The 102,820-nt window shown below is 43.2% G+C and overlaps 1 protein-coding gene and 1 long non-coding RNA gene across 2 annotated transcripts; one reads left to right on the top strand and one right to left on the bottom strand.

The window, feature by feature from the left end:
• Positions 1-20,771: 20,771 nt before the first annotated feature.
• Positions 20,772-94,585, bottom strand: TET2 (tet methylcytosine dioxygenase 2). Its single transcript, XM_061478095.1, has 10 exons — positions 94,428-94,585; positions 41,835-45,219; positions 39,474-39,564; positions 35,781-35,874; positions 34,443-34,651; positions 33,475-33,625; positions 30,873-30,962; positions 28,204-28,341; positions 26,853-27,213; positions 20,772-25,549 (listed from the first exon to the last, which is right to left on the bottom strand). Exons 1-10 carry the CDS (start codon positions 94,455-94,457, stop codon positions 24,135-24,137), a joined length of 5,964 nt encoding a protein of 1,987 aa, XP_061334079.1. The 5' UTR covers positions 94,458-94,585; the 3' UTR covers positions 20,772-24,134.
• LOC133282239 (uncharacterized) lies at positions 26,913-54,100 on the top strand. The gene is made up of 6 exons (XR_009747631.1): positions 26,913-27,052; positions 29,839-29,928; positions 46,666-46,724; positions 47,425-47,501; positions 49,029-49,248; positions 53,270-54,100. It is a non-coding gene; the product is annotated as an uncharacterized LOC133282239 (long non-coding RNA).
• Positions 94,586-102,820: the final 8,235 nt, after the last annotated feature.

Here is a 102,820-nt window from a genome sequence, read left to right as displayed (position 1 = left end):
CCCAGCCACTTCTGAAAGGAGGATGAGCTAGGGGGAACAGTTGATTCATTCGCTCCTTAAAGGTATTAAGTTCTCAAGCTGTCTTGTGTTATTTCCCTAGTTATAGTGTCTTCTTGAGAAAAGATCCTGTATGATGAAGGCACTGGCCCAAGAAGGAAAGGAGTAGTTGGAAATGTCAGGAGGAATGGAAGAAGTACTTCCATGTTTGCCGAAACATTTCGTCATTCATTTACCATGGTTTTCCAAAAAAAAATTTTAATATTTTCCCCCACCCTTTATTCTGTGACTTTGTCCAATTCCTTGTAACATGTTAGAACAGACAGTGTTTTTTTCATTCAGGTGATCACATGTGGAATTTGGTTGGAAAGCATAGGTCATGGTGCAGGGAAATCAAAAGAAGCCCAAACCATAAGAAAATATGTATGTGTGTGGGAGGTGCATAAAGATTAATTCAAAACAAAAATGTTATCCAGAACAAACAGTGGGCTTAAGTCTGAGTTAATTTTTCCTCTTGAAGTAGTTGGAAAATTCTCTTGCATTCCAGATTCCAAATTTAAAAGTGCAGTCGTGCTTTCTGAAACTGCAGACCTATTACAGATGTTGATTCCTTTATGTGATTTAGTGGTTATGGCAAGTGGCAGATATATGGCATAGGGACTTCCAAGTTTTATTGGAGACTGAGTCATTTGGTGACCTTTGGGTGACTCTTGGTTAAACACCTACATATGGAGTTTGATCTTGGGCAGTGAGAAATGGCTTCCCTGAGCGGCCCTTGAGCTTGGCCAGGACCCACTCAGAGGGGCAGGGGTGGCAAACCCGGTGCCCCGCACTTCTGCCCGCCAGCAGCAGGGGTAGCTAAGCTGCTGCCTTCTCTGGCAGTCCTCTTCCTTCCCTTTCCTCGCTCTTGCTTGCTTGGCAGAAGGGGCCAAGAGAGTAACCACAGAGCTTCTCCCCCCTGCTGTCTGCTCCAGGACGGGGATGGGAAAGGGGAAGTGGTGCAGTGTGTCAGCTTGGAGAGCTGCTTTCCTGGAAGTGGGCTGCTTCCTATGGAGGTATGCATGGAGATGGGAGTTACTGTCCTTGCTTTTTCTTCCCCTACCCCAATGCAAGACTCATGGCTGAATATCCTGAAGTTTGCTTTCTTGATGAGTTTGTAACAATTTTTTTAATACCCTGAGTGGAAAAATGTCATCTGAATCTCTAGGAGACTTACAGGAGGTGAGGGAAGAGAGAAGGTAAAATGAGGAAAAATGACAGCTTCATCCAGATTAGCTTCGGATTTATGTTCATGCCACATGGCAGTCAGATGGCTGAGCACAGCTACACATTATTTACATCCTCACCATGTAGTTTGTTGCTTATTTTGGAAGGACAAGTCAGGGAATGAAGGGGAGGGGACTACTGGGACCCACTGTCTTGCAGCACTGGGGAGTTTCTGGTGCCATGCTTTTGTGCTGGGATGTGAAAATAGTGAACAGTGCATGGAGCCTGATTCTGTCAAAACCCAGGCTTAGAGGGCAAAGCAGTGGAAAGACTTCTTGTGCAGAAGCGTAAATGCTCCAAAGTTGCTCACTTCTATCTTCAGCATGGACTTCTTTCATACAAAGAAACGTCGTGGCAGGTCTGGGACTGCTGGCAGGCACAGGAAGAAGCGTTCAGCTGCATGACCAGTATTTACTGTCCCCATTTCCTCCAGAGAAACAACTGTGGGTGGGTCTGGTTTTAGCGTGTATCTCTTCGGACTGGCTTTGCACATCATGCATACCACAGTTTGGGAAGTCCTGATCTAGATGAAGGGAAGCCAATTAATTAATGCTATCAGCCTGTTTGAAACTACAATGCAGTAAGAAAATGCTGCTTCTAAAAGGAGTTGTTACCAATAAGGTCCAGCAACCTGGTAGTGGGGTTACTTACCTGATTATTAGCGAAACTGCTGACCAGACCCACTGTTTGTATTCTCTAAACTTAGTTCAACAGTAAGTATAAAAATCAGGTGGAGGAGGGAAAAGCAGACAGGGAGGTGGCTAATTTATTTCTGTTGCTGTAATCCTTTGGCTTCACAGAACATAACAGAAAAGGATGGGGGAGGCATGTGTGGCTGGATTTGGTGATGGAGCAACTCCTGGAGAAAGTGTAAATCTGAAAGCTGTGGAGTTGTTGAGACATCAGCTTCACTTTCCATAATTACAGGGAAAGAGGAAACTGGAATATGGGATCAGATGCTGGCTAAAGGCGAGTCCGTCTTCTACAAGGCAAAGAGTATCCTAAAGGGATGATGAGACTGGGCTGGCAGTAGGGCAGAATGGTGCCTTACTGTGTCAGGGATGGCCATGGCTGCTTCTGTGGAAGGGCAGGAGAAGTGAGAGGCTCTTCACTTGTGGCTGCGTAATGTTTCTCTGCCATTCTAGAAATGCTCCAAGAATTCAGTACCTTATGCTGAATGAAAAGAGCCTTGGTTATTTAATGAGGCTGTTATGACATGCCTTCCCTGCTATTTTTCATGAAAGACTTCTATGTTTTGGTAAAACAGGAATGAGAGTATATGAATTTCAGTGATATTGAACACGTAGGTGAGCTCTGCAGTTTTATTCTTCTTTCTTGAAAAAACCCCACCAAACACAAAACACACAAATACCCCCCTGAAGACAAAGGTTATTTTTTTTCATTGGGGAATTTTGAAATGTTCAAGTTAAGCAGCTGTTTTTTCAGCTGTTGCAGGTATTAAACAACAGCAAGAAAATCCTCTGCTGTGACCTGTCACAGGAAATAATCCTTTCTTGATCATGGTGAACAGCTGGGTTCATTGCTTCTCCTGCAGTAGTAATCCTCAGCTCCTCAACTTGTTACTGCACAATGGCTCGACAAAATTTTAAGCTAACAGTATAAAAAAATAAAATGATGAAATTGCAGATGTTTAAGTGCATCCTTGGGATTCATAAATCATGGGAGCTGTAGCAAAGTGCTGTTAGGAATGAATAAGGTGTTTGGAAGTGACCTATTTTGAGGATAGTCTTCCTTTTAAAAAAATGCTAAATGTTTTTGACCTTTTTCCCCATTGCAATGCAAGTGACCACCTAATAACACCACTTCAATTCTGTTGGGTTTTTTTGTGATAATAAATAACATTTACATTTCGGTGGTGATACTTGAGTTATGCAGATCAAATTCTCACTAATAGCTTTTTTCAGACCCCATGAAACTGCAGTGTAATTTGTTCTTTACAGGGTCAGGGGAAATGCAGCAATATCAGGGGTGGGTACCTTATATTCTGTATCCTCTGTTTAACTACATGTATACTGTGTAATCACTTAAAACCCAAAACCACCAAAAAGCCCCCAAAACTGGTGACCTGTATAAGATGTGGAAATTGTGATTGGAATTGGTGTGTTCTGCGTTGCAATTGTCAAGAAGGGAGGTGTTGCCAATTTACTTAACTTGACAAATATCAGTGGAACCAGCCCTGAAAACCTTACTCTGAGAATATCCCATAGGCTTCCTTTACATGGAGACCAACATGTTTATTTCTGGCTTGAATCTGCTTATTGTTTAGATGAAAATCTGCTTTGCATGGTCAACATAGTTGAAAGCAAGCAGAACACCTTCTGACTCCTCCATTATCAACACAAGAGTAATTGCAATCACAAATAAAAAGGCAGGAAATAACATGCATTACTTGAAAAAGAACACACAACTTTCACGTTCAACAGATTTTAAAGGTTAGCAGTTCATTTCCCTTCTCTTTCTCCTTCTTTCAAAACAGAACCCTTTCCCTGAAAAGCCCCAAAAGCTCAGGAACATGCAAACTACCCAAAAAGCTGAGAAGAAGGCAGCAGTGATTTGTAATTGCTGGGACAAATAAAAATGGACCTTTGCTGTGTCATTGCTAGGATCATATTTGAGATTGGTACTGTGACTAAATTGTTGCTGCATTACAGAAATGAAAACCCAAGGTCACACTGAGGCAGAGTTGCCAGACCCAGCCACACCAGAAACTGAATGCACTGCAGCTATGCTTAAATTGGGTGGTTATGTAGCAATAACAGTAGTTTCTGGATGATGTTTGTACTCTCACATGTACACCAGACAAGGCCATTTCTGCTGGCTGACTGCATGGGATGGGAGTCTAGAAGATAATGTGAGGAGAAGTGAAGATAGCAGAGTCATGAGGAGTGACTTGGAGGGAAAATAGTGCTTTGCACCATCCCGTATACGTTGAGGGTGGCGTGATAGCCATGGCCAAAAAGGGTGCATTTTATCAGACAAGATTAGGTGTTTTCCACATCATGCTTGTCCCTGCCCTTTACCTTCATTTTGACATTTTAAGTTTTTATAAAGAAAATTAGGGTGTGAGAGCATGAGACACCTTAAAGAATCAGTGGCTGAATGCCAGTTCTTTGAAGGTAAGCACAGTCTGTCTCAGAGGACTTGTTGATTATCCAACAGCAATTTGATCTCGTGCTCTGTTGGTTCAGTGATTTGACACACGGTGTTGGCATTGTTACTTAGGGCGTTTTATGTAAACCAGTGTGAGCTGGTTTATCCTGTTTAGAGTGTAAGCTAGTTCTACCCTTCACGACTGCATCCAACAATTTCATTACAGTGAATGCTTTCCTTATTTGTCTCTGAACAAAATTATGGTCATGAACAAAACACCTATGACCTCTGTCTTTGACTTAAGGTTGTCAGACTTTTCTTAATACAAGGCTTAATGCAATACTGCCTTGCCTCGCCTTGCCTTCCTTTGGATATCTGTTCCCCGTTATCTTTGGAAATGAAATCTTTTTTTAAAGATGTTATGAAGAGCCTTCATAACATCCATGTTTCTCAGGCTACAGTCCTGGATTGCAGGTCTATGTGTGTGCTGTCACACATGTCAGCAAATAACAAAGTGCGAGGAAATCGGTAAATAAAAATAGGCAGAGTTACAGCCTCAGTTTTTGTTGGAAAATTTTAATAAGTAACAGAGCAACAAGCATGGCCTTGGATATTATTTGTTTAATTTCCTGAAGGGGCGGATAGTCCTTTGATTTATTTGTTTCTCAGTTGTCAGGAAGCATTGTTCTTGGATTCTGTTCCAGTGGGTCTCATTATTGTGGACAAGAGATGCCATCTTCTTTGATGCCTCTGATGTGTAGCATTGGTGCCACAGGCACTGGTCTGCAGGAAGAACTAAGTGTATCTCCCATAACAGCCAGCTCATGGTCATCTAAACTTGGAAACTGTTTGATCCTAGCTTTTCACATGTAAATAGTCAGACATGGACGATCCTGCTATTGCTGTTTCCTGAAACGCCTCCCTTTTCTTCAGGGCTAAGTGGCATGGCATGTCTGTCTTGCCTGAGCTATAAATGCAGGCAGCTTTCAGAGCAGTCTTTTTACATGATAGCTCAGAGATTAGTGTTTAGTTCTCCAATTTCTGAGGAAATTCAGCCCTTGCGAAACTTAACAGATGGATCTGAGTTCCAGCAAGTAGACAGGGAAGTGCATTCAATTCCCACATCCTGAATGAGTGCTCTAACTGTTAAGGAAGGGCAAGGAAACTGCTGCTTCCTCTGGCTACACCATGTAGTAAAGATGTTGCCATTCCTCACCAGTGCAAAGGGGTAGGGAGGGCAGACCTCAATGTGCTGAACTGCAAATGAACAGAAAGGCCTCCCATTGCCCTGCACGAAAAGCCTGAGTCCCTGGAAGAAGTGGGTTTAAGATGCTTCTCTCTCCCTAGTGCTCTCTGGTGCTGGTTGAACCAGCTGATATGCAATAAGCTGTTTTGCATGGATCGTGTTCTGAAGCACCAAGCCCTTCCCTGCACATGGAGAACCTACTTGTAGAAGTCACAACTACTGCTTCTGGTACATAATCTAAAATAGTTAAGTGCTTTTTGTGCAGCACTGCTGTGCCAAATGCCTAGGTCCACAAACAGATTAGTAATTTGTTCCTTAGGGGGCATTAACATCACAATACTCTTGAAGTAAGTGCTTGTACAGAGAAAAGTAGCATTTGGTGCTACGTTCTTCCTAAACCCTCCTCCCAGCAGTCTGCATGTTAAATGTACATTAACCCCCTCCAATAACCATGCAATTATGACAGTTGAAACAGAGCTAGAGGAGCTGACATAAAGCCAGACACTGTGCCCCCCCCGCGCTGCAGGCTGCTGTCAGAGCACCTGTCAGTCATTATTTGCATCTGTGATGGTTCCTTTCCTGAAAAAAGGCAAAACAAAAAGCAGACTTCCTTCCAGTCTTCCACTCTGAGAAAGCTTATCAGTCAGAGCAACAGCGAAGGCACAGCGAGGACAGCTTATAGCGCCTGCACTGCTTTGCTCTTAGAAGAGTAGATGGTTCAGTGCTGAAAATCAGTTCCTTGCATCTCATTGCACCTCTGCTGCTGGTGGGGTCAGCTACCAGCAGTTACAACAAATTCCACTGTAGCATATACAAAGCCTGCGCTGATATTTCTGTGCACTGAGAACAAGTTCTCAATGTCTGACTTATGTATAAAATAGATAATATTTGTACAAGAGAAAAACAGTCCAGTTTGTCTAGAAAGCTCTAAGCTGCTGGCAGTGGTCTAACACCCACAGGCCTAGTGATCTGCCCATTACTATAACTGAAGAATAGATGGCATCTTTCTCTTGAATGAGCAGTATGCCTATCAGGAGAAATAACCAAAAAGCACCTTTCCAAATGGCTGGTATAACGTATAGGCATTTTCAAAGGCGGTTCTGGACTGTCAGCATTTACTCAGGTAGCCCTGAACTCCGAAATTTCACAATACTGCATTCATTGCAATGGTCTTAGCTTGCTTTCTAAGATAAGACCAGGCACCAAGGCAGCTGTAGTTTCAAGATAATAATGTCTTTAGTTAAATAAACCCAGGACTCAGCCATTTTTTTAAATGTAGTTCTAACTCATTTGTTGCAAATTATGGCTTTCTGCCTTTGCACTGCTGTGACTGTGCTGGTTCCTGATGTGGGCTCATTAACAGATTATTTCCTTGTTAGCTGTAGGTAAAGCTTTGACCTAAAGCTGATTAGGGAAAAGAACTTCTGTAACTATTATCTTTTCTCTCTCATAATTAGTATAATTATGTTTCTGTGCCCTAGACAGAAATCTCAGACAGTCTGCTGTGGAGCCACAGAAACCGTCTGGACTGCAGGAATGGGAGTTTGCTCTTGAGCAAGGGATGGCTGGGTTCTGTCGTGTCAGGGAGAAGCTGAATTACAGCCTTACACAGAAAGTAACCAAACCAGCAGTGAGAGAGAGAGTTCCCTTCCTCCCCACCCAGTGAAATCCAATTAACTGGGAGGAATGCAAAAGCAGGTTCTGTCTTTTCCACTTTTTTTAAGCTCAGCTGGCACGCCTGCCGGACAGACTCATTTAAGGGCACAGTGTTTCAATTAACGGGTAGAAATCACCCAGGTAAAACCACTCTGGCCTTGACACGATACTACAGCTTTTTTAGTGCTGTGTTCACCTGTTCTCTGCTGGTCTGGGCTGACTGAGAGTGTTCATGGCTGTGCGGAATGGGTGGGACTGGGGCTCATCCAGCACTGGGGTGGGAGCTCCTCAGGTGGAGGTAGGGTTTGACCTTCCCAGGGTGCCATGGTTATCTGGCTCTGCAGGAGGTTGCAAAGCAAAAGCAAAGCAGGGGAGGACTCCTCTCAAGGTAGAGCATAGCCTTTAGGGGGAAACAAGGTGAGTTCAGTTTAGTACCTGTGGTTTTCATAAAGCTTTGGTGTTTTTTGAGCGCAGTGTTCTGCTCTTGAGATCTCAAATCAGCCTGGTTTGAGTTAGGGCTTGCTTTAAAAAGAGCATGACTAAGCTGCTGGTGTGACTGGGAAGTGTTGAGTTGCTTAACTGGCAAGAAATCCTTAAGCTTAAACCTTAAAGGAGTTCAAATGTATGTTGAAGGGTATTAGCAGCCATCTTTTTGTTGACTCTTACCATTCCCAATACGTTTGTACCTCAGAGTATGTGTTGCTTTTCATTGTGCAACTGGATAGACAAGATTTAACAGGACTGTTACTCTTTGCAGCCATCTCGGGTATCACTGCTGTGGTACAATGGAAGTGTAATTCCCTTCATGAAATGGCAGCTGTACCTGTGTACTTCCCAGCAGGGCACAAATGCAAAGCTCAACAGAAAGTGAAAGGAGATTATAGTTGTAGGTAATTGTGAGGGTGCAGCAAGTGTAACTTCTTCCTGGGGCCTCAGGGCTTGGGGTTACTCAATTTGTGCCTTGCAATGGAGCTCTGTGGTCAGGTGGGAATGGGTTGTTTTTCAGTGGGAGTAGCCTTCATCCGTCCTTTGGAATTAATTTTGCAACCCAAGAGAGTTTTAATCTGAGCACTTGTATCTGAAGCGGAGAGGGAGGCTCTAGTGTCTTATGCTCCTCTCGATATAATGATAAATGCATGAGCGGCCCCTGGAAGAGAGAAGGGTCAGGCATACTGTTAGCTTAAGTGTTAGGATGCTTTCCTGGGAACTGAGAATTATAAATCTGGATCCACTCCAGAACAGAGGGGGCTTAAGGCCTAACCTGCCACGTCTCAGCTAAATGCCGAAGTAGTTGTGGTCTGAAGGAAATAGCTCCTTCTCTGAGAGTACGACTCGAGGTGCTTACTTTTAATTAGAGGATGCACATCATGAACCGGTGATGCAGCTTTGTAATAAACCCCTGAAGGCCTCAGGCAGGCTGTAGGAACTTTTGCCAGGGATCCTGGGCTGTGCCACTTGCCTGCCCTTACATCTCCTCTTGAGGTACCTGATTGCCCCTGGGCTTTGAGTAAGCTCAGTAGTTGCGTTAACACGGTCCCAGGTTCCACTTCCAGGCCTGGTGAGCAGTTAAATCTTGTAGTGCTACCCGTGGGGCTGCTTGAGTCCCTCTTTGGGCTGAAATCCTTGCCACCAGCCCTGCCAGGAAAGAAATCACTGAAATGCGTGAAAATACTTTGTGTAACAGGGTACCTGGCAACTGACAGGGGATAGTTGGGTTTCTTTGTTGCTGTTTGCTTGTTTTTAGTAGAGAACTTCTAAAAAAATAAAAAAATAAAAACCATTAAATGAAAAAATAATCCAGTTATAAACAGCAGAGCACCCTGGGTTCTGCTGCTGTGTCCTGTGATGTTACTATCCGTGTTCTTCCTGTGCTCCTCCACATGTGTTAAAATGACCTGGGAGAGAGTAGGGTGTCTGTAAGCCCATGTCCCCGGCTCCTAGCCTGGAGGTGTTCCATAAGCAAAACCCAAGATGAGCTGTGATGTTGGGCGTGTCATGTATTATGGTTTGAGGTGGCAGGGAAATGAATGTGAGGCTGTGATTAAGGCTGCTCTTTACTATCCCGTGAGAAAGGAAAAGGCTCCTGTGTTATTGGTGGAAACAGAAAAGGAGTTTGGTGAAGTATGGAGGAGTCTGCTCCTGCGTTGAGCTGTTTTCAGGCTGTGATTAAATGCTCTTACAGCTAATGATTGTCTGTTTTTTGACTACAGCATTGATAGGGCCATTTTATTAGTGCAATAATTAACACATTTGGGAAGTAAATATGCAGCCGAGCACAAGAGTTTGTATCTAAGCTAGGTTAGCGTCTTGAGGCCCAAGAAAATGGATAGGACCCCTTATCAAGGGGAATGATACTGTTTAATCCCAGGTTACCAAAGATAAATTTGAGCTAGTAAGCGAAGGAGACACTGCCTGCCTCTGGAAAGGCTTCAGCTGGATTTTTACTCTTTTTTCAAGAGACTGAATTCCAGCTAAGAATTGTGAATTGGTTTATTAACTGGCTATTACTGACCTTCCTCTCTGCTTACTTATGCTTCTAATGCTTTCTGAGCATTACAGCAAGAAATGAGGGCTTATGCTTTCTTCCTGTGGAGCTTGCAAGCACTTACTTTGCAGGGTGAAACCTCTCCCTTCTGCTGATAAGGAGCAAGCTGTGTTAGGAGTGTAGCTGTTCAAACAAGGCAGAGCTCCCAGCTGGGCTGGGCAGAAGTTTGGCAGCACTCACTCACAGTGGTGAAATGGGTGCACCTCTCAATGGGGACAAGACTCATGAGAGCAAGGCTGGCACGGAACAGGTGGAGGAACTAGATGATCTTAACCTGCTTAGATAACTTACTGACAGTTTACCAACCAACCAACTAAATGAACTTGCATGCTGACTGTATCCAGTCAGGTCACTTCACAAGATGTCTGTTTTGGTTACAGAAGTGTAGGTGTTTTCTTCTTGGGAAAGATGCTGAAGAAGGGTGAAACTGACTCTTCTAATGTGCATGGAAGTTCTGACATTCACGCCTGGGGTTTCCTTTCTTCCTGTTTAATTGTTACCTTGAAGTATATTACTTTTTCCTAGACTTCTGAATATAATTTCTTTCATTAGCAATCCAGTTATCATGCCATCTTTCAGCCTAAAGGGAATTAGTTGTCCCCAGCTCCTTTTACTTTTTCATTTTCAAGATGTCTTGAAATCAAATATAAACCCCCACGCTTTGGGTGCGGCTCCCATGTGAGAGTACTTGAAGTGATTGGATTGATATGCTGCTCACTGACTTGGCTTTGAAAGTATCCAAAAGTGAGGGGCTTTCATGTTCATATTTTGGTGCTTTTCTTTAAAATGAAAGAGATAAAAGGGTCAAAATGCGTATCAATGAATTTTGACTTCTTCACAGCATCTTGGTTGAGATCCCATTCCTGATAGATGATAAATAGAAGTCACCCAATAATTCTCACAAAGCCTTCCCTGCTCCCCCTCCCCGAAATCTCTTTGCCAGCTAATGCTGCTGCCTCAGTCAGGGGGATGAGGCTGGCAAAAGAGTGGAGAGCTCTGAAAGGGTGCTATGGCTTCTGCAAAGCTGCAGTCAGCATATGGTGAGGTTTAGACTGCTGAGACTACTGAGGGATGAGGAGAGCATTATTCCTTAGTAGAAGGAAGAGATCTTGTTATTGATGCGTGAGACTCTGGGTGTCCCACGCAGAAATAACAGCGTGGGTAGTGTTGCTGACTAAAAAAACTCTGGTGCCTCCTGTTTTAGGACGAACCTGTTTCTAGTATGTGGGGCAAATAGATCCCTTTGGCACCTGAAAACAGATGCAGAGAGTCCCTGGAGGAATTTGGAAGCTGCAGAAACTCGGGTGGCCCCAAAGAGGATTAAGCCTCTTTGTGATCTTTATTGATGTCTTAGTAGTCCCACACTGCATGTGGTGCCAGCTCTGAAAGCTGTATTCTGGCTGCCCAGATGGATTTCTCTGCCATTCCTGTGGATTCACTTTACACCTGCTCTCCTACTGTTCGCTCCCAGGCATGTGCTCTGTAGGTAATATTGTCTGGTCACGGTTTGCATTCAGGTCCCCGCTTGTGGAGATGATCAGCTGGAGGCCTATGGGATAAAGGAGAAACTGGACACTCAGTGGATTGCCTTCACTGTGTAAATGATCCTTGTGTCTCAGCCTGACTTCCTGCAGTATTGCAACAGACAACTGTAAAATTGCATCCACAGCAAGAAAGTGTTATGGTCTCTCCGCAGGCTTTTCTTCCTCTCCTCTCCCTTTCTGTTGTATGCCAGGATTAAACTAATTTTCATAAGTTCTGTTTCTTTCTTTAAGGAGGAAATTGAATGAGGTGGAGCTCTCTCCTTTTTCTCTCTCTCAAGCCAGTCTGTTGAGTCCTCTGTCACTTATGATCCATTCAGAAGTGCCCAATCCATGTTTCGCTTTGATTGGTAGCAGTTACAAGACGGTGCTTCTTGTTCGGTACAGCTTGTGTGCACCTTGGAGTAAAAACCATGGCCAGCCTGGCTGGAGTTGTGCAGAAATTACTTGGTGGTTGTAGTACTGACAAATGGGCAAGGGTGAGTGCAGGGTGCTTCTGTGTCTTTGCTTATACCTTCATGGTTATTCTGTAGTACTCTGAAGAGTGGCTGCTTTGTCTTGCTGTGAACTTTCCACAAGTCCTGTATCCAGTATAATCTTAGTGCTTTACAACTTTATGAATTGCCTTTTGGGAAGGACTTTTGAAGAACTAAGCTGTTGTGAGGGTTCTTGGATTTTGAAAGGGCGAGAGAGAAGGTCAAGGCAGCACTGTCTTTGAAAGTTCTCACAATCCGAGCTCAGCCTTTTAAGCAAGGCTCTGAGAAGACTGCATTTCATAAACCGTCTCGCAGAATCTGTACTACTTATCCCAGGTTTTGCAGTGTACCATAGACTATTGCTTCATAAGCAATCAGAAATTTTAGGAACAAGTCCTACATTTGTATATCTGTAATTGGAGGAAGAAAAAAGACGTTTTAATAAGTATGGAAATAGATGTTACTGTAGTCTGATCTAGTCTGTACTCAAATATACTTTGAAGTGGCTAGCTGAGCCACTTGGGTGTAAAGCTAAGCTATGGATGGTTAATGTGAGACATTAAAAGGAAGCTGTCTATATTCCAGTAATCAGGTGGCTTTAAAAGGTTTCACGCTACTCATTCTGAAAACATCGGAAGGCTCCAAGAACTTGTAATGTATTTGGCCATGTAGTTTCTACAGACTTCAAGGTGTTTCTTCATTCTTTCCCTTAAACCGTTGTGATAGGAGTGGGAGGGAGGGAAAGTAAGGGATTTGCTTTCTACATATAAAGTTAAACTAAAGGCAGAGAATTAAGTATCTTCACCTCAAATTGTCTTACCTCAATGGACTAGGGAGTGCATTTAAGTAGGAAATACCCTATGCCCCAGAGGCATCTGCAGCCCCTACCAGCTCTTTAGGCATCACTACTGGTTAGTTGGCACACAGCCCTCCTGCCTGCAGAGCTCTAAACCAGTGGTAAGGTGCACTTCTTCACTTTACATTTGGGGCAGTTCAGTGAAGACAGCTTGGAGAAGTTTTGCATGGTGGGCAGTTCTGCTTAGCATTTGGTGCCTTTATATGCAAACACAGCAATACAGCACGCCTGTAATGCTGAAACCTGGTCCTTTTACATTGAACTTGCTCTCCGAGACATCTAGAAGCATCCTTGTTGAATTATGTGGCCCTTCTCTAGCTGAAAGTTGATTATGACCAGCGGGCTTTGGGTTTTTTCCTCTTGCAGCTAGCCAGTGCTTCATGTGGTATGATTAGAATCAGAAAAGAATAATTCTGTATGGATTTTTACTGAAGAAAAGAAAAAAAGCAGTCAGCAGATCTGCATCTCTGGGAGGGTATTTATGTCCCAGACGTGACAGCATCTTTGCTGTCTCTTGATGATGCAGATAGGATTTTATGGGTTGTAATGAATTATTTTATTGATCATATTATGAAAAACCAATGAAAAAGTTGCCCTGGCTGTCAATTCTGTGCTACCCACGAGGTGTGCAGTGACAGGTTTGACTGTTCGCCATTGTGGCTGAGAAGAGAATACCTTGGGGTGCCCAATTACAGCAGCAGAGAGGGGAAATTCAGAAGAGTAATTTTGGCTTCCTTCATTGCCTTTGTGTTGGCCTCTGCATGAGTGGCCCTTCCACTCCTTTCAGATTTCACAGCAGCAAGAGCACTAATGGCAGCTCTGTGCAATTCTGACTTCTCGTGTCTGTGAGATTTGAATCAATGCTTTTCCTTCCACATTTAATAAAACAATTTTACACACACGCTGAGCAGCTGTTCTTGTCTATACCTGCTTTGAGATGGGCTAGATGAACTGGAAGGTTTTATAGAAAACCATCTCTTTCATTCTTCTTCTCCCCCCACCCCACCTTTTCCTTTTTTTAAATACACTGCAGATTGACAGTGGAACAGTTCTTTAAAGGAGGTATTTTTAAGGCAAAGATGAGGAAAAGCCAAGTGTTTTAATAGGCCTCATCTCATAAGGGGTGGAATTGTAAAGCAAAACCGAAGAAGGTTAACATAAACAGAATAAGAAGCACTTGTGTTCTCCTAGTTCAAGGACATGTAGTTCAGGTGCTGTTACGATAGTCTCTGAACACTCAAATAGTTAATGTATTTATTGCTATAACATTCCTATGTGGTTTGGAGCAGTCTCTTCTGCAAGGGTACTGCATCTCAGAAACCCAGTTAAGGGGCTTGGGTACCTAAAGCAGGTTCTAAGCAGAGTTTAGATGCTGAAATCCCAAACTGTGGTCTGTGTTCCCTGTGCAGTCACTACTTATCCCTGGAGGTGATGCATCTCCCTGACATCTGTGAACGGCTGGATTTTGCTTCCATATTTGCCTAGGGCAGCTCAGAATGGCAGTCCCACAGCACTGCTGTGTATGTTACCTGACCCCAAAGCAAAGTGTTCCCCTGCCTGAGTTCTGATCAAAGTGGACTCATTGTTCAGGGGAGCTGAGCTCCTCACAAGCATCATGCCTCTGTTTTGGCTGCTTCTAAAGCGTAGCTGGAGAAGGAGGAAGCCTTCTGGGGAGGGTGCTTGCCTATGAAGAGGAAGGCAAGGGTCAAGTGAGCACCGTCTTTTAATGTGCTGTTTAATATTAACATCAGATCCATAAGCAGAAATGAGAGCAGGCAGCAGAGCTCTCCATTCCCATACTACAAAGCCATGCTTCCCCTTAGGCATCGTTCTCTCCCTCTGGCCCAACAAGTACGTTATTGTAATTTGGGTAGAGTGGCAGGAGGAATCTCCTTCCTAGAGGAGGAGCATGTCTTGGACTCACACTCTCACCTGCACTGAAGGCTTGGGTCTCTTCTGGCAGTCATTTAAAAATGGTGACCGTGCTGCCTTTCTGGGGGATGTTTGTGTGTGGTAGGCAAGAGGTCATGTCTCGTTTATAGTCTCTTCTTAACTATAATTGATTGATCAGAGTTAACTGAACAAGCAAGAACTTTGCTTGCCCTTTCCCAGGAACATTTGGGGAATGCTTGCTAGCAGCAGGGACCTCTATGGACCACACAGTGTCTGCTCACTGCTTAGTCCATGATCTAGAGGCAAGCAGGCAGATACCAAATACTCAGCAAATCCCTCTGGTTTGTTTTATCGTCACAAATATTACATGTAACACCCCCAAAAGGGGGCAGTGGCTTTCATAGAGCGATAGTCCATGCAGTGGCGATCTACCTGCAGAGAACCGTAACAGACATGTGTCACTGGTGACTATCAACTGGCAGCAAACCACTTTCTAGAAAGAAAACAGCTGCTAACAATCCCAGCTAGTCAGATGTCAGCTGTACCTGACTGTATGCGAGTTGTTCTATAGCGCCTTACAAGTGCATGAAAAGAGCGCATTGGAATACTTGACGGAGTCACAGAAACTTTGCAGGTTCTCTTCAGACTTCATGGAGTTTTCTTCTTTCCTTGGCACTTAAAGTATGGGGGTTTTGGGAGGGCCTATGTGTGTGTAAGTGAGCTGCCTGCTGCCTTTCCCAAGGAGCAGCTGCTGCGGTGCAGCAATAGTGAATGTGGAGGGGGCCGCGGAGGCAGCATTGCTTTCTTCGTGTAACAGGCACAGCTGCAGGAGCTCCAGAACCTCATGGCTACCCTTGACCTGATTTCCTTTCAAAAGCACATCTGGTTTTCAATTTGACTGAACCTGGAAACCATGCCTCTGCCTGCGCCGGGGCTGGGAATCCCAAGTACAAACCCTTGTGTAAAACACCAGTGTGTTGCTGGTGGGGAAACTGAAGAGAGCAGATCTAACACATTCCCTGTGTGCTCTTGGTAGCGCTGAGAGAGGCTTGCTTACATTGTGTGTCAGGATTCGCACCCGGCAATTGGAGTGCTGCAGGAACTGTCAAGACCCCTTTTCCTCCTTGTACTGCCTCTGTTTGGCTGGTATCACCCGGCACCTCCTCACAGTGTCGTTGTCTCGACACAGATGAGTTTCCTCCGTGCTACCATTAGATCGGCTGGTACTTGTTGCCTGGAGTGTGGGACAGGAGTGGCACAAAGTTTCCTCTGCGAGGTGTGCGTGTCTTGTGCCACAGCCTTGGTCCCTGTCTTCCTGGGACCAGCTCAGCCAAGGGATTCCTGGAGCTCACCCGAGGGTGCTGTGGCATCCTGGGATGAGATTGGAATAGAATGCCTTTGTTTTGCATCCTGTACCTGAGACATTGGAGTGCTTTGGGGCAAGCAAGCGGTTATTTTCATCTTAAAAGCTAGGAGAACACATGCCTGCAAACTGCAGCCCTCTGACAAAACGCATGTGTGCTTCTGGGATGGAGAGTGTTAACAGCAGAGACAGAGGGGAGGTTTGCTGGGGTTACTGATTATAAGACTGTACAAGCTCTCGAGGAGCAGGCAAGCTGGAGGTTTTAAGTCTCCTGTCCTTCAGCCTGAGGAAGGCTGAGTGGGTGCTGCGAAGGTTCACATATGGACCCAGTGTGTGGAGTCTGGATGTTTTAAACCCAGCCCTCAACTGCTGGGCTGTCATGCAAAACAAATGTGCTGGGGGCAGTGGGGGAGGAGGGAACAGCTAATAGATGTTTTCCCTTTGCTTGACATCTGTCACCTCCCCCCATGCCAACCCTTCCTCTGTTTATAGCAAACCATTTGCTCCCATTAATTAGAACTGGATTCCTGCCATCTGACCAGCTTTGTGCCTGTACAAATATCAAGAGAGCCAGCACTACACAGGTGGGGAGAAGGCTACTCAGAGGAGATCTATTGTGCCTGTTTGGGCAGGGATGGATGGAGGGACACCCTTCCCCCTTCCAAATCAGGCGCGTTAGCTACAACAGTAATTGAAATGTGGACTGGGAGCCCCAGGATGCCACTTTCCTGTTCCTTTTCAGAGCAGCTTGCACTCTAAGCCATCCCCTCCAGTTAAATCTCTTTACCAAAGAGGTCTGTATGGAGGCTTACATATGGGAAGATAATGGTGCTGTCATTTGTACAAATAATCACAACAGGAGCAGAAAAATAAGAGGAAGATGATTACACCTGAAAATCCAGTGAGGTTCCAGTTGCTAATGCAGTGAGAACTAAAAGAGAGCTGAACCGCAATCCCAAACTGCTCCCGCCAGGCATGGGGCTGGCTTTTGTGCCGTGATTTAGGAGTGTACAGCTGCGTTGCCATGACATTTGAAGGAAATGTGCTTACCCTGGGATGGTTTTCCTTGTGTAAAGTACTATGAAGACAGGGTACTTACAGTGCTAGTTAAACCAAATCCTGGGTGGGAGAAACAGGTTAACCTTGAATAGCTTGGCTGGACTGTGAAAGAGAACCTGCGAGCCCTTTCTTGGCCTTCTCCAGCAGCGAGCGCTGTGTTTCTGCTGGGATTATGAATCCAGAGAGTGGCACTTCTTTTACAGTGAGGATTAAACCTATCGTAAAAGGAAGTGGCACAACAGGCTCTGCCTTCCCCCGCTCCTTCATATAGTGGTTGGAAGTATTTTTTACGTGACACGGGCAGGAGGGGTGATGCGATGTGCCTGTGTGTGCCCCAGGATATTTCAAACCTTTGACATCCTGTAGGGTGGTGCTCTGAATCTGTTCAGGCAGGGAGGACCTGAGTGGCCAGGTCATGAGTACTCAAACAGCTGAACTAATGGCAAGATGGCCTCAGGGAGAAAGTAATGCCTTGATCCCGTGTCTGAAAGAAATGGGTGCAGGCTCCAAACCTGGAAGGAAGGAAGGAGACCCTTTGAAGTCAAGGATAAGGACGTTTCTCAACTGAAAGGCCTTGTGTGTGTTTTTAGGAAGTATCTCGTTCCCTTCTCCATGGCCTGGCATCTGGGGATCTCTTCCTTGTGTTCCTCTGTGAGGACAGGGCCACCAGCAGTAATCTCTGCTGCAGGACAGCTACAGGTTTCAATGTGCAGCTTCAGGCTCCATCTTTCTCTCTTGATTGGAAAAAGAGCAGAAAGGATAGCAGTAGATCCTTAATAGACTTTTTCCTCCTCCTTTCTCACTTTGTTACCCTAGTGCATGGTTTTTCTTCCCTCCAAACAGAAGGCTGTGTGTTTTTTCTTTAAATCAGTAACACTGTGTGCTAACTTCACCCATATCAGTTATTCCTTTTGCTGGTTAGAGGTGAGGCAAGTAAAACATGAAGCTGTCCGACTTGCAATAAGTTCTGCAGGAATCTCTCCTGGTACAATATTTGCCCTAATTAAACCAACTTAGGGAATCATTTACAGGTCAAAGTAAAAGGACCGATTTAATACATAAACTTAGTTGAAAACCTAAATGTCTCATAGAGAGTGATGGAGAGAGAGCTGTTGCTGTAGCTGATGTGATGGGGAGGGGTAAAATTGTCAGTCCTCTGAGACAAAATGGTCATTTACTGAGTGCCTCAATTAGCTGTTCCTGCCTTAGGTAAAGATAGTTGAGTGTAACAGGAACTTGACAGACACATGGTTTTCAGGGAAACTCCCCGTGTCACTGTCAGTTAAACAGTAGGTATTAATTTACTGATGAGATGATATCTACCAGTTCTGATCTTGGTGCACAGTCAGCAAGCTCCAGTGAGTCTGGTGTGGTGCTGGTCACGCGAGTGTAGAAGTATCGGGGAGCGCTGCCTTGCGGGTCCACGCCAGGCGCTGTGCTGTGCTCTTCCGACAGCCTGCAGGCAAGAGAACGTGCATTTCTACATTATCTGCTTTGTAGCTAGGCTTAAACCATGGGCTTTGCGCTTGAATCCAAGGACTTGCTCGCTTGATTTGAGTTTTACTGGGGTGAAAAGATGGGAGACTTTTTAAATAACTTCTAGTTTGTATTTGAAAACAGCAGTGAAAACGTGCATACAGAGGCACCATCATCACCCTCTGCTTCTTGATCCCTGCTGCCTTCTCCAAAAGAAATCCTTTTGTTTAAGTGGGCTTTTTTCCCCCTTTCCTCACTCTTCCAGGCTGGATACTTTTCTGTATCTTTGAGCACAGTCATCTGTTACTCTTAAATGTTGGCTGGGGCTTGTTCACCCTGGCTTGGCTCGTTGTCACAGGCTTTTCAGTTATTCCCATAGAAAAACTGTATTGCTCTCTCTATGAGAAGTCTAAAGGCAGAAAGTGACAGAACAGATGGGTAAGAGAGGAGGAAGGTCAAGGCAGAAGCTGCCTCTGGGCACCCCCTGTTGTAACTACTTTATCAGGCCTGTGATTTGGGTGGCGATGGTCGGGGTGCCCCCGTCAGAGCCAATGAGGCACATCAGCAGCTTGGGGAGAGCCCGTGTTTGCGGGAGAAGTGTGGTCAGGAGGTGAGTTTGACTTCCCAGCCAGTGGCCTTGGCTGGGAGCACGTTGTGCCCACAACTGAAGAGATCCACTGATGTTAAAAGGTGACCGGTGGGAATGTTCATCAATGGCAGGAGCGTTTTCCAGGGATGGCTGAAGGGTGACAGACCTTTGTTACAGCTACTGCACCTGTTGGTTCCAGCTGCCTGTTCCATTAAAATGCACCTGTGCACGGAAAAGAGCAACACTTGTCTGCTGCAGTGCGCTAGCCTGCCTGAGGACATTGCCATCTGGGAACACGCTGAGAGCCAAGGGGGAACATTACTGGATTCTTAAATCACTGCTTCCCCCAGACAATCACTCAAGTGAATGTACAGAGTAGGGCAGCCTTCCCAAGGTGTGGATATTGACAAGGAGGGTAATGAGGGCTGAGCACAAACTTGGGGTCTTCAGAGTTTAAAAGCTTTCAAGTACCAGTTGTTGCAGAAACACTTTGTGGCCGCAGAGAGAGCAATTTCTGTCTCTTCCTACAGAAGAGAATTTTCAGGATTCAGTCCTGGTATCTCTTGAAGTTAAAAGAAGGGACCATGAAAACAGGCTTTTGCTTGGTGCCTGCAAGAATGTATGTCCTCTTGTTGATTCAGACGCACTTTCCTGTTGCTTCTCCTTTTCTCTAGATTATGTGTGAGGTAGATAATACATGAGGTTCTAGCCTTTTTCATTTTGTTTTTTCTTATTAATCATTTCTGTTAGAGAAGACTCTTTAGGTCATGGAGTCCTGCTGTAAACCCATCACTGCCAAGTTCACTACTAAATCACATCCCTAAGTGCCACATCTGTATGTCTTCTGAATACCTCCAGGGATGGTGACTCCACCACTTCCCTGGGCAGCCAGTTCCAGTGCTTGACAACCTTTTTGGTGAAGAAATTTTTGCTAATAGCCAATGTAACCCCTTCAGTGCAGTAATACTGTCTGTTGGAGCATCCCACTGCTTGGGAGTATTTGGGAGTATTTTGAAATCAACCAAAAACTGCCTAAAGAGTTGGAGATAAATACCTCAGACAAACCAATAAAGCCCTTGTCTTGCCTCTGCCAGGTGTGCATATGTGGCTGTTACTCAAGCAGTGAGGAAATTCCAGTAGTGAATATGCCGTGTTCATCCGTGTCCACAAAAATCAGCAGGAAATGAGCAACGATGCTTTATACCCTCTTCCTGCCCATAAAAATGCCACCCTCCTTCAGTGTAAGCACAGGATTTATTGAGCCATGCACTGGGCTGGGTAGCTACTTTCCCAGCCCATTAGAGGCAAGAGTCAAAACAGAACTTGGAATGAACATGCTGTCAAGACTTCCCATCCCGAAGTTCCTAGTGATGTGTTTCTTTGTGTGATGCTTGAGCTAGGGAAGATAGAGGTGGGCTAAATCCATGTGGTATGTGGGCCTGCTTCCTGGAAAAGTTGGGTTATCCTGGTATGTCAGTGGATGTGTTCCATTTCAAAGTTGCTGGAGTATGCAGCTTCCTCTGAGTCTCAGAGTGCAGTTTCAGATTTAAGTTCACCAGGCTAGCAGCTTCCCCAGCCATAGAACTGCCGTCTTGTTCTGGGGCTCTGTGGCTGGTACTAGGACCACGTTTCACTGCGCTGGCTTTGTTGTTCACTGATACGAACGGCAGGGAAAGACAAGTTTCTGCAAGACAGACTTAGAGTGCATTAAATAAATATAAATTTTATTAAAAACACCCACATCTCAGCGTTATCAGGAATGATATAATAATAAACAGCTTTCAAATAACCTGCATTACATTACAATACTTACAGTATTTATAACCTTCCTCAGATTCTTTTTAGAGATATACCAAACATCTCAAAACAAGGAAACTAAAGTAAAAAAAAAAAAAAAAAAGTAGAACATAAGCATAGAAAATGCACACAGAAGTTCATTACCTTAGTGTCAAACTGCTAAAGTTTCCTACACAAGTTAACCGCTAGCTTTAGAAGTGAACTTTTTACCACTGTGCGTCAATCAAGATGAAAAATTCATTCAAGTAAAGTTGACACCACTCAGAAGCATCTTCAAGTATGGCTATAGTCAACCTGATAATCCTATACGAGCAATTTCATGTCTGCTTTGTCATTCGTTCCAACTGAGGCAGGGTTCTGTACACCAAAAATTACATCTCAGGTATTTACAATACAAAACTGATTCACCAGGTAAGCTTTCTGCTGCCAGCAGTTTGGCAAATGACGGTGCATGGCATAGTCACCAACATCCGCTATGGGTTACATGAACAATAGAGGACTTAAACACAATCACTGAAAGATGATGATTTATGATGATTTATAATGATTTAATCAATCTGACATATAACCATCGTTAATTTCTTCCTTTAAAAAAAGGTGAAACTTTTGTTTCAATGCAGTGGGTCAAGTCACAGACTGAGAATTCAAAACCAAAATTGCCACAATAAATATTTGACCATTAAACCCAAAGGCCTCCTTTGATTTACTCACGTTGTGATTCTGTTAGGTAAAATTTCTTTTGACCAAACTTAATCTTACAGTATATTGCACAAGATACATCTGGGACATGGAGGTTTGCATGTTTAGGGAAGCCCTTGTACAGACTGTACCTTCTTATATCTTATTTTATTCATTACAGTATCCAAGAAGCCTTGTTTAGAGAGCGACTTGAACAACTCTAGCAAACAGTCACTTGCCAAACCCCTGCCTTACATTTTTCCCTTTAATCAGCTCAGTGCATTCTACTTTCTTTTTGTTTATTCGTTTGAAACAGGCAAAACATTCTAAATCTCTGAAACGCTTTCATTACAATAAAAAGAGCTAACAAATTTACAAAATTAGTTACAGCAATACAATGTACAAGAAAACTTAGAGAAGGGATTCAAAAGGAAAGCATCAAATCCCTGAAGGAAAAAGAAACAAAACAAAACAAAAAAACCCAAGAATAATATATTTAACCTACAACAGCTTTACACACACACAGGTGACACGTTGGCATAGGAGAACATGAGCTGAAATATCCCTGAATTTTTAGAACCAACAAGATAAAACAAAAACCAAAGCTGAAGTTCAAGTGATACTTGCTAAAATGTCAAGTATTGAGAGAGTTTTTTTGTGTTTTGTTTTTTTTTTTTATGCTTTTTCTTTTTTCAAAGGCTATTGGGGGAAAAAGATGGTGTACAATATATAAACTTTCACACTCAGTTCAATATCCTATTGCCAAACTAGTGTTGAGGTATATGACAAGTAGGAACATCACTCAAACCTTTTTAATGTGTTTTTTTAGCTCACATTATGATATATTTGTAGCAGGCTGAGTAGCACCATGATGTGAATTCAGCTCAAAACCCAAATATATATAGATTTAATATTTTTACAGTACTAAAATACTAAAGCATCGCGTTAAAAAAAGTTTTGTTTACAATTTAATTTACTATACAACTCTCCTGCTTTTTTCTTTTTTTAATAGAAATTAATGGTTAAAACCACCACAGCAAGCCAGCTGCCTATGTTTTATCTATTTAATCAACGGAATCACACAGAACTAACCCTGTTTCATTCAGCTTGTGTAGGCATTGGTCTGCTCGATCTTCCTGGAAAAAGAGGACACTTGCACCGAGAAATGACTTACACCACAATGTACATAATTATCAACACAAAAGCAATCTGCCATTCGATAGTTGAAGAGCATACAGATCTGTAGAAACAGCAGAAGCCCAAGCTAGCTAGTTGTAGTCTGTCACATGCTGCTAATTATTACCTGTGGTTAATATAAAATCCTTTCCTTAAAACTGTACATATTTGAGCAATGAACTTGTCATAATAATTGTAGAAAACGGTTTTACAGTATAGCTGTGTGAGATGAGCACCAGAAAAACATGTGTTTTGTGTACTAAAGTATTCCCTTATATCCAGTAAGCCCCGTTTTTACCATAACTGACTGTATTAAAAATGGATATGTAGCCCACTAGCAGATGCATGGCTAAAACAAAAAGTCTTTAAAAGCTTTTTTTGTTTAAAAAAATTATCTTTGCATTTTAAAATCAAAGTAAACTCTTTTTTTTTTCCTTCTTTTTTTAAGTTTTTTTTTTTTTAATGTCTTAGTACCTCAGCATTGTTCAAGTTGCCAAGCTTAGGTAGACAAAGTGCTTTTGAAACACTAGTTCAAAAAAATATCTCTCTATATATTTTATTGTCCTTTTCTAGGACTTGACTGGATGAGCAAAATCCAGAGGTCTTTGCAATTCTCATATGTTAAAAAGTAAGCTTATTTTAACACCAGGTAAATTCAATACATACATGAATGAAAAGGTCGTCCCTGTTGCTGAAGAACATCTGACTACATCACTGACATTTTGTTATAAAGGCATTAACTGTTCGACTGTTAAAATAAAGACAACATTCTCATAGATAGCACCATGGGTTTAGAATATCCAAATAAATTCAGTGTTTTGCTGTCTGTTCATTATGTTTTATACTTAACTACTTAGTTAAATAAAATCAAGAGACTAATAAGTTTACAGTAAAAACTGCATGTTAAAAAGTCATAATTCCAGTATTTCAGTACATTATAGATTCAGCACCAGATGTTATTTTAAGATTCCTGCAGTTGTAATACTACAGTATTATTTTTTAGGGGATTTTTTTGCTCCTGTTCCATGACTATGCAAACTTGATGACATTAAAAGTGGCCACAGATGTGCAAAACTGTAAGGAAAAAAAAATCCATTTGCAGATTATCTCTTTCAGTAATGGAGCCAGTGTTTTCAAATGTAAATTGTGAAACACTTTCTTGTTTCGTTTTTGCATAGGATGCTTTGGTCTTGTTTCCTACGTGCCATCTGTGGCCACTTAAAAACCAGTGGAAAATAAGTGCGCTAGTGAGATTACCTCCTTTTGCTGGTGTGCTGAGGCTTTTTCCACTGAAGAGTTTTGTAAAAACACTGTTTCCTTCTCCACCCTTGCCTTCCCCAAAACCTAAAGAGGAACTACCCTACTGACAGGGTGTTTTTTCAAATGAGGTAACCAACAAAGGTGTGAAGTTAGATATATCGGTTGTAAGGCCCTGTAACCCGTGTAAAGGCATATGGAGATGTAGTTACTGTGGAGTCTGTGGTGACCGACAGTGTCCTTTGTGCAAGAGACTTGATGAAGCGCAAGTATGTTGGCTCAGAGGGTTCGTGTGGCTCAGCAGGCTCCCGCTTTGCCTTTTTGCCATAAGATTTCTGAGGCACGTAGTCTGGACCGTACTTTTCACATTCTTCCTCCTTCTCTCTCGCCTTCTCAGCCATCTTTGCCTCCCACAGAGCCAGACCATGTTTTGGCTCATTCATACTCTTGTGCTGGTAAAAGACAAGGGAAATTCTGGTGGGATGGTTCCTGTTGGGGTTTTTTAAGGGAGTTGTTGCGTGGAGCTCACGCTTTGCGCACTCTATGAGAATTGACCCATGAGATGGAGCAACTGCCACTCCTCCAATTTCTGGATCCAGAAAGTTCTGCTCGCTATCTGACCAGACATCATCGGGATCCTCTGCTTTTTCTGGATTCAGCACATCAGTTTTCTCTAAACCACCCTGGGGAGTAGTCCTATCATGGTTTTGACCTGGAAGCATGTTAGACAAACCGTTAACTGCATGTGAAATTATTTCACTATCCTTATTTTGGAGATGCAGTGAACTGGGAGGGCCACTGAACATACTTGGAGCAGAATGGTAGTCATGTGCTAAATGTGGAAGGGGTTGCATGTGATGATGTTCACTGGTTTTAGTCATGGAGGCATAATCCATGCTCTGATTACTCAGATTAGATTTTAACCTTGAGGTAACCTCCATAAAATGGCCATCAGCCTCGTGGGTGGAGTAAGAGGAGAAAGACCCTACATGGTGTGCATTTGGTCTAATGGTGCAATTACTGAAGGAGTCTACCTGCATGTTTTGGTTTCCGTAATTCAAGTACTTGGGACCAAAACTCTGGCTATTCCCAAACCTATGCTGGTATAATGTTTGTATGGGTGGCAGACTTAGTTTAGACATATGGTCTTGGCTCTGGCAACTATACAAGTCGATGTGCTGATGCTGGGAAGGGTAGGAGCCCAAGTAAGAGGGGCAGTTGTCCATAGGCATGCTTCCATTGCATTGGTAAGGTGGATATTGGTTATTCTGGCTTAATGATCCTGAATAAGGGTTAATGGGACTGGAAGAATTCAAATAAGACCCCGCAGGCTGTGATGAGGTTGTATAGAGGTTCATGGGACTGGACCCTCCATAGGGATCTGAAGTGTATGAAGAGCTTGAATAAGCATTGGCTGGATTAGGCAACCTTACATAGAGATTTGCAGAACCTGAACCCGAGTATGAGTTAATAGGATTTGACTGAGGGTTGTTAGGGAGAGTGCGCTGTGGATGTTGCTGCTGCTGCTGCTGTTGTTGTGTGGCTGGTCCTGAAAGACGTAAAAGATCTGTAGATGTGAAAAGAAAAAATCCACACAACAAACAAGCTTTAAAAAACCCGAGCAACCAAACAACCAACTCTGTACTTTATAGACCCTTCACTATACATATCCATGACATTTCTAAGAAACGTATATCATATGATAGGTTAACAGAGGTTCCCTTTCTCATATCTCAAATACCATCCTTAAGAAGCTGAATAAATACTAAGGCTACTCATCCTTTTTGGCATGTATCCAGTGAGATCAGATGCTAGTGGCAACAGGGAAAAAGAGGACAGTGCAAGCTGTTCAGAGTCACATGCATACAATCCAAAGAGTTGAATCATCATTTAAGTAGCCCATGAAATGCAGCATCAAAGTGCTTCCAAACAGCCGTGCACGAAGTGACCTTCTTTTTCCAAAAAATAAATAGTTCTTCTCATCTGTATTAATAGAACCGTCTCAAAAAAATGTTCTTAGCTTTATGTAAAAAACCAATGGTGGCATTCACTGACAGAAACTACAGTTTAGTAACAAGTGAGATGAATTGAAGACGTAAGAGCAGAACCATCATTTGTTAAAGTGAAATGGTTCATTCAATGGTTATGACCCTAGCCTGGGTCATGGGACAACTGGCTTCTATTCATAGGTATTTCAGTGACCTTCTGGGTGACCTTGGGTGCATTGCTGTTTTCCTCTCTGAGAAAGTTGCTGTAACAATAAAACAGACATGACGAACTCCTTTGCTCAGGATGCTCAAATCTACTGGTGAAACTGCCAGGGATTGTTAAGTGGATTTTAAAACTCTTCCTCCGCTATGGAAAAACCTACTCTGCTTTTGGTCTTGAAGCAGAGAGTACAAATAGTAGGAAAGAGGTTAAGCTTGAATCCCCTCAAATTAGGAGGTTCTCTAAGAGTGGCAGACAGTGAGTGATGCGTAGGTCATTTTTAATTTGGCAGCAGCATCACAAACTCCTTTTCATGGCTTCTAGCACTACTATTCTTTTAAAGATACTTTACATTACACTGGATGGCAAGAGTTTGCAGTTTGCAGAAGCACCAGCTTTCTACAGGTGTTAACTATTCAAAACTAAAGGGTTTCTCCTACAACTTTTTTTTACCCTGCTTCTCCAGAGTTGACCACAATTTGGCACTCTAGTATTTATAAACCTACAATATTGCCGTTACTTTGAAGAATTCTCTTTTCTTTTTACTTTAAAATGGTTTTGGGCTGAGAACAATGGTTTTCTTGAGATTTGTTATAAATGGCCCTGATTTCTAGGAAGCTTACCACTGCTGATAAATATCCCAATCAGATTCACGTGTTTACCTGCTAGCTGCTTTGCATGACCTGCCACCTCTGAGTTGCCTTGCTTGTTGCGTGCTGCAGCAGACTTTTCTCTTTCAGATTTGCTAGACCCATTCTCCAAGGAGGAAAGCTTTTCGGCAGCTGCTTTCTTTGCTTCTAGCTTCCTTTGCCGACACGTCTTAACGGGCTCTGCCAACATCCTTACTTTTCGGCGAAAGGAGGTAAGGACCTGGATGCTGCCATTCCTCTTCTTCTCCTCCTGGCCTTCCGTGCTTCCGAACTCATCCACATCAGAGACTTTGTATAACGGGAGTACATGGAGCTGCTCATCTTCTGGGGTTTGACCAATTTCACGATTGTCTTCTCTAGTTAGTGTGCAAACCTGTTGGAAAGGTGTGTTAGACTGTCTCTCAAACCACTCAAATGACTAATTTATGCATATCACCAGAAGCCTGCAATTTAATTTCTTCCACTGCTCTGTTAGACAGTGTTGGTAGAAACAGAAGGTGTACATATATCTATATCTATTTCTTGTTCTTGTGCTGAAATTAACAGTATAGTTAGGGATTAGCCTAATGTGAAATAAACTGTGTGATCCATTGTACTATGATCAGAGAGATAAACCAGTGTAACCTGGGACTTTATACTCACCTGAAGATTTTTTCACTATAATACATAGCTACCTACTGGAAATAGTGTGCAATGCAACATACTGCCATTGTATTTCCCACCCTCTTGCAATGGCAACTTCCAGGAGCTTGCAAAGGGGCAAGTCACTGTAATGTTAATAATAAGATTTAAGGAAATTACTGTTATGTCATGCAGTGTGCTCATTGTGTTAGCTGCAGCTAAAACAGGTATTGGGAAGATTTCAGTGAAAAAAAGATGCTGATACAGAATTCCTCTGTAGCAAAACTGTTGCATCAGCCAGTTTTAGGAAGAAAGATCAGTTAGGAATACGTATTGTATTGGTTGTGGTTGACTTGTCAGTTAAGGCATACCCTGGACTATTTTTGTTTTATTTAAAGTTATGATCCAAAGTTGTTACAAAAAAAGATGTTTCAAGAGGACAAACATAAACCATTTTGTGCCAGGAACACCGCATTTCAGCCCTGCGGGGACCTTCTTTCCACTGTCTCCACAGTTTCTTTTACCAGCTCTATATTAAACCTTTCTTAAATACATCGTAAGTCTCATTCATTTGAATGAAAAATTGTGTGGGGGGTAGTAAGTTAGCTCAGTTACTGCTTAATGTTTCTTTTGTTAGCAATCTGCGTTAACGTAAGCGTAAATTTAAACAGAGGGGAGATAATGAATTAAATGTATGAAATTAGTGCTGGAGTAAGGAGGCTTACATGCATCTCAGACTTACCAGTGTACTCCCATTCTGCATATTGTGCAAGTCTCTGTGAGCATGAGCGCAAAAATCCAGGCAGGCAGTGACCCCTGAGAATGGGCGACCTTCTTTTAAACCCAGGCGACACTCAGGTGCTCTGTGTTCATACTCGATCTGGAAAGAGGTGACAGATATCATTGCAGCTGAGCTGTGTGTCCCAGTACACAGAATTAGCACTGAACACTCTACTGTGACAACATGCAAGTCTACTAACATCTTGGAGGTGGCAACATACAGATTTTGAAAGCAACTAAAATCAAGTAACTTGATGGCAATTTAGTACCCATACTTCATTCCTTGCTGCTTTGCTCCCTGTTACCTTATGTCTCTGGTTTGATTGTGAAATTGGCCAGTAATACTTTTCCTTGCATATTACTTTTGATACTCTGCCAGTGGTTGGTGTTTTTACATGACAAATGCAGTGCATGGTTTCAGAGTCTGGCACTGTAAGAGTGATGTGTTTGTGTAGACTGGAAATACACCAAGCTATTAAGGGAAAATGGCTTTAGAAAACTGACTTCAGAATGACTTCATGAAAAATAATAATTTGCTTTTTGATTTGTAATATTTTGGCACACTAAACGTATATTTCGTTAGCTAAAGTACAACTCTAACCCTAGACCAAAAAGACAGATAATTGAGTCAAGACAGTGCTTTCTACCCAAGCACTCATTATTAAGGAGCTTTACAAAGAGTTCATAATGAAAAAATAAACCTTACACAAAAAGAAAGGATTTTGTAATAGAAGATCAAGCCTTAGACAAATGATGGGTTTGTATTTTGTCTAGAAAGTAAAAAATTAAACCATGTTTGTAAAATGCTTTGCTGAAATTCCTGAACCTTTCAAGTGAATGCAAAAAAATCTAAACTTAATGGAACATAATGGAATTTAATGAATCCCATTTTAAGTTAAGTTGAAAGTAGAAGTTTTTCCCTAAAAAGATGCGTAGTTTGCTCATAGACCTTTATTTTTTTAAATTTGGAATGTTTATGTCCCTGGAATCTGAAAATAACCACAAACCAAAACTTGAAACATGTAAACTTCTTTAGAATGAAATGAGAGTCATCTGAAATGTTAGCCGGACTATAATTGTCTGCTTAAAGTATCCTGGTGCAACTGTTCTCTGAGATGGTGCTGTTGGGTCCAGTTAGAAAAACACACCCTTTCCAGTTCTAGATTTTAATCCAGTAGCAATCCAGACCTGGATTAGAATAAACCTGGGAATTTAGAATTTCTTTTCAGGCTTCAGAGGGGGATTGGTTTTCAGGCTTTCTGGGTTTAGAACCTTTCATATTACTGTTCAAATTTAGCCTCAGTCACCTCTCTTAAAAGCCACTAACAGTAGCTTGATCAGGGTTTCCCCACAAAGTCTGCATAAAACTCCTGACTTAAGCCAAGCCATGCACACACCTTATTACACAAGGTAGAAACTGAAACTTGTAAAAGCATGTATCTTCAACAAGTGTTGGGCAGGACCGTGGCTTACATGGAGAAAAGTTCTTTTGTGAAGTTTTGCAGTAATGGAGAAGCAGACCAAGCAAAGAACCATTTTATTGTTCACCACTCCCTCGCTTTTTTTTTCTTCTTCCTCTTCCTTTCCTCTCTTGCAGAATGTCTCTCAGATACGTGGACAGATAACCACAGCTCGTGGGCACACGGCCACAGTTTCCTCCGTGAGGCTCCAAACATTGTCTGATCAGGTAAGCGAAATTGGGCAAGTCTCCCCTGAATCTGCTTACCCTGCCTAGTTGATACTAAATATGTAGTAAAGGCGTGAGATTTAAATGTGTCTTGTGGTGGTTGCTACATCATAACACTGTCAGCAGGACAGAAAGATGTCATAGTTTGCAGTGACGCTAATAGTTTGGGGACTCGTAACTTCTGTTGCAATGTTGTAGCAAACCTGAGCAGCAAAAATGAAGGCCAATGGTTGTGCGCTTGCAACAGGTATTAAATTTTGTTAAATTTTGATGCAAATACCTGAAGGATGTTTGGTAGAGGAATGCAGGTGAGAGACAGCCATGATGGGAACCTCATACAGACTTTGAATGTGCTAGTATCTGTGGAGACTGCTTCACAGAAAATATGTGCACGTGATGCCCTCATGCTGGAAGACTGGTGCAGGCACTTGTGCGCATAGGCAGGGCTGAGTGTGTCCAAATGTGAAACCTCTTGTTAAAAGCATGTTTGAAATGGCTGTTTTGGTGAAAACTAAATTCACCTGCCACTTGAGAGGGCAGAACTGAAACTGTGGCTTCAGGACTCGAGTGCAATATTACACACTGCCTTCTGGCTCTGCCACCAATCTCACACCATCTTCATGGCTGTTTTCTAGTTTGGCTGGTTACTCACACTAAATCCAGAAATTTGTGTTGTGGGGCTGAAGAGTTCTGATCAAATCTGAAGTAGCTTTATTGTGTTGATGCAGGTGAAAAGTTCTACTTGATGCACCAAATTCTGCTGCTTTTACTTTTGAAAGCATTTTAAGTGGAATTGTTCTTTTCCATTCATCTTAACTCCAGTGTCAAAGGAATACTGGCCCAAAATGTATGTGATAATCTGGGGCAAGGTTGAAGCACTGGAAAGTGTGGTAAAGATCAGGTTATTTACATGACCGCTCCAATTCCCTTTTTCCCCAGCATACCTGGTTGTTATATGCATCAGGTGCAAGTTTTTTGTAGGTAGGTGCCATCAGGGTTGACAGGTTCTGCAAATGGGACTCTAGTTTTTCTTCCTGTTAGGAGATGAAATAGAGATTTCAATGCCAATGACATTTCCGTACTGCATGTATGGGATCTGGGAAGTTAGGGTCTGTACACAGTTATGTTTACACTGATAGTCGTATAAAGGCCTAGACCGTTATTTAGACAATAACTGTTGTGACTCTCCTTTCAATTTTATTGTTTCACTGCACTTAAAGTAATGAAGTAGTGAGTGTAGTGTGACCCTTGCAAGAGGAAATCACATACTATATTAACTTGGTTAATATTAAGAAGAATCAGTCTTTCACACAGTAATGTCTTAGATCTAAGTGTGATGATCCTCATTATTTTCCCTACTGGAGTTTTGGGAAAATAATACTCTTCAGAAACTTGGGAGAAATAGTATCAGAATGGTCCATAAAGTAGATGTGTCTAATTTGAGGGGTTTGCACATTGCAATGACAGCACTTCAACATCTTTTCATGCAGCAATTTAAAATGGTTTAAATATTTCAGATTTCAGAAAGTTCCCAGTTCTTAAGCAATGAAGAATTGTGGACATGCCTAGTAGTTGGTGATATGGAGGTAGGAATGACTACACTTTTTTCCTTTACAGAGAGGTACACACTCTCAAAATGAAAGGCTCTTTAAAAATGAAGTACCATAATAACATACTCCAGAGTTGTTCCCATCCTTTCAGGATGAGAATCCCAAATTCAAAACCTCGCTTATATGAGGCCCTTATATTTAATTACAAGCACATAAAGAACAGTGGCATACTGAAGTGGTATACTTGCGTATTTTAGGAATGTGTGAACAGCTGTGAAAAGCCTGCGGGTTTGAGAGAGATGTGTTTGGTGCATTAAGTTTTTATTTACTCCTATGGGACTATATCCTAGTTTGGGACTCCAAAATGACATTATAAAATTGTCAGAAATATCTTGCTGTGGCCTTGTGCTGTTGCCAGAACTTGGACCTTTTGCAGGTTGCCATTTTTAAGTGTTACTTCTATAATTTTATTGGTGAAGATCCTGTTTGGGTTGTCCGTAAGCTGTGTCTGTGCTATGGCACCCAGTCCCTGCTCTGGATGCATGCTTTGGTTGCCCCCAGTTTTGTGTAGGAGCAAGACTGGAGGGTAAAACCATCTTCCCAGCCCAGATCTGGCTTCCATGGGAAGTAAATCCAAGAATGCAAGTTGGAAGAGTGCCCTGGTGAGCTCTGGCCAGGTATCCAGCTTAGAAAATTTAGAGAAGTTAGGATTGCAAGCTCTGATAAAGAAGGCTTTGTGCCACAGCACGATTGAAGGAAAGCTATTCTGTAAATCTTGGGGCTGTAGAAGAGCAGTGGTGGGGAGGAAAAGCTGTATGCTAATTATGTGACCTCATAGCAGCTTTCCAATATCCAAAGGGGACCTGCAAGGATGCTGCAGAGGGGCTCTTCACCAGGGACTGTAGTGATAGGACAAGAGGTAATAGGTTCAAACTTCAACAGGGGAATTCAGGTTAGATATAAGGAAGAAACTCTTTACTGTGAGGGAAGTGAGGCACTGGCACAGGTTGCCCAATGAAGTGGTGAATGCCCCATCCCTGGCAATGTTCAAGACAGAGCCTTGGGCAACACGGTCCAGTGTGAGATGTCCCTGCCCAAGGCAGCGGGTTGGAATTAGATGATCTTAAGGTCCTTTCCAACCCAAACCATTTTAGGATTCTATGATATTCTAAACAGTGTGCTATTCTCAGCACAGGCACAGGCCGTAGGATGCAGAAGTACCTGGCTCCCTGATTAAAGATGAAATTATTTCTCTGGTGGAAGAAATGTCTGGATTTGTGTAAGGCACCAGAATACAGTGAAAATTGTGGACTCATGCATCAGTACATAACCAAGGGATTTGTATGTGCTTGTCAAAAACCAGAGTAGGTCACTGGAACCTCCCAGACATGTGACTAGCTGGAAGTGTCCAGGAGTCACTGCAGTCATGACTTCAGTGGTATCTTGTGCCCAGGCTAAGGTCAGTGATTTTTTTTAATTACTCTGACTTGTTTTAAACAGTTGCCAGTTTGCTGTAACACAGAGACCAGTCTGGAAACATTCAGTGGGACAGGACTGTATGTAAAATGAATCTTCCTATTCTCTTCCTATTGTCATCTCACAGTTTCATCATGTTTGTCCCTATGCTGTTCTGACTCCTCGCTACACTATTATGTGCCTTCAGCTGGTAAACCATCCACTCTGCCACTGGGGAATGCTCAACTGCAGGCCTCATGCAGTCACAATTATTCAGGCTGTGCCCTCCCCTCTAATTGTGAAAGCCTGCAAATGTGGTTTCAAGTCTCAGGCTTTTACCAGATGTCAGAATTTGGACAGTCAATTCAGCTGGCTCGGAGACTGGAATCAATCAGTTTTGTCTGGCAGTTATTTAATTACCCTACATGTATGCCATGCAGGCAGGACTCTGGCCCCTGGTCTCTTGTACTGTATCTCTATTTGCAGAGTGACAGAAAACATCTCCTTGCAAATGAGGCTCAGTTTAGAAATGGACACCAACCTCTTTTGGGTCATCCCCCATCAGCTTAAACTTTCTTGGAATCTTGCTTCGGGCAAACTTACAACCATTGTAGTACATGCTCCAGGAGCAACCAAAGGAAAATGAAGCACCACAAGTTTCAGGGTCCAGCCCTTGACATGCGCAAGTCCGCCTGAAAAACAAGAGAATATGGCTGTTAGGAGCAGGTGGGTCACCCCGGGGCGCTCCCGCAGTGGGCATCGGCGTTCTGCCAGCGCTCTGGGGAGTCATGTGTCTTGGATCACCTGCCACCAGTAAATAATGAAGAAATGAAAGAGGGAGGCACTGTATGCATTAGAACAGGAGAATTTATTGGAGATAATAATTTCATGGTTGCAAAGCAAGGACTAAGGGGTTTCTACACTTCTGTGAGAAACCTGGCTTTGCTCGAAAGCAGGTATTTTCATGTGGTGCCTTGTTAGGTAGTGATATTCATGGTACCTGAAAGGGGCATATGCTCATGGCACTGCAATAATGTGGAAGCACTCTGACAGGGCCTAGGCAATAATTCCTGAAATATGACTCTACCCATGAAGCCAAAGTAACATACAATGATAGCTATGTTAATTTGGGTTTAAATGTTCTTTGCTGTCAGAAAGACACGGGAAACAATACAGTGCAGTTTCTTCAGGTTCAGGCTAGCTTCTGTAGGCTTCCAGCATGATTTTAGTGCATCTAGTTTTTATTTCAAGGTTGAGGTATTTGCTGTCCTGGGCTGAGATCTCTTCCTTTAAATACACTGAGATGCTTCACAGCTCTGGGAAGATGTTTTTCCCAGATCTATAAGAACATTTACTTTGCTTTGATCACAAGGTTTGTGGGTTTTCAGACTTCCTGCAGTAGTTGGAAAGGTTATGTGTATTTCAGGGCAATAGCACGAGTGGAGGTGAATGGTCTGAGGCCAAAGGTGGGCTTGCAAGTTTGGCAAGCATACCCTTTGTTCCACTTACTCTTCATTCAGGGCGCAACGCCGGTTCGTGAGCGTGCCGTACTTCCTCAGGGTCTCGGTGAGTTCAGAGTAGAGCTTGTCAGCCAGGCTTGTTGGGATTCCCTCCCAGACCAGGATGAGAATCACGATCACAGCTGTCTCACACGTGTGGCCCGCTCGCTCACGCACCAAGCAGAGTAGCTTTTCCTCCTGACTGCTTCTGCGGACTACCTGCATGCACAGCAACACACACCCCCAGAGCCCCAACACAAACAGTGTGTTTCTTAACGTGAAGAGCAAAAGAATAGGAAGCCTCAGCATTAGTGCGCATCCGGGACGGTTGCTTCTGTCATCATCTTTGTTTCTGACAACTCAGTCCAATTTTCTCATTTAGCGATATGGGCCAGGGCTACCCTTTTTAATGAAGCTGACTCTAAGGGGCTAAGCTTGGCTAGTGGCGTGGAAAGCCATAGTGGTGGAAAACAGCTTTGTGAAGGTATTCCCCATGCTCTGATTCAGCAGGAACCCTCCCCTGAATCTGCACTGTGGTACAAGTGGCCCAATTTGATTAGTGGGCAAAAAGACATGAACAGCGAGATGTCCCCCTGCACAGAGATGGATGGTGGACACCTGCACTTAAGGCAAGACCCATGCGGGGAAAGGTGGGCAGGTAAGGATGGGACTAAGTAACTGGACATGGGAGGTCGCTCTCCTTCTCTTCCAGCTAAACTCATAATCAGCCACTCAGTTCTGTGACCTGCCCTTACTACATACAAACATCACAGTGATGGAAGTGGTAATGTTCAAATAAAAGAGCATCCTTGCTTCTCAGTGCTTGTGCTTCTGTGGGTATTTCTGAAAAAAAGGTGCAGTCTAGCAAGCATACAGACTACAATCATGTATCATTTTTTCCTCATCCTGTCTTTCCCCAGCCTACCCAAACCACTTGGTAATTTGTGAGGAAGTACAGCAGTGTTTGCTAAGAGGGTGTCCTAATGCCTCTGTCTAACTGGGAGTGCATTTGAAAAACATCACTGTGGTGAACTTACTGGACTTATTTGTAAGCTAAAGTTAAAGAGCAATGAGAATGTCTGGTGTGTGAATCTTAGTCTAAGTGAAGCTGCTTTCCTTCTCAGGTTTTCATAGCTTTAAGCCAAATTTTATTCTTGCTGTTCTCCATGCAAAAGTAAATGGACTGTGAGGGACGGGGGTGTGAGCAGGCCTTGGGGTACTGCTGCTGTTGAGCTCTTTTAAGTTTCATAGTGTCAACTAAGAGGAGGACAGACATGTCAACTGCTCTCTGCTTACACGAACCATCATACTGAACTCATTAGTCTTAACATTTGTGTACAACACTTACCCATTTAGCAATTGGACATCCTTGAGAACTTTTGCCTTCTTTCCCAGTGTAGACAACCCTCTCAATCCTTATAGCTTTACCCTTCTGTCCAAATCTTAAACAAACAAAAATACGCACAGTAAGTGGATTCATTTGGTTCTGCGTGAACACTGAAAAGATGGAGCACATTTGTCAGTCTTATCTTAAAAAATAAACACTGAGTTACAGGGAGGGATTTGCAGTGTGGTTTATCTTGCTGATTTTATTATAGTGGTGGATTGATACGTTAAGAGAAGCAAATGTCTTTAATACATTACAGATGTCAAAATTATCCATATCATATTAATATTCCCAAATCTTTCAGCTGTTTCTGTAAAGAATTTGTTATAGATGACATTTTGAAACGTGGACTTGAAGTCTCTTATTTTGGGAAGGAATTTTACATTTTTCTTTAATTTCTGGATTAAACTTAAAGTTATTACTCTGAAATTATACAATTAAGTTGTCAGGGAACAGCTGGCATGCAGTAGTCACTCTGACTTTGTTTTGTGTGACTTGTTTTTTTCTGTGCTTGTTTCTGGCTTAGATACAGTGTGAATCAGTTAAGTCATGATTAATAATTGCATCATATCTACTTCCTTTACTTTCTCATCTGCTCATGAATTGTTACTCATTTACTGACTTCTGTAATGAATGAGGATCACAAGCTGGCCTCAAATGAGGCTGTTTGTCTGTGCCTTTTTTAAACAAACCCGGGCAAGCTCAGCCCCTGCTGAAGTGTTTAATCAAGGTGATTATGCCATGTCAAGGCAGAATCTAGGCCCATGTGCAAGTAGTGCTGTTACCCAGAGCAAACAGGATCTGCTTTCCACATCCTCTGATGGACCAGGTGCAAATATGCAGCAAATGTTAAGAAAATCTTGAAGCAACACAAAGCATCAGACCTATAAAGCCATTTCCAACCATGTTCGCTTGGCCAGGCCTCTCCCAGGGCTGCTGCAGCTCAGGGCTGCTCACCTGCTGAGCCCTAGAGCACACCAGGTCACAGGTGAGGATATGCATTGTAAACCTCAGTGTCTCCAATGTTATAGATCCAGCCACAATGTTGATTTGGCTGCATTTGGCCAGCTGGGTAAACTGCACTTCATCACTAGTTCTTGAATTCTGCCACTCTCATTCGTGTTACTTTTTTTTATTAAATAACCAAGCGTGGGGACTAAATCACAATCTCCTTGTTCTTTGCCTGTTACCTATAGAGCAATCAAGATAGTTCCTTCCTGTTCTGCAGCCATTTACTCATGCCTTGAGAACTTTTGACCTTTCAGCCCTCTTGTTTTTGCACTAAAGTCTTGGTGACATATTTAAGAGCAAATGTTTGTATTTAAACGTCTGTCCTGTAAAGGAAATGAAAATGCTTATTTTTAGATGTGATCTCATTGTGAAATTTCAGTGTCACAGGAAATTAGACAAATAAAATCAAGTTGTACTACACATGTTCTGCAGGCAACTGTTAGGTCAGTTTTTCCTACTTAGGTCTGGATGTTAGTATGCATTTGTTTCTTTAATTAACCACATTAAAAAACATTCTTAAATCTTAATATTTTCTATCAATTTGCTAATCTGTATTGCAGGACAATTGTGCAGATGATGCTATAGTAATATGTTGTACGTTACACACTGGAAATGAAATGGACTTTGTCTCAAATCTTTTCCACTGTCACAAAGGGATTTGTGCCTGATGTTTGTCACGCTTACTTTCAGGCCAAAGCAGATTGGCTTTAAAACCAGTGCAAAACTGACTGAGCATGAAGTAGGAATTGGGAGAAGGAAGAGGTAAAATGTGTGTATATATATATATATATCCACCAGGGATTTTGCAAGAAATTTATTCTGATATAGGTAAAACATTAACTGCAAGTCTAGATCCAAATCCTGGTTTGTTTGGAAGTGCTGATACCTTAGAAGTCAATCCATATTCCTGGAAAGCCAGTTTAAAAGTGCTTCAGTTGTGATTAGTGTCACCAACTGCACACATGTGCTTAAGAGTATCTTTAAGTGCCTTTTTTTTACTTAGGAAAACAGAATTAACTAGTGTGGAGGAGTTCTGGAGTTCTTCAGTGAGGGAATCATACAGCTCATACCATATGAACAGCTGAAAACTAGCCATTGTTCAAGTGGCTGCTGCTACACTCTGCTGAACCTGGCTGAGTAGATGCATGTTATCTATAATCTCTCAGGATTTCCTTCTGCCAACATGAAATGAAATCAAATGCAAAAAAAAAAAAAAAAAGAAAAAAAAAGAGGAAAGATGAGAAGGTGAGTTCAATATTAAGGATGAAAAATTACATTCCAAAGTAAAGAAATGAAAGAAGTTGCATCTCTAATTATTGACATCATGACGTGAATAACTTTTCTCTTTTCTTTCTTATCAGTAAATACTAAAGAATTAACCAGATAGTGAGAGCTCTGGAGATAACAAATTGTAAGAAGCTTCTCGGGAGGGTCCGTGTTCACTCCCCCTTTGCAAGAAGCGGATTTATGTAGCTTACATGCGTTTGAGCTGCTCACAAAGCTGAAAACAAGTATTGGGGCAAGCCCTGCACTGGAGTCACAGGAAAGAAGGTGCTAAGAAAGAGAAAGGACTTTAAGAGTTGGAGGTAATCTGAAGGGTTTAATACCCTCTAAGTGGCTCATAGTCGTGCAGTGGTGAGCACAAGCTACAGAATGTTACTCCTTAGCTCAGACACAGCACTGCAGTAATGCCCATTTGCTTTAGATTCTGCAACTAGCTGGAGCTTCTTTGCAGTTCTGGAGTCCAGACTTTTAAGGTATTAACAAATCAGATTCCCCTCCATCCCTGACTTACTGGGTGGCTTTTTGTTTGTTTGTTCAGAGGGGAACTAAATTCCCGGATACCTCTCAAAACCTGGCTATTCATGCCTATGCACACTACAAGTAATGCAGAAGTCACTTTTGTGACAGTATCAAATATTTTAGAAGGGCTGGCAGGTTTTGTGCTTCCACATATTTTTAAATAGCACAGATCGTGTACCCATTCTGTGCCATTTAAAATTCCCAGTTTGGATGGTTTTGACATAATATATACATCACAAGATGCAGCACAATACAGGGATTGTCCACCATCAGGGTAAGGCTGGTTTTCTGCAGCACTCTTGGGGTAGTGGGATGTTTTTCACAGAACTACTTAATCAGTTCTTGGGCTGAAATCCTACCCAGCAATTCTGTGGCACTCCTTTTGACATGACTGAGTTAGATTTAGCCCTTTAGGATTGTACTATATGCTTAGTAATTTGGTGGGGGGAAGCTAATTTGGGGGTTTGGTATTCTGCTCTTCATCTTCCTTCTACCTCGGCATTCTTCTACCCAGAGGGGACACCAGGTCCATGCCTGCTTTTGCAGCCATTGCCAACCGTCTTGCTTGGCAGGCTGGTGAATACTCGTTCCTGCTTGGGTTTGCTGGCATCTGTCTCAAAGTGCTCAGCCTGTGCCAGCCAGCAGGCTATTAGCCCTGTCAAATATTGTGACTCTCTGGTGAATAGCACAGTGCGTAATGTTGGCAACACTGGAGTAGCTAAGCCTACAAGTAATCACTTGATTTGCAATTGTTTATTTCTTTATGTGCAAAAGCTGGAAAAATTCTGACATCCACAAAAGGATAAACGTTAATCTGCCCTGTGCCTTTGCACTAATTACCTTTCTTCCATGATTTCTCTAATAGCTGCCACATTAGGACCGGCTCCTAGATGGGTATAGAAAGGACCTTCATCTTTTTCAATAATTTGCTCTGTTTAAAACAAAATAAAAGTTATTACTTTGAAGCTTAATTCTTTAATGTAAAAATTCACATTGTAAAGCTTATGTCTCGCTTGTTAGAATACTGCTCTTTGGGTCTGGGGTCGGAGTTTTCAAACACTTCTGTCTAAAGTATGCCCATGCCATTTGTACAAAACATGCAAAGCACGTGGCTAATCCTGCCAGTAGCCATGATACAGACTGTGTGCCTTGCGCTAGCACAAACAGTTGTTTCACATCTCGGGCTACAGTGAAATTCAAAAGGCATTTTCCTGTTATCACCAAACAGTTGCTTCTCCTTCTCCCACTTCCCCCTCTCCCAATATCTAGAAAGGAGGACAAATGGGATAACAATGGTAAATATTGACATTAGTGAGCTGTACAGTACTTGCTTTTCAGCAGACATGTTACAGTGTAGGGACCTACAGCTTGAGAAAGTGGCCAGTAGGTTACATAGAGAATTTCTGCCACCCACAGAAAGACTCTGTGAAATGAAAAACAAAAAAGCAAGTTTGCTGAAAGAAATCCTGCACAAGGCTTAGTCAAAATGTTTGTATGCTAAGAATGTGGCCTCAGTTTTCTGTGTGTAGGTAGTTCCATGTCGGCATTCACATTATACACTATTATGTCTGGCTTGATACCAGGAGGCAGGCTCCAGCAGTGAGCTGGCCAGGCTCTGCCTGGGTTCAGGAGGAGACAGTGGAGCTGTGCTGACTTATCTGAGGGCTGACTTAATCTGAGGACTGACTGCTTTCTGCCATGCTGACTCCAAAGGCTGGATGAGGTGATGCTGCTTTTGACGTACAGCCTGTGGAAGCATGATGAAAGCATTCTATAAACCTCAATGTGTCAGTGGGGGAATGGCTTAATTTAATCTTCCTAAGGAGAAGTCTTGGTGGGAAAGAGCAGTAAACCCTATTGAATTATGCTGTGGCACTGGGTTCTTCAAAGAGGACAGGAACTAAGTTTCAAGCTCCTTTATTTCCTAGAGGTTCTGCTAAGATTTCAGAATTAAAATGCAAGTGAAGAGAGAATAAGCTCTTTTGCTTAGTTAGCAGTTGCAATACTGGCTAAAAGAAATAGTGAGAATAATTGATTGCCAGAAAATCTTGTGCCAACTACATTGGCAAAATCTTCTCAAGCAAAAGAAATAACAAACAAAACTTAATTTTTTTCAAAACCCCCTACATTTTGTAGGTTGTTTCTTAGAAAACTACAAGCAACAGTAAGGAACTGGCTTCCAGTTTTCTTCCTGGGAGCATCACAAATCTACTACCTGCTCTTTTTGCTCCCATGGATCTTCTCTGAGACATAGCCCCAAGAGTTTGAAAAGGCAAAAAGGTACATTTTGCAGTTCTGGAGGAGCACTGGGTCAACTCTCCTCCTTTATAGTTGGTATGAAATCCCAGTAAATGAAACTATAACAAGGATTTCCCCCTGCATGCCCTTTTTGGTGCTGAACCTTTTGTCTCAGCCAAAATAGTTCATCCAGTAGATTCTGAAAGTGCCTGTTAGACCTGTCTCTGTGCAGTATCAGTGCTGTATGGAAGCTCAGGCTATGGGCCCATACCTGTCACGCTACTTTGCTTCCGTTTGCTCTATTCTTCCAGCTTTTGGAGATCGGGTATGCCATGAAGAAATACTGAGGGCCCCTCTCACTGCTTTTCTGTCACTGCTTTCATGGCTTCTCTAAGAAACTGCTGATCTCTTTAGCCTTGCAGGAGACAGGGTGTGAAAGGGAGGATAAACTCCCTCAACAAATGAGGAATAATCCATCATCGCTTCTTTGCTTAGGCTTTACTGATGGAAACGTCTGCAATTTCACTCTTAGAGCAAAAAATGGCATCAGGATCTTGAGTTTTGGAGAGTTATTTTACAAATGCTGTATCTAACCTTGATGAATAAATTAGATTGTACAGTTATGACCTACTTTTTATCAGCATGTTGTCATTACATGTCTGCTGCTGAAGGAGAATGGATGTGAGAGGATACATTACTGGCCATAAGCATTCTGACTGAAGAAAGCAAATAGGTAATTGCTTTATGAATTATTGAGAAAGGGCCTGTGTGTAGGGTTGGATAAGTGGACTAGGCATAAGTGCATAAAATTGCAATTTCATATCTTTACTAATTAATGTTCTAAAAAACCTCCAACCCCCCAAATCCTCCAACAAAAATACCCAACTAACTCCATGATCCTAACTTGGAGATTCGTTTCCTTCCTGTAAGTTAGTACATTTTTTAATACATCGCAGCACTTACCCACGCAGCTGCACGATGGGAAATCATACTGGGTTTTGGCAGGTGTGTCCAACAAGTTTTTTACAGGAGTATCCAATAACTTGGAAGGTGAGTCTAAAAAATTATTGAGAACAGTTCCAGCTGTTCTTTTGGTCGGGGTTTTCTCAGCAGACAAGTTTGTTTGTTGATCTAAGATCGGGGTCTGAGTGTCAAAATCTGCAGCACCAGTATTTCTTGAGAGGATGGTAATAGGACCTGCTGTTTCAACCTTCACATGTTTAGGTGATTTGATAGTAAAAGTCTTATGATCAAACAGTGATTTGACCTGTATCTGTTTCAGCTGCTGTTCCATTGTCTCGATGATGCTCTTTTGTTGCATGTTCTCGCAGCCAAAGTGCTGATTCTCTTGTTTAATTGTTTTTTTCCAAATTTTGTTTTCCAGCTGTCCAGCTGATGGACGCATGCAGACGTTAGGCTTTGTGCCAGCCTCGAGTTTTATAGGCTTACGCACTGCACTGGGACCAGTCTCAGGTTTGGGTTGCTGGTATGCTTGTTGCTCTTGTTTTTGCAAGAGATGCCACCTTAGAGCAGCATGCTTTTGAAAATCCTTAGGGGGCTGGGACTGCAAATGACAGCTTCTCTGGTCTTGGGTGTGTGGGGCAGTTTGCTGGCTGTGTGGTAAGTACTGCTGAGGAATCTGTGAAGCTTGTTGGCTCGGGAGATCTTGGTTCAGTCTACCACCGTAGCATTGTGTATGCTGGAGTGGTGGTAGCTGTATAACTGAAGCTTGTTGCGTCTGCTGCTCTTGTTCTGGAAAACAGTGATTCACATCTTGCTTTGCGGTCAAGTTATTTGAAAAATACTGCACATGTTGTAAGTCCTGCATTTTGTTGGCTCCAAAGTGTTCAATATTTGCGGCGTTTTCTTTCTTCTCAGAAATCAAGTGCACATTGTTTGGGCAGGGATGCTGCAGACTGGTGTTTGCCTTCTGAGTGTAAAGGGGAGCTTTGTTGTTCATGCCCTGTCCCTGCTCTAGGCCTAGCTGAGGGTTATACAGTGGGAATGCGGGTGATTTCATGTACTTATTCCCAGTTTGAAAACATTCATTTACTTTATGCTGATTGAAGGATGTCCTGTTTAGTGACTGTTCAGCACCACTTTGGGAGCGGGATATGGTTTGGGGCAGGTCTTTATTCTTCATTTGCAGAGCCTGTTGCTGGTTTGGGGTTAGCTGTGCACTACACGGCAGCTGCACCTGCTGTGAGGGTTTTTTAAGCATCTGTTGCAAGAGGTGTGAATGCAGGAATTGCTCCTTTTCCCCTGGCTTGGGATTCAAGTGCTGCTGTTTCAGCAGGGCCCCTAAAGGCTGTTCGGTTTGTTGTTCTGGTCTTGGCTGGAAATGGAGCTGCTGTGGAGGGTGCTGCTGCACTTGGGACTTCAGTAGGGAATCCATCTTTGTGAGCTGTGGCTGCGGTGAGTGTTTCTGGAACAGCAGCTGCTGGTCGGCTGTGGGATGCGGCTGCAGCTGGGAGGTCTCGCTTTTGTACAGCAGAGGAATTTGTTCCTGTTGCATTATCTTCTGGCTCTGGGGCTGCCCTGAAGGCCCCTTTAATGCACCAGGACTTCCAGCATACTGTTTTGTATAGGCTATTTTGGCTCTGTTTGCCTGGAACTGAAGAATTGATCGCAATAATGCTTCGCTGTTTTTTTTGGGAGGCTCTCCCTGGTGGAACTGGGTGGAAACCAGTTCTATCCAGGCTGGTTTTGAATAACATTGAGCCTGTTTCACAGGTTCTTTCACTTGGTCCTTTTCTGTGTCAGGAGGAATCTCGGGTTCTCTCTGTCCTGGGAAATGCTGATAGTGTTGCTGCAGCTCACCCTTGTTTCCACATGCTTGCAGGCTTTGGAGGGGAGGCTCTGACACCGGCGCCATGTCTTCTGGGTGCTGCTGAATTGAGGCGGCCACAGCAGCTTGCGGGTTGCTTTCACTGTCATCTTGTGATGTTTGTGCCTGCTGTTGAAGTCTCTGCTGAGGGTGAAGTTGTTGGCTGAGGCTGGGACTTTCTGACATTGGTCCCTGCTGTTGCTCTTCATTCTTTATCTCCCCAGGAAGAGTTTCATCACATCTGTTGTTATAGGAATGGTGTCCTTCTTGCACCACAACGGACAGTGCACTGTTCATTTCCGGAGCAGGAGGAGTGGAGGAATCTTTGTGAAAGGTTGAGTTCTGTTTAAAGAGAGCACCATTATTTTCTGCTTGCTCAGAATATCTTTCCAGCATGACACTCTGAGCTTGCAGGTTACTGCTGGAACTTAGAGAGAGGTCTTGGTTGGGAACCTGCCCTACACTTCCACAAACAGTACTGTTTCCTATGGGCAACTGGTGTGTATCATAGCCTGGAATCTGTTGCTGTAGCTGTAGTTCTGGTTTCTGAAGTGAACAGCTACCTGGCAATACAGGCGGGTTACTGGAGTCTTCTGCATTGTAGACCTCAGTAACCACTACAGCTGGCACTTGAGGCAGCTCAGAGTTTGAGGTCTGTGGGGAAGTGATCTGCCCTGAGGTATGGGATGAAGGCGTTGCCTCATAGGACAACTCGTTAGTAGCCTGACTTGTAATGGCATTGATATGAGATGTGTTCTTCTGCATTGCTATGGAAACATGTTCTGGATAATATCGAGACAGTGTTTTCTCCAGGAGTTCACCATGCATGCTTTCCATGGAAGAGGCAGAAACTGTAGCACCATTAGGCATTGGCACTGCCTTGTTCTTAAGTAGTAAGACAATGTCCCTGTTGTGGCAATGAACATTTTCCCGGTCCTGCTCATCCTGAATCAGGAGGTCATGAGGGTTTTCTGAACCACCACTGTTGCATCTTGTAGACTGTATCAAATCGGAAACTTCATTTTCTTGTCCTGTAAAACTCTTGGGTTTCTTCTCACTGTAGCAATTGGAGACGCTTGGTTTTTCGTTATTATCCTCTGGCTCAACTTTTCCTCCATTTACCTCTTTGTCTTGTTTTACTTTCTTGCTTTCATGAAGTCCATACAGAGAGGGCTCACTAAAAGTGCGTTTTATCCCACCATTTTGCATATATTTGGAATATACTTTCTTTTCTTGTAAAAGGTCAGGGCTAACACGGTTGTTTGGATTTCCCTTCAGGTGGGGCATGCCATAGTTGCTTTTAATGAATAGCTGCTTGTGGTCTCCATTTACTTCAACTTCAGGCCTCTCTGTTGCTGGACTTCCATTCTGTAGCTTCACCGCAGAAGGCTCTGCCTGGCAAACGTGAGAAGATTGCGGTATTAGAAATGGACTCAATCTATTGCCGTCAACATGGTTGGTTCTGTCCTGTTCCATCTGGCCTGCTCCGGGGCCATCCACAAGGCTACCCTCTGAACGTATCTGAAAGAGGAAAGAAACAGGAGAGAATCTTAGTCAATTTTAGTTTCCATTGATGGGAAACCAATTATGGACAATTCCTGCAGTGTTCAAGCACCTCTGTCCTGACCAGCTCCACCACACAATGCAAGCTCGCAGGCACACCTGAGGGGTGTTTCACTATCCTGTCATGTTTTGCAGCCCCATGTCTCCCTTTTTCTTGAAGGTTTGTTCTTCAAGATGAAAAGAGAGTGAAAATACAGAGTGGTTCCTTACCCTATTTAGCACACACAGATATTTTGCCAAAAAAAATCTCTCCTAATGGTGAAAAAAATAGTCTTTGCTTTTGAATGATTTATATATACTCCTCTGTCATCACTTCTTGTCTGTGGTAAGGCAGAAAGTCATGCCGAAACCATGGTTCCCAGACTTGGTGCTAATTCTGTTACTTGATTAAGTGTGCCAAACCTCTTTTGTGTGACTTGAAGGATTATTGCCACCAAGCTTGCCAATTAGAAGGGAAAACCTCCTTTTTTCTGTCTTCAGCTGTCTGACAAGGTCTTTTAAGACCAGCATTCCTAAAGACCATGCAAGTGGTGCGATACATGTGAGACAAAGCCATGCCTGACTGGTGTCCGTTGGAACTCTTACAGTCCATCAACACCTCGGTAACGTTGACAGAAACAAAGCTGAAAGGTTTGGTTTCTGAAATACCTAAAATTGAAATCTGATTTCTGAAAGGTTTGATGGAAGTGGTATTTTTTTCAGGTATTAATATCCTTTCAAATTTACATGTAGACATCAAACATGGCCTAAACTATGCATTCCGGGTTTGAACTGAGCCCCACAGCTGTGGAACTGGGATTCTTTTCCTCTTTGTTTGGATGGAAAATCCCATTCTCTCATATACTCTTTACATTTTATTTATAAAATGAAGTTTTTCATTGGATAAAGTACAGACAGTGTGCAGTGAACAAATTCCATATAATGACAAGCTGATCCTGTTCACATGGGTCTTCCCAGGATTCACAATCCCAGTTAACTCAGATAAAGCCCTTGTTTGACTCTGCTTGTAATTTATTCTTTGTTGGCTTTAAAGTTCTTAACCAGTCGCGAATGACAGAAGACAGACTGACAGAGGGTTTTACAGATGTGAGATTGCACAGAGAAAATCTGGACTCATGCATGTCTTTGTCCTGAAGCTTTTGTTTTCAGTTTGCATAAAGGGGAATCTGAAAGGTTTTCCATCACCAGGTCACCTCTGGTTGGGCGGCAGTCAGGAGAAGCACTACACATGGTTGCTATTGCTTACGTATTTATGCCACACTAATTTTTTCTATTTTTCTTTAAATGCAAAGGAACACGTAATTTATACAGCTTTCAGTGCAGTATCTCCTTACTAAGTTGCTTTTAAAAGTAATATTAATTCATGAGATTCATTACATCCAGCAGAATTCCCTCTGCTTGCAGCTCCAATTTCAGTACCAGGATGATTCAAACATACATTTTGACTGGCAGGCACCTATATGGTAAGTTGTACCCACTTCCTTCTTATTCCAAATTTGGGTTTAGATTTACTTTTGACCTCCTAAAGTTTTTTTCTTTTCTTTCTGTACCCAATTTATGTTTTGTATGACAGAAGTAGAGATGTTCTCTCTACAAGTAACAGTACTTTAAAAAAGAGTTTCTGAAGGGAAAGCTAAGAATAGGGAGACGGAAAAGATTGTTTGTCCATCTTACCTATTTTCTTGACAAGGTAAGGTAGGCTTCTTCCCTTCTAGATATATTTCAATGTATTTCCCAGCCTAGCTTTAAAGTACCACAAGACAAAAGCCTTTTCGGCTTTCCAGGGAGACGATATTCCACACTTAACAGAAAAGCAGCATGAAAAGGATTCCTCTGATGTGTCATTCTAGGCTGGGCAGCAGAATGATGCTCTCGGAGTGTCTCAGAAATAAAATGTCAGCCTAATTTGGAAACCATTCTTTGCCTTCACACTTTTCATACCTAGAAACTACAGCTGAACCACAACTCAGACATGAGTGTGTAGGCAATACTTGTGTGTATTTCACAAGTATGAAATGAAATAAAAGGCCCCACAGTAATTAACACTGTGCTGCCAAGCAGCTTCTAAAGCATTTATTTAAAAAAGTTTTAGTCTGCATGAATTAGCTGTGAGAAACTCTGGCTTTCAGAATCTGCCTTGCTGCTTGTGTTCTGGTGTACCAGAACCAACCATATAGGTTGCAACTAAATCCCTTCTGAGAGTTGCCAGCTAATCTTTCTTCTCAGCTCCTTACTGATAGGTAAAAACACTTTTCTGTTTAGAAGTGGGGGCTGCCTGACCTCTCTCAGCTTGGCTTGCAAACCCCTCAAAGGAGCACATCTGTGCTGCAGAAAAGAGTCTTAGGTTCATGCGGTCCTTGGAAATCACAAGGTGAAGTTTGCTGTGTGACATGGATTGTTATTCACAGTATTCTCAAACACCTCATGGTATTGGTCAACCAGTTCCCCCAAATTCTGATCACCTCCAGTGTAAAAGGCACCAGTGTTAGACATTGCAAAGGATGTAGTAATCATTTGGTTCTTTAAAATACAAAGTGAATCCATTGATTAAAAGGGGCAGATTTGCATTCTTTGAAATGCATCTGGGATTACGGTGACTTGATGTTATACTTCCTTCTCAGTCTACACTCAGTTATTCACAATCCTCAAGTCACACCTCAGTACAAATCTTGCTCCAGCAGCTACAAATCACAATGATTATTTGCAATTTAAAACTGGAAAAAAACAAATGGCAGCAGTACCTTACTACTGGTTTCAACTGGGACACCAGGAAGATATTCTTGATGCTACTACTAAGTAGACCTGGTTGTGCTTTACGAAGTTTCTGTGCTCTTCTTTGTAATTGTTGTGGGGTGAACTGTCTGCCTCTCAACGTAAATCTACCTTTCCCTAAGCGTAGCAGTTAGACTTTTTTCTCTTTTCCATAACTGAATTTTATTCAGGCCATTTAGAAGCTCCATGTATTTTTCTTCAGCTATAATTCATTAGATATTCAAGTCACATCAGCAGCATCTGTGAAACAATTACTGCATCTAGGACTGACTCTGCAGTCTAATCCATCATAATTATGACTGGCCTCTTTGAAGATGCCACAATGCATGACTTAAATATAGCACATTACTGTGCAAATGGATCAGCATCTCATCCCACCAATATGCATCAAGTTGTAATTCAGCCCACCACCATCTGACTTTTTCAGATGCAATCAATGTATATGCCTTTATTTCTTGCCACATGTGGGGCACAAATTGGAAACAAGGTACTGAGAAACAGTTTGAGATTTCTTCCTTTTTTTTTTTTGTTTTGTTTTGTTTTATGGGCAAGTTTGGCTTATTCCTGCCATCTCTATCAATAAAGGAATACCAAAAGACTGCAGAAGGTGGTGTTACAAGTGTAACAAACATTTCTGTGGCAGCAAAAGTACTCTTAATTATGTCACTTTCTTTCACAGAAAATCTTTCTTTACTTTTAGCCAGTTCTAGAGGTTCATACCTTATTTTATATAACAACATATCTGGGGAGTTTGTGAATGCAAAGCAGCTCAGATGAATGAATGAATGAAATGGACAAATACACCCACTGCAGGGGAGTACAATCTCCTGCAAAGCTGGGCAGGATTCCCAGTAGAAAAACTAGGTGGGAGATGCTGTGTCAGAGTACTTGTAGCCCTAAAAGGACCAAAAGGTGGCATGTCAGATGAGTTGTTTCCCCCTCTGAGATTGGCTATGAGAGAAATGTATCTCCTCGGAGATTTTTCTCCCTGGCAGAAATATCCTCAGATCATGACCTCAACTGACTTGTGCTCAATCATTTACCAGGATGAGACTTAAGAAAGCAGAAGTCAGATACCTGGGAGCTTGTAGATAGCTCACTGGGTTGTTCCTGGCGTGCTGCCACAGCCTCCATCCTGCTGGCACCCTTCTGCCACCGCTAGATGACACAGAGGTCTAAATTGCTCCCAGACTTGTAGCACTTTTGAGACAGGAGGTGAGTGTACCTATATGTCTTGCTAAACTCCAGTTTGGTAAGTTGTACTTTGTGCTTACACTCTCCTGCTCCTGTTGCCTGGCTACAGTAGTTGGCTTCACTTCTGGCATAATTTGCTATGTATTTTTATGTGCCATTGTGCAGTTGCTTCTCTCCTCTGAACCTCATGCTGCCAACTTTCAACAAGTGAAAAAGCTCCTAAAGTGAAGGGATTTTCTTTCTTAATTCAGGAATGAATGAAAATTTGAGAAAAGGCATGAGTAGTTATTCCTAAGTAAGGACACTCATACATGGAAGTATCAGAAAGCTCAATTTCTGCACTAAACCAAATCTCCTGGATTTACATAGACGTGAAACTGTTTCTGATTAACTCTATACCAAAGTCTTCTCTTTTTTAACTTTGGGGAACAAGAAGTGCAAGCAGTTATGACACTCAATACCATGATTTATAGCCAGGTGGTCATTTTCCCTTGGCCTGTCTAACTAGTAGTTGCTTCAGCTGTGCCTTGGGTTTACATCTGTAAGGGAGCTGCGAATGTCACTAGAGGAGAAAAGATGTGCAGTTAACTCAGATGGCTAATGGGTGAGGCAACACATGAAAGCTCCTTATTAGTGAGATATTTCCATTCTTGCTGAGATAAAATGTTGCATGCATGAAAACTGTCGTATAGTTTAAGGATTACCTGTATGTTTTGTGCTTAAGGTGCACCGTGTCTATACACTGAGAAATAAAGCAAGCTTCCACACAGAAGCTAATGGGAGAGGCAAGACTGGGACTACACCTGTCCAGACTCTGGGTGATTTGCCATTAGCAGGACAGCTCCTTCCCAAGCCAGGGTTGCTGGTAGTTTGTAATAAATACAATACCATCAGAAACAAACCCCTGTGTGGGCCTGCTGTTTAAATATGGGTTCAATGTGCTTTTCTAAAGCCAAGGCACCCATGAGAAAATATTTAAACCCTGTTGTCCAAAGCAGATTTGAAAGAGAGGTTGCATTCATGTTCAAGTTGAACTGAGGCTCTGAACCCCACAACAGGCCCTAAGGGGTTTGCTCTGCTCTCTACCAGCATCACTGCTGCCCTCTGCAACGGTTGTAGCTGAGGAAAACACTGCAAAACTTCAAGGCAGATGTAAAGTAGGCCTCAGAAGGACAATAATACTCTGTTGTTAGTTGGGCTCCATGCCTTACAATGGGATCCTTTTGCACTACATTCAGCTGTCTCTTCATTTGGATAGTATATTTATTCAGTGCATTCATAATTCTTTGGGAAAAACTTGCATAAGGATGCCCCAACTTCACTGTCCCGTGAGGTTTTTTAAGTCTATATTTCTAATTGTATCGCTTTCTCATTGTAGCTTTAAGTAGCAGTTAAGGGTTAATCTAGAAACTACTGCATGAGACTGTATTCTGCAGGAGGTCATATTAAATGAATATAATTGTCTTCTTTGGCATTTAGATCTACGAATAATCTGTGTCAAACAGAAAAGAAAATGTGGAATAGCTAAAATTTGTGACCTGATTTATAGCTAACATCCTTAATTTACAGGGAAATGGTGACTAGCAAATATAGTTATAAGCAGACATAAGGGAATGAAGAGCACAGGATTTGTGAAATATGCAGATTAATAATTCATTAAATCTTACCCAAGCCAGAAGCCTTATAATTCATGCGTTTTTAAATCAACTAATGCTAAGGCCCCCCCTCAATTTATTGACACCAGTTCTTGCATTTCAGTGATGTGATGATCTAATCGCAAAAGCACTTGAATCAGTTTGATTTTTTGACCTTAATAGAGAAGGCAAGAGAGTAAAGCTGAAGTCTGCACAGTGATTTCCCCTTGCTACATTATATAACCATCAACAAGACTGGATACTGCATAATATATACCCAGACATGAATACTGCACTATTTTAACAATTGCATAAAATGAACAGGAGTGAAAATTAAATGCCTTAACGACACAGGTGGAAAAAAAACCAAGTATGTGAAGGAAATTAATTCAGGGAGCAGAGCATCTAAGTAGGAATTATTAATGTATCATCACACAGCTCTCCAGTTCCTATTTTTTTGTGATTTATGTCCTATGCAAACTTTGCACCTAACTGTACCACGTAGCACTTCTAACAGAATAACACAACTCTTCAAGTCACTTGTAATGCCACCCTATTATGACTAGATTAGAAATGTTTCCCAAACCATTGAACTTTAGAACCAGGTTGGATTTAAGGACCTTCCTGCTGTAATAACCAGAACATTCAAGATGAGGTTGGCACCTGTGCTTTTTCTTGCTGGTGGTGAGCTTGTTTCTGTGGTTTAGATGTGGAGTGTGGTGGATCTGGCTGGTTTATACTGACAAGCCACACCACAGAGCTGTATCACTTGTCAAGGTAGCCTATTTGGCATTAGACCGGGTGTTGGTATGCCAACACTGTTAAGATGAGGATTGCTCAATTTCTTGAGCACCACTTTGACTATTAAACATCTTTCAAGAATACAAGGAAGCTGCACTAAAACAACCTTTCACCTGGTTTTGAGAGTCTCTGCAGTTGATAATTGTAATAGGAAGGCTACAGGGATGGAAGGCATAGTCTGAAACACTGGGAAAGCTCAAATAAGCACAGGCTTAGTGAGATGCTTCTGTGCCTGGGTATAATGAGACACTTTTCCATGTGACTGTTAAGTCTGGACTAGCAGTATTTCAAATTGTGACCCCACAGGGCATCATTCAGGTAATTCACCACACTGAGGTAGGATCCAGGTAGACCACCTAGTCTCTTTTTTTCTTCATCTGAGCCAGTTTCCAGGCTAGGTTAAGCGTGTTGAGCAAAGGCTGGCAAGGTAGGGTGAGTGGTGTTACCAGGTACACAACTGGTGCTCAGACCTGGTTTTAGATTTCTGGAGAGATGCTGTAACTTGAGGGATGATTTTCCTCTCAGTACTTCCACTACCCCATGTGTCAGATGGTAATGTGACACTGGTCTCTGATTAAAATCAGCTACTGGAAAGCAGTAGCCAAGTGCTCATGCTACTTTGACTGATCTCTATAGTACAGCCTGCCTCTGTATGAGCATGCCAGAGTAAGCAAGTATTGGTGACTGAACCATTCTTTAAGACACACTTGATGTTATCAACCTGCTGTTTAGGGAAGGTTACTCAGAGGTCAGTGTCATCATTATCTTCCCATTTCTGTGATCTTTGTCCATCTGGCTTCAGACCTGGATATAGCACAGATTTATTGGGTTGGTGACTTCCTAACACCAGTCAAAGGTTAGTTATACATAATGATTTCATCACAGCTGTTGGTAAAGTTATTCACTATCTAGTACATCTCTCTTAAGAACTAGAACCAGTGGAAGATATTCTCCTGGCTCTCTTCACCACATTAATAAAGAAGAAAGGGAGAACCCAAACAAAAAAACACTGGCAAGTTAAAGATTTCAGGGTTTCATTGTGTTGGGACACTAACATTAGAAAATAGGAACAAAAACAGTCCTGTTTGGTATGTGGGTGGGAGAACTGATAGAAAAGAGTAAAACACTGTGGGCTGTAGCATCCTCAGAAAGCGTCTTTATGCATCACTGTTTTCCATTATCCTTTGAACTTCACAGTAGGAAGTCCTGTTGGTCTCCCAGTTCTGTTTAAAACAGAAGAGGGGAAAATGCAGAGACAAGGGTTGATGGCTCTGAGGATTACTATGACTGTTGCTCCCATGTGTGATACAGCATAGCTTTCAGCCCCTTCACTAGCCTCACTACAGTATCATTCATACCCCTCTACACATTTCTACTCTATTTTTTTTTACACCTCAATCACACCTAGGCTGGGATGCTGTAGTGAACTACAGGTTCTGCATGGTTTCCTACACCCTTCTGGGGATTTACTTCCAGGTGGTGAAGTTGGAGGAGTTGAGCCAAACCAAGGGTACTTGCTTTGGAAAGATCTTGTGCTGTTTTGTTGTGTGATTCATGTGTGTTTTCATGCCCACTTGCCTTTTTTTTTAATTCTTCCTTCCTTCCAGTTTGTGCCTTGTACAACTTACAAGTCAAACCAATTGCTCATAAATACATGGGAAAAACAGGTTTGTCAGGGGCCTGAGGATGTGAGTGCCCTGTTTCTCAGCTCTAGGGCAGCAGCAGCCAGACCTGTACCAGTCCACTCCAACTTGTTTTCGAAGGTCTGTAATGATGAGGGTTGTATAATAACACATACAGTGCTTCATTAGCCTTACTTATTAGAAAGCTTCTACCATTTAAAATATAACCCTAGATTGTCTCTTCCCATTTACCACAGACTCGCAGAGCAGCCTTTTTTCTTTGTGCTATGCCTCCTTTCTCCCTATGTAACTGAAGACTGTTATCAATGCTCCCCCTCTAAGACAAAATAAACAACCCAGTTCATGACATCTGATCTCCTCCCTGGGTAGATCTGTATCCATACCATTTGTTCCCTGACCAGATGCATGGAGGTCACAAAGCAAATGCAACAGTCTGTTCTTTGGAGACCTTAATGCACATGCCACATTCTGCCAGATTTTCCCTGGGTTCAGATATTTGATATACAAGCAGCTATAACATGTGCCTACATAATATTTCAAATACCTGTATGAATTAGCTTGGCTTTACCCCAGTAATTAAAATCAGTTTTATTCTGCCAGTGTGAGAGGGACTGTATAAATCACATTTAAATCAGCAGAACAAGCTTGTTACTTTACACTGCTTTACGGAGGAAGTTGTTTCCTTAAAACCTGACTTTGGCATGTTTAAGTCTGTGAGCCACTGGCACAAACACCTCAGAGGCACCACAGAAGATAAGAATCTAATGCATTTTTAGAGATCCATTAGAAGATGCTCCCTGGAGCTATGGTTGCCATTCAGCTTCTTTCTGCATTCGTGTGTGGTCTTCAGGAGCAGTTTTCATGTGGGTTATTGCAATCTACATGCAACAATGGCATGGATTATCGTGCTGAAATCTACATCTGAGAAAACAGTTACAATTGCCTCTCCAGATGTACAAGAGATGAAAGAGAAGGTGTTTTTGATGACCAGAGCCAGCTGACAATTTAAGAGCAGTCGAGATCTAACCTTGATAAAAGCACAGCTCTGGGAGAGAAATGAAAAGTGAGAGCCAGTGCTGCCTTACTATGGTTCTAAGCACAGAAGAGAGCCTAGCATGGGTACTGTTGTTGGCCGCCCCCTTCAGTTTTAGGTTGGAGATGAAGATGTGGGACTACATGTTCATTTTGAATGCTCAACAAACGAGCTTGAAAGAATTTGGTCATTGACTAATCTTGGATAAAATGACCCAGAGCCCAAATAAATTGTGAGTTAAGAGATGCTCACTTCACATCATGCCAGCATTTATCAAGGAGTTACAGCCTAGCTTCTTACGCTTGGCCTGAAAAACAGATTTCTATAGTTACTATCACGGCTACAGTCACTCCCCCCCCCCCCCCCCCCCCCTTCTAATTTCAGGCTTTTATTACTTGGCAAGAGAGTTTTAAGTTTCTTTCTTTAGAAGGCCACTATTAATCCTGTTCTGACAACCAAGCGACAGGCTCCAGTTTGTGCTTCCATACAACTGAGGCCATTTCTGAGCTCCTTCTTATCTTGTTACATCCTTGCTTACATAGAATGCATTTTTTCTGTACAGCCATTTAAAGCATCTTCACATTTAAGCAAAAATGGGCAGTATAGGAGGAATTGTATGTATTTTGTGGCAAGAAACACTTTGTTAGAGAGCTAATACAGAAAAAATCTTACTACAGGGAGACACACATTTGCTCTCCTGTGGGATCTCCTTTTGGTGTTTCAGGTTAACTGGAAACTAGTAAAAAGTCTAGATTTTGTGAACAAAATGTTTGTCTTAAAACACAGCTCTAACATGAAGGTTTCTCCCTTTAACCAAATTACAAGACTGGATAGTTAGGATTGTTGTGCAGAGAAAGGGTTGGGATCCCAGAATGAGCTGGCATTCCTGCTTTCCTTTAATTTCCAATAATTCAAAGCACATTCTTTCTCCTGTTTAAATTTTCCTCTTTATGGCGAGATGCAACATGAAGAGACAGAAAATTCACTGCCGCCAAGCTAAAAGAGGAGGGGGGTAAAAACTGGCAGATTGTGTTTTAGCTCTCACTAAGACTCTGAGACTCCTGCAGCTGACACTTGGAAGAGTGGTATTTGAGGAGTCCTGAAGGGAACTGCAACACTCCTCTCTCTGTCCTTCCTTTTCAAATATTTTCAAAGCTTTGAAAACAGTCGGTTATTCTTCATTCTGGCAAGTCGCCAGTTGCTGCCGGCTCACTTCAGTTCCTAGTCTTCCGAGGTATCCAGTGGCCCATGTGGATTTGAGAGAGTTTGAAGCTCTAATGAAAGACCTTTGATATTTTGGGATATTTAAGAGACATACAGAAAGGGATGAGTTAAAAGAGCTGTTGTCAGTCCCTGCAAAGCGCACTTCACATTCTCAGTCACAAGATATCATTTCACTAATTGATTATTGTCTGCCCATAACACAGTCACGCTCTCAGTGCACAAAGAAGCAGTGTGGATAAAAAGCTCACCATTGTAAAATACACACTCAACTGGATTTAGAAAGCTGGGAACTACAGACAAATCTAAGCCAAGGGAGTACTTTGTATGAAACTCATAAATCATAGCTGAGACTTCTTTTCAGCTTAAGTAAACATCTTCACTACAGATGGTGAAAATTAATGGAAGCATTTTAAACGCCTCTCTTCACCCTCCCTTGGGAGGGGGCAGGTGAGCTCTCCTCAAAAGGGTCAGGTGACTTTTCGTTAACTTAAATCCACACCTCCAGCAACGAGGACTTGAGTCCTGCAGAGCTGCTCCGAGCTGGAAAGGTTACGCCAAGTGTTTGCCAGGCGAGTCCTTCAGCCAGAAGTCTAATAGCTGTGGTGGTCTTGAGCTCAGGAATGCAGGTGAAGGGATGAACGCCTTGCATTGTGCTGGGGAGGTTCCCGTAAGCCTATACGTGAAGTGTGCTTGTGCAGCACAGTCGCTGCTTTTCTTGCCAACACAAACCTTCACTTCCTCTTCCCCTCCCCTCCCCTAAAACACATCAGGGGGAGAATAAGGTTGGGGGCAAAGCAAGGATGATAGGCATAAAGCTTCTGACATGCAACCGGTTTTGCTCAGAAGAAAATACACAGTGTGCACTTGGTAGTGTTACTTCCATACAGCCTTTGGGGGCAGTGAAAGCTGCTATTCCTTTAAAAAGAGAAAGGGGGACCGTGTGGGATAAGAAAGGAGACAGCTATCAGGATACTAAATGTCTAGTGCAGTCATTTAAGCTAGCATGCATGCCACTGTGGAATGCATATAAGGACACTTTAGTTTTGGTTTGTTAACAATTTGAGGGTCAGCCAGGTTGATTATGAGAAAACGAGCTAATAATTTTACTGTGGGAAGAGTGGGAGACAATGATGAATGGCAAAGTTTATCTGCTTATTGTACTCCCCAGCAAACAACCCTTCCTAACAGCCTCATCTAGCTCACAAAAGCTTGCGTGTAATGGATGTGTAATAAATCAGAAGCATGCCGCAGCTCCCCAAACCAATATAATCTTAAAAGTTTATGATAAGTATTGATGATTAAGCAAACGTTCTGAAAAGTTAGTTGCACCCAAACTTAGAATTAAAAATGAGATGAGCAGAAACAGCTGTTCTGGAGTACCTGCAGTTACTCTTTAAAAAAGCATGTGAAGGACTAAAGCAAGTAAGGTGAGCACTAGAGACTGCTGTGATTCACCTCTGCAGCGTACCACATCCTTCAGAGAAATTACGGCATGAAGCTCTTTAGAGTCCACGTTTACAGTGCTCATGCCTCCCAGCCCATCCCATTTCCCATCTTCTCCCTTTGGCAACAGTACATTCCTTTCACTGGCCAGTCCCAACAAACCCGTGCTCCTCTCTTCAAGCAGAGGGGCCAGCCTTATATGAGGGCATTGGGCACACGAGTGGTACGGAGCATGTGTCAGCACCACCCGCAGGGACACTGAGGAGTAACAGAAAGTACTTCAAGTGCTTACAGAATATGTTTCCTAAATTTTGTATGTTGCTATGGATTGGTTACTGTAATTCTTTGTGAAGCTGTATCTGCAGTTGTGGCCTGTATAAGCAAAGTAACTGGAGAAGGCTGATGCCCTGTTTCAGCTGTGATGTAAAATGAAGGCTAAGTGGTGTCTCGTGCAAGCCCTGGTATCATACAGTAACTCACTGCTCACTGTAGGGAGTGGAAGGGCTCTCCAGAGACAGCCTCAAAGGCTAACTATGAAGCTCAAAGGCTTCATAAATCCTACAGTTAGTATCTCAGTTCACATGAGCATGTCTCCTGGTACCAGGCTAGATTGGAGGAAGGATTTCAGTGCAAGTTGTTAGGATCAGGGAAACATAGAGAGTTGCTCTGCACTGGAAGATACAGAGGGCCATGTGGAGCATGGTTGATGGTTTCTCATGGCTGATTTTAATCAAAGTTATTTCAGTTACTTGTAAATGAGTGCCATAGTTGCAAAGCACAAGCTTAAACTTTTAATTAAGAAGGAAGGCTTTTCTCAACAGCCATATCTGGAGGAATTAGCTTGATTCTCCTGCCTTTTTCATCTCCTTAAATCACTATTGTAATTCTAAGCAACAGACAAACAGATAACACAGAAGATAAAATGCTGCAATCATTTCAGCCAGAATTTCATTACAGTCCTTCTCTGAGTTCTTTGTACACACAGGTATTCTGTATGTATGCATTTGCTGTTTTTTAAGCAAAAGCCTGTTATAGCCAGTGAAAACAGTGATACCTTCTAGTTCCACAGCCTGTGCAAACTACACAGTAAGTTCCTAGCTGACCTGAGCAAGTGGGAAGCCTTGTGTAATAAACACCCAACAAAGGTCACCGCCTGCCAGTCCCTGAGGGACGAGCTAATGCTGGCAGGTGCCACAGGAGCATCCCAACAAAGAGAGACCTGAAGACCAGGTCAGTTGGCAGTGCTTCATAACTTAATCTCCAAAAACTGCTGTTGGTGTTTGTACTCAGCAAACTTTTTAGCTCCAGTCTCTAGCTGCTGTGCTGCCTTCCTCCAGCTTCAACTTCCTGCAGCTCTGTGGAGCACATTTCCCCATCCACTTCCTCTTCTTAACCTTGCCATGGAAAATCCCTCTTGAAGCCTCTCTCTCTTTTCCTTGCTGATATCTGAAGCACACCGATCTTCCCTCCAACACAAATACAATCTCAGACAATAAACAGAGGGAGAGTTATTACTGCTGACCACGTATTTTAATCTTTTATAGCAATTTCCTTTGTAATCCTGATGGAGCTTTTCAGTATTCAGTAGATACAGGCTCTTCCCAATGAGTCTCTTGTAAAAGGGACTGCAAATCCTTGAGCTTTGTATTTCCCTCCTCACAATCTAAAGCAATAGTAATGCTTACTAGAATCTAGTTATTTGCATGATGGCTTGTTTGAGTAAATCAGGATTTAAAACCTAACATCAAAGAAGCATTTCTTGTATCACAGAGGTGTTATTCATTTGCAAGACTGTGCGCATTGTTAGAAAGTAGTTCTTCAGCCATCAGCCCACACTACCAGACAGGTTTTAGCATAATCTCAGGATATTTTCTTGAACTCACTGGCAGCAGTACCACTAGAGTTAAAGTGTTTTGGTTTTGTGTTTTAGTTTTAACATCTTTTTGCTGATTTCTGAGTATCTTGGTTTACAATAGCCTCCTCCAGGCAATGAAGTCCAGAGCAAAATTTAATCTTCAGAGAGCATAACAAAAGAAATCAGTCTTAGTTACCAAAAGATCATTAAGTAGTACCAGATGGTTTTAAGACATTGAATTTTTTCAATGAAGCCAGAAAAACTGAAGCATGGACTAAGACTTTGTGCTGCCTGGTTATATGCAGTATAGGAGGAAGTGGGACAGGAGGAAAAAGAGCAAACAAATATTTAACATCAGAGTAGCCAGCATCCTGATCATACAGGTCATCTGTCATAAGCTTCTGACAGCTCTGAAGGTATCCCTGCCTTCATGCCTTCAGGAACAAGGGCTGGGGCAGGGAGCTCAAGAGCTGCTGGGATCCCCATTGGTTTCCAGGTACTTTGGACCTAACCTGAGAAGTGGGAGGCTGTGCATCTGCCTTTTCAAATCACAGCTCGCCTCTCTGTGAAACAGTGGCTGCGGGCCACACACCGTGTACAGCTTGGCACGGAAAAATGTAGAGCACACAGTACAGGATATTTTCTCTGACCAGAAGTTCAGGGATGAACTATTCATAGACACTGGAAAAGAAATAGCTGTACTTTTAAGTTTTAAATCAACTGTGTTGACGAGATTTAGCTAGCTTTCAATAAGTAGACTGAAAAGAGGAGCAGCCATAACATCTGTCATTAACTTTTGTACTATTTGTGGCCTTGTCATTTATTTAGTTTTAGGTACAACTACTTAAGTAAGTGCAAAGTGATTTGTTACTTTATTTATACTTATGTGTCCTATACACGGAAAAGAGGAGCATAAACTTTTGCATCCATTGCGATGGACAGGAAAACTGGCACTGACTAGACCAGAGGCCAGATTGTACACAGAAACACTACAGACTCTAGTAAATTATAGGTGCTACTTTCAATAACAGGAAAAGTTGTCAGTGGTGGTATTTTTCATATTGGTCATGCCCCAGTAGCTCCCACAGTACTCTTCTTTTGTAAAACGGAGTCTTTCATTGCTTCACAATGTTTATTTGCATTCTTTGTATTTTTTGCTTGAAGGGAAATTCTTCTATGAGACTTAATTTTTTTTAACCCCACTTTAATTCGAAATCTGGTTTCTGTATTTCTCATCTTCTCAAAGGGAAAAAATAGATTTATAATATCTGAATAAAGAAAAGAATATGGATATTATTAAGTATATGACACCTCCAAAGAGCAAAGATCATCAGCTTTCCCTTTCAGTATTACAGATAGAAAGTGCATTTGACAACATTACGCTGTCAAATAGAACTTCTGCTGGGAAGATTTACACAGCTCTTTCATTTGTTATCTTCTAGTCATGATACAAAACTTAGTTAAATCAAGTCACCACAGGTGGCAAACAAGAAACTGTGTTTCTTCACTTAAAAACATGGGTGACTTTAAAAGGCACAAAGTAGTTGCATTAGTTTCCTGCCCTGTACAATGTTGCTCTTGAGTGTGTATTCCAAAATCCCACTCATCTGTGTTGCTGCATTTCTGCTCATGCCATTTTAGTATCTTAGCATTTGAGTCAAAGCCCAGGGAAGTCAAAATGATATTGCAAGGTGTCAGATAAGAGGTATATTCCTAAAAGACACCCCATACCAAGAAATGTGTGTACTTTTGTATCCTGTATTACTTCAGCCCATGGTCAATGTCTGTCTTACAGGCACAATTGCAAAATGCTTTACAGCAGGAAACTGAATCAGTAACGGATGGTCAGAAATCTCTTTCTTCCCTCAGTTCCACAGTCCTCACAGTTGGTTGTTTTATTGTTTTCATTTCAACATTAGTTGTATTTGAGAGTTGCTGAAGAAGGAGGAAAAACTAGGCAAATCTCATGCTGATATTTTTTGCCCTACAGAAAAAGTTCTATGTTCCTTTTTATTTTATTATTCCCAGGTTTAGGGAAAAAAAAAAAAAAAAAAAGACTTTTCTTGGCTATCTTTAGGGGTGAAGAAAAAAGACCATTTCTTAATTTTAAATGGTATTTTAACATTCCAGAAAAACAAACCTCTCTCATAATGAAAAGCAGTATCTTCACCTTGTAGCAGATGATACATGTGGTGTAGCAAGATTATTGTTCTTGCAAGGGTTTTTCAGTTCAGATGTAAATATGAATCTTTCTAGATTAGGAGAAAAAGGAGTTACAGAAACACACAATCCTTGTCACAGTTGACCTTTTCTCTCCTTGAGCTTATGGGTGTTTTCTCAAGAAGAAGAAATTCTTGTTCTTGCTGTGTATGGAGGAGATAAGGACAGTATCACAGAGGGAGGCATTTGTGTTGTCCTAAAAGGTAAGTTACTATGTAAGAAGGGAGGGAAAGAACAGACAGAAACTGCATGGGGGAGAGGTTTTGCCCAGAGGAAGAAGAAAATACATAGTATCACAGCTGCCATCAATTACACTGAGAGGACAGTAAAAAGACATGGAGAGACTAGTGGGGGATCCAAAGTTTGCACAAGGAAAATGCACCCACCCAGGGTGGAATGGCAGAGATCAGAATTCAGATTTGAAACTCTTGGTTTTTAGAGATATAGAGGACTTTATGAGGATTTTTTTAATCATCATCTGATGAAATGTTTGTTCAACAGAGAAGAAACAAAAAATGCAAATACAGGAAATCTTCCTGTGCCTGGGTTAAGAAAACCCTCAGAGTCACTAATGCATTGAACAAATCCTATTTGGGGCAGGTAATGACTTGAAACTCCCTGCTGAAAACAAAGGTGGTTCACAATGATGCATGACAGATGCCGAAGCAATGTGACTGTGAGATGGTACAGTTATTCAGGTTTCAGGGACGACGGGAGTTTATCTAAGGATAAAGGAGGGAGGGATTCCCCATGCAAGGTCAGTCAGTGCAGGGGAGAAATCCATGGGGAGACCAGCTGTCTGTACTTACTAACCTCTAATCTAGGAGGATGGCTTTGCTGTGCTGCTCCGATACAGAACAGGTTAGGCTAAATGCCGATGAGGTACTAGCCATCTAGGAAGTAATTTTCTGTTTCACTGACTTTGGTTCTTGTTGTTTTGTTTTCCCCTCTTTTCCTATGTCAAATAAGCACTCAAGGAGATCCTGAACAGAGGTCACCCTGCTCCTCTGTGATAGCAGCACTTCAAGCAACGTGGCTGCTGCGGCTAGCTGAAGGGCTCACCAGCACATTGCAGGAAGCCCCAGCAGTACACAGATTCAGATCTTCACCAGATAGATAATTTTATGTGGTCTGCAGAAGAATAAGGCTTTGTCAGAATGAGATGATAGCTGACTTTGTTTGGGAGGGGGAGAGGAGGGAGAAGGGTGTTTTCTCAATTTCTGTGTATTTCTATTCAGCTGCTGCAGAAACATCCCCATCTGCTTTGAATCTACATTTTCATTCCAAACCCAAGCAAGAAATGAAGCAAGCTGGTTTGCTCTGCCTGGCAAAGTACACGCATAGCAAGTTGCTGAGCTGAAAGCTGTTCCAAAATCCAGGAATGTAACAGACTTAAAAGCCAAGTTACCTGGCTTTGTGCTCTGCTTAACTGTAGGATGATGATAATCAGAAAATGAGTTTCATCAGTATGACCTTCACATGTTGTCACTTACTGAGGAGTACAAGAGTACGTGCTTTCTTTGTTATCTGCTGTCTGGACAAATTGGTTTGAGGAAGTGACAGCATAAATAAGAAAACCCAACCCCATTTAATTTCTCTGGTGAAAGCACTCAGTGGAGCTTTGCCTGCTTTCCTGCATGATTAATGGGTAGTGAAACAGAGGGTGCAAATTAAACTGCTGGTTACCCTCATTTATAACACCTATATCTGAAGTCATGTAGTATGACGTGATTTTTACCACTAACAGTAGAATCTTACATAGTATATATATGAATGCTCAAGGGCTTATTTTAGCTTTATGATCTGCACAGTCTGAGTCTTTGCTTGCCTTCCCTAGTGCAGGAAATTTTATCCCTAACTGTCAACAGGTGTCAGAAACAGAAGCAGCTGGAGCCAGAGCTGAACAACATTTCTGTGCTGATCTGATAAACTTGCAAATAAACCACATTTAACTTCTGTTATGGATGCCCAGCAAAAGCTGATCATGATGCAGACCCTAAGTTAATTTCTGTGCCTCTTTCACAAATTGTAATGGGGGATAGTGTGATACACACACTAACTTGCAGGCTGATAAGAAGCAGAACTGCCTCTTAAATTGTTCCTGGCTGAAAGAAATCATAGAAATGTAAGTTATTTGCATTCTATTCTGGAGAGAGTGTAATTTAGGGATTTTGTGTGTGTGTGTGTGTGTCTGTGTGTGATGGAAAGAAAACAGACAAGCAAAACTGTTGAAGCAAACTTAAGCTGTTGTGAGAAAAGACAGAAGAGGGTTTACTGTGAGCTGAAAGAGAAAAGAATTGAAAGATGTCCATTCAAATGCTTCATCTGTCTGCTAATTTTAATGAAGGCTCCTCCTTTGTAACTATGCCACAGAGCCTGAGCCTTTAAAAAAAAAAGAAAGTTGTCACTAGGCAGATTTCTGAGAGTCTCCTGATTGAATCATCATTTTAATCTCGTCACTGCCACCCCTCTCTCCTGAGCAGAAGCTACTGGCTGCATTATGTGACAATTAACATGCTGCAAAATGCTACTGCGCTCCTCGGGGAGTTTCAGTGATGCAAAACACTGGTGTTTTTGTTGTGTGACAAAATGCCAAAACCTTTCATACATCCTCTGTGGTAAAACAGCCTGTGTTTTCTGAAGCCTGGGTGCACACCTTGTTTTCACCAGGAAAAATATATTCCTTTCCTTCAGTTCTTCTCCTTTCTCCCTTCCAACCCCCAGTATCCCCTCCAAGTTTAGAGAACTTGATAAATACCAGTCAGTGACAAAAACTGCTGTCTGGCTATGTATGTCTTTGCTCAGTGTCCTTGTGCTTTCTCATATCCTTCCTTGTCCTTGTCTTCCCAATTCATGTTTCCCCTCTCTTCCCTTACAAAGCACTAGTAGCAGCTTCATGCTCTGTGCCTGGTGGGGTCCCAGCTGGCTCCTCAGTACCACCTCACTTCAGTCCCACAGAATCCAAGCCAGGTTTGCTGAACTGGGTCACTGCTCCCACACCACCCACTGTACCAGTCTCCTCTCCTAGCAACACAAAAAGGGGAGGAGGGGGAATAAAAGAAAGCAAACAAATCCTTTTTGCATCTTCTCCCTCTGACACCTTTGTAAGCCACAGATCAGCCCAAGCAATGTCTGCCCACAGGGACATGCTAATTGAGATGCTGTTTGGCAGCAAACTCTGTCCTTGCACAAATGTTCATGAAATGACTAATTAAAAACAAGCCTCTTGCCCTGCTTCCTTCCCTTGACAAGTTAACATAGGCATGTTTTTCCTTTCATTATTTTATGGTCAACAATAATGAACACACTGAGGAAGGAGCACTTCAGGAACAGTTTTGTCTGGAGAAAATACCAAGGGTGGTTGTCCCTTTGTTTCCCCACACCCTGATAGCTGCCTGTTTTGCTGGCAAGGTACAAACCAGGAGCAAGTCGAGCAAGAGGGGATGTCTGGGGAAAGGGAGGTAATTTCAGGGGACTTTTAATTATAGTGAAAGAGGAGGAAATATGCTTAAGTGTTAGAGTTCTGTTTCTGTTGTCCCAAAGTACTTTGGGTGTTCAATATGAGAATAAAGAGGTTTCTGTGAAGCCAGGAAGGTTAGGTCTTGACGAGGAAGCCCTTTGAGTTCTGCTGCTCAGCTGAGTGTCTGTCCTCCCACGGCCCTGCTTGGAAACCAGAAGACACCAAGAAGGAGTGCAGAGTGCTGTGGTACTCCAGAAAGCACACATGATGCCAAATGGGCAGAGCTCTTAATTACATCATAGATAATCATGGTGTAATCACGGAAACATGCAAGGAATGGGAGTAACTTTAATTCAGGAAAAATAGCTAAGTGGGTTGTGTAATGGGGAAAACCAGCAAATGCAGGAGAAGAATGCAATGAGGAGGTGACTGCTGCAAAGTGAGCAACCGAATGATTTCCACAGTGATGGGAGACTGTGAAGCAACAGGCTGGATTTGTATGTGACTAACACGAGCTCTGTGCGTACGTGAAATGCCGAGGAACTGCTTTCACTGTTACTCCACTGCATGCGTGTTCATTGTTGTCTGAACTTGGGAATAACTGGTGTGAAACTTTCAAGCACATAAGAGTTTTCCTGTAGGCAGAGTGGACAAATCCCTAAGGGAGAAAGGAGTTGGCTCCTTGTGAGGACCTTGATCTCTAGACTCAGAGAGGAACAGCTCTGCTGTGCTGGAAAAAGCTGCATGTGCATTCACGTGCTTTGGAGGTAGCCTCCTAGTTGGGTCTCTGCCAGCTGCCCGATAGGAACATGCTGAGGAAGCAGCTCTCTGCTCCATGTGCAGCCAGGCTGCTGGTCGAGTGCCCGCAATCACAGGGACATGGAGGGGAAGCCGTGTTTATTCCTGCCGAGGCTAGAAGGCATGACAGTGTGGCACAGGGCCCACCCTCCAGGTGGCTGGTGAGCCTTGTTCTTCCCAGCTCAGGAAACCTTAACAAAACTTAAGTGCGTGACTGAAGAAGTGGGCAGAAGATGAGCAAAAACTGCAGTGGTGTTTATGCACACAGACATGCAGATGGGCACCTCATGGGGCATTAGAAAATTATTTTGGTAGCTAATGTAATTAGAAACTCCATGGGAATTACAGAGGTACACATCTGACTCTCTAGATATTTAAATGTCTCTCTGGAGAGACGGTCCTTAGGGCCTGTTTCCCCAGAAGTCAGGTATGCAGGTTTGGTGACTACAGTACGTGTGGATCAGATGCTTGTGCATGCAACTGTCCTGCATGGTAACCTGAGCTCTGCTGTGTGCTGCTGGTGTTTTGGTGGGCACCCCTCTGAAATGCCTGCCTCTGGCATTTGATCAGCAGTCCTGTAGGAAGCTTATGGAACTGCTGCTGACCTCCGTGAGAAGTCAGTATGTAGACAGTTGCCAGAATCAGCCTCATGAAGCCGAGGTCAAAGTGTCAACGCGAAGAAAGAAAAGTGCAGTAGCATTTCACCTTGGGCTGTGACACTGGGCCTCCTTCACTAAGCAGGTAAATTAACTCAGTTACAAGGGAAAGCCAAATGCTGCAGGAAGCAGGGCTCATATTTCCATACGTAAACTCACCTTCCACTTACATTAGCACCAAACCTTCAACACAGAAAGAAAAAGTAGATTGACATACAGGCACAAAAATCTGTCTTCCTCTGAAATAGTTAACAACTGTTTTGTTCAGAGTAAGGAGAGGGCAGGGAGTGAAAGGGTTGGGGTTTTATTTATATAAACTATACAGAACACCTTGACGATCTTTGGGATACACAGAGCTATATATAGACATGTGAGTAACTTTATTAGTGAGCGTGACACTGTGTGCAAGCCAGAATATTCCCAAGTGATTACAGCCATGTGCTTTCCTTCCTCCCCTCTAGCCTGCATAGGTTATTCTAAATCACTTTAGCATTATCTAAAATAGGGTGGGTTTGCCTTTTACGGTAGTTATTTCTGCATGAATAGTAGGCAGTCTGAAACTTCCTCAATACCTCCCAGTTTGTCTTGCAGTTTCTACTAAATAAATACCTTTATTAGGGTCTTGCAAAGCTCTACCTCTGTCCCATTAGAGTAGGTTATTCTGCAGTGAGCAGATTATATAAAAAATCATTGCTGCAAAAGCAGAAATGCTATGAGTCAATAGATCAATAACCCCACCTTATAATTCCTCCAGAGTTGGTACATACCTGTGATTTTCCTGAATTTTAGATCTTTTTAGACTTCTTTGAGCTTTTTTTAGACCTGAATGCTAACCTTAGAAATAATGTCTTTCCAGGCCATGCAATCACACAAAGGGTTTCAGTGCTGTTACTTGTATTTTGAGGTTTAAGAACACAATGCTATGAACTGGTATTTGTTACTCCTCAGCTGAAATGCAAATGCTAAAATGATTCTGATTGGAGTGGGAACTATTCCTCATTTGGGACCCATGCAATGCTTTCCAAGCAGGGAGCTCAGGGAGCAGCATGCTTCGGGAAGCTTAAGAGTCCCATGGGTTTGCTTTTCTCAGGCGACTGTGAGTCTCAGCAGAAGCTTTTCCTGTGGCTGGCACATATATAAGAACTCTCTCCCATGAGGATTCTCTGGTGTTTAATAACATGTGAAGTTATGCACTTGTTCCTTCACTTGGGATGTTTACAGGGTTTTTCTCCTTTACCCAGCTTCTGGTCTTCCCAACAGTTGGAGCACTGAATTGATTACACATGGCTGAAACCAGCCAGTTGACTCAGACACTCTTTGTGGGGGATGGACAGGCACGTATACATGGTACCATTCCGTATCATTCATTTTGCTGGGAAACTAGTTTAATACATATTTTTCTAGTCACAAGATGGATGTATAACAGCAGTAGCTTGTGGTAGTGAGCAGAATGGTTGCTGGTCTTAATGGGTAAGGGAAATATGTTTAAACCAAAGAGTAAAAAGCTGTCAGATATACCACCTAAACCGCAAGTCACAGGACAGCGGGGAACACTACCTGTAAAGTAGAGAGAAGACAGCAGAGAAGAGCAATTTTTTAACAATCCTGGACAGTAGTTGACTTCTGCACCCTGCAAGGTCAATGGGGATTATGTGAGGAGATCATCTGGATGCAACTGGAACAGGTTCATGGAAGATACTGACCACTCATGTTCACAGAAAGAGGTGAGAAGGTAAGAGGTAAAACCAAGCAAGCTTTTTTAAAGCAACAAACTTACTGTAATTTGGGACTGTCTGGAGGACAGTACTTAGGATTGATAGCTTGCTTGTCTTCTATGGAGAGAAACTTGGTAACTGATATTTTGGGGAAAGCAAATCAGATTTTAACAGTGTACCTGGAGCAGTGCTTCAGAAAGGGGAAAGGCAGAAAGGTGGTGCAGTTTAGAGAAATTTTGGGTTTTTTTAATGCATGTTAAGTCATGCAACCGCAGGGTAGGAATTTTATGCAGGTCAACAAGTTTTCCCAGTGAACAATTTCACACACATTCAAGTGACACACATGAGAAAGGCTGGAGAGCCTCCAAATCAAAAGTAACAGGAAGCTGGGAGTCCCTTCCTAATTTTTAGTTTAGGGAAGAAACTGTTTTGCAAACAGTTTGAAGGTAGTAGAAGGTAGTTGCAAAGTTTAGTGGTGGTAACTGAAGAGACAAGTTTGAAGGATGTGAAGGGAAGCAGGGTAATCAGACAAGCAGAAAGTGTGTAGGTGTTTTAGGAGCAAGCAGGCTGCAAAGAATTAAGTAAACAGAGTGCTGTTATGTACCCAGATACAGATGCTGACCTTGGTTAGATTAAAGAAATCAGATGTCTGGCCTTCTTCGGGGGAAAAAAAAAGGAGTAAGATAAAAGGAAGGATCTTGAAGGAGGGCAAGAATAGATGAGTGAGAATGGGAAATGAGAAAGAACAGATATGAAAAAAGAGGTTCTGAATACAGTGGAAGAAAAAAGCTTATGAAAAGTTTTGGAATAAAGCAGTGATGCTTTTCAGCTTGTAGAAAGCGAACAGAGCAAGTGAGAGGTGAAAGTTTATATAGCCAAGAAAGGAGTCAATAAAGAAATGAGACCGTTTTCTTCTTTTTAAAACAACGTTATTAACAAAAACCATGCGGTTTGGCTTTCTGTGAATGGCAGTTGTTGCTTTTACTGACTTCTAGAGCTACCATGGTGTGCCCAAATGGTAACAGTGATGGACATGACAGAAAGGTCTCTAGTAACTACACAGGCAAAAATACATGTGAGGAAGAATTTACCTGTCTAGCTAATTTGTAATAGCTGCTATGAACGTCCCATTCAAAATGATCAAGTGGCTGATACAATATCTTTCCTGTGACCCATGGAACCAAATCCATGTCACAGAGTAAGGTCACTACACTGTCAGCTGGGTGACAAACCTAGTTTGAGCATTGACTTGGGATTGCAGGCCATGGGCCTCGGGCCAAGGGATGTCAAGCGTGCCACAGAGGTGACGCGCGTAGTCCCGGTGGAAGGCTTCCAGCCGATCGGCATGCCGCCACGCCATCCCCGCGCCAATTCATGGAAAGGCAACCAGGCTGCCTCCGAAAGGAGCAACTTGTCTGCCTGTCCAGATGGATGTGGCACAGTGCTGGCAGCAGTGAAAACCTGGCGGACAGGAGGGAGGGAGTCTGTTGCGTAGTTGTTGGCCATTCATGACCAGCTTTCTAAGGAGACTGAACACTTGCCGAAGATGCTTTGTTTACTTTGGCAAAAAAAAAACCAAACTATTAATTTTGCAAGAAATGGAGGAGACGGGGCAGATGTTGCACAGCTGTATATCGGAGTAGCGCCACTGATTTCACCGGATTCATACTGGTTGAGTTTTGGTTCAAGGTCTGAGCAATGGCATTAGCACAATGAGACTGTGTTAGATATGCAGCTGTAAAACGGTGCCATTCCAGCTATTTCTGGTATAATGTAGATGTAAGCCTGTCCCCTTGTGCATTACTGCTAAGACACGTTGGTGCTTAGAGTTTGTTTGGGGTTTCTGCGTCGGTTTGAACAGCAACCTCTTTGCTGCAGTTTAATCCTTCAAACAGTGCCATGACAACTGTACCACACAGTGCCTGCCAGGTTCAAGCAAGGACACAGAGGAGCGCGCGTCAACGGTGGAGCTGCAAATGAGGTAATGTGTTATCAGCAGACAGGTCAGAGCTCTGTGTATCGACTCCTGGAGCACAGGGTGACTAAAAATAACTTTCTATTGCAAGTACCCATTTCCCGAAGAAGGAAATGCCCTTGTTTAACACCTCCCACCCCAAACAAACCAGGAATGACTTATCACAGTTCCTGCATCCCTTGATATGCCAGTGGTCTAGCTGGATGACTGGCTCAAGTGCTCTGCTTTCATCTCCAGAAGGTGACCAGAAGTCAAGAGTAATATGAAGACCTGAGCAATCCCAGCCACATCCCCATCACCTGACTGTCACCCTGGGTACTATTACAGTTACGCACCAGACTCTCCCTTTCAGGAATGTGTCTGGAGCAAGTATGGGACTGAACTGCTCCTCGTGCCTTTTGAGGCACACATCACCAGATCAGGATCTAGATTACTAAATAACCTCACACGTCAACTTCCCACTTGCATCTGAACTGTGAACACAGAAGCCTCTGGCTTCTGTTATTGAGCCAGACTTTATACCTGTACACAGTCACCAGAGAGATCCAAGCAAACAATATTTCTATTCTTAAAAAAAAACCAAAATTATAAATTACTATTCATTTGTAGCTTATAGTGTGCTGTAAGAGGTTTATTTTACCCAATAAACTGTAGTGGATGTCTTGGGCCTTGCCATGTATGGTGAAGTCTAAGCACAACACTTCAGTGTGAAGGTTGTGAGTCTGTTCTCTGTGGCACTGTGGAGTGGCATGGGTTCAAGTCAAGGAGAGAACTGAGTGAAGTCCAGTTTGCATCAGGCAAAAGAAGTTTTGCACTTAGGTACTCGTATTTATGCATCTTCACAAAAAAAGTTTGTCTGATTTCTGTTGGCAGCATGTTTCATCACCTTCTCCAACAATTCTGAGGCTTTTAGTGCTGGCCAGGCAACTTCTATTCCCCCTGCCTCCTACTTCTTACTTCTCCAGATGTTTACACTAATAAGTCATAGAGTATGCTAATCCCGTCTAACAAGAGTGGCAGATTTACAGCTGTCCCACTACAGGCCAATGCAGTCTTCTCCAGAAGTATTTCTTTTTGGAGAACCCAAATAGACTTTGCAATAGAGAGCAAAAGTCCACAATAAATAAATAAAGCAAGCCTCAAATGCTACTTGCATTAATATGAGGGGAGGAATCCTCTTCAATGTAAAAGCAAAAGTGTCTTGCAAAGGCATGCACTAATAGATACGCCAGCCACAAGCTTTCTCTGAAGTCAGTAATCCATGGCACATTTCCTAGTGACTGAAACCACAGGTGTTCTATTAACACACATGAGCAATGAGCTTAAGTATGGACATTGGATCAGGCAGGCCAAAACTCCTCTGTGTTTGCATTAGTTGACTCAGGACTGGGCTTTTTTCTTTTTGCCTGACTACAGACAGTGCAGCGAGTATAAAAAGGACAATTAAGCACCACTGCTGAGCATGTCTCTTCTTCCCATGTTGCACACCCTGGCAACAAATCAATTTTGTCTCTTGCTGTGAGACTCTCTCTCTCTCTGCTAGTCAAAATTACTCTCCCAGAATCCTCTAAAGCAACTTTTCTTCCCTCCCCCACTTTCAATAGTTCATCCTGCTAGTTGCCACTTCAGTAAATTACATATAGCAAGCAATAGCTTTATTTTTTCCATTCCCTCTAAAGGTTAACTGTAGGTGAATGTTTTATTCTTTATAACAAGTAATTGACATGCATGAGCCAACTTTCTGTTCAGAACATAATCTGTATTCTTGAGAGATCTGTGCATATTCTTGCTCATATTGCTTCTTCCCTGAAGGGATCTGGGAGGGGAAGGAGAAAGAGAAGCTTTTAAAGTTTGGCTCACAAAAGTTACAGAGAAAGATCTAGGCTTTCAGCTCCATCAGATAAATGGTAACGTAACTGCACAATGTACAGTACAGTGGCACGTACTGATAGGAAAAGAACAGAGTAAATAAGGGGGAGGGAGAAGGGAAGTCAGCAGACAAACAGAATATGCGGTGTCCAGGAAAGCTTGCTGCTAAAATATAAATCATCAGAAACTTTGATTCTGAAGGTTGGTGGGCTCATTAGAAACACAATTCAGGTGGGATTTTAACAGGAGTTTTCTAATGAAAAGTCAATGTAATTCTTCATATCCTTGCACTTGGGTGGCATTTGCTTAATCAAACTTAACTATTTGATCCCAAGACCACTGAAATCAGATTTGTTTCAGTCTCTTGACTGGGTTTAGGATTAAGTTTGAAAAAGCACTGGTTTCATGGAGGTGCAGCAGGAGTGTTTCAGAAGCATACTTTTTTCTTTTAGTTTTATAAATCAAGAGTTTTCTCATGTGGTTTCAGCTTCTTGTGAGAAGGTCTTTTCAGAATTTATGTGTAAAAAGAGTGTCAGCACGTATGCAACACCTATCATTTAGAGCATAGCTTGTGGGTTGTGGTCTTTTTGGTCAGGCTGGAAGGTGTGGTGGGTTCAGCTGCGTAAACCTTGCAATCCCCTAATCTGTCAGCTGCCACTTCTGGCTTTTAATTTTACCACATAACAGTGAAGGGGTTTTTTGTATTAAGGATCTTCAGCCCCCTTGCATTTAGTTGTTGTATTGTGAAATTACTGTGAAATTGCATTTAGACTTGATATTTACACTTTCATCTATGAGGGTAGGTCCTGCCTATCAGAAGTAACTCCCTTTGCTTGTAACATTCAAACTTGTGGTTTTAGAAGAGCTAAGTGTATTTTTACTGAAAAAAAAAACAAACAAAAACAACTTTACAGACAGAACTGGGACAGGATTACACATTAGTTGCACATTATCAGGCAATTTATGGGACTTCAGCTAGTGGAGAGTCTTCAGGCTACTTAGGTTATGGTATCCTCTTGTAGCTCCTTGCAGTTGCCGGCTGCAGCTACTAACAAGCATTCTGTGCACACAGATCCCAGTTGTCTAGTAAAAAGTCACTCTAAATACTAAGCAACTAAGAGAACTTAGCCAGACACAGACACCTATCTTGTACAGTGAAAGGCTGAAGGAGCACCATGAGGTTATACTTTCCACTCACACTTTATTTCAAACAGGTGTGCAAAGGGAACATATCAGAGAGATTTAAATAGAAGGCTAAGCAAACTGTAAATTTCCATCTACACTTGCTCTAATTAAAGCTATGAACATGCTTCAGACTGAGAATTTTGTTTAGAGTAATCCCCTTATCAAAACTGTCATATGCCAGGAAATGTTAGAAACAGAGTTTCTTATTCCCCATGTTCTTGAGCTACTGTGTCTGCCATTTAAATACCAACATTTCTCAACAGCTTTCCGTTTAACCCACAGAGGTTTCCCACAGTAACTACTGGCTGACTTATGAGCCCCTTACTCATACTGGTGAGTAGTTAATTCCATAAATAGCTGCACTGACTGTAATGGGATCTCATTTAATTATGACTAGCATCAACGTAAAAGATTTGCAGCCCTGTAGGACTAAGGCAGATAGTGCTATGAGATAATCACAACAGCAGTACTCCCAGAGGCTGTGATCACCAGACTGTTTTGCCACTTCTGCTCATGTGAATGATAAGCCACTGCACCACAGACAAGTGGCAAAATGTCACTATTGCAAGCTGTGCTAAAGCTGGGTTTGTTTTTTTTTCCTTTGTTACCTTCCTACAAAGAGCTTTCTGACTCCTGTATTCTCCCATAAAAGCAGTATTTAAAGTTCTATGGTGAAAGGATTTTCACAACTTTAGAATGTCTCACTTGGTGGGGTCCTGAGTTTTGCACCTCTGCTTTGCACTTACAAATAATTAACAGATTTTACAGAAAAAAAGTATTTATGTGCTATTTATGTGTCACAGCAATGTCTTCAGGCCTCAGCTCAGCTAGGGACATCCTTCTGTTAGACACTGTAAGGACATAAAATGTGCTTTTTTTTTTTTATTTTCCTCACTGATAGCTGTTTCTTCCCAGAGGGCTATATTGTGAGTTTCTTACATGGATGCAGTTAAAACCATAGTGATCTCATGGCAGTCAACAACATTATTTGTGAGGTTAACTAATCATTGCTGTGCAGAAGTGCTCATGTTCAGGTCTATAGTCAAGGAAGGGAAAAGTATAAAAGAGCTTTTCTGTTCAGGGACTACAATCCTACATGGAGCAGCAGTCAGAGTCAAAGCAGTCAAGGACTGGAAATAGGTGCTCGTGCATCAAGCAAGCCCTCCTGAGACCACCAAGGGCCTGAGGCTAAATCCACATATAGACCACAGGGTTACCCGTTCCCCTAGGGCTCCTACTGCTGGAGTCCCAGGAACAGATTTCCCTGCTCAGCTTTCGCCTGCATGCTACAAAGCTTTCTTTTTTGAGAACTGCTATGTAATAACCTAAAATAACCTGCCCCATCCATCCTGAGTGCAGCTGGGCAGAGTTCCTTCATAATATCTGTCATGCCTAAAAATATTCCTGTTGTGAAAATAGAGACAGAGATACTATGTCTGGTTTAGTGTTTAGTGTACATGTAAGTGCATGCATAGTAAGTCTGAGGGTGAGCTTCCTCATCCACAGAGCATCAGTGCTGTGCTGAAGAGTTATCTAAAACAGTGAGCACCATGAAGAAGGGCCTGATGTTTGTTTCAGAGTATCTGTCTGTAGCTCTACTGCTGCACTATAAATACATCTAAACCAAGGCAGATAGTATGCAAAGCAGGGCAGGGAATACCTCCGACTTCTAGACTTGCTAAAGTTGCAAAGCTGTGGGCAGTGCTGCTCACCGTAATTCTCTGCAGTGGTGAGAGAGAGAAAAACACAACCAGGAATGAGGCAAGCTAAGCCTCAAGTGTAAGATAAGGTATAATATTTGAATGTTTCCAAGGGAAGAGACAGAAGGACCGTCAAAGTAGGCAAGATGTACTTTGACTGGTGTGTAGAGGATGATAGTGGTGAGGACCATAGTGACAAAGCAGAAAGGTGGGAGGCATTTTAGATCATGTGTGGTTTTCCTCCTCTGAAAGTTTTAAGTCACAGAAAAAGTCCAGGAGGAATCAGATATGACCATACAGAAACAGGAACCACAGAAACAAGTTCATTCTTAGGGTAGAGGAAAGCCCTATTAGTTGAGTGTTCTCACAGCTTTTTTCCCTTCTGTCTTTTTATTTAAATGATGATGTGTTCAGCTTCCTAAGAGGCAAGCCCTTCAACTGGGCCTGCCCAGCTTAGGTGCTTTAAAGTACAAAGAAAAGCAAAAACACATAAGCACAAACACCTGCGAAGTTCAGGAGAACCAAAGGAAGCATGAGAAAGCAAAGAAAATGCCCAGGTTGTCTTCAGCTGCCTCTGAACCTAGTCCAGGTCAGCACTGTTGCTGGCTACACCACAAGACATGAGTTCCAGCAGGATGCCCAGATTTTATGAAAGGATGGGTATTTCTCACAAGTGCTATCTCTACATCAGGTTACTGTTGCTTCGAAACCTTCTTTGCTTCATAGTTTCTGTGGTTCTACAACCAATATCTCCATGAATTCATTCTCTGTGACTGCTGAAAACTACTTCATTCCCTGGAGGGAGAGACACAGGTAGATGAGGCAGCACTTTCCTACCCAGTTCTGCAAAGGAGAAACAGTAACGCCTCCAAAAAGACTGCCATTTACCCCCCTGAATATCCTGATTTAGGGTGAACTCATACTCATGTATATAATTAACATTTAAAGGGATTTCCAAAGTCTGTGTCATAGCCTGTAAAATTCTTTGGCACATGCAGAGGAATTTAGGTACTTTCAGGTTAAAACAGTTTTGGCATAATAAAACTAGAAGCAGTAATAAAAAGCCCAAGTCCCTGAAAGTACATGTTGTGTCCTTCCTCATGTATTAGGCTGCAACAAGTGTGTTGATAGGCAACATTAGATATGCAAGGATGAAGTAAACAAGAAGCCTGAGGATTGCAAAGTAAATATCTGGGTGTTTAAACTGATTGTCTGTGGGTGTTTTGTGCTTTTAAATTTGTTTGTATTAATGTTTGAGTCCAACTCACCTTCCAAAAAAAAAGGTAACAGAAATGATCTGTCTCCTGCCCACAGTTGTCTCCTCCATCGATATTTTTGCTTATCTCTCTTCTCATGTTTCATGTTGTTTCAAGCAGCTATTTAGCGAGCCACAAAAATGTTAGCTATCCAGCTAGGTTTAAGTGGACCTCAGCTGAAGCAAATACTCCATGCAGGCATCCTATCTTTTCTATTTCTTGGTTAGTTCTCTTTGAGCCTGCTACATGTAGATCAAGAGTCTTAAAAATGCTTAGTGAGGATACCATGCATTATAGAAACTATTGCCTTCACAGTGCTATGTTTCTATAGTAACCATCTTATTAAAGCACTGCAGCCATCTGCTTTAAATACTAACTTCACAAGACCATCAGGACTAGCTAAAAACAATATCACATGTTCATTAAATATCGAAACTAGAAACAAAAGGAGAGAACTACACGAGAGAGCTTTTTCCTCTTCCTTCAATCTAATCTTTATAAAACAAACACAACAGTGGTTTGCTCTTCTTAGAACAATTTCATGCCACTGCTTTAGAAAGAACTGTTTAAGTGACCACACTAGCTGCTGGTGGCATAAACTACAACTTTCTGGGTGTTGCAAAAAAACAAACAAATGAAGAAAATAAGTTCTTTGGGTAGGTGGTCACTATGTGTATATTGCTCCAGTAACAGCTTTTCTTGACCCTGTTTTCATAACAGGACTCCCAAGCATACTGTGGAAAGTCTTTAGAGGAGGGAGGACACAGGGAAACAGCCAGCAGCACCTGGGAAGTGCCACACCGGAGCAAACAACTGTCTGGTTTTATCATAGTCTGCTAAAGGGCAGATGCCTCAGAGAAAGGTATAAACATTCAGTAATACATTCAGCCAACCTCCAGCTTACAGCCAAAGCCATGAGACATATTTCCCCCCACCCCTGCATAGAGGGAGGTGTGTCCTAAGGAGCTGGAGCCTAATTCACAGAAATGGCCGCTACTTACAAAAGAATCTGCATTGGCAACAGGTTGACAGCAAGGTCCTTAGGTTAACCACACCCAATTGTATTTGTTTCCTTTCAGCAATGTGAAATATGTTGGCTGTTACTTCTTCAAATACTCTTGTTCTTCAAAACTGTGCTAGAGAGCCAAGGGTAAGCTCTTGAGAGCCCGCCCTTCTCTGCCTTTAATGTATGGTATCCAGCCCACCCTCCAGTGTTACTTTCACTATGCTCAACTTCCTCCTCCCTTGTTCTGTGCTGCCCATTTTGAGGCCCTGACCCAGCCCAGGAGTACCTGGAGTCAGAATACCCTAGCAGTGCTCATAATCTGCGAATTTCATACAAAAATTTCACTAGAACAAAAGGAGGAGAATTCAGATCTTCCCTTACATGCTTCTGGCTTTTGTAGCTCATGAGAAACCTCTTCTAGTGTTTTGCATTCTCTGAAACATGCTTCTATCTCCATCCACTACAAAACCAGCTTAACAAAATCATACATACTATTAAGTACTGCGCTGCATCTGGTTTTGCCACTTCTCTTTAGTGCCACATTGAGCAAGTACCCACACTAAGCTGTATGTGACATGGTCCAAATCTTCCTTGGGGGAGCGCTCTTCACATTATGCATGGGATACCAGCAGTGTGCCTGCACAGACATGGTCCTTCTCTGAGAAATGTGGAGTCTAGAGTATCACGGACTCTCACAAAAATGCGTAATTAGTTATTTTAAGATTCCCACAGTATGCATTTCCTCCTCCTTGATGATAGCAACTTCTCTGTTTTCACACACTAGCCTTTTTCCTGAAGTTGCTCTGGGGTTTCTCGTATGCAATGTCTCAGAAGGCAGGAATAATCATGAGTACAATCACTGAATGAGGAACAGCAGTTCCCGGAGTTACAGTGAATATCAATCTCAACAGTTGATGTCAATCCTTTTAAGAAAAAGGGCACTTTTTGCAGAGGTTGTAGCTGCTTGTATGGCTTTCTTGGGAATTAAGTTACTTTTCTTCTCAGCCTTGGCAAAGCCTCAGCTGGAATTCTATATCTATCCTAAAAGAAACAAAGTTGAACAAAACGAGAAGACTTGGAAGGACACAGGATCTGCGCTAGCAAAGGTCTTCTAGAGCAGATTATCCAAGTATTTGTCAAAACTGAAAGTTACAATTTATCAGTCTTGGAAGAAGAAAATGGATTAAATGCTCTCTTCCATGGCTATTCCATAGAACTTTTAGGAACAACATGTCCACCTTTCTCATCACTCTGCACTGGTACATGGAAACTCCATTTAGTTTCCTGGTAAAAATTTTCCTGGATGAGGGTGCAAGCAAATCTGAACAGGCCATAACGGGCTCACAAAGAGAAGACACTGACTATCCTTCTCCAAAAAATGAAACAAACCCCAGTTTTCTGTATCAGAACTTTACATTACATTCTTTTACATGGAGTTTCATGATACTTACCATGCTTGAGACACCCATTCTCTCCATACTCATGGACTTATGGCAAGAAAAAATAATTAGGAAAGAAAAAAAAAAAAGCTGCCAGTACAGTGAAACAGGAGGAGAAGATTTTGCTCTGCTGGTGTATCTCTACTGAATTCATAAATCAGGGTTTCTTCTGTTTGCCTGTTACTTTATAAATGCTGTTCTCTTTCACTGATGTATAATTTGGCTTTTAGAAATAGGGGGTAATCTTACACTGTATTTTGAAACTTTGGAGGTTGGCCATGGCCAAAGGCAGGCTGGTGGGCAAAGCACAGTAGTGTTTCTTGTACTGGAAGACGTGGGAAGAAATGTCAGCACCTCAGTGGTATAATACCATGAAAATTAAGAGCCTTTGCTGGCATGGCTCAGAAAATTTTTATGTTTTTTAAACTTACTCTAGAATGTGGGATTTCCTTGCTTTCCTAAGAACATCTCTGGGCATTTGCCTGCATGCATTCCCTAGTACTTTGTTTCTTTCATTAGTTTTGTTCTCTTTTGCACACATTGTAGTTATTGTGACTCTCAAATTAACAGGACTTGTTTTAAGTAGGGTGCTGGGAAGCATTTTCTGCCTATGGCTGGTGCTGAGCAGATATTCTGCAGGCCTGTTGCATGTTCCTACCTTGCCTTTGAGTGCTGTGGGCAGTTGTTAATGTAACTTAATGTAGTGTCAAGCAGGTGTTCTGTATGTTTTCTTCTCTGTGCACAAAAAGAATAAGTAGTTGGTCTGTTAAGGAACTGTTTTCTGCTGAGAAAGCAATGAGTAAGAGAGACCGAGGAACAATGTGGTCACTGTCTGTCTACCTTCTGGGTCAGGGAGTCCTCCCACTGCCTCATTCAGTGCTGCGAATTTTGGTAGCACAATTCAGATCCCAGCCAAGATTCCCAGCTCCAAGAGACATTAATGAAAAATCCCTCTGGCAAATACCACAGGCACTATTTCATCTCCATCTTCCCCTGCTTTTTTTGCAGATTGGCTTTTGAAGGGAGTGGGGGGCAAAGGGGATTGGCAGAAAACTACAAATTGGTGAATAATCTCTTGCTCTCTCTCACACACACGTTGCAGAAAAACCTATGACTGGGGATAGTTGTTTATTATGCTAAAGGATTCTTTTCCCAGACTATGCACCACTGACATGACTACTGATCAGCATATGTTCTAAGTATAAGAAAAATCAGAAGTGCCAAGCCTGTTCTCTGGTAGTTGGGTAAAACTCTTTAGTAAGAATTGCACCCATGCATCAAGACATAATTAAACTTTAGGTGTGCCTTTGTTGAACTTGTTAAACAAGATTTCCATTACTTTTTTACCTAGAGGACAAACCCATGACAGAGTCTGTATTTATTTTGAGATACTCATCTAAACTGACACAATGGCGGTATTCACCCTGTAGCATCCAATGGTAATCTTACATTATTTGCTTCTATCCTGCCCCCAACGAAAAGTGTTGAATAAAACAATCTTCATCATAAGCAGCATTTCTTTCCTTTTATTCTCTTCATTGGATGACTAAAAGAAGCTCTTTGTGTAACAAAAGAAAATGTCAACAAAAGAAAATGTCCAACAGTAAGAAGATTCTCTGAATCAAAGATTGTCCTGGGTTCAGCAGTAGCCAACAAGGTTTAAACCACGACAAAGATGTACCAGACAGAATTTGTATATATGCATAGATCTGGTTAACTTAAATGTACTGGTAAAGCCCACAGACAACATAAATACACTAGTCCTTGTAAACCTCAGTCCTTACTGATTCAGAACATTTTTTAAAGTTCTTCAGGGCTTCTGGAGGAGTCCAGATGATGTACGACGATGTACCCATGAGAAAAGCTTTATACACTTAGAGAAGATTTTATAGTAAGGCTCTAGTTCTCCTTTCTCAAAGTTTGCCCATACTTGTACAGTTTTACATTATGGTGGATTTGGTTTCTTCAGGCAGGAGAAATGCCACAAAGAACTCTTAAAATAACACACAAAAGTGGCCTATTTCTCCATTCTTATTTCTAGGTCTATTGCACACAGTCTAATGAACACTGTAATGAACATTCAGTAGTGAAAAGATATCAATAACTGATGCAAGCACATTTGCTCACATCCCAAATGCACTGTTAAAAATCAGCTGGGAGACTGGGCAAACCCAGCAAGGGGCCAGGGGCCGGCCTGCAGAGAGAGCACACCACCTGCTCAGGTTAGAGCTATCTGACCACATGGCATGAGTTAATGACCAGGCCAGAGTGGACATGTGTTGGCCTCTCCTGTTTTGTTTACACAGTGAAAAACTCTGCAGGAGCCTCGACACTCTGACGCAGAGCTGCCATGGGTATGGACGGGAAAGGTGAAGACTACGGACTGGCTTTATACCTACAAAACTTTTATTTAGTAATGAGATTGAATTGCTTTGGAGAAGAGGCATGGAGAAGCTTGTAGTGTACCTTTCCTAACGGCTTTGTCATTATGATAATTACAAATGCTGTGATGTATCATAGTAACTAATATAAAACAGAACTACCATCTTTCTACCATCTCATCTGCTTCTGAAAGGTCAATCTTTCTGTTTGGGAGGCAAAAGAAAAATCCTTCACCATTCAGGAGGCTTTTGCAAAGCTGGGATTAAATTCCTTGATTCCAAAAGTAAAAACTGGAAGTGATTTATTAACAAGCATGGGTTATTTCTGCTAGCTTAGCAGCTTTTTCAAGAAAGCTCTGTTTATCTTTGGCAGCCACTCACAGTTACATAGCCTGTCTTCCTCCACATATGGGTAATTCTGAGAAAACTTCAAGAACGCTAGAATCTGACAAAAAGTAATTTTCTGACCACGTACTTCAATTTTACAATAAACTGCTAACTTCCAGGAAAGAAGCTGCTTTAAAGTAATTTGGGGTACAATACAAACTTCTTTGAAGAACTTCATGGGTGAGGAAGAACACTTTTCAAAAGTATGTATCTACTGCATCCAAAAGTGATTTAAGAAAAAGATATATGAAGATAGAATGAGGACATTTGACAGTTGAGCATAGAGTGCCTGGTTTGCTAAAGGGGCATTTCTATGCATTTTTCTCTTAAGGCTCATGTCAAAAAATCTGGTCAGCCATATAGTGGTATTCATATTTTGTAGATGGAGGTATGTCATTTGAAACTACTAAGGCATCTATTTCCTAAATGGATGGTCACAACCTGACTACACAGCATTCATTAGTGCCCAAGTGTTAATAAAGGAATAAAAAAAGGAACTGTCAATCAGGAACCACATGATTACAGAGTGTTCTTTTCCTTTAGCTAAAGTAAGTCAGCTTTGCAGTTCCTTCCCACTTTGAAAATTCTACATGCTTTCTGAGTCAGTTCAACACAGAAACAGACTTACGGAGCTGAAGAACACAGTCACTTCTATCCCTGAGCTGCTGAATCACTTACCCACCACTCCTGCTAGTTAATAGTAGCTATATTTAGATTACGGTGGAAAACTCTCTCATGGTGGCAATGATATTTCAAAACAGTTTGGGAGCAATATCATCTGCCTTGAACACCCTATGTGCTCTCAGAGCCTGCGTTCAGTCCGAGCGCTCCGCTATTCACTCCCAGCACCGGCGATCTCGGTCACCCTTGCACGCGGGATGTGGCATTCGCTGACTCTTTCATAACTGCCCGTAAGAGTTCTGGGGTCATGTTTGTAAACACTGCCGCCACGTGCGTGGGAACACGTGGTGAGACACTAGCATGACCTAGAGTGCTGAGCCGAGAGGTAAACCTTGGCGCCAGTGTCGATGTCACTAAGCCAACTAGCGCCAACACTCCCGGCACTGGCGTGCACCCCTTGCAGCCCTGTGAAACACCACGGTGAGTTGTCTGAAGGGCAAATGGGAACCTTTCTCTGTATGTGGCACACATGTGCAAAAGTTGATGGTGTCCAGGCAGGTTCCTTCTCTCAGCTCTAAGTAAAGGGCAGTGCTGAATTGCTCTCAAGAAAAATAAAACTCATTTCTGCCCTAAGTCACTGAAGTTGGAGCCAGTGTGGTCCCACAACACAATGAAAAACTATAGCTATTAGGAAAAATAATTGTATAAGGGCACATAGCCAAAGTTTCCAAAATGACTTCAGAAGCAGATAACTGAGACTTCGTGCCTGTAACAGCTTTCTGCTGGCTTTGCACTGATGAAATTAAGATCACGTTTCAGCCATTTGAGGAAGTAACTCCTAAATTATTTCTGTTTGTATCAGTAGAGGTTGCGTGAAGCTAGATATGGCCGGTACAAACAGAAGTCCCAAGTCTTTCATTTCCTCTTAACGAGAAATTAGCAGATACAGCCACCCAAAGCCTATAGAAAGTTTCGTCTCACCCTAGCCATGTACTTTATATGCTTCAGGAAAAAGAAAAAAAAAAATGGTGGGGTGCAACAGCCTGTGGTTGCTGTCCCTCCCTCCTATAGTGGCTCTGTTTCAAGTGCAGCTGTAAGTCTCGTTTCCTTTGACCTTTGCTGGGAAAGCTGAGAATAGGACAAAGAGTTAAAGTGTTACCAGTCCCTGCTGAGTCTGCACTTCTCAGCCAGGCAAGCCAGAGAGGCGGCTGGAAGATGGTGTGCAAGCAGCAGAGAGTGAGCGGGAGGGTTGTGGGGAGGGAGAGTAAAACAAAAGTAGAAAAATAAACAGCGCACACCCCGAAACAAAACAGGGGAGCAAGCACAGAAAAATGCTTGTCTTTGAAGAACAGGAACTTTGCTGTTTGGTTCCCTCCATGTAGCTGTATATTGTTATCTGAACTCAAGGTACAGTAGATACATGAGTCCTTGAACTCTGAACTCATGAGGGGAGTGGCAAAAAGTAAGTCAATACAATTTTAGCTGAGTGGCTGGAAAGAAGCATGCTTTGTCTTTTTGTGCCTCAGCTATGGGAAGCCATTTAATGCAGCAATACACAGCTGTTCAAGCCTCTTTTCTTGCTGGAAGCCAACGGCCTGCTGAAACAAAGCAAAACCAAGACAGTCTTCTCCCAGTGGTAATGCAACTGCAGTTTCAAATACTAAGTGCTCCAAGCTACTTGTGTTCCATTGAGACCCATCAACAACCTGGACAAAAAAGTGATCCTCCCCAGTTTGTTAGTGGGAAATTAAAAAAAAAGGGCCCATTCATTCCCACAGACTTTCTGAAATCCTGCCGTACTGTAAATGTTACCCAATTCCCTAACAGCATCTCTGGAAAGCAGAAAAGCACCTTCCTCGCTGGTGTGTGTCTAGATAGTGCTTTCCAGTGCTACTACTCTATCAAGCAATGAAGTTTCTATTTTTGACTCAGCACGGACAGCCTTGCTCTAAACCCCTGGCCTGAATTTTGCTTAAGTGTAAACTGAGCAAACCCATGTGAGCTAGTAGACTCCACCAGCCCACCGCAGCCCTGCCTTTGGCCACAATTGCTATGAGCAGCCATGAATATGGGTGAAAACCAGGGTGTCTCACAAGCTACGTGAAGGGAGCTGGGTCCCACAGCGTGGCACCCTCTCGCCCTGGGGACACCTGGGATGGTGTTTGTAAACAGCGCAGCCACGTGCACGCAAGCCACGTGGGGACACGGCCGGCTGAGCCTCCAAACCGACATGGGGAGAACAGCAACTGCAGGAAGAAAGTCTGAGTGCTCCCGCTACATCTTTTCCAAAGCAGTTTGCAGCACTATTGAATCTCGAAACATGGCAGGGAAAAATCCATCTGTTCTTCACAGTCAGCTGCCTCTGTCAGTATCCAGAGATGCTGCATGAGCTAAATTACCCGTTGGATTTTATTTCCAAATGCATTTCATCGGGGATTGTATCACGAGCCTGTGAATGTGCTGAAGTTACTTAGGGTAGGCTCCCAGTTAAATGCACTATGTACCAAAACAGGCGGGCTGAGCTATGACTACCCACAGCAAAAGAACTCTCAAATACCAGAGAGAGACAGTAAAGTTTCCTGTCTTCGATTCAGGACTAGGATAACAGGTGACTGTTGCACAGAAAGCTATGAATACTGTTACGGTTGTGTCACATCCCATCTCCGGCAGAAATTTCTGACAACAAATTAAAGTTGGTTTTGGCGGTGGTTCATTTCTTCTCCCTTGAGTTCTGCTACTGAGTATGATGTTAGTGTTAGGGTTTGTGAACCCTTAACAAACCTTCAATTGATAAAACAGATCAAAACAGGAGTTGTGTAGTAGGTTGGGGCTGATGTGCAGGAACAGTTTGCAGACTGTGGGAAATCTTGCCTGAATGAATAGGAGGATCAAGGGTATTAAAGGTTAATGAGAGTTATTGGAGTACCTACTTATTGAAATGACATTTCACAACCCTGTTTCACACACTGCAATTAACCAGCACAACAAACTATTTTTAATTATAATTAGCTCATTGTGACATTTTGCTTATTTATTTGGAGGCACCCAGAGACATCTGCAGCACTAGTAAAACTGAGATAACATCCTTTCCTGCACCCTTTCTCACTTGGGAGCGGAGGGTTTCAACAGTGCTGCAGTCAAAGCAGTGCACAAAAAGCCATCCTCTTTCCTAAGGAGATAAGTGACAGTAATTCATTTGCTGGGTTGTTTTGGATGAGCATTACTGGTTTAAAGGTCTGAAGCTTGATGCAGCAAAACCCAAGAACATGCTGTCAATCAACAGAAAATTCTACTGAAAACCAACTTGTGAAAGAAGTGAAAAGCTGCTGCTTTCTGAGTCTAGTTTCTGTTTCTTAAAATTGATACTTCTGTTATCTTAGTAAGCAGAGAAAACTATCTGTAAACCTCTGAATGAGCAGGAAAGAGGGTGTCATGGGTAAAGCACTCGGGCTTAGGAGATACGGGTTCAGTTCCCATCTACACCACAGCTTTCCTGTATGTCTTTTAGGGTTAAAAAAAAAAAAAAAAAAAGGCGCTTGAAACGAATGGCTTCAGCAGGGTTTGTGCCATGTTGCGTGATCTGTGTGTGCTTTGGCTCTCAGTTGTTGCTTATTAATTTTGTATCCTGTCTCTTACTCTTTGGATGTTTTGGCTGCTCATTAATATTGGCACCCTAGGGAAAAGACTGTAGCAATGCTGAGTAGGAACTCTGCAACACTCAGACAGAGAAGGTAGCAATAGCAGCTTTGCCTTATTTACTGCAAATATTTTGGGTTTTGGAAGGGAGCTGCCTGCCTCTGCTTTGCGTTATAAACAAGAGTTACTAACACTTTGGCCTCTTGTGCACTTCCAGACCCCTTTTCTTTGTCTACTGAATTAAACAGCAAACTGGGACAAAAATGCTATGTTTGTACAGCCCCAAGCACAGCAGGATTCTGTTTTGTGCCTGGGATATGAGGTGCCTCCTAACGTGCAATAATTAATTTCACTCTATCCACTCTCTTTATATTTAGAAGCATAAGAGTTGCCATCCTGAATTAAACTCATGCTCTGTCTTGTCCAACCAGCTAGTAGCAGTTGTTTCAAGAAGAAAACAGCTATTCGGTAGGTAGTTACAGACTCACTCTTCCAGAGGCAAAACTTATTTTCAATCCATTAGCCAGAGCTTATATTTTAAAGCAAAAAATCCATGTTAACTTGCAACTATTTTGAAAAGGTTGGGTTTTTCAAAAGCAAAAATTAGCTCGGAGGTTCTATACCTGCATCTTTCCGTCCATTTCCTCCCTGCTCAACGAAGAAATATGTGACTAGGTGCCTCACTCCTGCAAGCGCCTCTACACAAGCGGGTTGTTGCAGCTCTGTGAGCCCAAGGAAAATGAACAGAGCTTTGTGAAAATGGCAAGGACTGCCATCAGTTTGCAGGATCACAAGTCAGCTGACACCATTTGGGGGCGGGAGGGAAGCCACCTATACTTGACATCTTGTCAACTGTACAACATAGGCACAGTGGAAAAATGCATAGAAATCTGCTTTCCTACTTGGTTTCTCACTTCTTGGGCATTACATATGGTAACAGAGAAAGAAAATAGATTAGCACAATTTTTATTTTTTCTACTATTTTCTCACACTGACAAAAGCTTCTTCTCTGCAGTAAGGATTACAGGGAAACAGAAAAGTACAGGTCCAAACTTATCTGAAGAGAAAAAAATGTTCTGTGGAAAGTATGGAGAGTACCATAGAAAAAACAAGGAACTGAAACGCTGTATTTTTCTGTGTTGTGCATTTTTCATGTTTATGAATATTGAGAGTGCTCTTCATTCTTTGGTCAATATTTTCACTTGCTCCTGGGTATTGACGTGTACACTCACAAACTGATTGCATGTTGAATGGAGAATCACTAGCATAGGTTTTCTTTCCCCCAAAATGTCTACTGGTTATGTGTGTTAAATAAGTGTTAAGTCTGACCCTTTTCGGTTGTTCAACTTTCGTGGTTTTGATTTTTACCGTTGCCATTTTAGTAATACCTCAGACCTTTTTGGTTTGAAGTCAAACAGACAAATAAGCAAAGGAGTGCTAGGGGAACAGAAAGCTTGTCATTTGAAAAGACAATATGTGAAGGTCTGTAACACATACATACACACACGCCCACTTCTCCATGTTCCAGGGAGAGGCGAGTCCAATGTATTTTCCAGCTTTCATATGTTCTCTTTCAGGGACAAATTGCACTCCTTTTATGTTCTCTTTCAGGGACAAATTGCATTCCTTTTGTTAAGGTATACATAGACTTCAAGCTTCAAGGAAATATCTATCTCACTTCTGCGAACTTTAGTAACTTTGGGAGAAGGGGAGCAACTCCTGCTTTACTGCAACAATACATTTTCCTGATTTTACCATGAACAGGACAATAATGCTACTTGCACACAAGAGGAAATATGCAATCATTCTTTTCTCCTTTTTGCTTACATAAGAGCTGAAAGAGTTTTGTGTCCTTTGGCAAGTATAAAAATTGTATAACTTCAAAGTATGTGACTTCAAACACAAGTGAAGTAGTACTGAAAGAACAAATTGATTAAACAAAGATGGAAAAAAAAGTATCAGGGGCATGAAATGGGAGAGAGTATTGCACAAACAGCATGTCTCTCATGCTAAGGGACAAATATGGGAAGTTTTACTAAAGGACACTGAAGTTGAAGGCAAAACTCTTCTGTCAGCATTAGGCCCAGGGTTAACATTTGCCCTTTGATCCCTCTAACAGCACTAAAAGTGGCCAGAGAAGGAACAAGCAGTCAATGCAAACTCAGAAATGCCTTTGTCACATATTTTTTCATATATTATTTATTCTTGCTTTCTACCTTCTGCTAGCCAGCTGCTGCAAGAGTAATTGAAACTGTGGGTCAAAAAGAAGTCAGAAAACAAAACAAAAGGAGGTGAAGAGCTTAGTGAAACAGAAGCAGGGTCTGGATGTGACCCAAATAATTGTGTCTCATAAATGACAGGTGAGAACCACTGTAGTGTAATAACAAAAATACAGTGATGTAATCAACATAAACATAACATGAAAGCAGCCAATGTGAACATACAATTAATAGCAGAAGTTATGTGTATAACAAGGTCTGTGGACTGGCCTTCATACTGTGTTGTGTGATGGTGAATACCATGACTCATCTAGACAAATTCAGAATATGGAAGAGACACTTGGACCAACTGCTTAGGAAAAAACAGTTCTTGGGATTCTTTTTACATGGCAAGCAATGCACTTTGCACACCATCCCAAGCACTTGCTGCAAAACTGCATGAGAAAGTCTGAAAACTGTGCATGGGACTGGAAAATAATGTTTCTGGATAAGGAGCAGAATCTCTGCCCACAGTGCACGCACCGTACAGGCTTTACGTGTCTTTGGAGATGAGAACCTGTCTGACAGCTTTGGTTTAGGTCCACAGGGGAGGGCATGAAACATATTGTCAGTTGGGTGCTTCTGACCAGCTACCATGTATTTTCATCTGTGCTTCCTGAAACCATCTTGGCAACACAACCCAAATAATTTCCACCACTTTTCCCCCCTCCTTTTTCCCTCCCCCCCCCCCCTTTAAACAACACATTCGTGGCATTATTCATTTGGTTGAGTAAATGCAGAAATCTTCACCAAGCTTCTCACGTCTAATGGAGATCCAAAACTTGCCTTGCAGTGGTATTAGCTTTCGTAACAGCAACGCCTCTTTGTGTCAACATGTCTCATTAAGTAATAAAGACTTTCAGCTATTTGATTTTACTTATAAAGTTAGTAGGATTCACTGTCTCTTTTTTTGTTCTTTAAAAAGGGAATTGTTCTAGTATGCTAACAGGCAGTGAGTCATGCCTCATTAAGGAAAAATATATACCCATTTACAGTGGGATTCTTGTATTGCAAGAGCTGTTTTGTCATGAAAACTTTCAGGGATTGAATTCCTTATAATTTTTTTAAGAGGGTAGGGGGAGGCACAGAAATCATTTGAAACCTTTGCAACAATTCCCTTAACCCCCCATCTCATACTTAGGGTCAATCTGTTCCAGGCAAACACGTCAACAGAGCCCGCGTTGCGCTCGAGCGGGGGTAAAAAAACAGCAGCATCTGACAAAGGACCCAAGGATCTAGAATGCAACACAGATGCAGAAAGCTCAGCCAAAATCCAAACTGCGATATGTTTTCTTAAACTGTGAGGTTTTAGTTTTTCCTCTCCTCCACCGCCTGTGAGGACCAGGGACATTCCTAGAACTCTGTCCTCACTGGCTGCGTCGAGGCAGCTGCCGAGGATGCTGGGACACTGTTTGTAAACACTCTAGCCACGTGCGTGCAACCGCATGGAGAGTCATCCTCCTGACCTAAACATCTACCCGCTTGGTAAGCCAGACTATTACTGCAGTGGAGCCAAATCACTTTCCAACATGATGTGACCTAAAGCAGCTCACGCCAGGACATTAGAAGACAAAGCTTGGACTGTTTATGCATTATTAGAAAGGAGATTAAGCAGAGAAGTTGTTTAAATTTTTATCATCAAAATGTAACTTTAAGGATAGGGTAGCTCACGTAAAGTCATGATCTTCTTTACAGGCCTCCAAAAAATTTGACTTAAACCTGGGAACTTTTCCTCCCCTATGCATACACCTGGTGAAACCAATCTTCATATGCTGAGAACCCACACGGAGTATATTTGAGGTCAGAGGTAATGCTGTAGAGTATGTTATTTCATGTTGTCTACGTTGCATCACAGTAATTAACCAGAAAGTGCCTGGGCTACTGCCCTGTACCCATGGAAGACACTTCCAAGGGGTATTTGGTTATTTAGCTATTCCTGGATATCTTATCTAGCTGACCAGTCACTTGCTCACTTCTTTGAAATTGTCTTAAAAGAAATGGCATCCTTGATTAGGATTAAGATGCTGAATTTTCCTTTCTTGCTGAACTTTAGCATAGAACAAGCCTATTCCATCATGCACTGCAACAGAAATACTGCCTTTATTTTTTCTATTATTATTTTTAATAAGAGGAATACAACACACTGAGAATTAGGTCAAATTGAAGCCTCCATACTGCAAGTCTTTATTTCCCTGTAAGAATACTCCTGCTGGGGTTTCTTGTGATATATATGCTGCATGACAATAACACTCCAACTTGAAATCCACACCTCCATGGAAAACTTTGGTTTTGAAGGACAGCCTGAATTTTGTTCAGGTTGCTGAGATGATTCAGCTTTTTGTAAGGTGTTTGACAGAGAAGAACAAGCCTGCTTGAAATGACAGACAGGAATCTAAATCTTTATGGCTTTTAATTGTTAAAATGTTTTTCTAAGTATAGCAGCTTTATTTAAATTGTCCCCAGATTTTAGTCCTCTACCATGAACAACTTGTAAAACACTCTTTCTGAGCCTCTTGTAAGGCAGGGCTTTAATTTTTATTTTTTTTTTTTCCAAGAACAGAGAGAGATACATGGGTGAAATTAGTTAGCCATTCTTCCTACTTCTCCTTCTGTTACTCCCTGCTACATAATGAGAGGCACACTCCCAGTATTTTAACCCAAACAACCTTTTGGGGTCAGTCATCAGCTTTCCTCGGGATTAGTCCATCTGATGCTAACGGTTCAGAATTTTATTCCTTCACCCACCACCTTTGTCTCCACCCACAGAGCAATTCCTTGGGAAATGGGTGGATTTTTCTTTTAAGATACTTGTCTACCCTAAGGGAAGGCAGAAGTGACTTCTTTCAATGGATGACTGAGAAGATGATTACTCATGGTACTTTCCATTTGTAACATTTTATTAACTAGGATATTGGGACAAGCTATGCAAATCGAACACGCAAGCAGTAATGATCTGAAACTGTACCAACTGGAACTATGGCAACTTGTTACTAGCTACTTGTTCAGTGTTCAAAAGGATATTTTTCCAGCAGAATATCATTAAATGAGTAAGAAGGTATTCACTGCCTTACAGAGTATGGGATTGGAATAATGCTACAAGTGTGATTGATTCATATAATTCCCTTTCTGGCATTCAGCCATGATGCAGTCATATGCCTTATCTCTGTTCAGACTACAGCTTTTATTTTTATTTTTTTTTAATAATGAATCATAGTACATCCCACTCCATTTCAGAACCAGCACATTGCCTTTCAGAATGATGTCACAACACTTACTGCTGCTGGCTGACTGCCTTAACAGCAATCAGAGAGCTGGACTACATAAATACTGTATATTATTTGGCAAAATCATCTGTCGTTGTGTTCTCCAGCACAGTTTCCAAAAGAACCACCAACTCTACTTGAAACTTGGCAACTTTGTCCTACCACTTTCAGGCTTGAATTGTGGAGCTGGCTTACAGATGCTGCTACCAAGCTTAGAGCTACTGTGTGGCAGTCAAGTGAGAGAGGCAGTAGGGTCACTGTCTGTGACAAGCCAAATTTGACAGCTCATCTGAAATTCCACCTTGAAAAATGGACAGTTTTTTAAAGAAGAACCTTACTTGTGGAAACACACAACACATCTCCTACTCAGAACGAAAGAGAGCAAAGGATTTAAAGTCACTGTTTAGGCACACTCTGAGAAAACCACTCTACTGCCCATGCAAGTAACTTAAAAGTGAAGCACTCTCTGTAATCCCAAACAGTGTCAGTAACATTAGTCCAGTCCCAACTTTGTGTTTTTCAACACCTGAACAGTAGATTTATACAATCATGGAATAGTTAGGATTGGAAGGGACCTTAAGATCATCAACTTCCAACCCCCCTGCCATGGGCAGGGACAGCTCACACTAAACCTTGTCACCCAAGGCTCTGTCCAACCTGGCCTTGAACACTGCCAGGGATGGAGCATTCACAACATGATGAGGTGGGGGGTGGGGAGTTGTTTTTTCTCTTCCTTTAGGAGACACAATACCAGCAGCATCTGGAGTGCTCTGGGCGAGAGGGAACAACGGTTCCTTCAACTCTGGCTGCTGAAATCTCTGTTCCAGCAACAACTTCAGGGTCTCCTGATTCTGCACCCACAAACCAAAACATTTACAACCTCCCATTTCTGCTACCCAGCACAGCACTGGTGCCAACAAGGGACCTTGGAAATCTGTCCGTCATAATAACTCCTCAGTGGGCACACGTTTCTTGTTCTTTAAACAATGTTGACATGCCAAAGTCTAGGACCATGCGCACTATATCAAAACAATACCAGTTTCCCTGGCTAAAAGCCAGAAATCAGTACAATGCCAAAGTCCTTGTTAAAAGCCTTAATATGAACAGTGATAGTTCGGCAAATTCGGGAGGCTCAGTGCCTCCCATTAAACTTTTTCTTCTTTTGAAAGTTTGTTAGTAATTAGTTCTGAAATGGGCAATACCTAGCCACTTTCTGAGGTTGCCTGAATGCCGTCACGAAGGTTTTTTTATGTCACTTTCCAAAATGAAAGAACTATTTACACCAAAAGATGACTTTTGACTTCTTTATTTCATGTAAACAGCAGTTTAGTCCCACTACTGAAGCACTGTTATTTTTCACACCTTTGCCTTCCCTTTCTTTCCTCCTCCCTACCCCCTGTTTGATAAGTTTAAATGTTTTCTGACTTCAGTGGCAGGGTTCACACTATGTTTTCCGTGACTCTGAGGAAGAGATAAAATATTGCCCAACACTGATTTATTTACATTGATTCCAAATTGTTGGTTTTCTCTAGGATAAAATCCAAGACATCCACATTCTGTCAAAGCGTTAACAGCAGCAGATCCGGCAAACTAGAATTCCTGACTTGCTAGATTTACCGATGTTTTCATGACATAAGGGACTTACACATAATAGAAAGACTATAAATTGAGAGCAGGAAAAGAACTACACAGAACTGTCTAACGAAGATGCAACAAAGTATCAGTGTTTGTATCCAGTTTTGAGTCTTTTTTTTTTTTTTTTAAAACAGACCAGACAGATATGTAGCAAGTGAGAACAGAAAATGTCAAAGGACTGTAGCAGCTAAAGAGCTATGCGTTTGAGACAGAAAGAGCTCAGAGAAGTAGCGTTTCTGTGTGGCAGTCTATTAAAGACTGTTACATGGCCATTTTTAGTCACAGACCTTTAGCAATGAGATACAAACTATAATCTATATAGAAACTGCATAGGATTACCTTTACGTGGAGGGGTGCAAAAAATTAAGGCATATAGGAAAAGAAAAAAAAACACTAAGAATGAAAGAAGTTTTGGGAAATGTAACAGTAGTTGAGGGGCAGGCACCCTAAGAGCTCAGAGAAACGTGCTCATTTTCCGTGGCTACTGGTAAGAGGAACCAATATGTTCATCACACACCACTTAAGGAAATTTGTCTAACTCCCAGAAGAAGAGATGATTTATAATCTACGGTCAGCCTGACACGCCAAGGGCATCTCTTAAAAGGACACCACATCTACTACTGTGTTGTTTTCCCCCTCCTTTTAACTCTGTCAGATCCCCCCCCATCATCAGTTTATACACGACTCTTGACCATTAACATCTCCCTGTTGAATATCTTCGGCAACCACGTCCTGTTTTGCACTTTACAGCCACAAGAGAAAGTGCCGTAGTGGAATACACACGCAGATACACATGTGAATGTACACGTTACTACACTCACCCCCTGCTGCAGTAAGTCAACCTGCCATTAACATGCAAATGGAACGGCCTCATTAGCCGACAAACAACACCCACTGACCTGCTTTCACTGGAGGGACACTACCTCCTAATCTCTGAAACTCCTAAACTTCACATTCAAAAAGGAAAAAAATAATAAAAAGAATAACGCTGAACCGATATTCAGAGCTGCTGATCACTGCTCAAAGCCCGCACGTTTCCATGCCGCTCATCATGGAAAACAAATCTTACGATGAGATCTTTGGTTGCAACATTTCGATGGAAGCAGCACACGCTAGACCACATCACTTCTCCCTTCACCTCACCCTCCGAAAAGGAAAATTACTTAGCAGAAAGGGGTCTGCTAGATTACCAAGACTCAGACCGCGAGCCGAAAAGCCTTCTTTTAACTAAGGGCACGAGAACGATTGCTAGTATCCGAGGGGGTGATTTAACGCCAATAAATGCCACGATGCGAGCGCACAGTGCCGCGCGTCCGGCTCGCCAATGTGGTCAGGTTCCTGCTCTTGTCTGTCATCTGGCGGGGAACAAGCCTGACCTCGCCGAAAGCGTTATTTTAGGGGAACATACACGAGAAACTAACTCTTTTTCTCCCCCTTCCCGTGGCCACATTGTGCAAGCGGCTCCGACGGCAGGATTTAGCAACGCGGACAAAACGCGCGTGTAGATCGCACGGCAAAACGAAGGCCCCGCAGCGAGGCCCCCTCCTCCCCGCCGCACACACTTCTCCCGAGCCCCCCAGCACCGCGTTTCGCCTGTCCCCCCGCTCCCGTCCTCCCCAAACTCCGCAAGTCCCCCCTCTCTTCCCCCTTCCCCGAGGCTGCGCCCGCCTTTGTGTCCGACCGGGGCCGGGGAGCGGCACAAAGCCGGGACCCGCCGCCGCTGCTGTCGCTCGGGACCCGGGAACCCGCGGGTTGGGGATGGGAAAGCCGGTCCCAGCGGGGCAGTCCCGCGGCAGGGAGCCGCCGGCCGGCCGGCCGACCGGAGCGGGCTCAAGCAGCGGGGCGCCTGCCGCCGCCGTCCCCCGCCGCCGCCGCCGCGCAGACAAAGGCGCGGGGAGGGGCGGCGAGGCAAAGTTGGGGGCCGGCCCCGCGGGGAGGGGGCGGCTGTGGCCCGCGGCGCCCCCCGCCGCCTCTGTCAGTCAGCCATGTTGGGGGAACCGCGGCGGCGCCCACCCCCCAAAACGACGCCCGGCAGCGCGGCGCGGCCCCGCGGACAGCCCGTGGTGCCGCGGGGAAAGCGGGCGGTGGGGGGGGGTCCCGCTCTGACCTCTGCCGCGTCCCTCAGCCTTGCCGACATCCAGCACGCACAGCCGGGCGCCGCGCTCCCCGCTCCTATAGGGCCGCCATCTTGCTTCCTTCTGCTCCTTGACGAAAGCTGCCGGGCCCCCGCATCAATATGCACGCGGCGCCCTGACGTCGGTGCCCGCCCCGCGCGCCGCACCGCCCAGCGCGCGATGCACACCCCCACCTTTCCCCCCGCCACCACCCCCCACATGGCACCCCTTCCCTTCACGTGGCGCCCCCGTGCAGCCGGTGCGGGAGCGCCCCCGTCACCGCTCCCGCGGCACCGCCTGACGGGGGGTGTCCGGTTGCTGCCGTTCTTTGCCCTTTCGGGGGTCCCCGTCCCCCCCCTTTTGCCCTCTCCTCCCTCTCCCCTTTCTCTTCTGCTCGCACCGCTTTGCGCCGCGCGGGAGCCGGGTCCGCGGGGCACCCCGTCCCGCATCCCTCCCCATCGCCATTCTCTTCCCCCGGGGGCCGGCGGCGCTTTCCCACGCCGCGGGAACCCTCCTGCTTGTCCCCCTGGCTCGGCGGGGGCTGGGAGCCGGTAACGCCGCTCGGTAGCCGGCGGGCAGCGTGAAAGAAAAGCTCCCGTCCAGAAGAGACAGAAAACAATCTAAAATAATAAAATCTGCCCAGGTTTCCCCAGAATGAAGTCCCGTGTCCGCAGGCAGCCGGGCCCGTGAGCGGGGATGTCCCACCGCAGGACAGCGGGACACACAGAGGGCTATAACAGCCCGCAGCGCCGTGTGAGCGGGACTGATGGCACCGCTCCGAACTTCGCTCTCGCTGTTCTCCGCAGGAGAAGCGGTTCCGTGCGTACCGCGCGCAGGAGGTCTGGCTGCTGGTGTCAGGGAGCGGAGTTCGGTGCCCTCCCCGGTGTGCCAGACCTCGCCCCAGGCGAGCGACAGGTAGCCGCTGCCGTCCCCGCCCTGCGCCGCCCCGCTTCACCGGAGGAGCTGGACCCCTTCCAGCCGGGAGGCTGCGGGGAGCAGAGTGAGCAAACCCGCCTCTCCGGGAACCGGCGCTGGGGTTTCACACCGACGAACCCCGGAGCCCTGAGCGCGTACTGACCCGCTCGCCTCCCCTTCGCCGCGCAGACCCCGAGCTGCTTTACTCCGGCCTGTCCGGAAGGCGTTGCGAGGCCAGGGGGGGAATTTTAGGAGAGCATTAGGTTACCGGACAGACCCTCTCCCACCCGCAGATGTGTCCTTCACCCCAGGAGGAGCAGGAGGAGGTCTGCAGCCGCTGTGCTCATCATTCCCGGGATCCCCGGCTGTCCCCTGGGCTGGTGAGCAAGAGCTTTAGCAAGATGCCAAACCCTGCACACTCGGTGCATATCAGAGTGACTTCTAGGGAGGTCAGATCATCGCGGGTATTAGTTTTTCGCATCGCAGGTTGTTCTCCGGCTTTTGGTTTTGCTTTAATTTTGGTGAAACATTTCAGGAGCGGACTGGAGACCGAAGGTTGCCAATACCACTTGCTGAAACAGCCGTGCACTGGTGGCAGTGTCATTCCTGCCACACCTGCACTGGGCAGCCCATGCTCCCCGGCCCTTGGAAAGGTGCTGATCTGGCTAGCCCTGTCCCATAGGAAAATACGTGGGGTTTCTAGGCAAAGGTCCTTGTGTTTGCCTCCACAGAATTGGCTTCAGAGTGTCTTGTGCAGCCTAAACCTGTACAAATAGGCTCAGCCTCTGCCTCTGGAAGAGTAAATGATGCTAATAACCGTCAAAGACTGTCTCAACTTTGCCAGATTTTTTTTGTGCTTTTACAGCTCTTGCTTGATTTCCATCAGGCTTTAATCAGTATTTGAAACTCTTTCAAGTCTGCTTTTAAAGCTTAGGGTTGCGTTTTCCACTGGTGTGACACATCCAGCTGACACTGCCGAGATCGAGCGCATTTAGCGGTGTGAAGCGCTGTCTACTCCTGAGCCACTCCTGGAGCACCTGCAGACCCCTCTATCCTGTGCATGTCTTGTTCTGCCTAACCAGGGCAGGGCACCAAGGGGGTTTGGCTGGGCCTCTGCCTCTGTGCTGCTCTCCCTTATTTGCGCTGTGCTGAGTGAGGTGACCCTCCTTTGCATGGCTCAGATCCGTCCATGCCCGCACTCCCATCGCTGCTGGGAAAAGCAGGTGGCTGGTTTTGGCAGGACTCTGCCAGACCAGCTCCCTACTCCAGTGAGAGCACAGCCCTCTCTTCCCTTTGCCCCAGCAAGCAGCTGCAAACCTGGCTGACTGGGTGTGTAAAGTGGCAAAAAGAAAGAAATAAAACGAAAAACAAACACCAATTCCAAAGCCACAAGCAGGAGTTTCACACTGGGCTGCGATTCTTTTCTTTTCCGGCTGTGCTCCTGTGCTGAGCATAAGAAAGCGGCAGCTCATGCGTGTCTGACCTGCACGTATGAATGTGAGAGAAGCGAGCATTTTTGAAATGCTTCCTGCCATAGGTGTGGTTCACTTCTCTGTTCTTTTCTTTCTCTTTTTTTTACCTTTTTAACTTTACTGCCCTAACGACAGCCTGTTGCAATCACCAGGCTCAATAAACACGGGATCCATCCTGCTGAACCAGCAGTGCTGTCTTCCCTCCCGGAGCACAAGGCTCATTTACCAGAGCCTCTCCTGCTCGCCTGGGGTTGTGCTCAGCTATCTTGACCTACAAGCCTCCTAATTGACCCGGTGCCATCCCATAGTCCTGCTGCATTTCAACAAACCACAGGATCTTTTGGCTCCCGAATCAACACCTTTCTGTTACGCATGCCTCTGTCAAATGCATCTTGCTCTACAGTGCACGTTTCCGGGTATCTGTTAGCAGCCTAATGAGAGAGACAGGGATCTGGTTTCTCCCTTGGAGTTCTGTCGGCCTCAATGTGTTTATTGAATGAAAAAAATTTGGTCCGTTTTCTTTGCCGTACCTTTACTTATCAAATGGGCAGAAAAAAAATGCCTGAACTTGACCAATAGTGAAGAGGGACTTGAAAAACCCTCTCATGCTCTCATCCTTAGAGAGTTGAGGGGGGGAAAGCCTTTTACTGCCCAAACGTGCTGCTCCCAGCCAGAAGTTGCAGGCATTTTTGAAACAAGTGTCTGCTGTAAAGAATGGGTATGCAGCTTCCTTGGAAATGTGCTGAAATGCACTTAGCTCTTGTGGTATTTTGGAGCTATTTCTAGGGCTAATCCAGAGACATTTCTTCTTGTTTGGACTTTGTGAGAAATGGAAAGCAAAAACAAACAAAATATCTCTACAGATTAAGTGCATGGAGTTGGGAATCTTATCAAAAAACCTCACTCCAGACTGAGTGTCTGCTGCTATCCTGCGCAGGAACAGCTTTTGCTGTCCTTTGAGATCTGCTGGGAACAGAATGATGTGTTTCAATCTCTTTGAGCAGGGAATTAATAGCGATAAAGCCCAGAGGTCTGATGGTCACTGTGCGACCGCAGGACAGGCACTTGGGGGTGTCCTTGCAGTGAGGCAAAATGTCAGGTGAAAAGCATCCTGCCCCTTGGCAATTAGATCATTTGTGAGTACAACGCATAATTACATGCAATTATAGCAATGGTTTAGAAGAGTGTGGGCCTTGCCCCTTTGCTAGAGGGAAAGCTCATTCACCACGAAGGATGTTGGGGCAGCCAGGGTATGAGCCACAGCCAAAGGTTCCTCCTAACTCTAGAGCTGCAACAAGCAAGCCTGATTTACTGAAGGAATGTGATTGCCCCCCTCCCAGACCTCTGCACAAAACATTAGGGAAGACGTACAGGGCAAATAATTTCTCACTCTTTACCCTGCAGTGAAGAATCAGGGGGGTTATATTAACTACCTGCTCCGCATAGGTTGCTGGGCCTAATTCAGCTGTAGCTTAAGATTTCTGTGCAAAACCCAGTTCAGGGACACAGTTAAATTTGTGTTGTTTTAATCATGGCTCTGAAGGTGACTGTAGCCTTGTGACTGCTTGGGCATTTGTGGCTGAAAAGCCTGGGCAGCACCCAGTGGGCAGTACCTGCCTTCAGGGCTGTGGCTGGGACACATGCCCTGGTGTGAGGAAGACCCTGGCCCTGGAGCAAGGGTAACGGAGACGAGAGGTGAAGCAGGAAGACCTCCTCCAGATTTGAAGGTAGAGCTTGTCCTTTTGGGGGCCCAGGCTTGCTTTTCCATGGCTGTGGGAGTAAAATCTTGAATCCTTCACACAAGAGAATCAGAGACCCCTCTCATGGGCCTGTAGGAGAAGGTGCAGGCTGAGGAATGAAGACCTGGTCTCTGGTTTCTCCTGAGGGGTGGCACTTTACGGTTGACTTCTGGTGTCTTTTTGGAAACTGAATCCGGCCCTAAATGGCAGTAGAAGATGAAGAGTGACTGAGCACTTATTTCCTGCAACCACACTTTCAAACTGGGCGTCTGAAGACACGCTCTCTGTGTCTATAGTTAGGCACTGAGGAAAGGTGGCTTTGTTTCAGGTAAGCTTGGTGTCTGTTGGTGTCTCCAGTGACAGTCTCAGGGAATCAGTACTGGTCATTTATAGTTAGATACTTTCCAGTGTGTAAACATGCACCTTTAGATGTGAGAAATGTGGTCGTTTTCTACAGTTCATCTACCAAGTAGGTGGAAGAGGTCTCGCCGTTGACTTGGAGAAGCCAGGGAGATGTGCCACTTCTTGCAGTGCAGCCTGCCATTTCCTGGCAGATATGTCCTGAAGACAGTCTGAGTTGAGGTGATTTAGCCTGGAGAAGAGAAGACTCTGGGGAGACTTTATAGCAGCCTTCTGGTATCTAAAGGGAGCCTTCAAGAAAGCTGGAGAGGGGCTTTTTACAAGAGCATGTTAAGAAGAAGTTCTTCACTGTGAGAGTGGTGAGACCCTGGCACAGGTTCCCAGAGAAGCTGTGGCTGCCCCATTCCTAGCAGTGTTCAAGGCCAGGTTGAACAGGGTTTGGAGCAACCTGTTCTAGTAGAAGGTGTCCCTGCCTGTTTCAGGTGGGTTGGAACTGGGTAATCCTTAAGGTGCCTTTTTATCCACTTTAAGGTGTCTGGATCAAAATCATCGTAGAATCACCATTCTATGGTTCTGTGATTCTGTGAAAGCTGACTGCTGAGAAAGTTCTGCAAGGGGAAAAGGGCTGAGGAAAAACCAGCAGGGGTTGATGAAACAGCTAAACTGGGTGACACACAGAGAGTTGGGTGTGATACAGTAAATGCTGCCCTTTGGAAGGAGCCTTAGCTGTGTGTCTGGACAGGAGTGTGAAAAGGCAGGGGTTGCATGGCTGTGAGACTCATAAAGAGCTTTACCTTTTCATTTCTAATCATCAAACTTTTTAACAAATTCAGTGGCACTCTCCTTGTTGGTTCCCTTTCTCCCAGCACACCCAAATGAGAAGCCTAAATATAATCGTGGGGTTGTCATTGCCCCCACGATTAAGAAACTCTCAGCCCCTGAGCAGAAGCAACTGTGTCATATTTGTTCATACCCTTAGTGCAGGCACAACTGTGTTGAGTTAAATACTGCTTAAATCAATTTTGCCCCATAAATAAAAGCTATGTGCAAAGCTAACATCTTTGCAGTGTTCATTTAAGCAGCTAAATGTAAATTCAAAAGCGATGTAAATGTGTGCATACCTGTGATATCATTAGTGCAGATTTTCTAATCTAGAAGCAATGTATAAAGAAGGTAAATGTTATACCTGTCTCTGTCTCTTTTGATTTCTTTCCCTGGTAGAGCAGTTTGTCTGTGGTCCTAGCTGAGCTATCAGCTTCTCAGGAGCAAGACACGAAGCTCCTTGGCAATAGCCTGAGGTTTTGCAACTGGATAAGGAGATGTGCATTTGATCCTTTTTTCTTGGGTGAATGTGGGGCTGTTCTATACGGTCTCTTTCTACTTTCTTCAAAAAGTTGTAGAAAAGAGTGTGGTTTAACCCCAACCGGCAGCTAAGCCCCACAGAGCTGCTCGCTTACTGTGCCCCGGTGGGATGGGGGAGAGAATCGGAAAGGTAAAAGGTAAAACTCGTGGTTTGAGATAAAGACAGTTCAAGGTAAAGCAAAAGCCACTCATGCAGAGGAAAACAAGGAATTCATTCACCACTTCCCATGGGCAGACAGATGTTAAGCCACTTCAAGGAGAGCAGCACTCTGTCACATGTAATGGTTACTTGGGAAGGCAAACCCCATCACTCCAAACATCCCCCTCTTTCCTTCTCCCCCCAGCTTCATATGCCGAGCATGACATCATATGGTATGAGTATCCCTTTGGTCAGTTTGGGTCAGCTGTCCTGGCTGTGTCCCCCCCAACCTCTTGTGCACCCCTAGCCACTCACTGGTGGTGTGTGAAGCAGAAAAAGGCCTTCACTCTGTGTAAGCACTGCTCAGCAGTGAGGAAAACATCCCTGAGTTATCAACACTGTTTCCAGCACAAACCCCAAACATAGCCCCATGCTAGCCTCTATGAAGATAATTAGCTCTGTCACAGACAAAACCAGCACAGAAAGCTTTACTGAAAGATGCAGACGTACATCAGACACACCATCACCACATTATAACTATTTAAAAGTACATTTTTGTCTGAGGATTTGAAGAACGAGAGGAATAGGCTGGCAGTGCTCCACAGCTACAAGGTACCAGCAAAAGTACTTGCCACACTGAGCAACTTAAAAAGAAAATCCCAAATTCTCCCTTCTTTTGGGATGTTTGGACAGTGGGGAAAAGCTGGCTGGCTCATAGGCACAGCTTTCATTCTTGCCAGCCTTTCTCCGTGGGCAAAACGTACTATCTCACTTCCCTTTTTGGTGGGCAGTGGGGCAATGCAGTAGCAGATGGGACTTGCTTTTGGTCAGTGGGTGCCTCGGGGCATGGCTGGGGACCAAAGCATGGCCTGTGGTAGGCCTTAACCCAGCATCGTGCACTTTTCCACACAGCTGGTGCCTCCAATGTAAAATGCCACTGGCTGTCAAAATGAAAAATAGCTGCAGTGCTTCTCGGCAATGACAACCTGCCCTGTCTTCTCCTTACCTTAATGGGGAGTTGGGAGACAGTGAAAAAATGATTTTATGAAGCTAGTAAAAAGTAAAAAAAAAAAATAAATAAAAAAAAAAATTGGAACAATCTCTGCCTTGCTAATTCCATCTCTGGAAAATTAGGAGATGTATTAAAAGTGATTGCTGTAAGAGAAAGAGATTGTCTGTGGCTGCAGACACCGATTGCCATGTAGTCTGCAATGTGTTCATTTAATTTCCATCCAGAAAAAGCTGTGGATGCCTGCATGACAGCATCCTTAGTTTTCTGCTGTGTTAAGCAAGTGGGGGTGCTACTGACCAGAGGTCCCTAAACTGAAACAGCTTAAGGGGCAGGGGTTTTAGAGGGCAGTTCTTTGGCATCTTCAGAAAATTCAGCTGCTGGATGCTTTTAGGGCCACCTCGAATTAGGGACCTGCTTTATGAGATTTTTACTTCCATACAGACTTTGCTTTGCTTTTCTGTTTGTAAATAAGACCCTTATCAGCAGAGGGATTTAGCAAAGATAAACAGATTTGTTATTAAATCCCTCAGAAATCATGCCAGAAGTACAGAAAATAAACAGGAAGTATTTGGGCACTCCGCAGAGGAGCAAAGCAGGATTTAATAGACACCATGGAGACTCTGGGGGACAGACTGCAGCTTGGAAGGACAGATAGGAAAGGGCGCAGGAAAACTAAGCTGAGAAAACAGGAGTTAAATTTTGCAGCAAATACCAAGGAAGGCTGTTCTTCATCTGACGTTCAGGAGGAAGCAAGGCGAAGATTTATTGAATGAGTTTGGAGGTAAAGAGGGAAAAGAGGAGGGTGTCAAGAGGAAGGTTGTTACAGCCCACTTGGTAGGAAGGGGGATGCTTGGGAAGGTACTGTGTGAACATCTGCTAAGCAGTCACCCACTGGCAGTGAAGGACTTCACCTACCCCCTGCCCATGGGGGGATCAGTCCCCAAGAGGGGCACAGGCTCAGTGTGCCCAGGGACACCAGGGACATACAGCAGAAAAGAATCCAAAGGCACTGGTGGCTGCTGTGCTGGAGCCAGAAGCTGGACAGTGCTGTCTGAGGGCAAACTGCGCCCCACAGTGTATTTGCTTCTGATGTTCACAGCTTGGCGAAGCGTCAGATGGATAAATGCAGCCAGCTGGAGAGCCGTGTGTCCAGTTAATATATTAGATGCAGGAGTTCAGAGGTGGCCTGCAGGAATGACAGCTTATACAGCAAAGGTCTCCCCCAAGCAGAAGGGTTTGGGACTTCTGAATTGTGATTTGGCAGCCAGACATGGTATGTCATCTGCTCTGTATTGAATTCCATTAAAATGCTGATCATCAACTGCCCTTCATATCCACGGGAAATAAAGCAAGAAAAACCTGGGATAATTGGCAACAAGGCACATCT

This window comes from Pezoporus flaviventris, unplaced genomic scaffold (genome assembly GCF_033815535.1).
Source record: "Pezoporus flaviventris isolate CSIRO_AGI_PZ_B2104156 unplaced genomic scaffold, CSIRO_AGI_Pfla_v1 ptg000002l, whole genome shotgun sequence".
NCBI classification, from domain to species: Eukaryota; Metazoa; Chordata; class Aves; order Psittaciformes; family Psittacidae; genus Pezoporus; species Pezoporus flaviventris.
The sequence above is the reverse complement of the archived record's forward strand: the minus strand, read 5'-3'. Positions and strand labels throughout refer to the sequence as shown.

Bases quoted from the DNA above. Each gene is read 5' to 3' on its own strand.
- TET2 (XM_061478095.1), bottom strand. From the start codon at position 94,457: ATGTCGGCAAGGCTGAGGGACGCGGCAGAG. The intron at 45,220-94,427 runs GTCAGAGCGGGA...TTCCTCTTTCAG, and splicing joins GGCTGAGGGACGCGGCAGAG to ATACGTTCAGAGGGTAGCCT. The intron at 30,963-33,474 runs GTTGGTGTCCAT...ATCTCCTAACAG, and splicing joins TGGGGGATGACCCAAAAGAG to GAAGAAAAACTAGAGTCCCA.